Here is a 144179-nt window from a genome sequence, read left to right on the forward strand (position 1 = left end):
GAGGGAGTCTTGCACTGATTTTTGTAATTTATGACTTCATCTGATGCTTGCAATCTCTGAGTCTTGTTTTGTGGGTGTCCTTTGTTCAGGAACATCCATCTTAACCATCTTAATTTGATTCCTGTTCTCCCAGTCGTTCATTCATTCTGGCTCTGTTTTGTTCGCTTCTTCATGTTCGAGGGCCACCAGTGACATATTCTTTTATTGACAAGAACAATTTCTACACGATAAAGTGATTTGATCTGGAGCCCTTCTGAGAAAGTATTAGGCAATAAATACTGGGTTAATGTCCCTTTGCAGCTGTTTGGTGTTTCAAAGAAGACAACTTTTGCTGAAGATTTAGTAATTGAACATTCTCCATTAGCAACCCTAGGCAACCAACGTCTCTCTCCAAACAATCATGTTATGACAGTTTCGCTCCTCAGTGGCTTCGATGGGAAATGGAAGAGGGAACAGAACGGTGCTAATGAATCTTCAAATATATCTAGACAGAGGTATAGCTGGAGGACTTGTATCCAACCACACAAACACACACACACACACACACAAATTTATAGGCTTCTAGATAGATTTCTCTAGAAAGTAGTACTGAGCTGCTACTTCTTTTTAAAAAAATTGTAAATTGATCTTTTAACAGAGCCCTCTGCTGGTAAGATGCCCAGTGAAAGATGGAATTTAAATTTTACTTGCCTAAAATACATATTGCAGAGAAATCACCTTGCCGACAAAGATCCGTATAGTCAAAGCTATGATGTTCCCAGTAGTAATGTGTGGCTCTGAGAACTGCACCATAAGGAAGGCTGAACACCGAAGAGTTGATGCTTTCGAATTGTGGTGTTGGAGAAGATTCTTGAGAGTTTAATGAAGAGAAGGAGGAGTGGGGACATGATAGCACTGTTCTAATATCTCAGGGGCTGCCAAAAAGAAGAGAGAGTCAAGCTATTCTCCAAAGCACCAGAAGGCAGGACAAGAAGCAATGGATGGAAACTAATCAAGGAGAGAAGCAACTTAGAACTAAGGAGAAACTTCCTGACAGTGAGAACAATTAACCAGTGGAACAACCTGCCTCCAGAAGCTGTGAATGCTCCAACACTTGAAGTTTTTAAGAAGAGACTGGACAGCTATTTGTCTGAAATGGTATAGGTTTTCCTGTCTGAGCAGGGGGTTGGACTAGATGACCTCCAAGGTCCCTTCCAACTACTTCTTCTTCTCCTTCTCCTTCTCCTTCTCCTTCTTCTTCTGGATCATCGTACAGTCAGCCAGATGTTCAGACTGGAATTGGCATTTTGTCTGCCTATCGAGTCCTTACCAAGGACCTGGGATAGGCAGATGTAGATGTTTGATGGTATTACAGATATCGTCGCAGGATGGAAGCAGTTCCTAGTAAGGCCACCTTTTGCAATTGATTAATGGCAAATTCTCTTTAGAACGCCAGATCCTGAAGTTGAAACTCAAGTACTTTGGCCACCTAATGAGAAGGAAGGACTCACTGGAGAAGGGCCTAATGCTGGGAAAGATTGAGGGCAATAGAAAAAGGGGATGACAGAGAATGAGATGGCTGGATGGAGTCACTGAAGCAGTAGGTGTGAACTTAAATGGACTCCAGAAGATGGTAGAGGACAGGAAGACCTGGAGGAACATTGTCCATGGGGTCGCGGTGGGTCAGACACGACTTCGCAATTCACAACAACAACAACAACAAAATGGCAAATTTGTCAATGCCAATGATGGTGTCCAAGTGCTGCTCCAGTTGTTTTGGGATTGCACCCAAGGCGCCTATTACTATTGGTACTACCCTTTCTTGCTTTTGTCACAGTCTTTCTATTTCTATTTGTAGGTCTTTGTATTTTTTGTTGTTGTTGTTCTTGTTATTGCTATTATTATTATTACTATTATTATCCCTTGGACTGCAAGGAGATCAGATCAGTCAATCTTAAGAGAGATCAACACTGACTTATTCTTTGGAAGGCAGGTTACTGAAGCTGAAGCTCTAATACTTTGGCCACCAAATATTATGGAGTATGTATCAACTCTTACTAAATTCTATAAAAATCTGAAGGTTTTAAAGAAGAGACTGGACAGCCATTTGTTTGAAATAATATGGGGTCTCCTGCTTGAGCAAGGGATTGGAATAGAAAACTTCCAAGGTCCCCTCCAATTCATTATTCTGTATAAGGTCTCAGGCAGTAGGCAGCCTGTGGGGAACAGTAGCTAGGTTGTGATTTTTGTCCACCTCTCTTATAACTTATAATTTAGATACCCCCAAATCAGCAATTTTTTTTTGACAGTCAGATGTTTTTGTTGGTAATATGTGTCTAAATGGAATGGAAAAACCCTGAACAATGCATTTCAAAAGACAGAAGGTTCACTGACACTAAGCTGTCCTTTGTCTATGGAGATTCTCAGTTATCCAAGTCACGCTTGTCCCAAAGGTGCTTCGTTTTTCCAAGAGGCAACTGGACTTTGTTTTTCCTTGAAGATGTTTCGCTTCTCATGCAAGAAGCTTCTTCAGTTCTTCAGAACCTTTGGGATAAGCCGTCCTTTGTCATTCAGAAGGATTTCCTCTCTTTCTGAAGGGAGGAAGTTGAAAAGTAACTCCTGCTATCATCAGAGAGAAACAATTAAAAGAAGCATCCAAGGCAGTGGTTCTCAACCTGTGGGTCGGGACCCCATTTGGGGTCGAACGACCATTTCACGGGGGTCGTCAAACAATGCAGTCCGCCATTTTCCCCCTTTTTCCTTAACTGTGCTACTCCCTTTTATTCTATTGGCTTTTGAAAGCCAATAGAATAGACTCTCTGGAATAGAGTCTAATTCTATTGGCTTTCAAAAACCAATAGGAATTGTCCAGGCTTTCTCTGTCCTGCTGAGCCAGCCAAAAGTCCCATTCTGCAAACGGTGCTGCACCAGTTGAGTAGTCCTCGTCTTATGACCGGTTGAGTAGTCCTCGACTTACGACCGGTTGGGGGGGGGGTCGCGGCATTAAAAAGGTTGAGAACCACTGATCCAAGGTGACACTCCCGGGAAGACTGTACTAAACCACTGCCTGGAAAAGGCAGGGGGGGTGGATAGGAAGTGGGAAACAAATCCCACTCACGGTTTCATTGAAACAAAGCAAAGCCAGAGGCTCAGCAAGATGTATGTAAATCAGTTGTTCATGCAAGGATGCTCCTGAATAAACTCGCTTGGTTTACAAACCTGGTAATGAATGCAGAAGTGAAGAATTGGAAGGTTGGGGAGATTTGGGAAGCAGCAAGTAATTGGCAGGAGGGTAGAAAAAAAAAACAGAGCAATTAAGGGATAGGATGAAGGTCGGAGAAACAGTCACAAAAGCCCAGCTCTGGGCTTCTACGGCATCTGTTTTCAGGGACTATCATGGCTTTTGCACACAGCCAAGAGAATAAATCTCCTTCCATATCCAGAAGTGGGGTCATTCTGAGATAATAGAATAACAGAGTTGGAAGGGACCTTGGAGGTCTTCTAGTCCAACCCCTGCTCATGCAGGAGACCCCATACCATTCCAGACAAGTGGCTGTCCAATTTCTTCTTAAAAACCTCCAGGGATGGAGCACCCACAACTTCTGAAGGCAAACCGTGCCACTGATTAATTGTCCTCACTGTTAGGAAGTTTCTCCTTAATTCCAGGTTGCTTCTCTCCTTAATTAGTTTTCGTCCATTGTCTTCTTGCCTTGCCTTTTGGTGCTTTGGAAAAGAGATTGACGGCCCTCTTCTTTGTGGCAGCCCCTTTGTGGCAGATATTGGAACGCTGCTATTGTGGCACCCCTGGTCTTTCTTTTTGGTAGACTAGACAAACATGATTCTTGAAAGATGGGCATCAGGTTTTGAACCTCCACAATATTGCGAGGCTTGAGAAATGGAGACCATTAATAATCAGCTCAGGTCTTCTTAAAAATATATATCATTTTGCAGCACTTCCTGGAATTTTCCTGTTGGTGGGAACATTGCCTCATCCTGCCTGCTGGGATTTCCCCTCTGCCACAAAGGGCAAGGCATTGTCAGATCACCATCTCTAGACCCTTCTTCCTTCTGGTCCTAGTCACTGTTTAGATCAGGGCTGTTCAACCTTGGCAACCTCAGGACTTGTGGACTTCAACTCCCAGAATTCCTCCGCGAGCTGCTGGCTGGGGAATTCTGGGAGTTGAAGTCCACAACTCTTACGGTTGCCAAGGTTGGACACCCCTGGTCTAGACTATCAGCTTTTCTGCTTCTCCATTGACCTTCCTTCCTCCCCTTTCCTCATCCCTCACCCAGTAGCCAGAACAATGGAGCCATTGACAGGACATGAGGGAAAAGAAGTGAGGCTAGTAGCTGTGTGGAAGTGCCCTAAATATTTTGGAAGAGAGAAAAATGGGGAGGTCTTAATCCCCAACTTCCTAAAGTGGTCAGGACTATCAAATCTAGGTTGCTGTAATTGAAGGTGGATCCCCAGGAGGGAGGGGCTGCCTCCCAGAGAAGTAATAGGGAACTCAGCCCAGATATCCTGTGTGAGAGAAAGGATGAAGACAGTCTCTCCCTAACAGTTCCCAGAATATGTTATAGATGCAGATAGTAGAGTTCTCAATCTGACAAAATTTTGTCTGTAAGTGTGAAACAGTAAAGAACTCAGCCTGGAGGAATTTCCACCTGTCATTCTCAAATTTGGCCTGACACCAGTTGATTGATTGGTGGACTGGATGGAGCGGGAGGGATCTGTTTCAATGGGCTGGATGAGAGGAGAAATAAAGTGAAAAGAATCTGCCACTTAACTGCTGCAAATTATTCCACGCTGTATAGTTAGTCCTCGACTTACGACTCAAATTGAGACCAAACTTTCTGTTGAGACAGTTGTTAAGTGGGTTTTGCTCCATTTTATGACCTTTCTTGCCACAGTGGTTAAGTGAATCCCTACAGTTAAGTTAGTAACATGTTAAGTGAATCTGGTTTCCTGATTGACTTTGCTGATCAGAAGGTTGCAAAAGGGTTATCACATGACCCTGGGACATTGTAACCGTCATAAACATGAAACATGCCAAGCATATGAATTTTGATCATGTAACCATGGGGATGGCTGCAATGGCTGTAGTGTGAAAAATGGTCATAAGCAGTGATGGAATTCAAATACCTGAATAACCGGTTCTCTTATTTGATGCAGGCCTGGGCCTCTGAGGCTTAGAACGGACTTCCGGAAGTGGCATCCATGCACTTCCGGTGGGTCATTCTAGGCCTGGGAGGCATCTGAGGCCTAGAACGGACTTCCAGAAGTGGCATCCACGCACTTCAGGTGAGCCGTTTTAGGCCTGGGAGGCCTCCTCCAGGCCTCCGAGGAAACCAGTCAGTTCTCCGAATGCAGCAAAATTTAGCTACCGGTTCTACCGAACCGGTGCGAACCAACTGAATCCCACCACTGGTCATAAGTCACTTTTTTCAATGCCATTGTGACTTTGAGCAGTCACTAAATAAACTGTTGTAAGCTGAGGACTACCTGGAGCTATGAGGACAGGGCTACTTGCAAGCCTGGTTACTGAACAAAATTAGAGTCTGGCCATTGGGCCAGTAAAATTATGCCGGCCTATTTTTCTTCTGATTCTGATAATGGATAAAGGGACATTAACACAGCTGTAAGGGAAAAAAGCCTTGAAAATCTCCAGACAGTCAGATCTGGTCCAGAAGCATGCAAATGCTGGCGACTCATATAAAACTATTTGCACTGATTCTGCAGCTGGAAAGAAATGTGGCTTTTTAAAAAAAAAACCAAAAAAAACCCCTAACCCACTAACCCCTGTTTTCTTTACTAATGTTACCAAAAGTCAACATTTTAAAACATTAAATCAAAAAGGAAAGGAGGGGGAGGGAAACCACTTAAAATCTCTCAATTTCCAGCTTCTGAAAACGGTGTTATATGTTCCAATTTTAAAGTGAATTTCTTCCCTTTAACATTTTGCATTTCCTTTTTTTTTCCACAGTTCAAACATGCTTACTAGCATAAATCTTCCCACAAATGTGAAACACATTGGTGAGGCACAGAAACACACACACACACACACACACACACACACACACACACACACACACAGAGGGAGGTTTGGAGTTTGGGATTTGGGGACAAAGGAGGGGTTTATCTCCCTTCAACTTTTTTTTTTTTTTTGCATCTGAGTATATCTTATTTTTGGACAGTACAGTGGCTCAGCACGCTGAGTTATAGTTAGAGTTAAGATGCTGGGCTTGTCAACTGGAAATCCGGCAGTCCAGGTTTGAGACCTGAGCTCCACGCAATGGGGCGAGCTCCTGTCGCTTGCCTCAACTCCTACCAACTTAGCAGTTTGAAAGCATGCAAATGCAAGTAGATAAATAGGTACCACTTAACAACCAGCAAAAAAGCATGATTATTTCTTCTTCTTCTTCTTCTTCTTCTTCTTCTTCTTCTTCTTCTTCTTCTTCTTCTTCTTCTTCTTCTTCTTCTTCTTCTTCTTCTTCTTCTTCTTCTTCTTCTTCTTCTTCTTCTTCTTCTTTTTTTTTTTTTCTTCTTCTTCTTCTCCTCCTCCTCCTCCTCCTCCTCCTTCCTCCTCCTTCCCCTCCTACTCCTCCTTATTACTACTACTACTACTACTACTACTACTATTATTATTATTACTATTATTATTATTATTATTATTATATTGTTTTTCTTCCCAAGGAAGGGGAAAAAACTGGGGGTGATGCAGTTGAGTGTGTTCCAAAGGCAACAATTTCATGCAGATTGTCTGAAACAATAAACGATCTGAATTTATTTATGTCTCACTTCATCAAGCTGAGCTTGTTAGGGTCTGAGACTGAATGTTATTACCTGTGTTCAAAAAAATGTGTGGTTAGCTCACTGGCATCAAAGAATGCTCTATAAATATCACTTGAAACAGTTTCTCAAACTTAGATCACTTAAAAGACTTTCTCAGAGTTGAATGTGATGGTTTAGGGAAGCTTGTGTTTGTCTAGGTTATTACTGTTCTTTAATTATTATTTTTTCATTTTGTAGCTTAGGGCAAAATGGACATCTTTCAATATAAAATGGCGTAGAAAAAAAATGATACCGGGAAAGCAGTAATTCAACTAAAGCTCTGCCCCTCTGCAGGAATTAAATCGGTTGCTGAAGCAGTTCAGAGAGCTAATTCATCACAATTGCCCAGCTATGCCAAAAAGAGAAGACATAAAAAGTGCAAAACGTGAAAACCAGATCTTTGTTCTTTAACACTGGGGAGGACCTTCTGCCAATGGACTTTTCATATGCGTAATGTCCTACAGCAAGGTCCCCAGCCTTGGCAACTTTAAGATCTGTGGACTTCAACTCCCAGAATTCCCCAGCCAGCATGGCTGGCTGGGGAATTCTGGGAGTTGAAGTCCACAAGTCTTAAAGTTGCCAAGGCTGGGGACCCCTATCCTACAAGGCTTCTTAGCTTTGGAAATGGTCTTAGCAGGATATGACAATCACTTACAATCACATGTAAATGATATAGACAATCACTTAAATATGAGCCAGCAGTGTGCTATAGCTGCCAAAAAAGCCAATGCAATCCTAAGTTGCATTAACAGAGGGATAGAATCAAGATCACGTGAAGTTTAGTACCACTTCATAAGGCCTTGGTAAGACCAACTGGAATATTGCATCCAGTTTTGGTCACCACGATGTAAAAAATATGTTGAGACTCTAGAAAGAGTGCAGAGACAAACAACAAAGATGATCAGGGGACTGGAGGCTAAAACATATAAGGAACGGTTGCTGGAATTGGGAATGTCTAGTTTAATGAAGAGAAGGACGAGGGGGTGACATAATAGTAGTGTTCCAATATCTTAGGGGTTGCCCCAAAGAAGAGGGAGTCAAGCTATTCTCCAAAGCATCTGAAGGCAGGACAAGAAGCAACAGATGGAAACTAACCAAGGAGAGATGCAACATAGAACCAAGGAGAAATTTCCTAACAGTGGAAAAAACTAACCAGTCGTGTTCTGTCTTCAAAAGTTGTGAGTGCTCCATCAATGGATGCTTTTAAGAAGATACTGGACAGCCATTTGTCTGACATAGTATAGACTCTCCTGCTTGAGAAAGGGGTTGGACTAGGACCTCCAAGGTCCCTTCTAGTTCCATGATTCTATGATTCTTCTTAATGGTAGGGTATTATTTTTAGTAATTCCAAAATCAAGTAAATTTAGCCCAAGATTAGAAGTGTCTGCAGATCCAGAGGGCTAATGTTCCAAGCAATCTCACACCCTTTATACAGGCAGCTCTTGACTGACGACCACAACTGACCCCCAACATTTGAGACATTTGTAAAGTGAGTTTTGCCCCATTTTATGACCTTTCTTGCCAGAGTTGTTAAGTGAATCACTGCAATTGTTAAGTTAGTAATACGGTTGTTAAGTGAATCTGGCTTCCCCATTGACTTTGCTCATCAGAAAGTCACAAAGGAGGATCACCTGATCCCGGGACACTGCAACGGTCATAAATATGAGTCAGTTGTCAAGTGTCTGGATTTTGATCATGTGACTGCGGGGATGCTTCAAGGATCGTAAGTGCGAAAAATGGTCATGAGTCACTTTTTCTCAGTGCAGTTGTAACTTTGAATGGTCACTAAATGAACTGTTGTAAGTCAAGGACTACTTGTACTTTGCAAAGTCTTTCATTTGAAGATTTGCCGTTCTGTTTTAAGAACTGGGTGGAAACACTTTAATCTGATTCTGTTCCAGCTAATTAAAAACAGGTAATTGTTTGCTAGGGCTAACAGGTCCCTAATGTGGAAACCACGGTTAACTTAGAATGTTTTGCAAATAGACCTGTATGTTCCTTTTTTTTTTTTTTTGGCTTAATCCCATCCTTCAGTCTTCAGAATTCATGGGATCTGAGATTCATTTGTGGGTCAAAAAAAAGAGGGGAAAAAAAGCTGGGGGTTGAAGGAAAAAGGACGAGGGATAAATTGTTTGCTGAACATAACTCATCACCTCAGGTAGAATCCTGGTCACAGCTGGTTTGGCATCTTTAAACTCTTCCTGCCTTGGTTATTATGGGCCACCCACACTAGGAGCAGCCAAGGGATCTCTTAACTGATATGTATTTTGGCAGTTTACCTTCATAGGGGAGTAACTGGCTGTGCCAACGCACAGCTTGAAAATGGCTTCCTATCTGTGATTTACACCAGCAGGTGGTGGCATACAAAGGTAGAAGGAGTAATTGTTAAAAAAGATGAAATAGCAAGGGGGACTGTCCCGTAAGGTTACCTCCTGTTTAAAGGAATCTCAATAAATGGATTGTGTTAGTCTGAATGGGCTAATTCTTCAGCTAGAGTGACTTAATACAGCTGAGAAAAAAAAGCAAAAGCTAAATGGGTTTGTGGGGCACATAGGATTAAGATAAAATTCAGAGACTTGCTGAAATCTGCATCAACACTAGAGGTCAGCAAAGCAAGATTCCCAAACCTTCTGCTGCCATCTGGTGGCCCTTTGAAATATTGGAGTCCAGATACGATCATCCTAAATCAGTGGTTCTCAACCTTTTTATACGGCGACCTCGGTTATAAGGACGCGGTGCGCATGCGCGGCACCGCCCCCATGCATGGTGCGGTGCGCATGCGCGGCGCCGCCCCCATGCAGCGCCACCCCCACGAGGGAAAAAATGGCGGATCACGTTGTTTGGCGACCCCCGTAAAATGGTTGTTCGACCCCAAATGGGGTCGCGACCCACAGGTTGAGAACCGCTGTCCTAAATCCTAGCAACATTTTTGTCAGTTGCATGAACCAGGCAGTATAGGCTTAATTTGGGGGCGGGGCATAGTTTGTTAGTTATTAAATATACTATTTTTTTAAAAGAACAAAACTATTTTGTTTTTAAATTCAAGATTTTAGTATGGTGCATGAACACAACATTGTCTTCAGAGGAAAAGTCTACAGCTGTTTGCAAAAAACAGTGTTATGTCTCCTTTTTCTCATAAAATGGAATAGATCCTGGCAATCAAAGGCAGCCATTTAATTTAGCCCAATTTAATTTAGCCCGACTAGCCCCCAATTCTTTATTTTAGAAGTTCAAAATCCAGAGATCAGAAACGGAACATTGATGGGAAAATATATGACAATTTGAAAAAATAATTCCTTTTCATTTTATGAAAAAAAAACCCAAGCAAATGAATAACAGGCACCAGTGTTACCTTAGCTATAAAAATTCAAAATTCTCCCTTGTGCATTGTTTAGGCAGGTTGCTTGCTTATCTAAAGGACTCAAAAGCCACTTTTTAGGGCAGCAGACATTCAAAACTGAACACAAAATCAACACATTGATAAAGTAAAAATGAATAATAGATAAGATGCCATGATAAGCTTTCTATGAGCGGATTACAATACCAGTTTGTTAACAGAGAGTTTTGAAAGTCTGATTTTGTTTTGTTTTAGTATTCTTCCTGTTAACTACTTTATCACTAATATAACCATATAGAAGACAGGTAAATAATTTGCAAATAGATTTAGGAGATTACATTTTGGGGGGGGGACTGTTTCTCAAGGGGTGGGAACTAATGATGTAGTAATATATTAATCAGGATTCAACCAAGGAAGATAATATGTATATATGTGTTATTGTTGATTTAATGCACCTTTTTCTTTTTTAATATTTTGATTGGGGCTTTTGTCTTTTTTTGTCTTCTTCTGGATTTATTTATTTATTTATTTTAAAGCTTTGTACTTTGTGTTTTAATCTTGCCTTGAAACAAAAGAGCACACTCGATATCGAATACTGTGTTTCCCTGAAAATAAGACCAAAAGAGGCACCAGGTCTTATTTTCGGGGTAGGCCTTACCTCACCTCTGGCACACCGACAGCCCCACCCAGTTGGTCCACTTCTTCTGGGGCCGAAGTTCTGCAGATGCATTCAGGCCTGCATTTTGCAGTCAGGCCTTTCCAGAAGGCCTAAGCACTGAGTACTGAGCTATGGATGCAATCCATAGCTTGGTGCTTGGCTGTTGAGGTCTTACAGAATCGAGGTACAGATTGAATCCATAGCTCGGTTCTTGGCTGCACACGCCTTCCCGAAAGCCCTGTGACTGAGAAATGCAAGCCGGGCTGCAGAAGAGGCCTCAGAAGAAGAAGCGGGCCAGAGAGGAGAGGCCTGGCTGCAAGGTAAGTGAGTGTGGGGCGGGTGAGTAGCTTAATTTTTAGATGCGTGCCTTGCCCCAAAACTAGGGCTTATTTTTGGGATAGGGCTTATATTAGGCCCACCCTCAAAAATCAAGCTAGGGCTTATTGTTTGTATAGGCCTTAATTTTGAGGAAACATGGTAGCTTGGGCAGAATCCTAGTTCCATAGTTGGGCTTTCTCCAACCTGTTGACAATTTTAAGACATCTAAGGAACGACATGTCTCGCCTTAGTTTATCTGACAAGCAGACCCTTTCAAGGCTTGTGACAATGGGACACACCAGACATAAGTCTTTCTAGCGTGGAGCTAATTTCAAGACAGATTACTTTCTTGTTTTGAGATTGCAGTTTGCAGAATGGCTGGTGGAAGGCAGTGCTGTACCCCAGTGCATCTCAAATGCTTCATCTTCCTCAATGTCCTGAAGCATACCAAGTTGAGAAGAATTAGGACACCCTTGAGTCTTATGGAGATCCCTTAAGGATGCTCCAAATTTCAGTGTGGAAGGATTATATTGATACTATTTACTATTAGGCTTCTTTAGGCATTTTGGGGGAAAAACACATTACAAGTAGTCCTCAATGTATGACAACAATTCAGCTCAAAATTTCTGTTGTTAAGTGAGACACTTGTTAAATGAATTTTGGCCCATTTTGTGACCTTTTTTGCCTGAGGTATTAAGTGAAACATTGCAGTTAATCATATAGTTGTTAAGCGAATCTGGCTTCCCCCATTGACTTTGCTTATCAGAAGGTCACAAAAGGGGATCACATGATCCTGGGAAACTGCAACCATCATAAATAAGAGTCACTTGCAAAGCGTCTGAATTTTGATCAAATTATCATGGGGATGCTGGAAAGGTCGTAACTGAAAAATACTCATAAGCCACTTTTTTCAGTGCCGTTGTAACTTTGAATGGTCACTAAACGAAGTGTAAGTCGAGGACAACCTGCATTTCAAACTATGCTATACAAACCCATTTTTCTACTACTCTCTTTTGTTGATGTGACGTTGCAAATAGTAGGGTGGTGCAAGTCAGCCAAGTTCTGATTCAAACCTGCAATTTGGTTTGGAGTGGACTCAGTCTTGCAATTCCATTTGCAGACTTGAGTCAATTCAAATCCATTTGATTAGAAGATCTGATAAAAGTGCATGCATCTGTGTGCCGAAGTCCATCAAAACTTCAAATCAGCTCAAAAGCACTTAACTTGATACACTGCATGAATTCGCTCATTTGAGAGAATAATTCAATTGGATTGCCTCTAATTGAACCTTTGAACTCAGAGCTCTGCATAACTCTGAGAAAATGTAAGCCTTTGAGATTCGCTCACCTTGACCTTTGCCAAAGTCGGGGACATTTTGTCGCTCCAGATGTTGCTGAACTACCATTCCCAGGAATCTTTGTTTGCCTGGCGAGTGGTTAAGGATGCTAGGCGCTGTAGTACTTATTACTTACGGCCACAATGGAGCCCAACATTTCTCTTGCTAAGTGAGACAGGTATTAAGTCTCAAAGTCAGTCAATGTTTATTACAGTGAAAGACCAAAACAATTAAAAATACTCAAAGGGTATCTAGTTAAAAGTTCTAAAATAGAATAATAACAAATAACAAATAAAATCTATATTAAAATCCTATCTGTCAATTGCACATAAACACAAACGCGGCCTAAGTTATAATATAATACTAGTCCTTAAATTGTGAAGGCCTATACAGTAATCATTAGATACTAAAATGCAACAAGATGACAATATCAAAAGATTTGGTGCATTAATTATGTAAAATAACTATAATGGATTATTCATCAGTTGTTAAGTGAGTTTTGTCCATTTTATGATCATTCTTGCCACAGTTGTTAACTGAATCCCTGCTGTTGTTAAGTTAGTAATATAGTTGTTAAGTGAATCAGGCTTCCCCATTGACTTTGCTTGTTAGAAAGTCACAAAAGGGGATCACGTGACCCCAGGACACTGTAACTGTCATAAATGTGAGACAGTTGCCAAGCATCTGATCTTTGGTCACATGACCATGGGACTGCTGCAACGGTTGTGTGAAAAACAGTCATAAAGCACTTTTTTCAATGCCGTTGTAACTTTGAACAGAGCGGTGTAGTGGTCTAATGTGAAGACACCCACCTCCCATTTGGGAAGTTGGGAGTTCAATCCCTGATAACGGCAGATATTTCTCTCCTAGGGCACAAAGAGAAAGTATCTGCTGTGAACTTCATGTGGCGTCAGGAAGGGCATCCAGGCAGTAAACGCTCAGCTCTGTCCAGTCACCCCGATTCTACCCTCAACTGAGAGATTACAGGGTTGTAAAAAGGGAGTTATTGTATCTTTGAATGTTCACTGAATGAATGGTTGTAAGATGAGGACTCTCTGTACTGCAATTCTGAGAGGCCACAGAGGCATCCCCATAAACTGTGAATTCTGTGAAGAAATTTCTTTGAAGGTGGAGAGGGGTGTAACAAGAAGAAGACCCTAACCCAACAGACCTCTCTGGCCCCACTTCCCTTATCCATGATGGGCAGACGGTCCACCCCAATCCTTGGAGGGCACATGTATTATTTTCCTCCCCTTTTATCGATAACACAAATCGGCTGTCCGTAGAGATGCCTTCCCCCCCTCCGGTTTTGGATTACAATTAGAAAATGTCAGAGCCTCGTTATCATTTAATTAGACTCACATTTCACCAGCAGAAGAAAAGAAACATGTCCCAACTCTTGCCTTTGTGTGGTGAAAGGAGGAGAAAGTGGTGATTTGAAACAGCTGTGTGCCGTGGAAATGTTCCCAAGGCCGGGCCCTACGAGGCATTGCATTGCGTGAGATTGAAAAAAGAAAAGGAGCATTTGAACATCCAGGCTGGGCCGAACCTGAGACTGGGGTTGCAATCAGACCAGGCTGCTCCCAGCGAAAAGTTCGAAGATGCTCACATCTCTGTGAAGGTCTAGGAAAAACAAGCAGGCTGTCAAGGCTCTTTTCTCTCCCAACAGCTGAGTGGGTTAGAGCAGCAAACACAACAGAAACCAAAATAAACAGCCTCTCGTTCTGTCAAGTGGTCTTTATCACCCTTTGGGGAGGGGAGGGAGGCAGCTGAGGCATTTAAAAAATCTCCCCCCCCCAGGCTTTTCTTTTTTTTTCCAGGAGAGTGTTTATTTTGAAGTCTTTTAACATTTATTTCAGAAGGAGCTGCAGTGGCCAGTTTCTTTCTCTTGCTCTCTCTTCCCTTCTGTAGGCCACGGCAGTGGCCCCAAAACCATTTCCAAGATATAATAATAATAATAATAATAATAATAATAATAATAATAATAATAATAATAATAATAATAATAGAGGAGGAGGAGGAGGAGGAGGAGAAGAAGAAGAAGAAGAAGAAGAAGAAGAAGAAGAAGAAGAAGAAGAAAAGAAAGAAAAAGAAAAAGAAGAAGAGGAGGAGGAGGAGGAGGAGAAGAAGAAGAAGAAAGAAGAGGAGGAGAAGAAGAAGAAAAAGAAAAAAAAGAAGAGGAGGAAGAGAAGAAGAAGAAGAAGAAGAGGAGGAGGAGGAGGAGGAGGAGGAGAAGAAAAAGAAGAAGAAAAGAAAGAAAAAGAAGAAGAGGAGGAGGAGGAGGAGGAGAAGAAGAGGAGGAGGAGGAGGAGAGAAGAAGAAGAAGAAGAGGAGGAGGAGCAAATCACTGCAGGTAAGTGATTTGTGTGGTTAAGTGAAAGTGGCTTCCCTTATAAACTTTTGCTTGCCAGAAGCCAACAGGGATCGTTGCAAATGGCAACCCAAAACGCTACAACCATAGATGTAAGTTACCAAACAACCAGGTTTTGATCATGTGACTGTGAAGAGGTTATAACAGACGTAAGTGTGAGGACCAGTCATAAGTCTCTTTTTTCAGTGGCGGAACTCTGAACGGTTGCTAAACAAAAGATTGTAAGTTAAAGACTACCTGTATTTCACAGAGTAGTTCTGGTGAGGATAATGCAGGTAGTTCCCAACTTACGACCACAATTGAGCTCAAAGTTTCTGTTGCTAAGTAAGACAGTTGTTAAATGGGTTTTGCCCAATTTTACAACCTTTCTTGCCGCAATTGTTAAATGAATCACTGCAGTTGTTAAGTTATAAAAACCCACCTACTCTCAACCCCAGTTTGGTCAGCCACCTCAGAAACATGCTGCTGTCACTGAAGTTTCTGGCTGCCAAATAAACAGAGACCTCCTTTCCTGCAGCCTGCCTCCATTTTATTTCAGCATCTTTCTCCCGGATTGGAACCGGACCTGATTTTTCTTCCAACATTAGCAACACGGTTGTTAAGTGAATCTGGATTCTCCATTGAATTTGCTTGTCAGAAGCTCGCCAAACTCACGATCACATGACCTCAGGACACTGCAGCCTGTCATAAATAGGAGCCAGTTGCCAAGCATCCAAATATTGATCATACGACCAGGGGGCTGCTGCAACAGTGGTAAGGATGAAAAGTGGTTTTATGGTCCTTCTTTCAGTGCTGCGGTAACTTCAAACGCTGACTAGATGAACTGTTGTTAAGTCTAGATGAACTGTTGTTAAGTTGAGAACTTTTTCTCCTGCAGAAAGCCGAGATAGCAATCTAGCAAATAAACAAGTCAAAAACACAAATATGTCACTTCCTGAATGGATGAAATTCTAAAGCCAAACCCCCGAGAGGAAATGTTCATTGCGGATGAGGAAAATTTAGCGTCTTTTTGAAAAGGCCTTCTGCCAAGGATCCTTGCCTCTCCAATTAACTCTGCTCCGTGCTCAGTGAGACAGTGGCCCCGAGTCCTTTCACACCATAAATAAGAAAATAATTAAACATTTAAAAAGCCACTTATCACCCGTATCAGGCTCCATCTCTTCCCCCCCCCCCCAAAGAAAGGAAAAAAAAAAAAACAACCAAAGAAGACAAGGTCTGTGAAAACATTTGCTGATTAATAGGGAACGGATTTCTCGACGCTTAACAGCGTGCTGAAAATTTTCCTCTGAGTAAATTTTCTTCCCTCATTGCCAAGAGCTACAAAAGGCTCCATTACCAGCCCTGCATGAAGAGAGCAGAACGAAAGCCGCTTTTGAGCAATTAAGGCTCATAATGTTACTTTGGTAATAAAGCCAAAGGAAACGGCTCCGTTCCGAGGAAATGGGGGGGGGGAATGTTGGTGTCTGGACCCTCAGCAGGTAGAGAGAGAGGCTCCTGAGCTAATGTACCTTTCCTGCTATTTCCCGTCCCTTTTCACACTGGTATTCTTTGAAACGATGCTGGCATTGAAGACAAAAATTTAGGTATGGCTTTCCCTGGGCCTCCGAGCTGAGCTTTCTTGATCAGCTTTCCAGATGTCGGCTGGTTCGCTTTGCAAGTCTTGGCCTTTGTCCGGGAAAGGCTGTTCTCAAAGTTTGGGGTTTGAAAGAAATGGCACTTTGTGACAAGTCCTCTTTTAGTGGCACTGTGTGGTATGAAAGCAGCGCGAGGGAAGCTAGTCCGAATACTGTTTTCGTGGCCTCACACCATGGATGTCCATTGAAAGTTTTTTAGGCATTTCATATTTTATAATCTAAATAAATCCTTCCTTCCTTCCTTCCTTCCTTCCTTCCTTCCTTCCTTCCTTCCTTCCTTCCTTCCTTCCTTCCTTCCTTCCTTCCTTCCTTCCTTCCTTGGAAAGAAAAGTCTTCATCCTGGTTCATCCAAGCCGGGGATAAATAAACAACATGGCGACTGCTTTGGGAAGAAGGTTGCAGTTTATTGAAGAGGCAGAAAGATGGTTCTTGCAGGAAAGACCAGATAAAAGAAGGGAAGGGCTGAGCACATAGGTAGTAGGTTTTTATACCCTCTCTAGCCTTTTGTTTGGAATAGTTTCCTGTTCCTGTGGCATGAACTTTGAGGCTATTTCCTGTGTCACGTATTCTAACCTTAGTCTGGGTGTGCCCTTTGGCCTTTGTGAGTTAATCCTACCATGTCCTGTCACAGGTGGAATATGCAGATTTTAGGTCTTTGTCTTCTTGAGCTTCTGGCTCCAACTTTCCTGATGTTTTACATTTGCATTTGTACAGGGATGGCTTCTGCTTGGGGGAGGGAGATCTGGGGCTATCAAGGAAAACTGGGCATGCTTTTCTGTCTCTTTAAGATCCTTGAAGGAAATATATTTTTCTGCCCTTTTTAATATTTCCTTCTCTGGGGGGCTGACTTACCATACTTCCTTCCTTCCTTCCTTCCTTCCTTCCTTCCTTCCTTCCTTCCTTCCTTCCTTCCTTCCTTCCTTCCTCCCTCCCTCCCTCCCTTGCACCTTCCTTCCTTCCTTCCTTCCTTCCTTCCTTCCTTCCTTCCTTCCTCCCTCCCTCCCTCCCTTGCACCTTCCTTCCTTCCTTCCTTCCTTCCTTCCTTCCTTCCTCCCTCCCTCCCTCCCTTGCACCTTCCTTCCTTCCTTCCTTCCTTCCTTCCTTCCTTCCTCCTCCCTCCCTCCCTTGCACCTTCTTTCCTTCCTTCCTTCCTTCCTTCCTTCCTTCCTTCCTTCCTTCCTTCCTTCCTTCCTTCCTTCCTTCTTTCCTGTAGTATAAAAAAACCTACTGAAAATAATAAGCTACAGTGATGAATGTCTATGGAGACTCTCAATCATCCAAGTGATGGTTAAGGTGCTTTTTCAAAAGGCAACTGGACCTTCTGTTTTCCTTGAAGATGTTTCACTTCTCAATCAAGAAGCTTCCTGAGTTCTGACTGAAGGGTGGACTACCATTCGCCATTCAGTCAGAACTGAAGAAGCTTCTTGAATGAGAAGTGAAATGCCTTTGAGGAAAAAACAAAGTCCAGTTACTTTCTGAAAAAGCACCTTTGGGACTACAGCGATGAAACACCTGTGACCCCAGGAGGAAGACTATTTCACTGCTGAATAGCTCTTATGATTAGGAAATTATTCCTTATTTTGATTATATCACATAGTTGTCATAGCTTAATTGTGGATATTTTGCACGAGTCTCTGACAAAAGCTCATTAGGTATTCTTATGTATGGCCTCAAGCGAGACCACTGCAATCGTAAGAAATGTTGATCTCAAGAAACATGAGTCATTTTTATTTCTATTTTATTTTTGGGTCTCCTAGCACCATTGGGCTTTCAGATAATGCAGATCATAATTGCCGGAGAAGGATGAAGCTTTGGGCAACAAAAACAATGTCTGACACTCCAACACAAACTTTCAATGTCAAGAAAAAAGGATAAGGGAAATGACGTCAACCCAGAAAATGGAAAGAGTACACTGAAACCTAACAGGGATGACATTACAATGTGATAGAAACATTTGTAGACAGAATACATTCCAGACCTGATTTCATTAGGAAGGGAATTATAAAGGCACTTAATCCAATATCAGTGAAAAAGCACCTGATACAAAGATGACATCCATTGAATCCATAAAGATATCAGACAAGAGGCAGTTAAAGTGACAGCTCTGTGTCAACAAATCAGAAACAAGAGTGTGCTGCTTAAAAACTGAAAAAGACGGCATATATATATATATATACACAGTACTAATGAAAGAAATTCCAAGCGAATATGCAAACAGTCAAACTATTTCTCATGCAAGCCACATAGAACATAGATTAATAGGATTGGAAGGGACCTTGGAGGTCTTCTAGTTCAACCCTCTGCTTGAGCAGGAGACCCTATATCATTCTAGACAAATGGCTGCCTAGTCTTCTTGGAAACCTCCAGTGTTGGAACACCCACAACTTCTGGAGGCAAGCTGTTCCACTGATTAATTGTTCTCACTGGGAGGAAAATTTGCTTACATTTTGGTAACAATCTTATGAAGAGCAAGGCTGTACATAGATATTTAGGTACCATGCAGTCAGAATAACAGATTTGGAAGGGACCTTGGAGGTCTTCTAGTCCAACCCCGTACTGAAGCAGGAGACCCTATACCAGTGGTGGCGAACCTATGGTACGCATGCTAGAGGCGGCAATCAGAGCCCTCTCTGTGGGCACACGCGCCATGCCCCGGAGATGGCAACCGTCCCTCTTCAACCAGCCGCCCGCTAACTTGCCAAGGTCCCATGTGGCCGAATGCATCCCAGCATGGCTGGTTTCCCTCCCCCCCCTGTCCCATCCCTCCTGGCCTCACATGCTCTCCTTTTCCCAGGCAGGACTCACTGCATCGCCTCCTCAGCTGTCGGCTGTCTGTCTAGCTCAGAGGCGGCTTCTCTGAACTGCTAGTGGCAGGCTGCAGAGCCCCAGAGTGTGCCGGGTTGAGGGGCTGGCAGGCTGTGGCTGCTGATGGACACTGTCGGCCCCCATGCGCTCACTGGCCTCTGTGTGCGGGGGCCGATGGGGGTCAGGCAGCAGCTGCCCCAGCCTTTGCCATGCCTTGCCCTGCGACAATGGCACCCCTGCCCTGCCTCACCTTGCCTCGCCCTGCAGGAAGAGCCTCCTCCCCACCTGCCAGAGACCCCCTGGATCTCCCCCAACCCTGCTCGGCCCCCACAGGCATCCCTCCCCACAAGCAACATCAAGGTGACCACGCCGACCTTGGCCACACCCACCCAGTCTGCCATGACCACCACAGCCACGCCCCCCCCAGTGGGCCATGCCCACCTGGCACCTGGCGATAAATAAGTGGGTTTTGGGTTGCAGTTTGGGCACTCAGTCTCTCAAAGGTTCGCCATCACTGCCCTATACCATTCCAGACGTGGTTGTCCAGTCTCTTCTTAAAAACTTTCAGTGCTTGGACTGCCACTACTTAAATCTCTAAACCAGTGGTTCTCAACCTGTGGGTCGGGACCCCATTTGGGGTCGAACGACCATTTCACGGGGCTCGCCAAACAACGCAGTCCGCCATTTTTCTCCCCCTTTTCCTTAGCTGTGCTACTCCCTTTTATTCTATTGGCTTTTGAAAGTCAATAGAATAGACTCTCTTGAATAGAGTCTAATTCTATTGGCTTTCAAAAGCCAATAGGAATTCTCCAGGCTGTCTCTGCCCTGCTGAGCCCGCCAAAAGTCCCGTTCTGCCAACGGTGCTGCACCAGTTGAGTAGTTCTCGACATACGACCGGTTGAGTAGTCCTCAATTTATGACCGGTTGGGGGTCGCAGCATTAAAAAGGTTGAGAACCACTACTCTAAACAGAAATGACCCTTGGCTCTATTTGTTGAGAAAAGTAAGAGGTCAAGTGTATTGCAGTAGTGCAAAGCCAGAACTGAGAAGTACATGTCAAAAACTTTAAGTTCAACTTTTCCCTCCCTTACTTATCTATCATTGCCCACCCTAGTGTAGCCAATCAGGTTCAGACAAGATGTTTTCATAACGGTCAGTCCAAGCCACAGTATGGTGTGCAGCTCCCTCCTTCCAGCTGGGTGACCTTGAGGCAGCTTCTTGAGGAGGTGCAGCATTTACTTTCATTTCCCCAAGCATTTCCCCCCCCCCCATAGTTCATGGCAGTCATTGCATAGCAGAGAAGCACAAGCAAACAAGCTGGCAGCTGACCGACAGCACCCACAACTTCTGGAGGCAAATCGTTTCATTGATGAATTGTTCAGTTTCAAATCTTGGCGATTCCATGGAAAAAAACTTTCCCATTATTTCCAGTTGTGTGCTTATTAACCAGCAGTATCCCAGGGAAAGAGTGGAATAAATAAGAAAGGGATCGACATGCTAACATTAATTTCTGCATATGCATTATGGAATCAAAGGCCTGTATGAAAGGGGCAGAGCTTGCATCATGAGAACACCACACGCTTTGCAAGCAACCAAAGCTTCTGCAGGTCCAACCACATTTATGAAGATAAATATGGTGGACCTGCAAAAGCCTTGCAGCTTCCGACTACAGATATTTTACGAATCCTGTCCATCTGCCTTAGTCTTCTGCCTCCACTAGCATAACAGTTTTTGCATTTCATAAGCCATAGGCTGAAAATATCTGTGCTTTTGCTTGCTGTTTATCACCTGAAGAAAGAGCAGCTTTTATTTTATCTAGGGTCCATTCATCGGTTCCTCTTGCAGGCCACGGCATTCTTCGTAACCATCTGTTCTTCCATAACTCAAGCACATTCATCTTCTTTATCTCTCTCTTTCTCTGTGTCTGGCATTCATAGCTATATATTATCCCTGGAAAGTTTATTGCTTTAGCTATTCCAATTGTTCTTGTTTTTCTTGATCTTGTCTAATCCTCTCTAGGATTAATCTTGTTTTTATTTCTCCAGCACTCTGTCCACCTTCATGTTACATTTACATTTACAGTATCTTGAATCCAAGAAACTATCTTCAGTCACAGTAATAGAGTAGGAAGGGACCTTGGAGGTCATCTAGTCCAACACCCCCTGTTCTCGCAGGAGATCTGTATTATTTCTGATAGATGGCTGTCCAATCTCTTCTTAAAAGCCTTCAGTGTTGGGGCAGTCACAATTTCCAAAGACAATTTGTTCCACTGGTTAATTGTTCTCACTGTTAGGATTCCTCCCCCCCCTTAGTTCTAGGTTGCTTCTGTCCTTAATTAGTTTCCATCCATTGTTTCTTGCCCTGCCTACAGGTGCTTTGGCAAATAAAGCAAAACTATTTATAAATAAATTGTTTATTTTGGTAAATAAAACTTTATTTGGGTAAAGCGTCTACTCCATGCCTCTTTGCTGTATAGAAGTGAGAGACATGTCCAGTCAAATAATGAAAGAGGTTGAATACAGTGGAATTGGAGAATTTAAGGAAAGTGTAAAGTAAACAAGAAGATATGGGATTGAGTATGATTAGGTGATCAGTCAATATGGCCTAAATTAAATTTCTTTTCTTTTCTTTTCTTTTCTTTCTTTCTTTCTTTCTTTCTTTCTTTCTTTCTTTCTTTCTTTCTTTCTTTCTTTCTTTCTTTCTTTCTTTTTCCTTCCTTCTTTCTTTCTTTCTTTCTTTCTTTCTTTCTTTTTTTCTTTTTTCAAAACAATTTTATTAGTTTTCCATTTTACACCAGCACAGCTTAGGAACCCACGTGGAAACATGGTGATCCATTTTTTTTTAAAAAAAAACAAGCAATAACATAGTACATATATACCCAGTACTTCTTAAAAGTTTCCTTCTCTATCTATATAGAATAGTATAATCAAATTAATACATTTTCAAATGAATTCATTCATTATATCTAGCCATCAACTGCATTTTCTTTCTTTCTTTCTTTCTTTCTTTCTTTCTTTCTTTCTTTCTTTCTTTCTTTCTTCCTTCCTTCCTTCCTTCCTTCCTTCCTTCCTTCCTTTCCTTCCTTCCTCCCTCCCTCCCTCCCTCCCTCCCTTCCTTCCTTCCTTCCTTCCTTCCTTCCTTCTTTCTCTTTCTTTCTTTCTTTCTTTCTTTCTTTCTTTCTTTCTTTCTTTCTTTCTTTCTTTCTTTCTTTCTTTTTTCAAAACAATTTTATTAGTTTTCCATTTTACACCAGCACAGCTTAGGAACCCACGTGGAAACATGGTGATCCATTTTTTTTTTTAAAAAAACAAGCAATAACATAGTACATATATACCCAGTACTTCTTAAAAGTTTCCTTCTCTATCTATATAGAATAGTATAATCAAATTAATACATTTTCAAATGAATTCATTCATTATTATATCTAACCATCAACTACATTTTCTTTCTTTCTTTCTTTCTTTCTTTCTTTCTTTCTTTCTTCTTTTTTTTCATTTCCTGCTTTTATTATTTTTATGAATAACTGAAGGTGACGAAAATATCCAACACATTTCTCCTCTTATTTTCCCCACAATAACCCTGTGAGGTGGGTTGGACTGAGAAAGAGTGACTGTCCCAAAGTCACCCAGCGGGCTTTTATGGCTAAGGTGGGACTAGAACTCCCACTTTCTAGCCTGCTGCCTTAGCCACTAAGAAGTTCATTGAGGTGCTTTGACTATGTAGGGAGAATGAAGAAAGATCAAGTCACTAACCAAACAAGTGAAGGATGAGTGAATGGGTTGCGATGAGGAGGAAGGCTAGAAAGTTGAGGGTGGAGTTATGAGATTCTTAAAGATGAAGAGAATTTTGAAGCACAAAAGGCAGTTCACGAGGTATTTTATGGAAGTGGTGGAAATGAGTGATTTGCTAGAGTGGAAAATTATGAGGAAGTGTAGTAAGCTATGTTGATATAAATTAGATTGAGCTAGATTTCCTTCCCCTCTTAAGGTGCTTAATTTTTTTGGCTCATTATTTCTTGTTCTGTTTCCAAACTTGTCATTATATGGTTTATCCTGAAAAAAGATGATGGGTGTGTACATAATTCTCATATATCAAGAGGCCACCTGGTTGCAGAAGACAGACTTAAATTATGAATTGTGTGGGGCAACGGAGGAGTTCCAAATGCTGTTTTTTTCATTAAGGGCTTATAAAGAGTATTTCACCTGCAGACTGCGGCAGCTTTGAAAACCTCTTTCTGCATTTCTACTTTCCACAGAATTTCTACAAAATTTTTAGCATAAAGATGTACGGCAGGATGCATTAAAATGGATTAAAATGATCGGACAAGGTCCTTGGTCTCAGTTTAAGAAAGAGAGCTTAAACTTATCAGGTGTTTTTATTATTACAAGAATGCCAGGAGTCGCCAAATGGAGGCCGATGCAAATATCATGGAAAAAAGGGAATAAGGAGACTTTTGCACTTTGTACATGTAAAACAGAAAATCAGCATTTTCCCTACTTCTTAGTTCAGTGGTTCTCAACCTGTGGGTCGGGACCCCATTTGGGGTTGAACGAACATTTCACGGGGGTCACCAAACAACGCAGTCCGCCATTTCCCCCCCCCTTTTCCTTAGCTGTGCTACTCCCTTTCATTCTATTGGCTTTTGAAAGCCAATAGAATAGACTCTCTTGAATAGAGTCTAATTCTATTGGCTTTCAAAAGCCAATAGGAATTGTCCAGGCTGTCTCTGCCCTGCTGAGCCCGCCAAAAGTCCCATTCTGCAAACGGTGCTGTACCAGTTGAGTAGTCCTCGACTTACGACCGGTTGAGTAGTCCTCGACTTACGACCGGTTGGGGGTCGCGGCATTAAAAAGGTTGAGAAACAAAACAAAAACAAAACAAAACCCAATTGCTTTCAAATTTACTATACTGTAGAAACAGAAGGGAATGGGGAATAGAGTGGATTAGCACATGGAATCATCATGGGATGATTGTCAATATCTTTTTTTTCTGGTTCTATCCTTTCTTCAGCATATGTGACCTCTCTAGCTTTCAATGTTTCAATTTAATCCTAAGAGGACACTTCTTCTTTTTTAAAGGTATTTTATTAGTTTTCTATTGTTACAATTCGTTAGTGCTTAATGAACAATGTGTTGTCTGGGTTGATTTTTTGCTTAGTCATAAAAGTTAAGTTCTTACTCTCTATCTCGTTTTTCCAGCCATTGATAAAATAAGTTCCATGTCTGGAAGTATTCTGTGTCTTCTTTTTCTTTGATTCTCAATGGGAGTCTATCCATTTCAGCACAGTCCAGTATTTTCTTAATTATTGCTTCATCCAGTGGTGTTATCTCATTTTTCCAGTGCTACGCAAATACGATCCTCGCTGCTGTTAATACATGTAATTTTAAATATACATTTTGTTTATCAATTTTTTTCTAGAATTATGCCTAATAAAAAGAATTTCAGGTTTAAAGTCTATGTCAGAGGTCACCAACCTTTGTCGATTGGCAGACTGAAGCAGTTTACATGCATATGTGTGTGCGCGTGCGCACGGGGCTGTGAGCACGCGTGCCGCAAATGGTGGGGCTAGCACCTGCGTGATACTTACTAGCCCTGACCCATTCTTGCATGGTGCAGTGCCTTGTTTCTGTGTCCTGTGGTGCTGCAGTGGCTGTTTTTGTGCCTTGCCATGTGGTGGTGGCCTATTTCCACATCCCATGGTGCAGCATCGTCCATTTTTGTTCCGTTATTGCACCCTGCTGCGGGGTGTCCTGTTTTTGTGCCCTGTGGCCATGGCGCTAGCATAAGTGAGTGTGTGTGTGTGCACACGCATGCACACTGGCCAGCCTGTCCTGTGGCCCAGTGGCCAGCAAGCCACGGCCACTACCGGGCCACGGGCCACAGGTTGGGGGCTCCTGGTCTATGTGTTTCCCTAACATCTTTTCTTACCAAGTATGTATTTTTGCCCACATTTTTTTTGCCTTAACACATGTCCACCACAAGTGATAATATGTACCAGGATTTCGATTACACTTCTAACATTTACTAGACATATTTTTAAACATTTTTACTAATCTAACATGTGGAAAATGCCATCTATAGAACTTCTTTTCATCAGAAGTCAACAACACCTGATCAAACATTGTCTGGTCTTTATAAAAGCTGTATTCTTTAACCTCTTTGTCATACCTCAATTGCATTTGCAGTCGGGGCCACCCTGATAAGTCAATGCCCTGATCTTCTAGAGAAGATGTAAGCCCTTTGAGATAGGCCAGGTCAGGAAATGGACATTGTGAGGATCTTACAGAATAAAGAGGATGATCTTGAGGGAGAAAGATCTGCTAACAAAGTAAAGAGAAGCTAAACATCGAATTCAAAACAAGAAAGGAATGCATAAGTATCTCAGATACTTCCTAATTCACAGGAACATAAAAAAGGGAGCTGGCAAAACACAATCAAACTTGCCAGATTCTTTTACAATCGTTCATCTTAATAAGGACAAGAAGCAACGGGTAGAAACTAATCAAGGAGAGAAGCAACCTAGAACTAAGGAGAAACTTCCTGACGGTTAGAACAATTAACCAGTGGAACAACCTGCCTCCAGAAGTGGTGACTGCTCCAGCACTGGAAGTTTTTAAGAAGAGACTGGACAGCCATTTGTCTGAAATGGTATAGGGCTCCCTGCCTGAGCAGGGGGTTGGACTAGATGATCTCCAAGGTCCCTTCCAACTTTACTACTACTACTACTACTACTACTACTACTACTACTACTACTACTATTTTTGGATCATCGCACAGTCAGCCAGATGTTCAGACTGGATTTGGCATTTTGTTTACCTATCGAGTCCTTACCCAGGACCTGGGATAGGCAGATGTGGATGTTTGATGGTATTACAGATATCGTCGCAGGATGGAAGCAGTTCCTAGTAAGGCCGCCTTTTGCAATGGACTAATAGCGAATTTGTCAATGCCAATGGTGTTCAAGTGGTGCTCCAGTTGTTTTGGGATTGCACCCAAGGAGCCTATGACTATTGGTACTACCCTTGCTTGCTTTTGCCACAGTCTTTCTATTTCTATTTGTAGGTCTTTGTATTTTGTTATCTTCTCCAGTTCTTTCTCGTCTATTCTGCTGTCTCCAGGCACTGCCCCGTCCACTATCCAGACTTTTTTGTCTTTCTTATCGACAATTGTTAAGTCTGGGGTGTTATGTTGCAGGTGCTTGTCTGTTTGAATTCTGAAGTCCCAGAGCAGTTTAATTTTATCATTTTCTATGACTTTCTCTATTTTATGATCCCACCAGTTTTTGCTTACAGGCAAATGATATTTTTTGCAGATCTTCCAATGCACCATTGTTGCTACTTTGTCATTATTATTATTATTATTATTATTATTATTATTATTAAAGATTTAGGGTTCCCCGAAATGTTTCTTGGTCTGGTCAATGTGAAGATGCTGATAGATTGCAGAAATGCCACTTTATTCTTGTGGGGTATGATAACCATCTTGAAAGCATCTTAGAATTTCTCTTGCCCCATCTTATACCAAAGGGCATCAAGGAGGTGTTATTTTGAGTGCCTTTCTCATGCTTTGTCAATGGAAATAATATCGAAGAAAGAGTGGCAGATAACATTTATCACATTGAGTTATCCTGTGTGGAACTGTCCTATGGCGAGTTATCTCACAGTGAGTTGGCCATTGCGAGTTGTCCTGTGGTTGGTAAGATGTCCATGGTGATAGGGCCACAATGAGTTGGCCACGGCGAGATGACCACGGCAAATTGTCCCATTCCAGCAGGGCAAATATATTTTAAGGGATGGTTAAAAATACTGCAATATAGATCATTTGGAAAGCAGGACCACAGTGGCGGAACCAGTGCTGGGGAGAAGTCCTCTGTCTCCTTAAAGACAGAGGGCTATGATCTTCCAACTTCTCTGAATGACAACAGCTTGCATTCCTCCCAATACATAGTGTGAATTAGAGTTATGGCAGCTGGAACTAATAGCTCAGCAACATCTGAACTCTTGCAGATTCTTCTCATCAGCTCTAATCAGTGAGCAAAATGGCAGTGCCTCCAAGGAAAATGTTACAAACAGGGGAGGATCTTATGATGGTTTGCAACCAAGCAGAAAAAAACATCATGAATTAATATAAATTGTACATCTGCATACGCATGCACATTTTAAATGTATGCCTAGGTATATATTCTCTCTGCTAGTGTTTAGGTGTGTATGGCTGAATAGTTTAGGGATCTTCTTGTGGTTCTCTATCCTCTACTGATCTGATATGCCTGTCTCTATTGTCTTGATATGTTCTCCATCCATCCTCAACCTGATAGAAAACCTGCATGAAAAGTGATGTCCTTGTTACAGATTCCAAGTCTGCCTCAACTTTCTCCCCAGTCTTTCCAACTTTTCTCCAAATTGAACAAGCCAAATGAGTATTTACCAATCCTGAATGTTTTTGGGCAGTGTTTCTCAACCTTAACAATTTTAAGGCATGTGGACTTCAACTCCCAGAATTCCACAGCCAGCAATGCTGGCTGTGGAATTCTGGGAGTTGAAGTCCACATGCCTTAAAATTGTCAAGGTTGAGAAACACTGTTCTTGGGCAAAGACTGAGGATACTACTCTGAGACTGGTGTGGCTCTTAAGTCTATCCCCAAGGCCGGGAACAAGATGAAGGCAGTTTCATGGGGAACATAGCAGGAAAAAGATCTGGTCCTGGTGATGCCTTTTCATAGCTACCGTAGGTGGAAATGGGAAAAAAGTCTACTGATACTCAACTTTTTTTTTTTCTTCATCCTTTCTATCCAATAATGCATGACATAATAGAGGAGGAGGAGGAGAAGAAGGAGGGAGGAAGAAGGAGGAAAGAGGAAGGAAGGAAAGAAGGAAGAGGAGGAGGAGGAGGAGGAGGAGCAGAAGGAGCAGAAGGAAGAAGAAGGAGAAGGATGATGATGATAATTAATAATAATAATAATAATAATAATAATAATAATAATAATAATGCTTTTTCCTGGTCTTGAACACCATTGGCATTGACAAATTTGCCATTAGTCAATTGCAAAAGGCGGCCTTACTAGGAACTGCTTCCATCCTGCAACGATATCTGTAATAACATCAAACATCCACATCTGCCTATCCCAGGTCCTTGGTAAGGACTCGATAGGTAGACAAAAATGCCAAATCCAGTCTGAACATCTGGCTGACTGTGCGATGAGTCGTAATAATAATAATGCTTTTTTCCTGGTTAAAAGAGGTCAGATGCCAGTGGTCAAAACCTGCAAGGAAGATTTCTGGTTATCAAATATTTAATTTAATTGATTTCCTGGATTTTTCTTCTCTGCAGTGGAAAGATTTTCAGCAGTTTACAAAACTTATCCAATGCACTGAAACATCCACAATACAGTGACAAAATGCTTAAGATAAATAAGCACCGTGGAACCCATTAAAACAACCATGGTAACAATCCAGAAAATAAAAGAACACATAAATCAATGGCAGCACTTCATAACTCAAAGGCTTTTGAAAGCATAAGAGCAAGTTGAATTTTTCCTGGCTGGTTCAGCCCTAAGATAAACACACAGGTATCACGCTCAAGTATGTAGGAAAACACTTTAACTTCTCTTTCTGCCTGTTGCTCTCATCAACCCCTGGAAAAATGACTAGGGAACCATCAGACCACCTGAATGTTTTTTTAAAAAGCATGTTTTATTTTATTAAAAGAGCAGGCATCATATTCTAGACTTTATTTTAATCAGGGATCAAACAACAGGGCCGAGGTAGGATCCCAAATTGTCCTCGTTGGGGTTTTGCAAAACTTGGCACTCGCATACCTAGAGAACAAATAATGTTCCTTTTACATTAGATGGAGAAACCGGCACCCTCGCCATCTTCAGTGGCCAATTAATCCCACAACAAATCTCTTACATTTATCAGAGTTATTTCAGCATGACGAAACTGCAGATTGCTAATCCCCAATCCAAAATGCATGCCTTGGAAATTGGGGGGGGGGGCTGGGGGGTGGAAAGTTCAGGTTGCTAAGTGACCTATGTGTGCAAATGAGCTCATGGGCTTGCTTTGGGGTGGGTTATCATGATGACACTATGAAAAGGGGGCTTAGGAGCAGCTGCAATTTGTTACTCCCAAGTCCCTTTCTCTGCTTTGTTTTGGAGAAAATGCTTCGGATGGTGTGCAGATAAAGCAAAGCGAGACAGGCAATTATTGTCAAGAGAATGGAAAAAGGTCCTGAGAGACATTTTCTGAACAGGCCAGGATTGACTCTGGACCCCTTTCTGTGTCTGAAAAATAAAACTGACTGAATCAGACCTTACATTCATAAGAGTCTTTATTGCTTGTGAATAACACAAGCCTTCTCCAGCTTTGGAAAGGAATAGAGAAGATAGATAGATAGATAGATAGATAGATAGATAGATAGATAGATAGATAGATAGATAGATAGATAGATAGACAGACAGATGATAGACAGATGGATGATAGATGGATGATAGATAGATAGATAGATAGATAGATAGATAGATAGATAGATAGATAGATAGATATAGATATATAGACGGATGATAGATAGATAGACAGACAGACAGATGATAGACGGATGATAGATAAATGGATGATAGATAGATAGATAGATAGATAGATAGATAGATAGACAGATGATAGACAGATGGATGATAGATAGATGGATGATAGATAGATGGATATAGATATAGATATATAGATAGACGGATGATAGATAGATAGACAGACAGACAGACAGATGATAGACGGATGATAGATAAATGGATGATAGATAGATAGATAGATAGATAGATAGATAGATAGATAGATAGATAGATAGATAGATAGATGGATAATCTTTATTGTCATTTTTTACTGTGGTCACATTGGCACACATTAAAAATGAAATTCTGTTGCCTGCTCTCAAAAGTGTACACATACATAACACAGACATAGATGTGCTATATGCATATATATGTATATACCTACATCCTTACATATAAATACAAATAAATATTAATCACTGTCCATCTTGAATATATAACGGAAGGAGGAAGCTTGGGAGTTCACAAGGTTAATGCTGTATGGAATGAAACTATGGCTGAATCTGGATGTTCTGCTACGGATACCGCAAAGCCTCCTCCCAGAAGGGAACAAGGAAAACAGGTCGTGAAGAGGATGTGTCGTGTCCCACATAATCTTACGGACGCTGCTCAAGCAAGCCTTCTGTGCTATGTCCTGGATGGGAGGGAGGGAACTGTCAATGATCTTTTCTGCCATCCTCACCACTCTCTGCACCGCCTTCCTGTCTGAAGCAGTGATGCTTCCAAACCAGATGGTGATGCTGTACGACAGGATGCTCTCGATTGTCCCTCTGTAGAAAGTGGTCAGGACAGGAGAAGGAAGATGTAGTTTTCTCATGCAACGCAGAAAATGCAGGTGCCTCTGTGCTCGCTTTACCAGTGTCTCACTGTTTAGTGACCAAGTCAGCCTACTTGTTATTGCACACTCAGAAATTTGATGCTGCTAGCGATCTCTATAAGTCAATCATAAATATACAGAGGAATGTGGCTGTATCTGCCTTTTCTGAAATCAACAACGATCTCTTTGGTTTTTCCAATGTTTAAAACCAGGCTGTTTTTCTTACACCAGTTCACTAGTTTACCAGTTCACCAGAATACAGGCAGTCCTCGTCTTATGACCACAACTGAGCCCAAAAATTCTGCCTGAACCAAATAGTATGGATTCTTCTCCCTGCACGGATTTATTTAGAGGAAGTCCATTCCTTAGAGAATGTTATTTTATCTCTGTGTTGGCCTCCTTGTTTGTGATGCTTCCCTTCAACTGATTAGAAGTCACCCTTCAGCTAAGCAGAGCATGATGTAAAGAGGAATATTAGCCTTGGAGAGACAGCCATCTCTTAGAGCAGTGTTTCCCAAACTTGACAATTTTAAGGCATGTGGACTTCAACTCCCAGAATTCTGGGAGTTGAAGTCCTCATGCCTTAAAATTGTCAAGTTTGGGAAACACTGTCTTAGAGGCTCATTAGCAATTGCACAAATTCTCTGAAGTTCCTTCATGCTTAGAACAAGACTAGACTTCCGCACTGGTCTTCTAAATCCAATGGTTGTGTTGGCAGACTGTGAGTATAAATTGCTTTCAGCTGCTCAGACAATTTCCCGTTTCCTCTTGGTAAGCTTGCCAATATCAGAATTCCAAAAAATCCATTTGTCTGCTTAGTCCTAGTATCAGGACTATGTGAACTATTTCCAGTGGAAGTAACAACAAATAGTGGAAATATAATTTATGCCCGGTTTCAGAATGAGAGCTGAGAAAGGATTCATTTAAAATAACAAAAGATATCATTTCATTTTAGCCCAAAGTTTAATTGAAGTGCATAGCTCTGCCAATGTACGATTGCTTTATAATATTCTGTATATCACCCCAGCTGTTTTAATCTCTCCTCCCTTGTACAACGTCAGTATTTATTTATTTTTATTTATCATGTATTTTCCGCCTTTATTATTTTACAAATAACTCATGGCAGCAAACATATCCAACACTTTCATCCTCCTATTTTCCTCACAACAACCCTGTGAGGTGGCTTGGGCTGAGAGTGACTGGCCCAAAGTCACCCAGCTGGCTTTCATGCCTAAGGAGGGACTAGAATTCACAGTCCTCCTGGTGATTGGCCCAAAATTACCAGCTTTTATACCTTAGGTGGGATTAGAACTCACAGTCTCATATGATTGGCCCAAAGACATCCAGCTGGCTAATGCGGGATTTGAATTCATGGTCTCCTTTTTTCTAGCTTAGTGCCTTGCTTAACTGCTGGAACAAAAAGCCTCTTTGTATGTGGAACACATAAAAAAACAGGAAGAGCTCCATCTTGATTTTTTTTTTTTTAGCCTACTTTGCAAGATACTCCTGAATCACATGCTTTAGAACCAATTAAATCCTAAAATCCTTTGGTAATTGGTCATGACCTGATCCTGGGAAATCCCAGAGTTCTCTTCAAGGACAGATGTCCAGGGAATCTCCAATATCAGATGTGACCACCAGGCCTCAGCAGGTTCTTAGAACAGCTGAAAAATTACACCCCCTTTCACCTTTTATTTCTTCCCATTTCTTCAATCTTGATTATTCTTGGCAGCCAGCATCTGTTCTAAACTGAAAGGATCTCCATCGCTTTTCTAGCACCTGTGACTTTCCCAGCCTTGCAGTAAAACAACAGACTTATTCTGCACTGTGGGGATCTCAGGAACAGCATGAGCTAAGCTGCCTGATAAATGAAAAGAATATTATCTCTCTCTCTCTCTCTCTCTCTCTCTCTCTCTCTCTCTCTCTCTCTCTCTCTCTCTCTCTCTCTCTCTCTCTCTCTCTCTCTCTGTGTGTGTGTGTGTGTGTATACTGAGCACAGGCCAATGAGATTTCCTTTCTGATTTTACTTTTTAAAAAATAATTTTCATTTAAACAAGGAACACATGAAAAATACATGAAATACATAAAACAAACCCTGTAACAACCTACCATTACTATACAGGTCATCCTCGACTTATAACAGTTCATTTAGTGACCGTTCAGAGTTACAAAGGCATTGGGAAAAGTGACTTATGACCGTTTTTCACAGTTACGACCTTGGTAGCATCCCCATGGTTATGTGATCAAAATTCAGAGGCTTGGCAATTGGTTTGCATTTATGACCACTGCTGTGTCCCAAAGTCAAGTGATCACTTTTTGTGACGTTCTGACTAACAAAGTCAATGGGGAAGCCAGATTCACTTAACAACCGGATTACTAGCTTATCAACTGCAGGGATTTGCTGAACAACTGTGGCAGGAAAGTTCATAAAACGGGGCAAAACTCACTTAACAAATGTCTCCCTTAGCAACAGAAATTTTGGGCTCAATTGTGATAGTAAGTCGAGGAGTAGCTGTACTACAAGATGTTGAGACTCTAGAAAGAGTGCAGAGAAGAGCAACAAAGATGATCAGGGGACTGGAGGCTAAAACATATAAAAAACAGCTGCTGGAATCAGGTATGTCTAGTCTAATGAAGAGAAGGACAAGGGGGGACATGATAGCAGTGTTCCAATATCTCAGGGGCTGCCCCAAAGAAGAGGGAGTCAAGCCATTCTCCAAAGCACCTGAAGGCAGGACAAGAAGCGATGGATGGAAACTAATCAAGGAGACAAGCAACCTAGAACTAAGGAGAAATTTCCTAACAGTGAGAACAATTAACCAGTGGAACAACCTGCCTCCAGAAGCGGTGAATGCTCCAACACTGGAAGTTTTTAAGAAGAAACTGGACAGCCATTTGTCTGAAATGGTATAGGATTACCTGCCTGAGCAGGGGGTTGGACTAGATGATCACCAAGGTCCCTTCCAACATCATCATCATCATCATCATCATTATACAAAACCCCTCACAATAGTCCTAAATAAATAACAAATTAAAAAAGAATGTAAAAAAACTAAATTCTACAGGTAGTCCTTGACGTACGACCGCAATTGAGCCCAAAATTTCTATTGTTAAGCAGGATAGTTGTTAAGTGAATTTTGCCCCATTTTACAACCTTTCTTGTGACAGTTGTTAACTGAATCCCTGCAGTTGTTAAGCTAGTAACAACTAAGTTGTTAAGTGAATCTGGCTTTCCCCATTGACTTGGCTTGTCAGAAGGTTGTAAAAAGTGATCACATGACCGTGGCACACTGCAACTGTCATAAATATGAGTCAGCTGCCAAGTGTCTAAATTTTGATCACATGACAACAATGCTGCAACAGTTGTAGGTGTGAAAAATGGCCATAAGTTGCTTGTAACTTGTTGTTACTTCAAACGCTCATGAAATGAATTGTTGTAAGTTGAGGACTTCCTGTAATTTCTTTTGAGCTTAAATACATATTTTGTCTTGCTCTCTGTCGACCAGAATCTGTTGGGATTTCTCATTGGCTTGCTACTTGCGTGTGATTCAGAGATGATTGGCAATGTTAGATCTAAGTCAGGGGTAGGCAACCTTGGCCCTTTTATGACTCATGGACTTCAAATCCCAGAATTACTGAGCCAGCATGGCTCAGCTTGGAAACCTCTCCCTTTTCCTTCAGCATGGCTGGCTCAGGAATTCTGGGAGTTGAAGTCCACAAGTCATAAAAGAGCCAAGGTTGCCTACCCTGATCTAGGTGGACATTAAACCTGATCATTGTGACTCCTTCCTCGCCCATAGAAGCCGTGAAGAATGCTTCAACTTCTCCTCCAAACTCCCATTTCCTTTCAAAAATCAGGCTCTTCCCCAACTGCTTTTATGATAAGTATTTGGGGAAACTGAGATTTCTTTATGCTGTCAGATGCAATGTTTCAAAGCTGTGGTTCCATCACATTTTATTTATGGGACGCCTCTGGGGGACAATGCACGTTGCTTCTGTGAGCAGAGAAAGTTCATTTGCAGAGCTTTCTCCTGGCCTGGTGAAACTAAAGGATCATTGCCTAGATCTGTTATTCTGATAATATGGGGTGAGTGAAATTGACAACAGGACCAAATGCCAGCTCGACTATCAGATGCTTATAGGGAAGAGGTGAAGGTTTTGGTGGACTGGTGCAATAAAAGTAACCTGGTTCTGAATGTCAATTAAACAAAGAGATCATTGTAGATTTTGTTGAAATTGATTGATTGATTGGTTGAACCTTTTTTTTTTTTTTTTTTGCACATGGCGGCGGAGGCCTAAAGCAAAAAAGTTTTATAAAACCCAGCTGAAGGCCTAGGACTGGGGCGATGGCGTGCGTGCCCACAGAGAGGGCTCTGCATGCCATCTGTGGCACGCGTGCCATAGGTTCACCACCACGGGCCTAGGTGGTTCACCTATTTCTCATATTATGGGGGAATTTAAAGTGTGAAAGTCTCACACTATTTCAAACTGTAGACAGCCTCTGCAAGACATTCTTTGTCTAGAAAGAATCACAGAGAAGAGCAACAAAGATGATTAGGGAACCGGAGGATAAAACATGCAAAGAACAGTTGCAGGAACTCAGTATATCAAGTCTAATGAAAAGAAGGACAAGGGGAGAAATGATAGCAGCCTTCCAATATTTGAAGGGCTGCCACAAAGAAGATTGTTGTATTCTCCAAAGCACCTGAAAGTAGGACAAGAAGCAATGGATGAAAACTAATCCAGGAGAGAACCAACCTAGAATAAAGGAGAAATTTTCTTTATTATAGAATAAAGAACAATTAATCAGTGGAATGACTTGCTTCCAGAAGTTGTGGGTGCTCCAACACTGGAGGTTTTTAAGAACAACCATTTCTCCCAAATGGTAAAGGGTTGCCTGCCTGAGCAGGGGGTTGGACTAGAAGACCTCCAAGGTCCCTTTCAGCTCCGTTATTCTGTTATTCTAATATTCTTTACATAATAATGAATCTTCAGAGATCCAGTACCTGTCTGGGTTTATATCTAGCTTTTAGGGTCACTGGCTATGGTGAGGCCATTTTTCCATGGATTTATACCAGTGGTTCTCAACCTTTTTAATGCCACGACCCCCAACCGGTCGTAAGTCGAGGACTACTCAACCGGTCGTAAGTCGAGGTCTACTCAACTGGTGCAGCACCGTTTGCAGAATGGGACTTTTGGTGGGCTCAGCAGGGCAGAGACAGCCTGGACAATTCCTATTGGCTTTTGAAAGCCAATAGAATTAGACTCTATTCCAGAGAGTCTATTCTATTGGCTTTCAAAAGCCAATAGAGTAAAAGGGAGTAGCACAGCTAAGGAAAAGGGGGAAAAAAATGGCGGACTGCGTTGTTTGGCGACCCGTGTGAAATAGTCGTTTGACCCCAAATGGGGTCCCGACCCACGGATTGAGAACCACTGATTTATACAGTCCTATTTTAAGTAATCAAAGCTGCTGCCAGCTACAATATCAGCAAATGTGGGCCATACAGTGCATGGGAAAACCCTTTGTTGGGTAGTTCAACTGAATTTCCTACCAATTGTTTTAACTGGGGGACCTCTTCTCCTGTTTTATGAATCTCCCCCCCCCTCCCGCATGGAGAATTAGCTAATTATTCTTTAATATAAAAAGCTTTGTATACTTGTCAGCAATATCAGGATATTAGATACTTGCTTCTGTCATTTGGTATCTTTCTTACAACACTTTTTTCTTGGTTATTATTATTATTTAAAAAAATAGCTCCTTCACTCGAGCACTTCAGTCTGTGCTATGTTATTTCTATATTATCCATTCTTCTATTTATATATTTCTCTGAAATACAGTGTATTTTGGAAAAGAGGCTAAACCTGTTGTTCCTCCCAATGAAGGCAATAGCCTGTAAATCTTTGTCAGCTGCCAGATGTGTTGGCTTTGACGGTGTCAGTTTCTCTGTCTCCCCCTACTTTAGAGAAAATTTTTCTTGCCTCTATCAGCATATTTCTTTATTTTTAAAATTTATTTCTGGGAAAGATGAATTGGTTGATACAGCCTGCTCACTGTCCACACACACACACCGTTCATGTGTGCTACATTTTACAAAAAGCAAAAACTTGGTAACAGGAAAACACGCCCTGCAGTTCTTCAAAGCTAACGTGCAGTAAATATATTCTGACACTGACAGGTATTTTCTTCCTAAATTGCCACTTATGCCCGGAGAGGAATCGGCAACTGAGATCTGCTTAAAAGGCATGAATCCTTTCCCTGAGCAAAAGCAGGATGCTTGTTATACAATCCAAAGCAAACAATAATTAAAAACAAGACCCTGAAAACAAAATAACGTCCTTTTTTTTTCTTTCTTTCTTTTTGCTCACAAAATGAATCAAGTTGAAAGGATCAGCTCTGGGAGGCATAAAGAGAGTGTCAAAAAACAAACAAACCCATAGATCCTTTTTCTGATGGAACTTTTGGTCTTTAATTAACATCCTCCTTACAATTTCAAGCAGTATCGAAAAACCTATTGAAAATAATATATTTTTGTAATATGCAAAGAGAAAGGGCTCAACGCAAACAGGAAAGGCTCTGAAATGACATTCTTTTCCTTCCTTCCTTCCTTCCTTCCTTCCTTCCTTCCTTCCTTCCTTCCTTCCTTCCTTCCGTTGGAATAATTGAGAGGCCGTATATAAAATGCCAAAAGATGTTATATTCTGTCAAGCAGAAATGGAAATAATTCAGTAAGCTAGACGTCTGAACTTGTCATTTGCTTCATTTAAAAGAGAGAGAGAGAGAGAGAGAGAGAGAGAGAGAGAGAGAGCGAGCGCAATAAACAGACTGCCTGGTGCTGCTTTCCAGGAGGGAGGTTGATTGATGGATTACATATACATAAAGACTGCCCAATCAAACCAACTCAAGGCGGTTTACAGAACAAGCAGAATAAAATACACAGCAATCATAAACAACTTCACTGTCCTCTAACCCTCCATCAAATGAATAAATGCATGAAATAGCAGTTATGCAAGAATAAAATCCAAACAAGGAGAAAAAGTCAGCATGACATCTTCACTAGTGCCCACAGGGGTCTTCTAAGAGGATTCTTTTTCATGGTCTTCTGAAAGAGCAATAAATGTCAGCCCAAAAGAACCAGGGTCTTGGAAAGAAACTCTTCCACTGTGTCAGAGACATCAGAGGGGAAAAAAAAGTACTTTCAGGTCTCAAGGTCTTCCTTCCTTCCTTCCTTCCTTCCTTCCTTCCTTCCTTCCTTCCTTCCTTCCTTCCTTCCTTCCTTCCTTCCTTCCTTCCTTCCTTTGAAGGAAAAGTCTTCATCAGGGTCCAGTCCAAGCCGGAAATAAACAATATGGCGACTGCTTTAGAAGGTTGCAGTTTCTTGAAGAGGAGAGCAGACAGAAAGATGGCTCTGGAAGAAAAGAGTGAAAGCACAAGGAGGGAGTGGGTTTTTATACCCTCTGGGGCTCTTGAGGTTGTTTCCTGTTCCTGTTTGAGGCTTTGTATTTCCTGTGTCATGTACTTTAACCCAAGTCTGAGTGTGCTCCTTTGGCATCTGTGAGTTAATCCTATTAAGTCCTGTCCTAGAGTTTGGGTGGGGTATGTAAATTTTAGGTGTCTTTGTCTTCCTAAGTTTCTAGCTGGAGAGCTCCAACTTTCCTGAATGGATTATTGCATCTGCATTTCTACAGAGCTGGTTTCTGTTTTGGGGAGGGAGACTTGGGGCTATTAAGAAAACTGGGCATGCTTTTCTGCCTCTTTAAGATGCTTTGAGGAAATATAATATTCTGCCCTTTTACTATTTCCTTCAATGGGGGGTGACTTCCCATACTTCCTTCCTTCCTTCCTTCCTCCCTTCCTCCCTCCCTCCCTCCCCCTCCCTTCTGATGGGGACTGTAAGCGTCCCCTCTTGAGATAGATAGGTTCTCAAGATAGTCAAGACAAGATGGTCCTGAAATTGTGGAGACCTAAGGCACATAAAGCTTTAGAGGTTATGATCAGGAAATGTTCTTCAAAGGGAAGGCCCATTTGTATCTTTACCTCACATCAATGGAAGCATTCCCCCAAATTTACTTCTCTATCACCATTACTCAGCCTTTTAAGGTAGGCCAGGTCAGGAAACAGACACCACAAAGTTTCCAGAAATCCTAATTTATGGCATGATAACAAAATATTGGAAGCCTGACAAAGCTTCTTTCTGCCCCATCTTATACCAAACAGAAGGCAAGGTTATTTCCAGTTTCTTTCTCATGCTTCTCAAGTGACAACATTAGGACACTGGTGTTGTGATGGTTTCACTTAACATTTGTCCCCTATGATTGCAAGATCTGCTTTTTTTTTTTTTTTTTTGTATTGTGCTCTCCTGGTTTCTATGGAGAACTATCAAAGCATATATGACAATGGGTCTTTTTTATAAGGCAGTTTGTCACAAAGCCTGGCACTGATTTCAGCTGAGAGAGACGGGTCCAAAGTTGTGCAGCTGCTTTTGTGCATAAGGATTAGAAGTGAGTCTTTCTTGCTCCTAATCCAGCATCACTACAATTTAAGATGTTTGTATTAATCTTTATAATCCAAATCTGACGATCTAAGAGCATATTTCTCAGCTCAGCTCAACCATGGCAGAAGCTAGTTCAACTGTGATGAACTCATCTTTCCGTCCATCATCTCACTAAAGCTGAGATAGATTAAGAAATGTTTTCCATCCTCTCCTCGTCATATTTTTGGTGTGTGTGTGTGTGTGTGTGTGTGTGTGTGTGTGTGTATGTGTATAGGAAGTTTTTCAGACAGACATCTGATTGATTACACCTTGACATTTTTAACTGCTATACTACAGTTTTACTTTTTACAATCTCTTTTGCCTTGCATCCCCCCCAACTAGGGCGTTTACCAGGCTCAAGTCGCAACTGCGAAACATCCAAATTTCTTTTTCTGACAAAGAGTTAAAGAATTAAATTGGGAGACTAAGATGGCCATTTCAAGCTCATTCTGCTCTCTTCAGTTAGCCACACCCTTTATGGGATTCAAACCTGGGCAGTTTACATAGTAGGCAGTGATTTAACTACCAAGCCATATATATATACTAGCAAGGTGTCAAGCATGACAAATCAGGAAATCCAGACAATTGAAATGACTATAAAGGTTTATTGCAAGTGTAAGCTCTGTACAAGAATCTGAAAGAGTAACAGTCAAAGCAAATTGGCAGTAGATAAGAGTCAATGGAATTCAAAGTGGGATGGATTTATATCTCTTGTTGGGTGCAAAGGGACTCAAACTGATGACATGTTTGACTGCTCCCTCATCTCCTGTACAAGATTCATAAATGCTGAAATTGTTGGCATGTGTGGGATGGGATCTTCTCATCATCTCTTGGCCATTTTTGGCTTTTGTGAACATGGTGCCTCCCTTCTCCAAAAGCCTCCAGTGGGCCTTCATGGAAGCTTTTAAGAAGGGACTGGACAGCCACTTATCTGGAAATGATACAATATAGGGTGTCCTGGACTAGAAGACCTCCAAGATCACTCCCAACTCAATAATAGTAATAATAATAATAATAATAATAATAATAATGATGATGATGATGATAATAATAATAATAATAATAATAATAATAATAATAATAATATCATCCCAGGTCCTTGGAAAGGATTCGATAGGTAGTTAAAAATGCCAAATCCAGTCTGAACATCTGGTTGACTGTGCGATGATCAATAGTAGTAGTAGTAGTAGTAGTAGTAGTAGTAGTAGTAGTAGTAGTAGTAATAATAATAATAATAATAATAATAATAATAATAATAATAATAATAATAATACAGACTTTTGAATACAGACAGATCGCCATTTGGAACACAACACACCAGATATCGCAGTTGTAGAGAACCGAAGTATATAGCTGATTGATATCGCTGTACCAGAAGATGCCAGAGTTGAAGAAAAAGAACTGGAAAAAATTACAAAATATCGTGACTTGGCCATTGAAACTGCACGATTATGGATGAAACGTGTAACAGCGGTACCTATTGTCATCGGAGCACTGGGAACTATGTCCAAAAACTTTGCAAAATACATCAAGAAACTGCAGCTTCTTGCAATAACTCCAGCAGTGTTACAAAAAACTGCACTACTCGTAACATCTTATATTTTAAGGAGGTACCTGGTTGACACCTAGGATCCTGGCAGCAACCCGTGTCAACCATCAGCGCCAGCTAATTTGAATGTTCAGTTGACTGAGGTTTATGTCTAATGAATAAAAGATAATAGTAATAATAATAATAATAATAAGATGATGATGATGATAATGTTGGAATGGACCTTGGAGGTCCCACTTATACTATACCTGTGCATTTGGTTTTTCTTGCCTAAATGTAGAACCTTACTTTTTTCACCATTGAACTTCATTTTGTTAGATAGCGCCCAGTGTTGAACTCTGTTCAGATCCTCCTGTATCTTAAGCCTATCTTCTGGAGTGTTGGCTATTCCTGCCAGCTTGGTGTCATCTGCAAATTTGATGATCTATCTCCTCATCCAAATCATTGATGAAGATGTTGAAGACCACTGGGCCTAAAACAGAGCCCTGTTATTCTGTTATTCCCCCGTCCCTTGGAAGAAAAAGGGGAGAGAAAAATAAGACAGACATGATGTTAAATACTCTTAGCTTGAAGAAGGTCATGGAATTTTAAAATAGAATGTAAGATGAAATGCAGATTTAAGTGGATTAAGTTCTCGTTTAGCATTTTCAGAATACAACAAAGATCACTCAGGCATATAAACATATAATCTCTCTTTGCCCCAGTTTTGAAAAAAAAAATTTACTCAGGGTAGGTAACAAGCAGAAGTAAAAAAGAAGCACAGACACTTTTATATTAGCAGAGCTAGGTGCAACCTGAAGCGTGCATTACTCTTCATAGTGGAATTTGAAACTGTTTGAAGTTCAGAAATGTGTGCCCACAGATTCTGAAATGTCAAAAGTTGAATTTGTGCTCAGCTGCATCTGAGCCGCAGTTGAAATGGCTTCTGGGTCAGAGACAGGCTGAATCATTTCAAAATTCAACATTCCTACGGTGCTGAACACACAGTTCAATCCATCTGCTATTCTCATAATTGATGGAGCTGATAGAGAAGTTGTATCACTAGTAGGGCTGCCAAATTTTGTTTCCAAGATTTGTTTCCAAGATTTTCAACATCATGGGTCAAATTTTTCTAAATGCATATAACAGGACTGGGAAATCCTTTTTTTTTTTTTTTTGCAGAGAGACTCACTCAGCATAATGAAGTTAGGAATCACTCTGAGAAGTCACTCCTCTTTTCTCCAAACAATTTCCAGAGATAAATCCAGGTCACCATCACAACTAATCACTTGCATCATCCGCTCTCTTGAAGCCTCCCCACTTTTCTCACGTTCCTTCTAGCTTTGAGTTTTCTGCCCTAGTCTTTTGATTTTTGTCTTACTTCTATCCCTTCCCACTCTCTCTCTCTCCTTGTCTGACTCAAAAGTATTGCTCTTGAGTTCCAGATTGTCCACCCCGGTGGGAGAATGGACTATTTTCCTAATGAATCTAACAGAGGATGATAATGAGTATCTGCATATTAAGAGGACCAGCAGGCAGCACAATAAAGCAGCACATTCCACATATGTTTGTACTTGCTGGTTATACATGGCTGTACATTAAAAATGAAGAGACTGATCCAAATCGTAGCTTAGAAGCCATGCCTTCTAATATCTGAGATGGGCAGTCTGCAGCCTTAAAGTGTCTCCCTCTTCATCTGTGTATCCTACTGTTCAGTAAGAGTCAGACGTCTGGAACAGACTGATGCAAACCAGGCATTTTGCTCCTTCTATTGGCTTTTATCTTGTTATTTTGGGTTGGCCATACCTCCCATAAAGCTATCCATGTCCTGAAGCACATAGAAATGGCTTCCTGTGAAAAGTAGGCTTTCCGTTCAGGAGGAAAGGACCATAGCAGTTAAACCTATATACCCTTTCACAGTGCTTCACAGCCCTCTCTGAGTGGTTTACAGAGTCAACATATTCGTCCCCAACAATCTGGGTCCTCATTTTACCAACCTTGGAAGAATGGAAGGCTGAGTCAACTTTATGCTGGTCAGGATCGAACTCCAGACTGTGGGCAGAGTCAACCTGCAATACTTCATTCTGACCACTGTGCCATGGTGGCTCCATAACTATATTTATGATGCTTGCTTCTCACACAGCAGGTTTGCAAATGTCAAGCAATACTCTTGTGTGTATGTGTGTACCATTAAAGCTTTTACCTTGCTAGCTTAATTTGTACTAGCAGGATGGCCACAACTCCATTGTCTGGTTACACACAACACATTGTACCATAAATGTATTTAAGCTATAAACCAACCCTTTAAGGTTAACCAAAAGGTGCTTTTCAAAAGGGAACTGGGTTTTTCTTGTTTTTTTCCCCTTGAAAATGTTTTGCTTCTCATCCAAGAAGCTTCTTCAGTTCCTTGGTTTTCAAGGAAAAAAAACAAGAAAGTTCAGTTGCCTTTTGAAAAGCACCTGGGACAACCATGGGCTGGATGATTAAGAATCTCCATAGTTCAGGGGTCTTCAAACCTGGCCCTTTTATGACTTGTGGACTTCAACTCCCAGAATTCCTCAGCCAGGGCTGGTTGAGGAATTCTGGGAGTTGAAGTCCACAAGTCGTAAAAGGGCCAGATTTGAGGACCCCTGCCATAGATCTTTAAGGTTTTGAATGTCCTGCATATGTAGCCCCTATTCCTATAACTAGCCTGATTAAATATGTTGTATAAATACAGCCAAGATGTAGTTTCTTTAAGATTACTGAGACAGATGCACATATCTTATACAGATTAAGAAGACATTATTTCCAGCAATAGAAGCCTATTTTCTTCTTTGTTGTTTTTTTTTTTGTGCAGAGCAAACCCAGAAGTTTTAGATCCCTGCAGCAAACAAACAGATTTCGTCTTTGATTTGTCAATGGCTTGGCTGGACGCTCTTCAACGTAGGTGCTTTTTACCGAGCTACTGAGATTGGGTGCGAAAGATGGGTTTAGGTCCCTTCCTCCCATTTTGAATTCCATTTTTGGTGTTTGAAAGTCCACAAAATTCAACCTGAAAGACCTGACATCCAAAAGTGAAAATTCTTCTCGGTTTGCACAAAACCAGATGTTGCAGTGAAGGCAGCTGAGACCAGTTGTGTTGAAAGACACTTAGCAATGCTATTAGTGGACCAGCAGGAAACTCATTGGGAGATTATGGGTCAATTGCTCTTTCAGCCCAGGAACCAATAAGGGATAGTGGTGAAGGTACAGGATTAATAATGCCCAGTTCTCTTAAGACCCAGAAGTTCCTGGATGACTTTTGGCTGCTTCACTTAGCCCAAGTGCCAATAAATGAGGTAGTTAAAGGGTTGGAGTAGCACTTGGGGAGTTGTTGTTATTGTTCGGTCACTAAGATATGCCCAACTTCTCCGCAAACCCAATGGCCACAGCATGCCAGGTCCTCCTGTCCTCCACTGTCTGCTGGAGTTTGCCCACATTCGTGTTCATTGCGTCACTGACTCTATCTAACCATCACATCCTCTGCCGTCCCCTTCTTCTTTTGCCTTCCATCGCTCTCCAAATCAGGGTCTTTGCCAGTGAATCCTCTCTTCTCATTAGGTGGCCAAAGGATTTTAGCTCCAGCATCAATATCTATCCTTTCCAAACACAGGGTTGATTTCTTTCAGGATGGACCGATTGTCAAAATTGATTTGCATTGTCACCTATATGCCTCTTCGCTCGCAGCTTGATAAAGAAAAGGGAGGAGGTGGGCTTGAATGCAAGGGTGGGTGGTTGGGTGGTTGGGTAGGAAATCGCATCTGACCATCGTTTGTTCCCGTGAGACAATGCTCCAACCCAAGGACGTATCGAGCAGATGGACTAGTGTGGCTTGTTGGTTCCCATAACAAAATGAACAGAAGTGATTGGTGGACATAATGGACTGTGGGTGGCCAATAGGGAAAGGGGGGAATTAACTATGCTAGCTTTTGTGTGGGAAACCCAGAACCGGTTTCGCTTCGTCTGTGCCAGTATGGTTTATTCAGTAATGTTTATACTTTTGGTAAAATAATGTCCTAGGACAGTGATGGTGAACCTATGGCATGCGTGCCAGAGGCGGCAGTCAGAGCCCTTTCTGTGGGCACACGTGCTGTCGCCCCAGCCCCGCCTCTCCCCACGGCCTCTTCCTCACCAGCAGCCCCCCAGAGGAAAGTCACCCCTGGGTGTGGCCCACATGGATATAGCATGCCGGGCAGACTTTAACAAGACTCTGCCCTCATGCCCCATCGCACGCAGATGATGCGGGGTGCGGGCGGAGAGCATGGCCACCGTGGTGCTGCTGGGTCACCATGGTGATCTGCGGTGGGCCATGGAGGCAGTGGGTGGCCCTGAGGGTGGGCAGGGGCAGTTTTTGGGCACTTGGTCTCTAAAAGGTTTGCCATCACTGTCTTAGGAGTTTCTTTTTCCGGATCCACCAACTGGACAGTTGGCACTGATTGGATGTCCTTGAAGACCAAAGTCTTCTCCAACACCACATTTGCAGAACATCCAGATTCAGTCACAGTTTTGTTCCATATGGCGTCAACCTTGTGAACTCTCAAGTTTCCTCTTTCCGCCATGTGTTCAAAATGGACAGTCATTAATATTTATATGCATATATACGTACGGGTATAGCATGTACATAGCATGTGTATATGTGTATTATGTATGTATACTTTCTTTTCATATCCTTTTGTATACTTTCTTTTGAGAGCAGGCAACAGAATTTCATTTTTAATGTGGGCCAGTGTACTCATAGCAAGAAAAAAAAATAACAATAAGGGTCATCTTACCTTACAACAGTGTTTCCCAAACTTGACAATTTTAAGGCATGAGGACTTCAACTCCCAGAATTCCACAGCCAGCAACGCTGGCTGTGGAATTCTGGGAGTTGAAGTCCACATGCCTTAAAATTGTCAAGTTTGGGAAACACTGCCTTACAATTTGAAAGTATCAATTCTTCAGCATTTGGGGAGACCTGGGTTCAAGTCCACTCTCCAGACATGAATGTCTGTTTCATTATAAGGTTGCAGGAACAAAAACTTGCAAATGTGAAGGCACTCTCCTCAACCGCCCTTATCTTTGGGAGAACCAGGGAAGGTTTTGCCTGAGACGCTTTCTCAGGTTACAGTTCTGCCCTAGACTTAGGTTTCTTTTATCTGGCTGATGTCTTGATAGCTGTTCTTTCATCTGTCTCTCAAAGCCATTTCTCTCTGCCTACCACATTTTGCAAGCTGGCTGGTAGTTCATTATTATAACGTCTCCAGATATTTGCTATTTTGGGTCAGGTGTATTTGTGACCTATTGCCTCTGCCTTTAATGCTGTAGACTCTCCTTGTCCTGGTAAGGTCAGTAATGCATAGCTGTTTTTTAAGCCCAAGAAGCTGTAGGGCTGTTGAGAACGTCACCTTAGAACAGTGTTTCCCAAACTTGACAATTTTAAGCCATGTGGACTTCAACTCCCAGAATTCCACAGCCAGCAACGCTGGCTGTGGAATTCTGGGAGTTGAAGTCCACATGCCTTAAAATTGTCAAGTTTGGGAAACACTGCCTTAGAAGAATGAAAGTTTCTTTGAAGGAAAAGGGAATGCTGATGGCAACAGATTCTTACAGTGCTTGCGGATATAATTGGGGCCCAGGGAAAATGCAGCCCCCCTCAAATGGACTCTGGCTTGTGCAATGCTAATGCATAAATAATAGCTTGCTCCTTTTGCTAGATTCCTACGGACAGCCTTTCAGCCTGGGTTGCTTTTTCTTTGGCAGCAAAGCATAATACAGGTGAACGGGAGAAGGCAGCCAGCAAAGCATTTGAAAGCATCACTCTGCAGTCGCTCGACAGTTTTCCCCAGCAAGGCGACACTAGAAAAGGAATTTCTTGCTTTTCATTAAGAACCAAATAGTGTTAATGAGGAACCCACATTCAAGTTCCCAAGGCAACATTAGGCTCCCCCCCAAAAATCTGGAAAGAATAACCACTTGGGAATTTGATTTCTGCCTGCCTCCCTCTTCCCTCTCATCATTCTAGCTAGTGGCTGCTTTCACAGGGGCTCAGCTTGGCTGATGTTTTCCCAATTAGGGGCTAGGTGTTTGTGTCTCAGGAAATGAATGGAATGGAATGGAGTGGAGTGGAATAGAATATGGAAAGGAATAGAACAGGAGGCAAATAAAGAGGCAAACAAAGTCATTGAGGCAAACAGAATCATGACCAAAAGCCAACACGAGTTTGTCAAAAACAGATCATGCCAGACAAATTTATTGCATTCTTGGACCAAGTGACAAAATTAGTGGACCAGAGGAATGCTGTGGATATAATTTACTTGGACTTCAGTAAGGCATTTGATAAAGTAGACCACAACCTATTACTTGATAAGATAGAACAATGCGGGTTAGACAGCATCACCACCAGATGGATCCGTAGCTGGCTGACCGGCCGTACTCAGCGTGTGGTCCTCAATGGAACCGCATCTACATGGAGGGAAGTGTGTAGTGGGGTGCCCCAGGGCTCTGTTCTGGGTCCAGTGCTCTTTAACATATTCATCAATGATTTGGACAGGGGGATAGATGGGGAACTCATCAAATTTGCAGACAACACTAAGCTGGCAGAAATAGCCAACATGCCAGAAGAAAGGCTTCAGATACAGAAGGATCTGGGCAGGCTGGAACATTGGGTGCTATCTAACAAAATGAAATTCAATGGTGAAAAAAGTAAGGTTCTACATTTAGGCAAGAAAAACCAAATGCACATATAGGTGGTACCTTGCTCAATAGTAGTAACTGTGAGAGGGATCTCAGTCTCCTAGTGGACAATCACTTAAATATCAGTCAACAGTGTGCTGCAGCTGCCAAAAAAAGCCAACACAGTAACAGGCTGAGGAATAGAATCAAGATCACGTAAAGTGTTAATACCACTTTACAATGCCTTGGTAAGGCCACACTTGGAATACTGCATCCAGTTTTGGTCACCACGATGTAAAAAAGATGTTGAGACTCTAGAAAGAGTGCAGAGAAGAGCAACAAAGATGATTAGGGGACTGGAGGCTAAAACATATAAGGAACGATTGCTAGAATTGGGTACGTCTAGTTTAATGAAGAGAAGGACGAGAGGGGGCATGACAGCCATGTTCCAATACCTCAGGGGCTTCCACAAAGAAGAGGGAGTCTAGCTTTTCTCCAAAGCACCTGAGGGCAGGACAAGAAGCAACAGATGGAAACTAACCAAAGACAAAAGCAGCCTAGAACTAAGGAGAAATTTCCTGACAGTTAGAACAATTGATCAGTGGAACAACCTGCCTCCAGAAGCTGTGAATGTGCCAACACTGGCTTTTAAGAAGAGACTGGACAGCCATTTGTCTGAAATGGTATGGGGCTTCCTGCCTGAGGAGGGGGATGGACTGGATGACTTCCAAGGTCCCTTCCAACTTGATGATGATGATGATGATAATGATGATGACAGGACAGGACAGGACAGAGAATGAATATAATAATATAGTAGAATAGAATAGAATAGAATAGAATAATAGAATAGAATAGAATAGATAGGATAGAATAGGATAGGATAGGATAGGATATAGAAAGGAATAGAACAGGACAGGACAGAATAGAATATGGAATGGAATGGAATGAAACGGAACAGAACAAAACGGAATGGAATGGAACAGAGCTGGAAGGGACCTTAGAGGTCTTCTAGTCTGACCCTCTACCATTCCAGACAAAGGGCTGCCCATTCTCTTCTTAAAAATCTCCAGTAATGGAGCACCCACAATTTCTGAAGGCAAGCTGTTCCACAGACTATTGTAATTATGAATTATTAAACTAAACAATTATGAACAAATCAAACTATGAGCCCAATTTGCTTGCTTAGTACGGTTGAAGGTCTGGTGCTGTCCCATATCTTCAGCCTTTCCAGCTAGGCTGAGCCCTTCCTGTGAGCTCCCCCCCCCAGAGGAGGTGCTAAGGGTGCTCACCTCTGGAGAGATCAAGAGGAGGGGGGGCCAAGAGACAGTTCTTCTCAGCAACAGTTCCAATATTGTGGAAGAACTATCTCTATAATTAGATTAGCTTCCAGTTGTTAACTTTTTACAAGGCCATCAAAACAGTCTTGTTTTAAGAAGCATATGGATGCTCTTAGAGGGTATTGTGCTGCTTTTAGATTTTCTTGGTTCTAGTTTTTGTTTGATTTTATTGCCGTCCCAGCTTTTATCTCACCTTTTAATAGAAGACAATCTCCATAGATCAGGGTTGAATTGTGAGGTTCTTGGTGCTCTCTGAACTTGGTTGTTTTCTTGCAGTCATTTCATTACCCAGCCAGGTAACGTTATCAGGGTTAATGAGTGTGGGGCTTGCTGGCTTTTGTATATACAGCTAGTCCTTGACTTATGGCGGCAATTGGGATTGGAAATCTGGATGCAAATCATTATGGCTTTAAGTCAAGGTGCCCATGTGATCCATCAGTTTACAACCTTTTGGTGGTGGTCGTTAAGCAAATGAAATGGTTGTAAGCAGTGGTGGGATTCAGCCAGTTCGCACCACTTCGGCAGAATCGGTAGCTAATTTTTTATTGCCCAGGCCCAGAATGGACTTCCCGAAGCAGCATCCACACAGAGAACCGGTTGTTCACATATTTGAATCCCACCACTGGTTGTAAGTGTGAATTCATTCATTTGAATGGACGTGGTTTTTTGCCTGAAATCAGCAAAAGGCCTCCTTAGACGAGTTGTAAAAATGACCAGTTACTACGCCCCTGATGTATGGTTATGTGACATGTCATGAGGTGACCCTTTATAACAGCTGATGAGTGCTTTATAGGCCATAAAGCATCCATTCCATGGCTGTCATAAACACAAATAGCCATTAAACAAGCACTTGTAAATCAAGAACTACACATAGTACCTTTTGTGTTTTACCTTATCTGGAAGCTGTTAAGAAGAGATTGGACAGCCATTTGTCTGAAATGGTATATAGGGTTTCCTGCCTGAGCAGGGGGTTGGACTAGATGACCTCCAAGGTCCCTTCCAACTTTGTTATTCTGTTATTTTATTATTTGAATTGATCTCCATAAAATAGATAGAATAGAATAGATGTATTTACCAGTGGTTCCTTGGCATTTCACTCTTTTTATTCTCTGTAAATCATCCTGTGTATCTGCAAAGGGGGTGGCATACAAATGATGTGCAATAAATAAATAGAGAAATACATCTATGAATTAATTCAGTAATCAGGGGAGGCTCACTAAACAGTAATTGTGGGAATGCAACCTGGGTATTATTATACTGGGCTGGATATAATTTCCCATATGGCAGCTTTTTTGAGAGGGAAAAAAATTAGGCCTTTTTATTTGTAAGCCCACAAAATCTTTCAAGGCAGAGAATGATGCTAATTTTACATCAGGAATCAAAGTTCAGAGGGACGTTGCCTGGAGGGAACACATCTCAGAAACAGAACTATTGATCAGAGCCATGTTATATATCACTGGCATGTTGCTTCTTCCAGCCAAAAGAAACTTAAAAGCAAAGCAAGAGAGATCCAAACTATTGCTTAAGCCACTTTTCCCCTGCAAAATGCTCAGAGTTGGCAGTAGGAAAAAATAAACTGTTGATATTAAACCCCAGACGCAGGCATGAGAAAATGGGTGTGTATAATTAGGGCTTCAAATCATGGCCTGTAAAATCTTTTTTACTTTAATTAAATTCATGCAGAAGTGAATGTATTTGGCTGGGCTCACCCTCTTGCCTTAACTTGAGATATGAAATGAAACAATAGACAATTATGGTTCCTGTTCAAAAGACTTGTGACTACCCGATATTGTTGGCCTTCCTAGAGATGATAAGGTAATTCAGTATTTCTCAAGCATGGCAACGTGAAGAGGTATGGACTTCAACTCCCAGAATTCCCCAGCCAGCACAGCTGGCTGGGGAATTCTGGGAGTTGAAGTCCATACCTCTTCACGTTGCCAAGGTTGAGAAACTCTGAGGTAATTGCTTGTGGCAAGCAAGTTTTGAGCTAATGTAGAATCCTGATCTACATCAGACCTTGACTTACGCCAAAAACTGGGACTGGAAAAATGGTTGTTTGGTAGTGCAATCATTAAATGAGGCATCACATAACCAACCACATGTGATTTTGTGATTATTATTTTTTTTTCAGTGGTCATTGAGACTTCATGTGACCACGACTTGTAACCTTCCTTGCCAATTTCCACTTTGACTTGGCCTGTCTGAATCCATCACAAATTGAATGGCTGCTACAAAGAAGAGGACGTCAACCTATTCTCCAAAGCACCTGGATAGAGAGTTGTAATAAATGAAAGGTCCTTGGTGCTCTCTGAGCTTGGTTGTTTTCTTGCAGACATTTCCCTATCCAAAATAGGTAACTTCATCAGTTACCTACTGTGGGAAGTCAGCCTCCCAGAGAAGGAAATAGAATATATTTCCCTAAAGGATTTTAAAAGAAGAAACCAACCCTGCCCCCAAGTCTCTCTGTCCCAAGCAGAAACCAAGTCTGCAGAACTGCAGATGATAATCTTGTCAGAAAGGCTGGAATCAGGAAACTGGGATTAGGAAGAAAGATCCCTAGAATCAACACCAAAAATCTAAGAGTCATCAGCCACAGTCCCAGGGAAGCAGGATATGACCCTTGGGACATAATAGGATTAACCCACCACCATCAGAATACCAGAAAGGCACACTCAGACTCAGGTCAAAGTTCATGCCACAGGAACAACTCCAAACAAAAGGCTCCAGAGGGTATAAAAACCCTTCTCTCTTTTTCTTCCAGACCCACTTTTCTGTCTGGCTCTCCTCTTCAATAAACTGCAACCTTCTTCCTAAAGCAGTCGCCATGTTGTTTATTCCCGGCTTGGACTGAACCATGATGAAGACTTTTCCTTCAACACTACCAAACAATCAAACAACCAAAATCAAAGTGCACCAAGGACTCTTCATTTCAACTCCGAGCTGCAAATATTCTCCTGCATTAGTTGTGATGAAGTGTGGAAGTGTCTCTTAAGCCCGTGTCATGTTAAGCCTATGTTATGCTAACACTACTCTGGGATCCTCAAATCTGACACTGCTTTTTCTTCAGCTCTGTCCCTGAAATTACAGTCAGAAGAGGGACTAAGATGGTTCATCTCTACCTCACAGATTTGCATTTAGGCCCTTATTTTGATTGCATTCATTAAAGAGTTTCTAAGCCTCTTTACATCAATACATTTCAGGTCACTGAGCAGAACAAATCTTTTAGGTGGGCCTAAAAGACTAGCATGTCTCTGTGAATGTTATTACGGGTGACGGTGAGATTTTAACCCATGCTCCGTGATTTAGAGAGCTGCCTTTTTTCAGGATCAGTGCAAAAGGATTCTAGTTTTGTGATGCCATTGTCTTGCAGTATAAAAGCATCATTGAAATACAGTATGCCTTCATGTCGGCAGATTACTGCCTCTGTTCAGTGACAAATTAATTCATGGTGAAGAAGGATGTAACGCTTTGCAATGTGCCATTGAAAATTCATTTAAATTTGAAATAATAGAAAATACTTGTAGCTCTGGTTTTAGATGTGGGCAGTGGTTTGTTCTCTGAGTTTGCCATTTAATTTCCAAACGTTTCGTTACCAGGCTAGGTAACATCATCAGCGGGACTTCGCTAGCACATGTCTTGTGTGCTAAGTGGGATCAGTTGGTTGCATGATGGGAAATTCATTTGGTGCCGTATTTAAATTCTGAGAAGCCGATTGGCTCCCTTGTTGATCGGTTGTTCGAATGGTCTGGCTTCTTACATGTTCATATGCTAGATCTAAAGAGGAGTAATTAACAAGCATGTTGATTTCATTCATTCATTCATTCATTCATTCATTCATTCATTCATAAAATGTATTGGCTATCCATCTTACCATATGATAACTCTGGGCAGCTTACAGTTACATATACAGTTGAAACATAAAAAGTTAAAATCAGACATTAAGGAGACGTGGGGAGGTTGGGGGGGGAATGGGGGGAGGTGGGATCTGTTATTAATCAACCACCTCCATGGCACTGTTCCCACATTGGGGTCCCGAGCCAACTGGCGGAGCCACGTCTTTAGGCCCTTCTGAAAAGATAGGAAGGTTGGGGCCAACCTCAAACGGGGGGAGCCAAGATGTTCCAGACGGCAGGAGCCACAGCAGAGAAGGCCCTCCTGCTGGACTCCACCAGCTGGAATAATCGGGCTGATGGGAGCCGCAGCAGGCCTCCTCTGCTGGCAGGAGTGGGTCAGGTCAATCCCAGTGGGGTGAGACAGTCCCTCAAGTAACCTGGACCCATGCCATGAAGGGCTTTCAAGGTGATCACCAACACCTTGAATTGCACCCATAACCAATGTAGTTCGTGGAGCAGTGGTGTTACATGGGCCATTCTTGGGCTCTCCAAAACTGCCCATGTTGCCACACTCTGTACCAGCTGTAGCTTCCAAATGTTCTTCAAGGGTAGCCCCATGTAGGGTGCCTTATAATAGTAATTTAGATTCAGCATATGAACACGTAAGAAACCAGTCCATTTGGACAACCAATCAAAGAGGGAACCGATCAGTTCCTCATAATTTAAATATAGCACCAAATCAATAGCCAGTCATAAGACCAACGGACCCCACGGGCGCACAAGACATATACAAGCTAAAGAGGAATAGGATAAGACACTTCTACCAAAGTTCCGCTGCTGATGTTACCTAGCCTGGTAAACAAAATGTTCGGGAACTAATTGGCAAGCTTGGAGAGCAAACTACTGCCAAAATTCATTTAAATTGACTGGGGACCTGCAGGAAAAATAGCATGAAATGGGAAAGGTAGTAAATCACTGGTGAACACAGTTAAAAAAGGAGATTGTGTTATCAGTGAGAATGTACACCTCAAGATGTTATCGTGGTAGACTATTTTCTTGGTCAATCTACCTTGATGCTAATACAGGAATTCTTTGACCTACAGCAGTTTGTTTAGTGACCATTCAAAGTTGCAACGGCCCTGAAAAAGTGACTTATGGCCGTTGTTCACACTTACAACCATTGCAGCATCCCCATAGTCATGTGATCAAAATTCGGGCACTTGGCAACTGACTCATATTTATGACGGTTGCAGTGTCCCGGGATCCTGTGATCTCCTTTTGCGACCTTCTGATAAGCAAAGTCAATGGGGCAGCCAGATTGACTTAACAACCCTGTTACTAGCTTAACAACTGCAGTGATTCACTTAACAACTATGGCAAGAAAGGTCATAAAATGGGTCAAAACTCACTTAACAGCTGTCTCGCTTAGGAACAGAAATTTAGGGCTCAGTTATGGTCGTAAGTCAAGGATTATCCATAGTGTCTTTTGTCAAGGGCTTCACTAGACTGACATTGTTGTTCTGCCACACTGCTTGGGCAGGGCTCGGGATGATGGGGCGACAACACCGTTTGCAATTTAGCAGGCCTTCAAACGATTGTGAAGTGTAATATTTGAGATGTGGGTTTTTGGCTGCCAAAATACTTCGATAGAGGAATTCTGGCTGAGCTTGAGTGAAGCAGATGGCGGGCAAGCATTTCATTTTTGTGCGTTACTGTATATGCAGTTTCCAAGATCAACCCGGTGAGCTGTCGGGAGCCCAGCCCGGCCTTGTCTTTATGGGTTTGTTTCTTTATTTATTCACTGTTCACTTCCCCCTCCAGTGATGACACTTGCAATCAATTTCAAACAATAAAATAGAATTGATTAAAAAGGCAACACAGGATAACAGCAAAGTCAATAAACATCACAAGGATGAGAAGAAAAGAAAACCGTACTGTGTGAAGTGGTGCTGCAGGTTGAGTGGGCTTCACTTTTCTTCTGCACGAGGAATAAATGGACTTAAAATTTGGCATCAGAACGCCGTGGCGATATTTTTAAATTGTTTACCTTCCAGTGCATTGTGCATTTAAAGCGACTGTTTTGTAACCAAGACAGGTTTAAAATGGCGCAAGGAGGAACTCAGTGGGAATCCAATGTTTTGGGACTTCAACGTTGGATGAAAGTGGCTTTTTATTTCTATACTTCAAATGTTGTATTTACCCACCACCAGCGGACAAACTCCACTGTTCTATCTATTCTTTTATTTGATGTCTCTCTTCCCTTTCTAGCAACTTAAAAAAAAAACAACCCTTCAGGAAAAAGCTATCCATTTTTGTGTCATGACATGAAAATTGTATGGACGTATGCCCGCAGTTCAACGGGAGTTGAGCTAATTTTACCTTAACATTTTTTTTTTAAAAAAAAACTCGAACAAGTACTAGACCATAATAAAATGGGGAGAAAAAAAGCAAAAACAAGAATGTAAAAAGTTAAATGTATATATTAAAATTAAATGTTTTTATAAGGAAAGAAATTAAAAATCTATCCAGCAATGTATTCTCTTAACAACCGTGTTACTAAATTAACAACTGCAGTGATTCATTTAACAGCTGTAGCAAGAAAGGTCGTAAAATGGGGCAAAATTCACTTAACAACTGTATTGCAGAAATTTTGGACTCAGTTATGGACATAGGTCAAGGACTACCTGTATTTTCACCCTGGTTCTGCTGTGTGAAAGAAGCAAGCACATTACACACAAGCGAGTTTACAATTAAGGGAGACAATAACACAAATCATGTTTGTGAACCAGGAGTATAAAATGGAGTCGCGATATGTCAAGGTAATGATTTAGAAGCTAACCGGCTTGTATAATGTGAGATGAATGATGCAATGTTAGGAATGACTCAGCAGGAGTCTGTATCCCTTTAAGAGCTTGAGTATAAAAGGGAAGGCCTTGCTGGAGTCTTTCTCTCTCGTCCGTTTCCTGCTGTAATTGCTGTGTGTTGGAGTTTGCTGAATGACCACGTGTATGTATTTTGTTTCTAGTGTATATTTGTAGATAGTGTTTGATAAACCACCATTTAATACAAACCACTGTTTGCTGTATTTACTCCTGGGTTACCTCAGCACAATAAGACTGTGCATGCTCTGACACAATAACTTTTGAGGAAGATCTGACTGTTCAGAATGGTTACGAGATCTGATTTAGAGCCCAAGGAATAATGAATTTTTAACCCTGCTTCAGCAGTTTTTATTCTTCCGATACCATCGTAAGCATAACTTCAGCTGCTCTACTTCTTGGACGATTTCCCAGTTTTTGTGTTTATTCTAAGATAGTCTATCAAAACTTCCAGGGAGAACTTTTATTTCCTTGCATTTAGCTTTGCTCCATGTCGCAAAAGCATCTCGTCTTCATTTCATCTCAGGAATAAGCAACTCTTGATGCTTGTAGAGAGAAGATTTCATGTAAGTTCATTCAGCACGGAATCCTCAGAGAAGTCTGTTCTGAATGCTGAGGAGGAGAATTCTACAAACGGATGTACCATTTCAGCACTTTGGAGAGGTGCAAACAGGGTTTTTGTACAGAATATAACAAAGTTTGAAGGGGCATTGAAGGTCATCTAGTCCAACCCCCTGCTCAAGCAACAAACCTTATACTATTTCAGGCAAATCTCTTCTTAAAAACCTCCAGTGTTGGAGGCAAGTTGTTCCACTGATTATTTGTTTTAACTGTCAGGAAATTTCTCCTTAGTTCTAGGTTGCTTCTCTCCTTGATTAGTTTTCATCTGTTGCTTCTTATCCTGCCTTCAGGTGCTTTGCAGAATAGCTTGGCCCCCATCTTCTTTGTGGCAGCCCCTTCAATATGGGTAGAGTGCTATCATGTCACCCCTGGTCCTTCTTTTTGTTAAACTAGACATTCCCAATTCCTGCATCCACTTTTCCCATGTTTTAGCCACCAGTCCCCTGTTCATCTTTGTTGCTCTTCTCTGCACTCTTTAAGTCTCAACATCTTTTCTGTTGTTTTTTTTTTTACATTTTAATCTGCTTAGTCTTAACATTTTAATTATATTTTTCTATTTGTTCTATAACCTGTAAGCTACCCAGAGCCAGCTCATAGAGATGGGTGGTAAAATAAATACATAAATACATACATACATACATACACAAAGTAACAAAAAATATTCTGAGATATCTTCCACAGATAGCCCTCGACTTATGACCATAACTCAAACAGTTGTTAATTGAGTCGCAGCTGAGTTTATGACCTCCCCCCCACAGTTGTTAAGTAAACCACTACAATTGTTAAATGAAGCATGCGGTCATTAAGTCAATCCAGCTTCTCCATTGACTTTGCTTGTTGGAAGTTGCCGGGAAAAAATTGCAAAGGGTGATCACGTGACCCCCCCCCCCCAGGATGCTGACTCCTGCATGAATACATCCCATTTGCCAAGCGTCCAGATTTTGATCACAATTTTACTGTGAGGGTCGTAAGCGCGAGGACCAGTTATAAGTCATTGTTTTTCAACGGCATTGGTATTTTAGCCAGCGCTAAATGAATGTTTGTAAATCGAGGACTACCTGCCAAGAACTAACTCAACACTAAGGCTTCCTGAGGAATTCTGGGAGTTGAAATCCACAGTCCTTAAAGTTGAGCAAGTTTGAGAAGCTTTGCCCAAGTCAGTGTTTCTCAATCTTGACAATTTTAAGGCATGTGGACTTCAACTCCCAGAATTCCACAGCCAGCCATGCTGGCTGAGGAATTCTGGGAGTTGAAGTCCACATGCCTTAAAATTGTCAAGGTTGAGAAACACTGGCCTAAGTGAATGTTACATGGAAATAGGAACCTTTGCACAGTCTAGAGCAGGGGTCTTCAAACTTGGCCACTTTAAGACTTGTGAACTTCAATTCCCAGAATTCCTCAGCCAGCCATGCTGGCTGAGGAATTCTGGGAGTTGAAGTCCACAGGTCTTAAAGGGCCAAGTTTGGAGAACCCTGGTCTAGAGAGAATACAGGGAAATGAAGATATTTTAAAAAGGATTGGACACAGATTCCAGTACAGGTAATCCTCAACAACAGTTTGTTTAATGACTGTTTGAAGTTATAATGGCACTGAAAAAACTGTCTTATGATCATTTCTCACACTTAACAATGGTTGCAGCAACCTCCTGGTCACGTGATCAAAATTCAGTATGTTTGCCAACTGGTTCATATTTATGACGGTTACAATGTGCCGGGGTCATGTGATCCCTTTTTGCAAACTTCTGACAAGCAAAATCAACGGGGAAGCCAGATTCACTTAACAACTGCAGTGATTTACTTAAAACTGTAGCAAGAAAGATCATAAAATGAGGCAAAACTAACTTAACAACTGCCTCGCTTAGCAACATAAATTTTGGGCTCCATTGTGGTCATAAGTCAAGACCTGCTTGTGTTAGTACAAAGCATTAATACTACGTCACTAAATTTGCCTGGAGCTAATTGGCAACCAATGCAATTTGTATAGCAGCAGTGACACATGGGCCTAGTGAGAATAGCCCATTACTGCTTGCACAACTGTATTTGGAGCCAACTGCAGCTTCTAGACAGTCTTCAAGGCCAACCCCATATAGAGCACATTGCAGTAGTCCAGTTGTGAGGTACCCGGGTGTGAGGAAGATGGGTGCTAAAGGAAACTGTGAAGAATTAAGTGAGAATAAAGGGAAACCAGAGCAAAATGTACAGTATCAGGGAAACAAAAGATGAAAAGACAAAAAGGGGATGATTTTTTAAATTAAAGCTGCTAGCCTTCTGGAAAGCCCTTAAAACTTGTTTTTTTAACTAAACTCAGGGAACCCAGGGACAGCCTGTAAGGTGGTTTTATAAGATTAAGTGATGTTTGTTCCCCGGCTTTCTTCCATTTTTATCTGTTTGTTTTATCTCTTGACTTTATCTGTTTCTTTTACTTGTATTTTTTATTTTATCTGCATCTTGTGAAACCAGAACTTTTCCTTCTGAGATGGATGAATAAACAGTTGGGGGAAAAAAGTCACAGAGTTTTGTTTTTGTATATGATAACCACAGCGAGATGTATGCACAAGGATAGAAAGATTTGGCACTGCATACAAGGAAGGAATGGCTGGTGTAGTAGCTGATAGAACTTGCTAGGAAGGTCAGATTGACCTGCTTAATTAGAGAAAAGACAATATGTTTATTGCCGACTGAAAACCCCTTGTGGACTTTTCAAGACAACCAGAAAAAAAAATAAACTTACGATCTTTGATTTTGATGATTAGCTAGGACAAATTATAGAAAGAAGAGAATCACACTGAATTTAGAGGAAGAGGTAAATCTACAATAATACATACAATTGCTGTAAAGAAGAGGTTTATAATTTTTTTCCTTTCCTTTTCATCTTTTTCGTTTTGCACATTAGCTTTCTCTTTTATTTCCTCTTTTAGAGTTTTGTCTTCTTACTTTATTTTAGTTTGTCGTTAATTTTTACTTTTGTTTTTAAAACTTTTCATAAAATTATATTTAAAAAAATGTGTTTTGTCTTCTTAGCCTGACTCCTGAAAGAATCTGGCTGTGTTTTTATTTTCTTTTTTTTCCCCCCGAATTGCCATAGTTGCAGATTTTTTTTTCCACCCACATTTTTCTGCAGCGTAGACTTTCTTTATCCATCTTAATGGATCCCGTCTTAGTCAGATTAGCAAGTGGAGAGTTATAGGCCCTCAAGGAAGCAAGCCTAGATGAGTAGTGGCCTGGTAAATCACAAATGATGATTTCACGAATCACGAATTTTTGTCGCCACTTGACTGCAGAGTGAATGACCCAAAGAGCAAAGTTGTGAGGCAGCACCTGTCCAAGATGGCATGTCAGGAGCATAGCAATGAGATTTTTCCTAGAATCCCTTCCTGAGGAACTTCTCTCCACTCCCTAAGGCAGGGGTAGGCAACCTTGGCTCTTTTATGACTCGTGGACTTCAACTCCCAGAATGCCTGAGCCAGCTGGCTCAGGCATTCTGGGAGTTGAAGTCCACGAGTCATAAAAGAGCCAAGGTTGCCTACCCCTGCCTTAAGGGGATTGATCAGTTTTCCACAGGATATGGTCAAAGAAGTCAAAATGGTGGCTTTGACTGTGTTAGTGTGCCACACATAAGCAAGAATTTATAACACAGCCAGTTTGGTATAGTGGCTAGACCAGTGATAGGCAACCTTGGCTCTTTTATGACTGGTGGACTTCAACTCCCAGAATTCTTGAGCCAGCCACACTGAGGGGAAAGAGAGAGGTTTCCAAGCTGAGCCACGCTGGCTCAGGAATTCTGGGAGTTGAAGTCCACAAGTCATAAAAGAGCCAAGGTTGCCTACCTCTGGGCTAGACACTGAGAGTTCTAGTTCTCCTTTAAGCATGAAAGCCAGCTGGGTGCCTGGGCCAGTCCCCATCTCTCAGCCTATCCTACTTCACAGGTGGTTGATGTGGGGAAAAGAGGAGGTAGGAACATTATAGTATGTGCAGGTAATCCTCTATTTATGACAACTGAGCCCAAAATTTATGTTGCTGAGCAAGACAGTTGTTAAGTGAATTTTGCCCCATTTTATGACCTTTCTTGCCATAGATGTTAAGTGAATCACTGCAGTTGTTAAGTTAGTATGTGGTTACTAGGTAAATCTCGTCCTCTCCATTGACTTTGTTTGTCAGAAGATGATCACCCGATTCCGGGACGCTGCAACTGTCATAAATACATGCCAGTTGCTGCAGCAGTTGTAAGTGTCAAAAAAGGTCATAACTTGCTTTTTTCAGTGCTGTTGTAACTTTGAACGGTCACTAAATGAATGGTTGCAAATCGAGGACTACCTGAACATAACAAAATAAAGTGAAATATAATCTAAATTTTAAAATTTGAAGCAACCTTCAAATTAGGACTTGCTTCTGCCCTAGTTAAGTGGGGAAAAAGCCCCGTACCTAACATGAAATGTTGATCCTTCTTTTAAAGCATCTTAAATTGGGGCCCCCGTCACCACGAGGACATAAATTCTGTAGCTTCATGAGGTGCTGTTTGAAGAAATATTCCCTTTTGTCAGTTTTATTGCATGGTTCCAAGAAGTGATGTAATGAGAGATGAACACAGTTCTCTCTCTCTCTCTCTCTCTCTCTCCCTCCCTCCCTCCCTCCCTCCCTCTCTCTCTCTCCCTCCCTCCCTCCCTCCCTCTCTCTCTCTCTCTCTCCCTCTCTCTCTCTCTCCCTCTCTCTCCCTCCCTCCCTCCCTCCCTCCCTCCCTCTCTCTCTCTCTCATTCTCTCCCTCTCTCTGCTTTTACCCTATTACAGTTAATTTTGTAAACCTCTTCGGCATTTGCATTCCTCAGCTTCAAACGTGGATTCTCTTTGTCTGAAAACCTCATAATCTGCCTTTGGCCTGAGATAGCTTGGGGGGGGGCACCATTTTCCCCACAGACATGGCTGCAAATGGACACCTGGATGTGTCCAGATATGAACTATAATTACAGCTAGTCTTCAGTGTATGACTAGTGGCTTGGCGACTGTTCAAAGCTACAACAGACAGACCCAATTCCAACAGCTGGACCTCCCAGGGTCATGTGACCACAATTTGGGTGCTTGGCGACCGACCTGCATTTACAACCATTTGCTGGGCCCCATGGTTTTGGGAACTGTGATTTGCGATGTTTTTGCTGACAGCCTGGGTTTACTTCTGGTTTTCAGCAAAACTGGCCCATAAAGTGTAATGAAAAATGGAAAATAAAAACTTTTTTTTAAAAAAAAAAGATTGAAGCATTGCACGATGTTGCCACCCTTACTGCTTCTTAGCTTGCCAATGCACTAGGGGAGAGAGGAGGGGGGAAATGGTATGCAGATTCCAGACAACAAGAAATCTGACCGTGTGAACCAAGGACGTGTCAGCAGGTATTTACCAACTCATAGAAAGACTTTTTCTTAACAAACTTTTGACACTTGATCGGACAATGTGACATGCACTAATAGGGGGAGGGAGAATTGTGTGTTTTAATTATAACGGTTCGCGTGGGAAATAACCAGAGCTGGTTTTGCTTTCAATCGGGCTGAAATGATGTATTCAATAAAGTTTTGCATAAGGAGAAAAAATAAATAAAAATAAAGGACTTGCTTAAGCACTGTGGCATTTGATTTACAACTACTGCATTCGCTTTGCGACCATTGCGTTTGCCCCCCCAAAAAAAAGATTGTAAAAAGGGTGACCCACTTTACAACTGTCGCGATTTGCAACCATACTGGTGGCAGGCTCCATTGCGGTCATAAGTAAAGGTTTACCTGAAATGTCATCACCGGTCATTTTGGCATTTTCTGCAATGTATGGCAGCATTTTTTCAAAAGGCAACAGGATTTTGTTTTTCCTTGAAGAAGCTTCTTCAGTTCTGACAATGGTGGAGGATGAAAGGATTTATATTCTTTGCAGTCATCTGATCATTAGTACTCTTTCTGAGACTCCTTGAGGCCACTTGGAGGTTTAATCTTCCAAGCTTTCTGACTGGAAACCTCCAAGTGGCCTCAACGACTCTTAGAAAGAGTACTAACAACCAGATGACTGTCATAAATCCTTCCAGCCTCCACCATTCAGTCAGTACTGAAGAAGCTTCTTGGATGAGAAGCGAAACATCTTCAAAGAAAAACAAAGTCCAGTTGTCTTTTGGAAAAACACCTTTGGGACAACCATGATTGAGAATCTCTGCAGACATATGGCAACATTTGTTAACTTTGGCAATTTTAAGACAGGCGACCTTCAGTTCTGGAGTTCACCTATCTTAAAACTGTCAGGACTGAGAAATGCCGGCCCATGGCATCATTAAATGAAATATATGAATATGACATGAAACTGAATCCCAATCATGTTCCTCTTGCCAAAGAGAACTGCTGAGATGAAATAGAATCTCCTGCTAGACACTGCTGTGAAGCATCACAAATTCAGTTTAATGTCATTGTGTAAAGCTGGAGAACTTAAGTCGCAAAGCTGGAAGCGTCTGCCTCCTTCAGGTCTTTAGAACAGTATTGCTGGAAGCAGGAGAATAAAACATGTTGTGTGGTTTATAGAAGTGCACATTATTCATATCTTTTTTCTTTGTAAATGATAGGGAACATGTAATGTTGACAGATCACACTGAAGGAAGAGAGATCGAAGTGGCATTCATGAACTTTCTTAACTTTCCCTCTTAGTACCCGAATTAACTCATTTTGAGAGTTCATACAATGAATCAAACAATAAAGTTGTCAAAAAGGCTGGGTTCACACAAAATGCTAAGTCACAAAAAACAAATTGGAGTTGTCAGTAACTGAGCAGAACAGTGTATGCAATCCAATGAGAGTGTTGGAAGTCAGCACCCACCCACCTTCCTAGAGAAGGAAATATTGGGGGGGGGTATTACAAAGGACAGAATATTGTATTTCCCCGAAGGAATAATGAAAAATCTTAGGCCAAGACAGCCCCAACTGTCCCTCCCCCAAGCAGAAACCAAGCAGCCCAGCTTTTAGAAATACAGATTTGATAATCCTTTCAGAAAGACTGGAGCCAGGAAGCTTGGAGCTGATGGGACTAGAAAAAGATCCCTAGAAACAACAACCCCTCATCCAAAAAATCTAACACAGGATCTCCACCGCTTATATAAATGGAGTTTTGCACGCTTATGTAAGCACTCACTGCTTGTGCAGCTGCATCTGCACATGTATTCACCCACTATTGCATGGCCTGATTCCAAACGGGCCGTAACCCAGTAATGGGCCACAGCATGGGGGTAGGGGACCCCTGACTTAGACCACTGAGTCCAAACCCTGATCACTCCACATTAAAATATCTCAGCCAGATGGCTGCTTAGAGTCCATTTGAGAAGGAGCCCGCCACTTCTCTGGGTTGTTGGCCCCATTGCAGAAGATGCTAGATATAACCTTGAAGAAGGAATGCAAGGTTGATTACACACAAACAAATTTTGCCCCCAAAGCAGTCGGTACCTAATTTTTTGTTGCCCAGGCCAAGAATGGACTTCTGGAAGCGGCATCCACACAGAGAACCAGTTGTTCACACATTTGAATCCCACCACTGCCCAAAAGAGAAGAGGTGAGAAAGAAACTCAAACTTAGTTCACCTTGATTTTGTTTAGTATAAGTGGAACTCTGTCAGGCTTTCAAGATTCTGTTATTAAACTCTCCCACAAGTAGTTTTTATGGAGTCTGTTTCCTGGCCTGGCCTACCCAACCTTAAAGGGCTCCCCCACTGCTTTGCCAAGTGTGAGGGTAGTGGTTAGGTGCCCAGGCAATTTTTTTGGATTGGATCCACAGACAATGAACACTTCAGTAAATAAAGAGATTTTAAGCTTCAGTATTAGCTCAAGCAAACAGATTTAAAACCACAACATAAAAAAACATCCAGACCAAGCAGGATGATAACTCAAAATCTCTTATAAGCTGTCAGGAATTTCTTAATAACAGCAACAGAGATACTCAAGGGCAGTCAGTTTCCACAAAACCCAATCCTAGATTGTGTGCAGAAGTTCCTAACAAACAGCAACAAAAGCTGTTTATTAAGCTTTTATTAAACCTGGCACCATGACTTTATGGCCCTGCTATGTGGTCAGGGGACGGCAAGACCTGAATTTGACTAGGTGTCTCATCACTCTGAAATGGGAATTAAAAGACTGGAATTTTCACAACAAGAAAAGCTTTGAAGCTATGTGAAGATTCCCCCCCCCCCCCCGTTTCTTCTTTATTCAGCAAGCAAGGATGGAAAACAAGCATGTTAGCTCGGAATGAGCTCTAAACATCTAAACTTTTCTTAATATGAAGGAGAAATCAAAATATGTCACTAAACTCCCCCAAACAACAAGGGCCTTCCGCATTACCACTACATCCCTACAGCTCTTCCCGTTAAGAAGATTTTTTTTTCTAAAAGTCAATCAGAAACCGCCTTCTTATAATTTATACTCATTATTCCATGCCCTGCACTCTGCAAAGAAAGAACAGATCTTGATGTCTATGGAGATTCTCAATCAGCCAGGTCATGGTTGTCCCAAAGGTGCTTTTTCCAAAAGGCAACTGGACTTTCTTGTTTGTTTCCCCCCCCCCCCATCTTGAAAACAGAAAAAAAAATGCTTCACTTTTCACCCAGGAAGCTTCTTCGGTTCTAACTGAAGAATCCCCTGCCATTTTGTTAGAACCGAAGAGGCTTCTTGGATGAGAAGCGAAACGTTTTCAAGGGAAAAAAACAAACAAACAAGGAAGTCCAGTTGCCTTTTGGAAAAGCACTTTTGGGACAAAAAGATTGTGGCTTTCTTCTCTATAGCATTCTTTTGAGCATCAGAGGAATGCTACCAGGGCCCAACAAAGAATCCAACAGGTTATGATCCCCCAGCATTTTACTTCCTACCAAGCAAATCATTCTATCCCAGTGGTTCTCAACCTGTGGGTCAGGACCCCCTTTGGGGTCGAACGACCATTTCACGGGGGTCGCCAAACAACACAGTCCGCCATTTTTTTCCCCTTTTCCTTAGCTGTGCTACTCCCTTTTATTCTATTGGCTTTTGAAAGCCAATAGAATAGACTCTCTTGAATAGAGTCTAATTCTATTGGCTTTCAAAAGCCAATAGGAATTGTCCAGGCTGTCTCTGCCCTGCTGAGCCCACCAAAAGTCCCATTCTGCAAACGGTGCTGCACCAGCTGAGTAGTCTTCGACTTACGACCGGTTGAGTAGTCCTTGACTTACGACCGGTTGGGGGTCATGGCATTAAAAAGATTGAGAACCACTGTTCTAGAGAGCCACCAGGCAAATCATAGTTGCCGTAATAATCTTCCACCAAGTTCCCCAGTAATTGCTATTCCAAAGAGAGGCATCACTTAGAGCAGTGGTGGCGAACCTATGGCGTGCGTGCCAGAGGCGGCACTCAGAGCCCTTTCTGTGGGCACACGCACCATGCCCCAGAGATGGCAACCGTCCCTCTTCAACCAACCGCCTGCTAACTCGCTGAGGTCCCACATGGCCGGATGCATCCCAGCACAGTTAGTTTCCCTCCCCCTGTCCCATCCCTCCTGGCCTCGCATGCTCTCCTTTTCCCAAGAACGACCCACTGCATTGCCTCCTCAGCTATTGGCCGGCTGTCCAGTTCAGAGGCAGCTTCTCTGAACTGCTGGTGGTGGGCTGCGGAGCCCCAGAATATGCCAGTTGAGGGGCCAGCAGTCTGTGGCTGCTGATGGACACTGTCGCCCCCCCATGTGCTCGCTGGCCTCTGTGTGCGGGGCCCGATGGTGTCAGACAGCAGTCTCCCCGGCCCCTTCCTTGCCTTGCCCTGCGACAATGTCACCCCTGCCCTGCCCTGCCTTGCCTCATCTCACCTTGCACGATGAGCCTCCTGCCCACTGCCCCACCTGCCAGAGACCCCCCTGGATCTCCCCCAACCCTGTTCGGCCCTCACAAGCATCCCTTTCCGCAAGCAACATCAAGATGACCATGCCTACCTTGGCCACACCCACCCAGTCTGCCATGACCATCACGCCCACGCCCACCCAGTGGGCCACGCCCACCTGACACCTGGCGATAAATAAGTGGGTTTTGGGTTGCAGTTTGGGCACTCGGTCTCTAAAAGGTTCGCCATCGCTGACTTAGAGTTTAAAACCCTTTTATTTTTATGTTATTTTATTGCTTCTTGAGTCATTCATGTTGTTAACTATCCTTGCATTGGCAGCGAGCAAAGTCTAGGTAGCTGACAAATCTTTGCACAACCTCTGTATTTTTCCATTGTGCTGTAATAGCATTCCACTCTGTCCTCCCTCTTCCTCTCCCCCCCCAATTAAAAACAATCAGAGAAATCATGTAACCATTTATATTTGCTATGTCTGGTAACCGGCACGATTTTTCTTTGCATCTCCCCCCTTATTTGCATAACTATTAATGTTAAGTGGCCCAAGAAACTTTTTTTTTCCTTCATGCAAATCACCCGACTTCCATTCTTCAATAGATAAATTTCTCTGATGTAGACTTTTAAAATGCAAATCTCCTTTTTGCACAATCGTTTAAAACGAAAGCTCCTGCCGCATTTAAATGTAATTCCTAGTAGCATACCTAACGTCTGGGGTTTTTAATAGATATATGTATGTATCATGTAGTTTTATTACTATATTGATGTTGTTCTATAAAAGATGGGCAGCTATATAAATGTTATAAATGAATAAATATCTCTTCTTCTTTTTCTCTCTCTTAGGGGCTTTTTTCTTTTGCAGATTTTTCATTGGAGGATAATGAACTATGGTGAACATTTGCCTCATTCAGTCACCAGCAATTAAATCCAGCTTGACGACATTTAATTAACTAACAAGCAGAGTTTGATACAAGCCTTTGGCCTCTGCAAAATCCAATGAATGTCCATATTTATTTCCAGTGGAATTTGTGAAACAATTCTTTGCCCCTCCCGAGTGAATTCTATCATTTTCATTTGTGCTGGGTCACCTTTTAATTTCCCATTATGAGTTTTAATGGGGTGTCCCCATTTCCCACTAGTATGAGAAAAGAACAAGACTGTTCTCCTCTTTATAGAACAGGGCTCCCCAACCTCTGGGCTGTGGACCATCACCGGTCCACAGCTCACCAGGAACTGGGCCGTGCAAGCCAGCGAAACCCCATCCATGCATGTGCAGGATCCAGGCAATGCACGAAACCATGGCCCCCAGTCCGTGGAAAAACCGCCCTCCATTAAACCGGTTTCCCATGTCCAAATGTTGGGGGCCGCTGCTATAGGAAGCATAATTTTATAGACCCCTGATATTTTCCACTTTATTATTTCCACCCACCCAGCCCTCATTTTTTTCAAAACATAAACTTGAAACTCAGGAGCATTATTGGAAAGAATGTTAGGGATAGGCACAGTATGTGTAGGGCACACACAGACACAAATACCAAGATGGCATCCACGATGGTGTGATTGAAAGTCCACCAATGGAATGGTGTGTGAGAATGAGCTTGGGAGACAGGAGGAAGAGCTGCAGAGTAGGCAACAGTCGGATAAGAGGCACATGAGTCTACAAAATGAATGGGGTGTGGCAAACATCTCAGAAGGGACCTTGGGCTACAAAAGGGAGAGGGGAGAGATGTACTTTCAGACCTGCAAGATTCTGTTAATGTAACTTCACACTAAAGGTAGAGCCAGATCTCCTGAGTGTGCTTCTTGTCTGGATTGGCCCACAGGGATGGCAACCCGTTTTTATGCACTTTGTCGTGTTAGCAACAAAGGAGAATATTTGTAGCTCAGGGTTGAAATGAAGGATCCTTGATGTTCTCTGAACTTGGTTGTTTTCTTGCAGATGTTTCATGATCAAACTGGAAGGGAGTGGAGTTTGTGGGGTGGAGGAGAGGAGGAGGAGGGAGAGGGGGAGAGAGAGGGGGAGGAGGAGGGGGAGAAGGAGGAAGAGGAGAAGGTAGATGACTAGCACTGATGATATTACTTACTTTGGGTAATGAAAAATCTGGAAAAAAAAGCCAAACTCAGAAAGCACCTTGTAATAATAGTAATAGTAATAATAATAATAATAATAATAATAATAATAATAATGATGATGATGATGATGATGATGATGATGATGATGCATGGATTGACTACAAAAAAGCATTTGACTCTCTGCCACATGACTGGATAATCAAGTGCCTAGAAATAACAGGAGTCAGTAGAAACATCAGAAAATTTGTGCAAAGATCGATGGCACAATGGAAGACGCAGTTGCAGATCAATGGTGAGAGACTGGGAGAGGTTAATATCAAGAGAGGAATATTTCAAGGAGATTCATTATCACCATTACTATTTGTTATTGCACTGTTTCCTCTGTCAACAATACTGAATAACTCAGGACATGGCTATCAAACATCAAAAACATCTGCTAGACTATCCCACCTCCTTTACATGGATGATCTGAAGCTGTATGGAAAAACATCATCTGAAATAGAATCGCTGCTCAACACTGTCAGTATATATAGCCAAGATATTGTAATGGAGTTTGGCTTGGACAAATGTGCCACACTTACTATCAAACAAGGAAAAATAGTGAAAACTGAAGGAATCAAGATGCCCCACGAAAATAACATTAAGAGTCTGGATGGGGAAGATTACTACAAATACTTGGGTAGCCTTCAAGCTGACAACATCAAGCACACTGAAGTCAAGAAAAAGATTAGAGGTGAATACATCAAGAGAGTGAAGAAGATCTTAAAGTCCAAACTCAATGGAGGAAATACCATAAAGGCAATCAACATCTGGGCAATTCCAGTCATTAGGTACACAGCTGGAATAGTGGACTGGACTCAAGCAGAATTAAAAGCAATGGATAGGAAGACCAGAAAAATAATGACAATGAATCATGCCCTTCATCCACGCAGTGACATTGACAGACTTTGTCTACCAAGGCAAATAGGTGTGCGTGGAATGCTACAAGTACATCAGATGGTTGAAGAAGAAAAAGTGGCTTTGGAAGAATATAGAAGAACAATGATGAAGATGCACTGAAATTAGTATATCCAGTATATCTACTGGAGAGATCAAACTGGCCTACAAGAAAGACCAAATGAAGAACAGAATAGAGGCATGGGAAGACAAAGCACTACATGGCCAATACATGAAAAAAATAGCTGGGAAAGCAGATAACAATAAAACCTGGCAATGGCTAAGAGCAGGAAAAATGAAGAAAGAGACCGAGGGACTAATTCTGGCTGCACAAGACCAAGCCTTAAGAACAAATGCATACAAAGTCAAAATTGAGAAGACAGCAACAGACAGTAAGTGCCGCCTATGCAAAGAAGCTGAAGAAACAGTGGACCACTTGGTAAGCTGTTGCAAGAAGATTGCACAAACTGATTACAAGCAGCGGCATGACAAAGTAGCAACAATGGTGCATTGGCAGATCTGCAAAAAATATCATTTGCCTGTAAGCAAAAACTGGTGGGATCATAAAATAGAGAAAGTCATAGAAAATGATAAAATTAAACTACTCTGGGACTCAGAATTCAAACAGACAAGCACCTGCAACATAACACCCCAGACTTAACAATTGTCAATAAGAAAGACAAAAAAGTCTGGATAGTGGACGTGGCAGTGCCTGGAGACAGCAGAATAGACGAGAAAGAACTGGAGAAGATAACAAAATACAAAGACCTACAAATAGAAATAGAAAGACTGTGGCAAAAGCAAGCACGGGTAGTACCAATAGTCATAGGCTCCTTGGGTGCAATCCCAGAACAACTGGAGCACCACTTGAACACCACTGGCATTGACAAATTCGCTATTAGTCAATTGCAAAAGGCAGCCTTACTAGGAACTGCTTCCATCCTGCGATGAGATCTGTAATACCATCAACATCCACATCTGCCTATCCCAGGTCCTGGGTAAGGACTCGATAGGTAGACAAAATGCCAAATCCAGTCTGAACATCTGGCTGACTGTGCGATGATCGATAATAATAATAATGATGATGATGATGATAATGATAATAAAGTTGGAATAAAGAGATCACCAAGTCCAACCCCCTGCTCAGGCAGGTAACCCTATACCATTTCGGACAAATGACTGTCCAGTCTCTTCTTAAAAACTTCCATTGTTGGAGCATTCACCACTTCTGGAGGCAGTTTGTTCCACTGGTTAATTGTTCTGTCAGGAAGTTTGTCCTTAGTTCTAAGTTGCTTCTCTCCTTGATTAGTTACCATCCGTTGCTTCTTGTCCTGCCTTCAGGTGCTTTGGAGAAGAGCTTGACCCCCTCTTCGTTGGGGCAGCCCCTGAGATATTGGAAGACTGCTATCATGTCCCCCCTCGTCTTTCTCTTTGTTAAACTAGACATACCCAATTCCAGCAACCGTTCCTTATATGCTTTAGCCTCCAGTCCCCTAATCATCTTTGTTGCTCTTCTCTGTACTCTTTCTAGAGTCTCAACATCTTTTTTACATCATCTTGACCAAAACTGGATGCCGTATTCCAAGTGTGGCCTTACCAAGGCATTGTAAAGTATTAATATTTCATGTGATCTTGATTCTGTCCCTCTGTTAATGCAGCCTACCACTGTTTTGGCTTTTTTGGCAGCTGCAGCAGACTGCTGGCTCATATTTAAATCATTGTCCACTAGGACAATCTGTGTCAGCTTTAAATATATATATATATATATGTATATATATATATATATATATATATATATATATATATATATATATATATATGTATTAATTAAATAATAAAATATACGAACACCAGGAAGTTACAAAACTATAAAAAGTTTTAATAGAATAAAACCAAGCTTTCGCTGGCTTCTGCCAGCATCATCAGGGTAGCGTCCAGTCGATGGGATATATATATATATATATATATATATATATATATATATATATATATACATACATACACTTTTTTCTAATCTCTTTTGCCTTGCAGCCCCCCGACTAGGGGCCTTAAACAGGCTCAAGTCGCAACTGCGATACATTACAAATTCAGATTTCTTTTTGTTAACACTGAGACTATACTAGTCTCCCACTTAAATCTTTAACTCTTATAAGTAACTTGTGATACTCTCAATCTTACATGGGAAAAGACCCAAATACGCCAAGACCTACATATATATATATGCATTAAGGGAGACATTAAGGGAGAAATCTGTGGTCCTGTTGGGTCCCTGGCAAATGTTTGGGGGTTCCACATCTACCCCCTTGATTGTTTAACTTACCCTTGTCTTCTTTGCAGTCTGATGGAGAGAATGTACAAATATCTGACTTGCCATCCTCCTTCATTTTGGTATAAAGGTATTTGGCTGCTGCTGCTTTTCCTTTCTATCATTTCCTAATGATCTCCAGCAAGGAATGTGGCTTTTATTTTCACGGGGACTGTTGTGTCTTCAAACAAGGAAAAATGCAGACCTGCCGAGCTCTAAGAACACTTGAACTGTTGTTTGCTACTTGAAGGATGATCAAGCAGCCTCAAGAATAGATTTGTGCATTAACTTTTCCTTCTCAAGTACAGCCCAATAATAGCTGAAATAAATTCGAGGAAGTGAGATGTGAGCAAAACTAGAGAGGGGAATGCTTTGGGGGAAGGGTTGGGTGATATCTACGGTATATCACAATTGGTACAGCATGATGGCTGCCTAGCTTATTCATCCAGGTGAGAAAAGTAAGGTTCTACACTTGGACTAGAAAAACCAAATGCACAGGTATAGAATAGGTGGTACCTGGGTCAATAGTAGTAACTGCAAGAGGGATCTTGGAGTCCTAGTGAGCAACCATTTAAATATGAGCCAGCAATGTGCTGCAGCAGCCTAAAAAGCCTATGCAGTCCTAGGCTGCATTAACAGAGGAATAGAATCAAGATTGTGTTAGTGTCACTTTATAATGATAAGGCCACACTTGGAATACTGTTTTGGTCACCACAATGTAAAAAAGATGTTCAGACTCTAGAAAGAGTACAGAGAAGAGCAACAAAGATGATTAGGGGACTAGAGGCTAAGGAACGGTTGCTGGAGTTGGGTATGTCTATTTAATGAAAAGAAGGACTAGGGGTGACATGATAGTAGTCTTCCAATATCTCAAGGGTTGCCAAAAAGAACAGGGAGTCAAGCTATTCTCCAAAGTGCCTGAAGGCAGGACGAGAAGCAATGGATGGAAACTAATCAAGGAGAGAAGCAACCTAGAACTAAAGAGAAATTACCTGACAATGAGAACAATTAATCAGTGGAACAATCTGTCTCCAGAAGCTGTGAATGCTCCAACACTGGAAGTTTTTAAGAAGAGTTTGGACAACAACCATTTGTCTGAAATAGAACAGAACAGAATAACAGAGTTGGAAGGGACCTTGGAGGTCTTCTAGTCCAACCCCTGCTCAGGCAGGAAACCCTATACCATTCCAGACAAATGATTGCCCAGTCTCTTCTTAAATGGGAGTATTTCTACACCCCTTGGGCATGAAGTGGGAACATTATGGACATTACCTTGAGTTGCACAAAAGAGAAATGGGATATAAATCAAATAAATACAGATGCTGTTCCAAAGAGAGGGAAAATAATTAAGGAGACCCATCTGTGGCCCCATTGATGAAACACTTCCCTTCTTAATCTAGCTGGATGGGCAAATATCAGATGGTTGACGTTCTGAAGATATCCAGGTCCTGAGCCATGAAACGATTTGAAAGTGACAGCCAACCCCTTAGATTAATTATATTTTTGGATTTGGCTTTTTAATGGAATGTTTTCTTTTGTTATACATTACCTAGATGTTGTATCTTCTTGCTAATACAGTTATAAGCCTGTTTCTTTTAATTAGCACCACAACAGTCTTTTAAAAAAGCAAAATCAACAGACTTCTAGAATCTGGGTTCTTCCAATAACCATGTAAGATGGAAATTAGGAAAGATGTTACCTCCATAAATCTACTGGGTATCAGGTTGGCAAAAGCTTCTCCAAGCTTTGATGAGACCAAGATGACCGACTCTGTGTATACAAAGCTTAAGTGTTATTTTAATCTTGAGATTTGTCAGCTTGCAGATGAAATGTTGATTTAGATCCACCAGGCCAATAGTTGGAGCGCAGATTAAAACAGAATGTTTGGCACTAAAGAAGGAACAATTATGTAGCCAAATTAGCAATAATGGGGCAGGATACAAACCAGGGATGATCTAAGTGACAGGAGACCCACAAAGAAGAAGGAATGAGAAAAACCTTATAAAAGAAAACATCTCAGGTTTCGTGAGATTAAAAAGGGTTGTTTTCCCTTTCAGCTTTCATTTTCTAATCCTTTGAAAAAATAAAGACTTTGTAATAAACACACACATGTACACGAACCCACAGAGCATCAATAGAAAAGTGACAGTGGTAGAGAGAGAAGCAGTGGTAAAAGAGAGAGGTTATAATGACATATGATACATTGATAATGGTTTTTTTTAATAGCGGAATGGGAGAGCTATCATAAACGTTCAACATTTCCTTTTGTCTCCTCAGATTTGGACTATTTGGAGACTGCTGAAGTGACATAATGATAAGAGGGCCTGTTAGGGGAAACATGTTATCTGCCCTAGAAGAATGTTCTCTGCTTTAATGCACAGTGCATAGGACAGATTGCTGTTTCCAATTGTGAGAAAAAAGAAGAACGTTGCGCATAATCAAAAGGATTAACATCTGGAAGTGTCTTACACCACTGCAACTGCCCGATTGGTATGAGTTCCTCTAGAAATCCTAGTCTGCAATAGAATCAAGATCCCATGAAGAATCAAAATCACACACACATTCACACAGGGGCTTGGCAAGTGGCATCTATTTATGATGGTTGCAGCATCTCGGGGGTCATGTGATTGCCATTTGCAATCTTCCCAGTGGCTTCTGACCAAGAACGTCAGTGAGGGAGGTTGGATTTGCTTAATGACCCCATGATTCATTTCATGACCGTTTCAAAAAAAAAGGTTGTAAAATCAGATGCAACTCACAAAGACTGCTTCATGTAGCAGTGAAAGTTCCAGTCTCAACAGTGGTCATAAGTTGAGGACTGCCTGTAGTGATTGAGGGCAATAGAAGAAGGGGACGACAGAGAATGAGATGGCTGGATGGAGTCACTGAAGCAGTAGGTGTGAACTTAAATGGACTCCAGAAGATGGTAGAGGACAGGAAGACCTGGAGGAATGTTGTCCATGGGGTCGCGATGGGTCGGACACGACTTCGCAACTAACAACAACAACAACAACAATTGAGTGGTAGTTGTAAATAGGGTTATCAGCTGACCAGGGGAGAAAAAAATCCATCCAATCTGGTCTTTAACAGCTGTTTTTTTTAATTATAAAAATGCTATTAAGCATCTACTCCAAGATCCAGTAAAGGCACAAGAAGAGGAGCTGGATAAAAAGTGACATTCCTGAGTATGGTAATGATGATGATGATGGTGGTGGTGGTGGTGATGGTGGTGGTGGTGATGGTGATGAGGATATTAGCCCTTCAATCATGTCTGATTCTTGGCAATTCTGTGGGCCAGGTCTCTCCACCTCTTCCAATCTTGCACTATTTCGTTGAAGTTGTTCTATGCGCTGGCTGGCATCAGCTTTGATAGTGTTCAGCCACCCGTGTTCTTTGACGGCCTGGTTTCCTTCTACCGCTAACTCTTCCCAACATAATTGCTTTCTCCAATGAATTCTCCTGCAGGACATGGCCAAAGTAGGTGAAATGCAGTTTTGTGATTTTGCCTTCCAGTGACATTTCTGGTGTTATGCGCTCCAGGACTTGCTTTTTAATCACCTTTGCTGTCCAAGGAGACATTCCTGAGTATGCACCCCATTTCCACCCAATTTACACATTTCGAGCACTTTTCTCCTCTGAGAAGCTGCACAAGTGCTCAGAGTAAAAACAGCCTAGAGGCCAGAAGGCAGAGCCCAGAGACCCCAACTATAGCTCTTGCAGAAGGCTTTTCAAATCAAGCCAAGCACTGCAAATGTCCACAAGGCCAAAGGTTGTCCATTCCTGATATAAAGCCAAAGGAGCTTGTTTGGAAACCTCCTCCGTGACATGAGAAGAAGCATTAAAATGCCCCTGGAAAGGCTCAAACTGCCGACAGCTTCAGCTTAAGCAGTGGAACCATTTTAAGGAGTACATTTCCTCCCAACTGTAGATGAAGAGCAGGATTTCATTAGAACAGGAAAGCAATTAGAGCTAATAAAGATAAACAGAGCTGTACTGGGTGCCTGCAGAATAGGAAATTATAAACAAGAAGCTGGGAAGAGGACTGACTAATCCAGGGAGCTGAGTGGGGAGGAAAGATAGAAGCTGCTGAGGTTTCCTATGGGGAAGTCTATTTTAATTCACTTCCTTTCTGCTGCCGCTGCACTTAATCACAGCTGGGAGAGTAAAGAGGCCCATGGGGCTGTGTTTTCTCCACTGAGGGTTGAACAGCCTCTGGATCAGGGGTGGATCTGTTTTGACGGCGCATTTCTGGGAGTCGATGGCACAAAATGGGCCAAGGAGAGTTCAGGAAAGAGGAACAAAATGAGCAAGGGGATTAGCACATAAATGCAGCAGAAGACCAACCTAAATGGACAATGCTTCCTTTACAGAATGACCAAAATTCTGAATATCTATCATCTATCTGTCTGTATCTGTCTGTCTCTTTCATCTCTCCCTCTCCCTCTCATCTCTCTCTCTCTCTCTCTCTCTCTAATCCAGGGGTGTCAAATTTAATTTCATTGAGGGCCGCATCAGCATTGTGGTTGCCCTCAGGGGGGCCAAGTGGATGTGGCCAGGGTGGGTGCGGCCTACCGGGTGGGCGTGGATGGAGTGGGTGTGGCCTAATGGGTGGGCGTGGCCAGCTCTACATCGTTCACGTCAAGGGGGCCTGTGGGGGCCTGGGCAGGAGTGGGATAGATCTGAGGGTCTCTGGCAGAAGGGGCTGGGACCAGGGCAAGCGCCAAGGCATGGTCCATTTCTTCATTCCTCACAAAGGGGGACACCTCCCCAGCATGCACCCAGGGGGCGGGGCCGATGCTGTTTCCAGAAGGTCTTGTGGAGCTAAGACTGAATGCATTTCAGCATAGATGGTCACCACAAAATTGTACATTGGCTCCTGGCCAGCCTGGGCCAGGGCCAAAGCAGCGGGGGCCGTTCCCTCACTGTTTCCACGATGGCTTCCCAGGCCACATGAAACCACTTTGTGGGCCGCATCCGGCCCCCGGGCCTTGTGTTTGACATGTCTGTCCTACATCCAAACTCAAAGCCATTCCTACCACACCCAGAGTAATTTATACTTTACCAAAACTGCAGTGATATATTTATCTACCAGGCTTGTAAAAAAAAAAAAAAAATGGGGTAAGCAGACAATTACCCAAATACAGTGTTTTGTTTTTGGCTGAGCTGTTAGCCATTTTGCCCTCTCCATTTTTTGGCACTTGGTCTTCTAAGCTCCTCAACAGATGGAGCAGGGTTCTTGGTGCAGTGAGCTAAGGTAAACAGCCCGCTTGCAGAGCATAGCTTCCAGGCTCCAACATTTGCTGTCAAAAGGAGAAAGCAATTAGAGCTTTCTTTCTGGACATGACAGGGCCCATGTCAAGTCTCCCAGCTGTGTGCAGAAAGAGGCATATAAAAAAAGTGCACAGAATGTAATTAGCACCAGAGGGAAAAACCTACATGCCCAGATGCACCAACTTTAGCAGCGTGGTCCATTGTGAATGGCTGCTCTTCTTTGCATTAAGATGAATTGGGAATACACTTTAAAAAACCCCAAAACAAATGTTTATTCGTGCGTTCATATTCTCTCTTGCTTCTGGGCCAGGAGATGATGCTGGGGACTCTAAAAACAAAATCTATTGTTTTTATTTCTGAGCAAAGGAAGTTTGCTGTAGTTTTTGCTTCCAAGTGCCATTTGCCTTTTGAGGGACTATAGAGATTGCAAAAGTAGATTTCAGGAGGGGTAACATATATGGAGAATGTCTTGGGATTCTATCCTATACAAGGCATATACAAAAAGAGAAGACCAAAGAACACGAGGCAGACCTAGAAGAAGATGGAGAGACAACATCAAAGACACGCTACAACACCATGAATAACAATGACAGAGGCTGTGAGAAGTGCAAACCCCAAAACTTGTATTTGCCTAACATCCAAGAAAGAAAAGGAGAAGGAGGAGGAGGAGGAGGAGGAGGAGGAGAAGAAGAAGAAGAAGAAGAAGAAGAAGAAGAAGAAGAAGAAGAAGAAGAAGAAGAAGAAGAAGAAGAAGAAGAGAAGAGGAGGAGGAGAGGAGGAGGAGGAGGAGGAGGAGAAGGAAGAAGGAGAAGAAGAAGAAGAAGAAGAAGAAGAAGGAAGAAGAAGGAGAGAGAGAAGAAGAGAAGAGAAGAAGAAGAAGAAGAAGAAGAAGAAGAAGAAGAAGAAGGAAAGAGGAAGAAGAAGAAGAAGAAGAAGAAGAAGAAGAAGAAGAAGGAAGAAGAAGAAGAAGAAGAAGAAGAAGAAGAAGAAGAAGAAGAAGAAGAAGAAGAAGAAGAAGAAGAAGAAGAAGAAGAAGAAGAAGAAGAAGAAGAAGAAGAAGAAGAAGAATAGAGAAGAAGAAGAAGAAGAAGAAGAAGAAGAAGAAGAAGAAGAAGAAGAAGAAGAAGAAGAAGAAGAAGAAGAAGAAGAAGAAGAAGAAGAAGAAGAAGAAGAAGAAGAAGAAGAAGAAGAAGAAGAAGAAGAAGAAGAAGAAGAAGAAGAAGAAGAAGAAGAAGAAGAAGAAGAAGAAGAAGAAGAAGAAGAAGAAGAAGAAGATCCTTGCAACAACCCAGTAAGGTTGGCAGGCCAGTTAGTCTTGTGATGAACTCTTTGACTGGATGGGAATCAGCTGAACCTGCTTCGGATCCAAAAATGATATGGCGGATGACATGGCTGAAGCAATTGATCATGTCAATTCAGGTTTCCTGGTATGTTGAGCTCACGGCACGAGGATTATGAAATTCACTACTGTAAAAGTTTTAAGGCTCACAGGAGCTGACAGCCTCTTCCATCCACAAAGCATGAAGTCTAATGAGCTTAGCCTTAGCAAGTTTTCCCTTCTGCCTGAAGAGATATCCTTTATTACCGCTGGCAGCCTTTGTGACTACGGCGTTTATAGCATTCTTCTCTTGTCATTATAGATGTAGCAACGTCCGTTCTGCTCACCATCTGGCAGGTTTCTGTAGCTGTCCCCATCGTTGGGGACATGCATGGTTGAAACAGACTCAGTTTTGGCTTGTAGAAGCTGGTTGGATTCAGGAATTCTATAAACAGAGGGAAACTCTAGATATTTGTTTTAAGCCTCAGAGAGTTGCTTATTTATTCGTTTGATTGCTATTCCCTTTTTCTTCAGGAGCTGAAGGGGCGTACATATTTGTTTGTTGATCTAGTGTAGGGCTCTCCAAACGTGGCAGCTTTAAGACCTGTGGTTGTCCACTCCACAAGTCTTAAAGTTGCCACGTTTGGAGACCTCTGATCTAGTGTAAATGGCTGCCCATTTCAGAGGCAGTGACTGCGGACAACCTACAGTGATTAAATAAAGCAACAAATTATTTTAAAACAATATTTTAAATGTTAAAAAGTATTACTGAAATTAAAATATTATTAAATAATCATTTAATAAATGGTTGTCACCCTTAAGGTCCTTCATGGGTTGGGACCGGGTTCCTCAAGGGACTGTCTGCTTCCAGTGGTTTCTACCCATCCAATTGGGTCCAGCAAGATAAACATGCTACGGATCCTGTCAGTTGAGGAATCTGGAACATTCTTTCCTAAAATCTGAGATGACGCTGACTCCGTCGGCCTTTTGTAAGAGCGTGAAGACCTGGGTTTGTGCCTCTGCGTGGGGGCCCCAAGGTATGAAGTTTCCTGTTTCTTGGCTATATTGATATCCATGATCATTGGAGGTTTTCAAGAAGAGATTGGACAGATTGGACACAAATAACAATGAGTACGGTTACTCAATCTAGGAATAGGTACAATTGGCTCATAATGCCAAGTTGTACAAAGGCCCTTCTAGCCACAACTTCCCTTTGCTCAGATTGCATATGGAGTCGGTTTGGGGTAATATAATCCCATCCAGCACCAAAGATGGCCTAGTGCAAGAACTAGAGCAGGGATCTCCAATCTTGGCGACTGTTAAGACTTGTGGACTTCAACTCCCAGAATTCTGGGAGTTGAAGTCCACAAGTCGTACAGTTGCCAAGATTGGAGATCCCTGAAGTAGAGGGTCCCAAAACCCAGAGCCACTCAATCTTGCCAGGGTTCAATTAAAGCTGTTATTCCCCATCCAGACTCTCACTGTTTAAGATGTCCACAGCTTTGCTTAATTCACCAGGGGCAGAGATGTGCAATCTCACCCCTTGGGGATAGATGAACTCACTCTGTAGCCTCATATAGATGTAGGAGACAAGAAAGCATCAAACTCTCTGTCACCCTACATAGCAGGGGCTGAGGGCAGGACCTCTTGCCCCCCATCACTAAAACCAGAATCAAACCCAAAGAAATGAGGCAAACAAGACAATGTCATCTACCCCTAATCCTCTTAGCTGATCCAGAAGGATACCAGGGTTGATAATATCAAAAGCCTCAAGAAGTCAAGTAGAGCAAAGATGGATGCGCAACCCCCATCCTGTCCGTGCCAGTATTGCATCCTTCTATTTTTCCCTACTACAATCATCCTTCAAGAGAGGTTGGCTGAGAGAAGAGGACTAAAACATAAGTGTCTCTGCTCCTAGTTCAGCTATATCTTGCTCACTGGTGGACACAGAAGAGTCCTAAATCCTATAAATCTACCCAGGAAATAAATAAACATTTTGCAAAAATAGACTTTCTACTTGAACTTCTGAGCTCCAAACATACCAGCTCTGTCTGACCTCTTGCTTTGCCCAGAGATGCCCACAGGCAAGTGCAAATTTACTGGCAGGTTTGTTTTGTGAAAACAGACTTTCCAATATCCGGATTATAATTTAGTGTTCAAATATCTCAGGGGTTGTCCCAAAGAAGAGGGAGTCAAGCTATTCTCCAAAGCCCCTGAAGGCAGGATAAGAAGCAATGGATGGAAACTCATCAAAGAGAAAAGCAATCTAGAACTAAGGAGAAATTTCCTGACAGTTAGAACAATTAAACAGTGGAACAAGCTTCCTCCAGAAGCTGTGAATGCTCCAACACTGGAAGTTTTTAAAGAAGAGGCTGGACAGCCATTTGTCTGAAATGGTATAGAATTTCCTGCCTGAGCAGGGGGTTGGACTAGATGACCTCCAAGATACCTTCCAACTTTATTATTATTATTATTATTATGGATCATTGCACAGTCAGCCAGATGTTCCGACTGGATTTGGCATTTTGTCTACCTATCGAGTCCTTACCCAGGACCTGGGATAGGCAGATGTGGATGTTTGATGGTATTACAGATATCGTCGCAGGATGGAAACAGTTTTTATTATTATTATTATTATTATTATTATTATTATTATTATTATTATTATTATTATTATTATTATTATTATCCGAAGTACTAGGTTAAAGATAGATAAATGGAGAAAATCTATGTGGTTGTTAGGTATCAAAAATAAATAATAAATAGTAATAATCCTTAGCATATATTTCGGCAAGTTCTGGTGAATTTCATAATTATAGCACTTCCTCCCTTCTTTAAAATGCAAAGTAGAGTTTTGTTCTGTCTTTCACTAAAAACTTTGTTGAAGACCTTTCAGCCAGTCCTAAAATAACAGAATAACAGAGTTGAAAGTGACCTTGGAGTTCTTCTAGTCCAAACCACTGATCAAGCAAGAAACCCTATACCATTTCAGACAAGTGGTTGTCCAATCTCTTCTTAAAAACCTCCAGTGATGGAACATCCACACCTTGTGGAGGCAAATCGTTCTATTGATTAATTGGTCTCACTGTCAGGAAATTTCTCCTTAGTTCTAGGTTGCTTCTCTCTTTGGTTAGTTTCCATCCGTTGCTTCTAGTCCTGCCTTCAGGTGCTCTAGTGAATAACATGACCCCCTCTTCTTTGTGGCAGCCCCTCAAATAATGGAACACTGCTATCATGTCACCCCTAGTTCTTCTTTTTATTAAACTAGGCATACCCAATTCCTGCAACCATTCATTTTATGTTTTAGCCTCCAGTCCTCATATCATCTTTGTTGCTCTTTTCTGCACTCCTTCTAGAGTCTCAACATGTTTTTTATATTTATTTATACATAAATGTTTAAGTGAACCCTTTCTAGCCTGATGTCCTTTGTATGCACTAGAATACCATCATCAGACTTCCCCATCATCCTGGAAGGTGTCATCTCAACTGATTGATAGGATGTCAGGTTTGAGTTGGATTGGACCTAGGACTAACAAGCAATCAGGAGCTTGAACAAATTGGTCTTATGCATTCCAGATGACGGACACTAGTTAACAATCTGGTTGCAGCATTTTTCAAGCAAGTGTAATTTCTGGACCAACTTCAAAGGTAGTCCTGCGTAAAGCATATTTTGGCATTCCGGTCCAGATGCAAACTCCAACATAAATAACTGTGGTGGGATTTACCCTCTGCCCAATCCCCGGTGGCAATTGAAGATTGATTATGCATTGTATCACGGGATGCATTACTTCTAAATGACACACTCTCTGCCACAAGACTGAAGAGAAATTGATCCAAGATGAAGGGCTTAAAGTTTGCTGAAGGGAGTTAATAGACACCCCTGTGTATTGTACAATAACACTTAGATTTATATGCCACCACACAGTGCTTTAGAGCACTCTCTGGTTGGTTTACAATGGCAGCCTATTGTCTCCAACAATCTGGGTCCTCATTTTACTAACCTGGGAAGGATGGAAGGCTGAGTCAACCTTTTTTTTTTATTAAAAGTTTTTTATTTTTTCCATTTATACATCATAAAAAATACAATTTTAGAATAAAATAAATTCATAACCATTGGTACCGCCTACCCATTCCCCCCAGGCTGCGTCCACCCTTTCTTAAAACCTTCCCTACTTCCCTCCTCTTTCTCTCCCCCCTTCCTACTCTCTTCCCCTCCCCCTCTCCTCTTACCGTCCTACTTCCTCTCTACACCTTCTTCTCCTCTCATCCCTATGAAACCCATGAACGCAGCATAGGGGAATTGCCCAGGCCGCACCCTTCTTATAAGCTACCATTATCTGTATTACCCTTACCCCCCCACTCTTCCACCCTCCCACCCCCAACCCCCCTCCCTTCACCTCCCAGAGCAGAATACAGGGTTATTAATAAGAAAATTTACAATAGAAAAAAAAAGAAAAAGAAACACGAAAAAAAGAGAAAAAAAGAAAAAGAAAATATCATACTTAACCTTTAACTCCAATAACCTCCTAAGCAATTCTCTATAATATTTACTATAAAATTCATTCATAAAGTAAATGAAACTTTTTAGTTCCATACTTTTTCTGAATATAATCTATCCATCTTCTCCATACAGTAATATATCTTTCTTGTGTATGGTCCTTTAAATAAGCAGAAATTTTTGCCATTTCTGCAAAACTAGAAACTTTAAATATCCATTCATCTAGAGTAGGCAAGAAAGGAAGGCTGAGTCAACCTTGTTCAGGTCAGGATTGAACTCCTGGCAGTGGGCACTACTGCATTCTAACTACTGCACCAGCACAGCTCTTGTAAAGCATTGCTTGTGTGCAGATTAGACTTCTGTAGCTCTTCCAATGTGGACAGGCTCCAGCTGTGTGGACTACAATTCCCAGGATTCTCCAGCCAATATGGACACTGCTGAAAGTTGATGCTCAGATACCTGGAGGGTACCAAGTTTGGGAAGGACAGAGTGCTGCAGTGAACTCTATGCAGTGGAAAAGGGGTAAGTTTGAAAGCAATGAAGAGGCACGTTGGGGTTACAGGTAGTCGTCAATTTACAACTGTTCATTTAGCAACTGTTCGAAGTTACAACGGCACTGAAAAAGGTGACTTTTGACCGTTTTTCACCCTTATGACTTTTGCAGCATCTCCGTGGTCACATGATCAAAATTCAGGCACTTGGCCAATGGTGTGTGTTTATGAGAGTTGTACTGCCCCGGAGTCACGTGATCACCACTTGTAACTTTTCCATCTGGCTTCTGGCAAGCAAAGTTAATGGGAGAAGCCAGATTTGCTTAACAAACGCGTGATGCACTTAACAACTCGCTTAACAAGTGTGGCAAAAAAGGTCATGAAATGGAGCGCAACTCACTTAACAATTGTTTTCCTTAGCACTTGGGCTCAATTGTGGTCATAAGTCAAGGAATACCTGCACACTGATATTCATGCCTGAATTGATACAGTAAAACTCCTTTAGCCTACAAAGGGTCGACTGCTGTTTGCGTGCTTTGAACACCGCTATTCATTATTATATTTTAATTTATGGAAGAAAATGACAGTACAAAGAGCAAGGTGACACTGTTTTTGGTAAAATCACTGTTGGTATAACAAAAATCTTTAGTTTTTTTTTCAAAATTTTGATGAACCGATTTTATTAGATACATGGGAGACTATTTGGGTGAGGAATGTTAAATTTACACAAGCGCAAAATTTACGGGAAAATTTCTATAAAATGTTTTATAGATGGCACCTTGATCCACAAAAAATGTCTCGTATGTATTCAAATTTGCAGCCTAAATGTTGGAGATGTGGTTGCTTGGATGCAACGTATTATCATATCTGGTGGTCATGTAAAAGTATAAAAGCCTTTTGGATTAAGATATGGTGGAATATTCAAAGAATTTTTAAAAGAAGGATAAAATTTACCCCACAACTGTTTTTGTTGGGTATTGTTTCTGATTGTGATAACAAGGAGATTATTTTAATGTTAAATTTAATTACAGCGGCAAGGTTGTTAATAGGGCAATATTGGAAGAAGGAATCTTTGCCTACTTTGCAAGAATGGTTTTTTAAAGTTTCTTACTTAGCTGAAATGGCAAAAATTTCGGCTTTCTTGAAAGATCAATCGCAAGAGAAGTACCTCTTGGTGTGGAAAAGATGGATAAAGTTTATACAATATAAGTATGATATAAGAAAATATTATTTAGCTTTTGAATAATTTATATTTAAAGTTTAAGATTTTATTTTTTTCTCTTTCTGTTTTTTATATATAATGGAGTTAAAGTATTTAATAATTAGTTTACTGAATGTAATTATATTTGTTTAAGGTTTTTTTGGGTTTAAAAGTTTTTTTCTTTTAAGTTCTAGTTAACCCTGTATTCAGCTCTGGGAAGAATGGGGGAGGGTTTTGGGGTGGGTTGGGAGGGATTGGGGAAGGGGTTTTTATTGTAAAATTTTAAAAATTTATAATAAAAAAATATTGTACAGGAAAAAAAAATCTTTAGTTTTTATAAAAAAAATTGTTCAATCTGTTTTTCTGCCTAACGTGCCAAACTAAAGAGATGATACAGGCTTTTATAGCCAGTATCTATTGGATAGTGCTGGGCTTCAGAATTTAGAGATTATAGTCTAGATAACCGATTTTAAATAATGTCCTTTCATAAGCTGACATGAAGCTAGGACCAATGATGGACCACCACCAAAATGACCAATCAGGATTGGGCACAAATAAACACCACTCAGAGACCAGTCCTCATCAATCTGCACCAATCCTAAACCGGCTTGGCTAAAAACCAATCAGAATTCAGGTCACCTATACATGATTTATGACAATAACTGAGCCTGTAATTGTGGTCCTAAGTTGTGGTGGTCATTAAACTGATCACCATGTGACCGTGCCTCATTTTATTTTTGAAGCAGGTGTTAAATGAACATTGAGGTATTTAAGCAAATGCCACAGTTGTTAAGCAATGGGTGTTTTTGTCAGAAATCAGAAGTAAGCACCAGATATCAGTGAAAAATGCCAAAAATCACACTCATGTGACTGCAGGATGCTGCAAATGGCCATAAATGCAAGCTGGTTCCCAAGCACTCAAAATATAATCATGTGATCACGAAAATTGCCAGCAAAATACCACAAAATCTGTGTCACTAAATCTTGATACCCAATATTACCCCAGTATAGATGATTTTTAGCAAGATCTTTCCCATAATTTACCCATTTTAACTGTTATATCTCTATATTTTTGCAATTTTTTCCAATGCTTTTCCCTTGATTTTGCTGTCCCTAGGTATTGTCATTTCTACAAAAACTGCTCTCTCCCCCCCCCCCCCAGTAATTGTTACATCTAGTATTGTGTTCTGGATGGCAATCAGTTTCTTGGCAAAAATCCCTACAATTTAAACATTCTCATTTTCAGCAACTTTTTCAATTTAGTAATTATATTACATTCAGGAAACTTGGAAATTATATTTTTTTGCACGGATGCCAAAGGATCATAATGGTTATGCTGTCATACTGTTGTTTATAGTCCGTCTGAACAATTTTGCTGAATCCATTAATTCCCCCTGGTTGCAAATTTTTTCTTCACAAGTCTGTATTTGCGGCTGCTTCAGACATGTTGAATTCTTGATGTCATCACATTTGTTTGTAATGATTGTTCTAGAGCTGCAAAAATTAGTCCTGCTGTTGCTTTCTTGATTGTGCCAGCTTGTGACCACAGCCAGTTCCTGGTTTTTATTTTCAGTTGCTTTTATGTAGTGGCGATATAATGATTTCCTGGTCCAATTTTCTAAATAGTTTCTCAAATTATTTTTATAGTCTTTTCTTTTTTTGCTTCTCCTACTTTCAGGATGTTTTGATGTGTGTTTTCTCTTTGTTTGCCTTGATGTAATAATTTAATCCACCCTTTCTTCTTCATCTATCTGTTTTATCTGCAATAAACCATGGCTTCCTATTTGGGGGGCATGGTATAGTCAATCAACATCACTTTGTGGATGTAAACTTGATGTACAGTCAATGGTTTTTAGGTTATTCCATCTCAGTTGTCCAATTCAATCATTGTCTGGTTTACTATACCAGAAATATATCTGATTGCTTGTATCAACCATATCCTTATGAGTTTTATTGTATTTCCGGTATTTAATTTTCAATGTTTGCACTCGTGTCTAATTATTTCAACTGCTTTTATTCTTAATTTTACCATGCAAGATATTATCAGAACTGATTATTCCAAGTTATCTGTAGCTTTCCTCTCTGGGCAAATATTTAATATTTAAAATACTTCGTATTTTAAGCAGTGCTCTTTTATTTCATCAGCTATTTCTTTTCTATGCTGATCATGGACTGGGTCAAATCCAAAGGACATTTTGATATCATTATCAATCCTTACAATATGCATCAAGTTTTGGTTTTGTGTTTCCATATCGCTTCAAATTGTCCATGTATAAAAGGTAAAGCTCCTTCATGGATTACTGCCTTCTTGTGGAGAAGGGGACTTCTGTGAGTCCCCTGGACTGCAAGGTGTTCAAACCGGTCAGTCCTAGAAGAGATCAACCCTGACTGCTCTTTAGAAGGCCAGATCTTGAAGTTGAAACTCAAGTACTTTGGCCACCTAATGAGAAGGAAGGACTGACTGGAGAAGAGCCTAATGCGGGGAAGATTGAGGGCAATAGAAGAAGGGGACGACAGAGAATGAGGTGGCTGGATGGAGTCACTGAAGCAGTAGGCCTGAGCTTAAATGGACTCCAGAAGATGGTAGAGGACAGGAAGGCCTGGAGGAACATTGTCCATGGGGTCGTGATGGGTTGGACACGACTTCGCAACTAATAACAACAAAAGGTAAAGGTTTCCCTGTCCAGTTGTGCCTGATTCTAGGGTGTGGTGCTCATCTCTGTTTCTTGCTTGAGGGAGCCAGCATTGTCTGAAGACAATTTCTGTGATCAGGTGGCCAGCATGACTATATGCCGAAGGCACCTGGATTGTTATCATCTTCCCACTGAAGTGGTACCTATTAATCTACTCCATGCTTTCAAACTGCTAAGTGGGCAGGAGCTGGGGTAAGTAACAGGAACCCAACTTTTTGCATATCTCTCCAGCTGTGATAAAGGAAACTTTGGTTACCAAAAATTTGGAAATTATAAAAACAAATGTTAAATTTAAAAATTGGGAAAAACTAACTACAGGACATTGACTGTTTATGAAGATTGAATGTTAAAGTAACTAGGATATGTATAAGCTAAAAATTTATTGATAAATGTAACAATGCTATCTTTATTGAATGGATATAATAAGAATTGTATTAGTTTAAATATGAGACAGCAGATATTAAGGGAAAAGAAGAGGAAATATTTGATGTGGAAGTTTGAGATTTGTACTAAAGATTTTTGTATGTTATTGAAGTATTGATTAACCCAGCCACCACGTTGCTTTTTAAATACTTAAATGTAAAATTAGAAAATCAATAAAATATTACAAAAAAAGGAACAGAGGTAGTGAATATCCTCTCCCGATGTTTACGTTTCCAATTTCTTTTCCATTTATCATCAAAATTGTTTTCCATTGTTTTCATGGATTTTTTCTGACATAATTCTGGATCATTGCACTAATTCCAAGTATTTCCAAACATCTTTTTCTATGTGTAATGAAACCAAACCATTGAGAAAGTGTTTGGGCCCTGTATCATCTGGCTTCTCTGCCAAAGACTTTTGATGTGGTTGAATCTGCCAGTAGCTGTCAGGGAAGCAGGAACATTTGCTAAATTCAAAGCAGTGAAGAGTTTATTATTGCTACCTACACATAAAGCTAAATTGATGCTAGATAAGGGTCAATGGAATACATAGGAGACTTAGGTCTCTTGTGATGCTAGATAAGGGTCAATGGAATACATAGGAGACTTAGGTCTCTTGTGATGCTAGATAAGGGTCAATGGAATACATAGGGGGCTTAGGTCTCTTGTGAGGGTGCACAGATTCAAAACCTATGACACGTTTAACCCCACCTTCCAGCTCAGCTTACTCATCTCCTATAGTAGCTAATCAACCATCAGCATAGCTTCTGGTACCATTAAGGCCCACTGGGCCCTTACCTTGGTGAGTTGGTGAGCTGCTATGCATTATGATTATATTTTTATTCATCAAAGAATAGAACAGGACCAAGAACAAACAAAAAGAATCATATCATTGACTGGCATTTTTTTTTTTGAAATTTAACTTCTAGATAGGAAGCTAGGAATTATCCAAATAATAGCTTAAGCAGGGCTCTCCCAACTTGGCAACTTTAAGACTTGTGGACTTCAACTCCCAGAATTCCTCAGCCAGCCATATTTTGGGTCCTGTGGCTTAAGATATAATACATGCTAGCACAGTGAGTTTTTTTAAAAAAATAAATCCAGGGTTGATAGAACCATAATCTTTAGTTCTTTAAAAAAATGTAAAAAAAATTAAAAGTTCAGGTAGAACCTGAGGCTAAGCTAAAAAGTTCTTAGCATAATGTCAGTATCTCTGGGCACAATTACCACCCCCTGTTATCAGCACAAACATTATTATGTTTCTACTTCATATTGAGAATTGTTCATATGACTTAAGACAGTGGGCAGTATATATTTCCAAATGAATAAAATATATTCAAAGCTTGAACAAGGTTGGACAGATGATGCCACTTGCAGAGAATCCTCTGGGTTATGTTCTTGGTTAAATCATGGTTAGTAGAAGGATGGTCTTTTCCTAAATGTTACCAATGTCTAAGGCTTCCTTCTCCTTCTCCTTCTCCTTCTCCTTCTCCTTCTCCTTCTCCTTCTCCTTCTCCTTCTCCTCCTCCTCCTCCTCCTCACCTTCCTTCTCCTCTTGTTCCTCTTCCTCCCTTCTCCTCTTCTTTCTCCCTCAACTTCTCCTCCTCCTCCTCCTTCTCCTCCTCCTCCTTTTCCTTCTCCTTTTCTCTCACAACTTCACCTTCTTTTTCACCTTCTTTTTTCAATGCTTTCTCCAACTGAAGATTGGCAGGCACCAGTGCTATTCCTCTTTTGATTTCTGTTCACTAGCCCAATATTAAAATCTATTAAATTCCCAGATATTGGAGACCTGATTGAATGCATATGCTGTTGATGTTATCTGTGATGGCCTTGAAAAGAGCCTTGAAAGCATCTCTTGTTCAAGTGATGTTCGGCAGAAATCATTTTATTCCATCTCCTCTGGGCTTTTACAACACTCTTTTTTTATTTATAATTAAAAAAAAATGCACCATTTGAACTGCGTCTTTGGTTGCTGATGAGAGCTATTTTTAGCGGTTCCGTTTTCATCCTTTTATACCGTGCTACACTATTGGAAATGGAATTTGGCTTTTTATTGTATCCGACTTTGTCTAAGCCATCTCGAGAGCCCTTTATCCCGAAAGGCAGCTTGGAAATGTTTCACATAAGTATATTAACAAGCAATAGTTTCAGTGACATATTTTTCTTGCAAAAACTCTGAGCCTCAGAGGGATTTCAGAACATTTTGTTTCTCAGCACTTGGCCTGGTTTTCTTGATGCACCACTCACTGACAGGCAATGTAGGACCATTCGAATCAAGCCTATCAAATGTTGGGTTTTCTCAAAAATGGGATGAAAACAAGCATGCCCAGGGCCAGAGACCGAGTGTACCAGTTCTTCCTTTTCTACACCATTTTCCTCTTTCTAATATTCTCTGCCGGTATTTCTCAACTTTAGCCATTTTAAGATGGGTGGACTTCAATTCCCAGAATTCTCCAACCATCATGGGATTTTTTTCAAGGTCACAACAATGTGTATTCAATCATGTCTCCAATACCTGGGAATTTAATAGATATTAATATTGGGCTAGTGAACAGACATCAAAAGAGGACCAGCGCTGATGTCTGCCATCCTTCAGTTTGAGAAAGTGCTAAAAAAAAGTGGAGGTGAAGATGAAGGTGAAAGTGAAAGTGAAAGTGAGGAAGAAGGAAGAGGAGGAAGAAAAGAGGAAGAGGAGGAGCATGACTGGCTGGGAAATTCTGGGAATTGAAGTCCACCCATCTTAAAATGGCTAAGATTGAGAGACACTGTTCTCTGCTATCAGTCAACTCAAGATTCAGTTATCAGGGATAGATAACCCTTACCAGAATGGGAAGATAATCTTTTGATAATGACTTTGAAATAAGGGAAGAATCAAATGAAATAAGGATAGCGTTGCAGTCTCTGTAGACTTGCTTTGCACAATTGTGAAAAGGATCTTTTCAAGAAGTATTTGATTGATTGATTGATTGGTTTGTTGTATGGATGTCTTATAAAAGAGATAAAGTAAATATGATCCCTGTCCATCCCCGAGTCCCATCTGGCAGATTCTAAAGCTGAGTGATGGGACAAAAAACAACAACAAAACATTATGTCAAACATATGAAATGGTGGAAGTTGCTATGCCCAGAACTGGTGATGTCAATCAATCTGTATGATTTAAAACATATTCAAAATACAAGCTAGAGAAAATGGCTGGAGAAGGACCAGGCTTCCATTCTCATATTCTGCTTATGCTTCTTTTAACCATCAGGCTAGTTGTCACTGTAAGCCTCAAAAAAAGCCTTGTGATTGTAGTGGGTAATAAACAGTGTGAGACGGGAATGCTAGACTAACTGATTGTTTGATATGATCCAGGATGAGAGACTTTCTAAAACATTAAAGTTGCACTGTTTATCTCTCACCCCTTAATCTTTAAATATTGCTAACCATAAAGGAATCATTTGTAGCTCAGGGTTGAAATGAGGGATCCTTGGTGCTCTCTGAGCTTGGTTGTTTTCTTGTAGATGTTTCATTATCCAAACTAGATAACATCATCAGTGCTGGTAGAATACAGTATAAAATGAGATCAAATCCCACTCCCTACTAGCAGTGACGATGGTACCTAGTTTAGTTAATGAAATGTTTGCAAGAAGACAACCAAGCTCAGAGGGCACCAAGGTTAGCACCTCATTGCTAATGATGCCGGAAAACCTATTTTTATTTCTCTCAGCTTCATCCCCAGAAAGTAGTGCTGGAAAAATCTCACCCAGTATTCTGCCTCTAGAACATGTGTCTTTATAATTTCCTAGAATCCTCCCCTCTTCTTTCTCTTGGCAATCCAGCCCATTTTCTATCCATGTCCCTGATGTTCACCAGATTTTTCAAATAGCTGCTTAGGAAGGGATTGAAAGAAAGGGTGTGTATGTGAGAAGGGGGGAAAGAACAGGATGGAAATTACAGGAAGAAAGAAGCATAAGAATGCCTTTTTTTTCCTTCTTCTTCTTTTTTCCTCCTAAAAATATAGAAAAATGTTTCAAGGACGTCTGGTGGGAGGGGCTGGAGGAGGACAGAAATTTGGGAGGCATACAAGAAAAGCATATCTGGAGACATATGCAATGCACGATTTATGCAGAATAGAGAGCAGATAGTTTTTGCAAAGCAGAAGTCTGAGATAAATAGTTTCTGCAGATAGACAGAAACTCGCCTGCCTTCAAGAGATACCTGGGTCTTTTGGTAGTCAGTTTCGAATCAAGACTTGTGATTTCCTGTTTAGCCAAAGATCACATCTACACCATCAGTCTTTCCAAGATTATGTCCTAACCAGGCACTCCACAAGGCAAAATTGGCTCTGTTTCATCCCAGGTGGTATTCCTGTTAGACCATCACATCTTAATTTGGTTAGGTAAAAGGCTGATTCATCCATTCTGTGATGTCATCACATCACAGAGCAAACTGATGATTACGTTCTGGCTCTTCCTGACCTTTGTAAGGTTTTTCAGAGCAAGTAAAAATGGAATAGTTTCCATGAGGTTGCTCTAGGCAATGGGATGACAACATTGGCCAAGAGCAGAAAGTGGGAGGAGAGAAACAATGTGGGCACTGGACCATCATAAAGCGTCTACTGAGGGAGGCTCATGAAGAAATATCTGGATCATCCAGGAAACTGGTCAACTTTGAAATAAATACCTGCCAGTGTTCTGGAACCACATCAAGGGAACAAGATGAAAAAAGAAAGTATAATGGTATGTGGTAATGATGATGGGAGATAGGAAGAAGAGTGGCAGATTAGGTAACAGATAATAAGCAACTGAGCTCAGAGAAGGAATGTGGTGTGGTTTCTAGTTTCTAGTTTCTTGAGTTGTAAAGGCTTACAATAACCTTACAATAAAGTTAGAGTTAGTACTTCTGAGTGTGCTTCTTGCTTAGACAACTTCATAAGGCTGACATATTGACAATGGATGCTTGGAAAACAGCTGCAGAGCATCTAATAAAGAGCAGGAGAATCAATCAAGTAAATAAAAAGTTTGTGATTGGTAAAATTACCCTAAAAAGTCTGCAGAGAAGAACAACAAAGATGATAAAGGGTTAGAAAGCTAAATTGTATAATGAATGGTGGAGGCAGCTAGACAGGTCTAGCTCATTGAAAAGATGGATTGAGGAGGGGGGGGGGCATGCTAACTGTCTTCCAGTACCTGAAGGGCTGCCACAGAAAAGAAGGGACTAACTTATTCTTCAAAACAGGGGTCCCCAACCCCTGGACTGTGGACCAGTATTGGTCTGTGGCCTGTTAGGAACTGGACTGCGCAGGCAATGGGGGAGTGAGCAAAGCTTCATCTGCGCACGTCTAGATCTTTCTAGACCTTTCTGAATCTTCTCTCTCTCTACAATATTAGTTACCCTCAGTGGTGGGATTCACACTGGTTTGGTAGAACTGGTAGCTACTTTTTTGTTGACTTTGGCGAACCGGCTAATGCCCTAGCCCTTTTTTGCAAGGCCCAGAATGGATTGCTGGAAGTGCATGGATACCACTTCTGGAAATCCGTTCTGAGCTAGAGTGGCCTCCCAGGCCTAGAATGGCACACCAAAGAGCGTGGATGCCAGTTCCGGAAGTCCATTCTGGGTCTTGGAGGTCTAGGCCCAGAATAAACTTCTGGAAGCGGTATCCATGCAGAAAACTGGTTGTTCAGATACTTGAATCCCACCACTGGTTACCCCTCATAGGGTGTTGCTGACAAATTTGATAGCTGCTTCTCTCTAATAGGTATTTATAAATTTTTGATAATAGTTTTCCTTCCTTACTTATTAGAATTTTATCAAGTTGATGTGGGGTCTGACTAATTCCATGTTCTTGCCTATCCCTATTATATCTAGATTGAATTTGTAAATACAGCCACCAATCTATGGGTATTCTTTGTTCCTCCAACTCTTCTCTTGATTTGAGATTTCCTTGGTTATCCAGTAATTCTTTATACCTAATCATCTTTTTTCTCTCTAATGTATTGGGATGAATCACTGTCTCCATTGGCGAGAACCAATTTGGAATTTTCCCATAGTGTCTTTTTTTTAATTTTTTCCCATATCCCGATCAATGCTCCTCTTATCTGATGTTGCTGGAAATATGTTGATGTTTTCTTCTGTTTCCCCCATAGAAATGCATGCCAACCCGCCTGTAGATATTTGAATCCCACCACTGGTTACCCCTCATAGGGTGTTGCTGACAAATCTGATAGCCGCTTCTCAAGTTTGTCATCTAAATCATTGACAAAAATGCTGAAGAACTGATGTTCACTACTTCCCTCCAAGCTAAAGTGGACCCACGAACAAGCATCATTCAGTCAGTTGTGAGACCATCCAGCCATATTTTTCTATTTTAATAAGCAGAAGGTTCTGGAAAGTGCCATGTTAAGGGAAAAGTAATTCATTGCAGCGCCCTCCATGTGTGAAGACACTTGAAAGGGTGACTGTATTCATTACTGAGTTGAGAAACTTTAACCATAGACTTCTTACATCTAGGCTTCTTCCTTTCTCCACTACCTTGTCTGAATACCTCTTGATTTATTTGTCAAATGTTATTAAGTTTGCTTGCTGGAGCTGCCAAAAAAAGTTGGTATATCATCCAAAAGACATCTTACAAGGGCAATTGTTTCACCTGAACTTTAACCACCGAAGTGTGAAGATTTTCTGTAGTAATTCCAAGAAAAGCTGCTGGAATTTGGACTCTTCGGTTTATCGTGTGAAGAAAGAGGGAGGGGGGGGATATTTCCTCTCTCTTCACACACACACCCCTGCTCCATGTTTCTCCACAGAATGCCAATGGCTTAATTTTTAAAATAAAATTAGTAAGTATGGCAGCCTTTCAACAGCAGCGTTGTGCTGGATGCCTTCTTGGTGAGGTAGCCAAAACTGAGGTTCTATCCTTGCATTGGAATCAAACTATGTCTTTCCTCACTATTAAATTTACAGTTTTTTTTACCCAACATTCAAGTCGGCAGAGGATGGTCTGAAAGTTGTTTTTCTGCAGGGCTGATTCCTATCGTGGCTTAAGGGCTTCTATTTCTATCATTAACATGCCTCCAAGGTCGCACGAAAACAAGCAGATTTTATGCACCTGTCTTAGTATATCAGAATATCAGAATAAGAGAAAAAATATGACTTTGACATTGACATCTTAAGAACTTCTTAAGTCTGCCTGACTTCTAGACTGGGAACAAATCAACATCTGAGGATGTATTTAGGCCATGGTTGGATGCAAACATGAGTGTAAAAGCTGCCAATTATATGTATAGGGCTTTTATTTAGTAGAGCATTTATTGGATGATTTTGATTTGATTTGTCTGCCACTTTGAGCTGATTCTGGGCAGCTTACAAACTTACAAAGAAGGCAATAAACTCATGAACAAGAAATAGTCCTAATAATAGTAATAAATTACAATTTAAAAAATGAGGAGGAAAGGAGCAGGATGTGCATGGGGGGAAATGGGCTGTTCTCTTAAACTGTCATTTATTTAATAGTGTATGTATGTGTGTTCATCACAAGTCACACACACACACAGACAGAGAGAGAGAGAGAGAGAGAGAGAGAGAGAGAGATTTATATATCTCCTGCACATGGATTAGAGCACAAACAAAAGTATGTGATGCCATCAAGAGAGTAAAAGAGAGTGAAATGGAAATGGGGCTGGTCACATAGCAAGAAGAACTGATGGCAGGTGGACCAAGGCAGTCATAGAACGGATCCCCCTTGATAAAAAGCATCCACGAAAGAGACCTAAAACAAAATGGATCAACAACATCAGCAAGTATTGTGTGCCCAGTTGGCAAAGCAAACCTCAAGATCGTATTGGTTGGAAACGTACGCCAAAGGTGCACGGTACACCATTGCCTTCTCACTGAAGTGGTACCTATTTATCCACTTGCATTTGCATGCTTTTGAACTGCTAGGCGGGCAGGAGCTGGGGCAAGGAACGGGAACTCACCCGTTGCACACAACGCTCAGGTCTCGAACTTGGACTGTCAGCTTTCCAGCTGACAAGCTCATCATCTTTAACCCCTGAACCACGGCGCTTTGTTCTATGTATCTAGTCTCCATGATATTCATATTTTCAGATAGGATCAGATCAGAAAGACTTCAAAGCTAGACCGAAACTAGATAGACCTAAGTAACAGTGGGAGTCAGGTTGAGTGTCGTCATATCTGATGTAGATAAAATATGGACATGCACATGGTGGTCACCAGCTTGAATTTTTTAACCACACTCTGTGGACACATCTGCAGGCTAGCAGCAATTTTTTCTTTTTATCTTCCCTGAGTTTGAGACAACAGAGAAAATAAATTTCTCAACTGAGCAACATATCTTAAAAAAAAAAAAATCAAAGGCTTGCTTTCTTCATACTGTTTTTATTGTTTACCAGAAAAGAGTTCTACTTAATACTTCAGGGGGGAGAATGGTCCAAAATGCAGCAGGAAAAAAGACATAAGGACTATAGAGAGCTTTTTGCAAACCAACATCTGCTTGTAAGTGGTTATGTATGCACTCTGTCCTCCTGTGAACACACCCTAGATGTGTAAAATAACTTGACTCTCCTCCCGTAAAATAAATTTATTTCTGGGAAATCAAATGAATGCAGAAAAAAGGAACTCTTTCCATGGAAATTTTAACCTTTGATATGACTCTGACAGCCTACACACCAAATACACACAGATGCAAATCTCTTTTTAACCTCCCTCCCCCCTCCCCAAAGCAAATAAAACAAAAAAGAATAATGGCGTTTTAGATGCTGTCAGCCATGGCTTTTGACACTAGGCTTAAACAGTCTTGAGAATAAAGGCACCATTGATCTTACTCTGCTCTGTCTGCCTCCCTGTCTCCCAGTAACTGAACAGCACACACTAGAAGCCAAGATAGGCAGCCAATAGCCCACTTTTCAGCCCTGCCATCATTGCAGAGATCACAGCTCAGCTCCACTACAGCATTCTGGGTGCCTGCAGATAAGGATTAAAAAAAAAGAATTCCACAGCAGAGTGAATTTAGATTTTGAACTGCCATCCTGTTCCAGGAGAGGCCAAATGATTTGGAAGAGAGCCTAGGTTGTGCTTGACCTGACCTGGAAAAAAAAACAGGACAAAGGAGGACTGACTTTCTAAAATGTATAGCAATAGCATTTAGGCTTATATACCACTCCATAGTGCTTTACAGCACTGTCTCAGTAAACCGCTAAAGCAGTGCTATAAAGTACTATAAAGCGGTACATAAGTCTAAGTGCTATTGTGATTCATTTGAGATGTATAGAAGTCTATCTTGGCTTCTAGTGTGTGCTGTTCAGCATATTGGCCACAATAATCTGGGCTCTCATTTTACCAACTCAGAAAGATAGAAGGCTAAGATAGTCAGGATCGAACTCCTGACAGTGGCAGAGTCAGCTTGCAATGCTGCATTCTAACCACTGTGCTACCATGGCTCTTCCATGGTGGCTTTATCTGTCTGTCTGTCTGTCTGTCTGTCTGTCTGTCTGTCTATCTATCTAGTTAAAAATGCATATTACTGGAAAAAGAAAGGACCACGGAAGTACTGGATGGCGTAATATTGGACTAGAACTAGATTGAGAAAGTTAATATGTAGCACTGAATTAATAATGGACCCAGACAACATGTTGCTTATTAAGTACTTATAATTGTAAAATTAGAAAATTAATAAAATATTTATATATATAAAAAAGAATAGGTGGGGCTTCAATTACCTGTTATTTTGATTTAACGTTTCTTGAGGAAGGATGGCATTTTTTTTTCAAGCACTTGAAGTGGTCTCACAGTGAGAACGGCCATGACTCGTAAATGAAGGAAATGGGCAGGTTTAGCCTTGAGAACAACTGTGAATAACACTCTTCAAATACTTGAAGAGACATCACCGTCAAGGAAGGCTTTCTCCAGTAACAGAATGCAGGAGACAGAATAAAGGATTTAATTGGATGTTAGAAAAACATATTCTAAACATGAAAATAATAAAAAAGAAAATCTAACTGGGGTTCAGTCTTTGCCAGTGCTTGCCGACAGAGAGGCAGACAGATACACACACACACACACACACAGAGAGAGAGAGAGAGAGAGAGAGAGAGAGAGAGAGAGAGAGAGAGAGAGAGAGAGAGAGAGAGAGACATTGGAGTTTGTTTGCATCTTGAAGACCAATCAGCTTAATTAGGATTTAAGTTTTCATGAGTGGCAGTTTTGTTAGAGGTTCCTGAGAACTGAAGGTGCTCACAGACTCCATGCCTGCTCTGTGATTCTCCCCTCCATCCATCTGAATTTAATATATTCTGAAGCATGAGAAACCGAGAAACAAGTGAACTGGATATATTTGCAAACACTTAAAGAGGAAAGAAACTGTACAGGACAGATTCATCTATCCCTGTCACTGACTTTGAGGCCCTTCTGGCTGCAGGGGACTGGTGTGGTGCTTAGAGGTTCAAATTCAGCACAAATTCTGCAGCCTTTAAGCATCCTTTTAAAAACCCACAATATATTGTTGAATCTGTTATTTCTTAGTTATTTCTTATGACTTGGCACTTCAAATATGTCCCAACATTATTTCACTGCAAACTTGCTGCTTACAGCAATATACAACTTCAGATATCATGAAGCATTGATAAAATGGGTGTATAAAAAGAATCTCCCCACCCCCTGAGCCCCACTCTGATGACGCTGGCAGGAAACCAGCGAAAGCTAAGTTGTTTCTTTTAACATTGTAAATAGTTGTTTTTATTGTTTTTATATATATATTTGTTTTCTGAGGTTTTCGCGGGTATTTGTATGTAGGTCTTTGGTTGTTCGGGTTTTCTCCTGTGTAAAATTGGAAGTATCTTGGCGACGTTTCGACGAAATCCCATTTGTCATCTTCAGGCTGGTGTTTTCAGCTTCGTGCTTTGAGCAGCAATATATATAGGTCTTTGGTTGTTCGGGTTTTCTCCCACGTAAAATTGGAAGTGTCTTGGCGACGTTTCGACGAAGTCCCATTCGTCATCTTCAGGCTGGTGTTTTCGGCTTCGTGCTTCTAGGAGCACGACCTTGATTTGTCAAATGGTTGTGAATGGTGATCACATGACACTGCAAACTGTCATAAATATGAGTCAATTTCCAAGCATCTAAATTTTGATCATGTGACCATGGAGAGGCTGTGATGATTGTAAGTATGAAAAACGGCCATAAGTCACTTTTTTTCAGTGACATATCTTTGAATAGTCACTAAGTGAACTGTTGTAAGTTGAGAACTACCTGCAATGTGTTGTGTGAACGCAGCCAGGGAGCCCCATTGATGGAAATTCTTGACCACATGGTGACTATATTTTTCCTTGCATGCTGCAGTCTTCCTCTTGACAGCCTTGTGTTGAATTCTTTGTGGTTATTGCACAATTGTGCGGGACAAAGGCTTAGTGGAAAGCTGGGCTCAAGACCTGAGTGCGATGCGATGGAATCAGCTCCATTTACTTGCCCCAGCTCCTGCCCATCTAGCAGTTCAAAAGCATGCAAATTGCAAGTAGATAAATAGGTACCACTTCAGTGGGAAGAATCCTTGGACAATGCTGGTTCTCTTGGCTAAGAAACGGAGATGAGCATAGCCCTCTAAAGTTGGCCACAACTGGAAACCTTTACTTTTATTGCTATAGATCAAAAATTTAAACCAGCATACTAAAACATCTAGACCAGGTTTTTTTTTTCTTTTCCAAAACTTGGCAATGTTAAGACGTATGGACTTCAACTCCCAGAATTTCCCAGCCAGCATGAGTTGAAGTCCACACGTCTTAAAGTTGCCAAGCCTGAAAAACACTAGTCTAGCAAGAACACACTCTGCAGCAAAGCAGATGGTAACATGAAAGCAATAAAAGATTACGTTCCACAATTGGAAATAGGGACATAGGTTACCAGTTTTGCTGACATCCCTTTGTTATCTTTAGTTGGGCCATCCCTCTGCCTTTTGGGGTCTGACCATTTTATAGGTAGCAGACTATAAAAAGGGTTTGGAGGAATTTACTGGGCAGCCTGGGACACATTGCTAATGTTTTTATTAGGTAGATCCCTATAAAATGTGCAGAATTGCCAAAATATGCTTAACTGTTTTGACAACCTCTCAGCCACAAACTGAGGTAAATTCTTCCCTGAGGATCTGCTGTAGGTTGCATTCTGGTTCCACTTGCTCTCGTCCAGCCAGCCTTTTCCTGCCAAATTGTCCAATGATTTGGATATTCTGGCATTCTGTTTTTCATTACAGGTAGTCCTCCACTGACAACAGTTTGCTTAGTGACCATTTAAAGTTACAATGACATTGAAAAATGTGATTTATGACCATTTTTCAAGCTTATCAACGTTGCAGCATCCTCATGGTCATGTGATCAAAATTCAGATGCTTAGCAACTGACTCATATTTATGACAGTTACTGATTTCTGGGGTCAAATGATCCCCTTTTATGACCTTCTGACAAGCAAAGTCAATGGGGAAGCCAGATTCACTTAACAACCATATTACTAACTTAACAACTGCAGGGATTCACTTAACAACTGTGGCAAGAAAGGTTGTAAAACGGGGCAGAGCTCACTTAACAACTATCTTGCTTAGCAATGGAAATGTTGGGTTCAATTGTGGTCGTAAGTCAAGGACTACCTGTAAATAGCCCCCTTCCTCTGGAATAGCTTGCTTGGGGAGACATGATGCTCCTCCTCTCCTCAATAGCCATCCACAAGCAGGGGAAAATTGGCCTCTTTTGGGAAGCCATTTTGAGGTAAATTGTAACCAGCCATGCCACATTCAGTAATTTTAGTTTATTATTTTCAGTACTTATTGTAACTGAAACTACATTGGAAGTGCTATTTTAAGGAATTCAATGGATGAAACAAAAAGCTGCATCCTCACCAGCTTCTGGAAGATGACCCTTGGTGAGACAAAGTTCACCTCCATTGTAAAGGGACTAGGATCAGAGAACCATCTCCAGAAGCTGTGACTATGTAGATTGCCCCTGTGATTATGTAGGACTGATGGGGAGGAAGCTAATCGCCAGATTGCAAGAACAGAAGCAAGTGGTCAGATGAGGAGACATGAACTCATTGGTAGCCTCACATTGCAATGAACAAGGATATACATTCAATTTTGCAGCTACTAAAATTGTTGGATGAGCAGGTACAAAAATAGCCAGGGATGTGTTTGAAGCCTGGGAAATGGGCCCCTTGTTAGTGTTGATTTACCACTAGTTTATCAAGTAGGAGTGCTGATTTACCACCTGCTTATCAAGTACTTAGGAGGCAAGGGCTTGGCAGCACAAAGAAACAATAGCCAATGACTTAATAGCTGGCCATCAACACCCCAATCAACAACTAAATAGCCACACACAACCAGGCACCATGTAAATTCACAGAAGTTGTGAATGCTCCAACGCTGGACATTTTTAAGAAGAGACTGGACAACCATTTGTCTGAAATGGTGTAGGGCAGTGTTTCTTAACCTTGGCAATTGTAAGATGGGTGGACATTTTTTTTTCATACATCCCATTAATGTATTTTTACACAGTTCTGTAGGTAATTATTTTCACTCTTTTCCAAGTAGCTTCCACATCCCTTTTCTTAGTTTTCTTTTCCATTCATTTTGCTGAGAGATTAATTTATCTTCTAATATCCCTTCCCAAACAGGAATCACATTTTCTCTTCCTGCAGTTATTCTTTTATTCATATTTCTTTAACTGCCTTCATTTTCTTCCATGTCTATTTTTTTTTTCAAAAGATCCACTCTTGACATTACAAAAAAAAGTCTCTGCTGCATTCAAAACCATTCATCACCTATGAATCCTTCATTAATTCTTTTAATCTTTCACCATCATCATACAAAAAAAAATCAATTGTGCTTTTAGATTTATATTCACTCCCTTCCCTTGTGAGTGTACAAATAGATTCATATTTAAAACCCTACATTCAAAACAAACAGACCATTTTTCTGAGTAGATACATTCTCATTAAGCCTTCGATCTGTGAATGGCTTAAACACAGTAGATTCCAGAAAGAGTCCAAAGAAGAGCAACAAAGATGATTAAGGGACTGGAGGTTAAAACATTTGAAGAATGGTTGCTGGAATCAGGTATGTCTAGTTTAATGAAGAGAAGATGAGGGGTGATATGATAGCAGTGATCCAATATCTCAGGGGCTGCCACAAAGAAGAGGGAGTCAAGCTATTCTCCAAAGCACTGGAAGGCAGGACAAGAAGCAACGGGTGGAAACTAACCAAAGAGAGAAGCAACTCAGAAATAAGGAGAACTTTCTGATAGAGCAATTAATCAGTGGAATGACTTCCCTCCAGAATTTGTGGGTGTTCCAATATTGGAGATATTTAAGAAGAGATTGGTCAACCATTTGTCTGAAATAGTATAAGGCAGTGGTGGCGAACCTATGCCACGGATGCCAGAGGTGGCACTCAGAGCCCTCTCTGTGGGCATGTGTGCTGTTGCCCCAGTCCTAGGCCTTCAGCTGGGTTTTATAAAATCTTTTTGCTTTAGGCCTCCGCTGCTGTGTGCAAAAAAAAAAAAAAAGGTTCAATCAGTCAATTTCAACTTCTCGCGGGGAAAAAAATATATCTTGCAAAGTTGGAATTGATTGATTGAACTTTTTACTCCCACCCAGTCTGCCGTTACCACTGCAGGCGTGTCCAGCCAATGGGCCACACCCACCCGGCACCCGACGATGCATAAGTGGGTTTTGGGTTGCAGTTTGGGCACTCGGTCTCTAAAAGGTTCGCCATCACTGGTATAAGGTTTCTTGCTTGAGCAAGGGGTTGGACTAGAAGACCTCCAAGGTCCCTTCCAATTCTGTTATTCTGCTATGCTGTCAAATGCCATCTACATGCATTCTTCATTCTTCCCAGAGTATAGCAATAACAATCATAAGCCATAAAAATAATCGAGTTAATGATAATGATTATAATAATCATAATCATAATGTAAGCTTAACCGCCGGAACATCCCTCTAGCTTTGCTATTGCTTTGAGTGTTGAGTGGGATACAAATGGTCGCACTGTCTGCCTAAGAACACTGATTGATTTTTTTTTTTTATCCCTCTATGGCGGAAGGAAAATTAAATACAATTTTATGATGTGGTACGGCACTGGTACATCTGTAGGAGCAGCAGGCATTCACCAAATGGAGAGAATCCTAGGCCCTCTGCTCTATCATATCCATTTCCATGTGCCAGAGAGCCATAAAACAAATCTATGAGAGTTATGGGGAAGAGCAAGCAGGAATAATTAAGCGTCAGACGGGAGAGATTTACAAGGAAAGATTTAGCAAGCAGGATACATGTGCTTTAGCAAAAGGATGACAAACAACCACTAAACAGATGAGCAGCCCAAACACTAGGGACCAATTATTTGAGGTGCCACCTCAGAGATTGAATGGGAGCAATTAAATAGGAAATGCTATTAAAGGAATGTAATTAAGATAAACATCAAGGTGGCTTTTGCAGGTCTGCCATTGTAAAACCATACACTGTAAGATTATCCCTCCAGGGCACAAATGGCCCGGGGGGGTTTCCCCAAAGTGCCTCAAAACTCACCACCAAAATGGTAATGTTTAATATAATTGGAAGAAATAATTTAATTAATGTGTATTATTTTATTGTTATTTAGTGACTATGTCTGTGCAATATACCTAACCTGGTGGTTGAGTCAATCCTTTCCCCAGGTTTGTAGCAGTTTGTTATAGTGGTCAAAGGCATCAGGTTAGAGACTCTGTGACTTTTAGGCCCACATTGGGCAGGAAGCCAATTGGAAGATCTTGGGCCAGTCCCTCTCTCTTGGCCCTTGGAAGAGGGCAATGGCAAACCACTTTTGAAATATTACTGAGAAAACTGCAGGCGTTGGTCAAGGTGAATGGGACAACTCATTGTGGCCATCTCACCGCAGCCATCTTGCTGTGGGACAACTTTCCATGGAAAATTGCACATGGGATAACTCAACACTTGAAACAGAAATAAAAATAAAATAACAGAATTGGAAGGGACCTTGGAGGTCTTCTAGTCCAATGCCCTGCTCAGGCAAGAAATCCTATGCCATTTCAGATAAATGGTTGTCTAATCTCTTCTTGAAAACTTCCAGTGTTGGAGCATTCACAGCTTCTGGAGGCAGGTTGTTCCACTGGTTAATTGTTCTAACAGTCAGGAAATTTCTCCTTAGTTCTAGTTGCTTCTCTCCTTAATAATAATAATAATAATAATAATAATAATAATAATAATAATAATAATAATAATAATAATATTGATAGACTTTATCTACCAAGGCAAATAGGTGGGCATGGAATGCTACAAGTACATCAGATGGTTGAAGAAGAAAAAATGGCTTTGGAAGAATATCTGAAGAACAATGATGAAGATGCACTGAAATTAGTATATCAGGAAGGCTTACTAACTACTGGAGAGACCAAACTGGCCTACAAGAAAGACCAAATGAAGAACAGAATAGAGGCATGGGAAGACAAAGAACCTGGCAATGGCTAAGAGCAGGAAAATTGAAGAAAGAGACCGAGGGACTAATTCTGGCTGCACAAGACCAAGCCTTAAGGACAAATGCATACAAAGTCAAAATTGAGAAGACAGCAACAGACAGTAAGTGCCGCCTATGCAAAGAAGCTGAAGAAACAGTGGACCACCTGGTAAGCTGTTGCAAGAAGATTGCACAGACTGATACAAGCAGCGGCATGACAAAGTAGCAACAATGGTGCATTGGAAGATCTGCAAAAAATATCATTTGCCTGTAAGCAAAAACTGGTGGGATCATAAAATAGAGAAAGTCATAGAAAATGATAAAATTAAACTGCTCTGGGACTTCAGAATTCAAACAGACAAGCACCTGCAACATAACACCCCAGACTTAACAATTGTCGATAAGAAAGACAAAAAAGTCTGGATAGTGGATGTGGCAGTGCCTGGAGATAGCAGAATAGAAGAGAAAGAACTGGAGAAGATAACAAAATACAAAGACCTACAAATAGAAATAGAAAGACTGTGGCAAAAGCAAGCAAGGGTAGTACCAATAGTCATAGGCTCCTTGGGTGCAATCCCAAAACAACTGGAGCACCACTTGAACACCATTGGCATTGACAAATTCGCTATTAGTCAATTGCAAAAGGCGGCCTTATTAGGAACTGCTTCCATCCACATCTGCCTATCCCAGGTCCTGGGTAAGGACTCGATAGGTAGACAAAATGCCAAATCCAGTCTGAACATCTGGCTGACTGTGCGATGATCGATAATAGTAGTAGTAGTAGTAGTAGTAGTAGTAGTAGTAGTATAGTACTACTAATAGTAATAATAATAATAATAATAATAGTAATAATAATAATAAAGTTGGAAGGGACCTTGGAGATCTAGTCCAACCCCCTGCTCAGGCAGGAAACCCTATACCATTTCAGACAAATGGCTATCCAGTCTCTTCTTAAAAACTTCCAGTGTTGGAGCATTCACCGCTTCTGGAGGGAGGTTGTTCCACTGGTTCTAATTGTCAGGAAGTTTCTCCTTAGTTCTAGGTTGCTTCTCTCCTTGATTAGTTTCCATCCATTGCTTCTTGTCCTGCCTTCAGGCACCTTGGAAAATAGCTTGACTCCCTCTTCTTTGTGGCAGCCCCTGAGATATTGGAAGACTGCTATCATGTCCCCCCTCGTCCTTCTCTTCATTAAACTAGACGTACCCAATTCCAGCATCCTTTCCTTATAAGCTTTAGCCTCCAGTCCCCTAATCATCTTTGTTGCTCTTCTCTGCACTCTTTCTAGAGTCTCAACATCTTTTTTACATTGTGGTGACCAAAACTGGATGCAGTATTCCAAGTGTGGCCTTACCAAGGCATTGTAAAGTGGTATTCACATGATCTTGATTCTATCCCTCTGTTAATGCAGCCTAGCACCTGTGTTGGCCTTTTAATTTCCATCTGTTGCTTCTTGTCTTGCCTTCAGATGCTTTGGAGAATAGCTTGACTCCCTCTTCTTTGTGGCAATCCCTGAGATATTGGAATGCTGCGATTATGTCACCCCTCGTTCTTTTTTTCATTAAACTAGACATACCCGAATCCAGCAACCCTTCTTTATATGTTTTAGCCTCCGGTCCCCTGATCATCTTTGTTGCTCTTCTCTGCACTCTTTCTGTTATTTGCCACTGTTTCTTTGACATTATTTCCATTAACAAAAATGAAGGTGGATTCAAACTTCTAAAGAGTAAGAGCAGTTTGACAGTCCTTGACTTACCTCCAGTTGCTTAGTGACCTTTTGAAGTTACGATGGATCCCCAAAAAGGTACACTACAACCCAAATTTGAAGTTCCAATGACCAAGCTCCCCATCCATGGTCACATGGTTGAACTTGGGGCGCTTGGCAACTGGCCTGCATTTATGGCCATTGGCAGCATCCTGCAGCCCTGTGATCATGACTTATTTATTTATTTTTGCTAGAAACTTTACTTTTGGTTTCTGACCAAAAAAGAAATACCCATTGCAAACAATGGGTTCACTTCATGACTGCAGCATTCGCTTACAGACCACCGTGCTTGCTTTACAACCATCACCTCCACTTTAGGACTGCCGCGCTTCCTTAATGACCCCTGCAAAACTGGTCGTAAAATCGAGCACGTTCACATGATGACCCGCCTAATAACTGGCATGTGTTACCATCATAATTCTGGGCCCAGTTACGGTTGTAAGTTGAGAACAACCTGTACCCAGAGAAGTGTAGCTCCCAACATTTGATGAGTTCAAGTAGGCTGGACAGCTGTCTTTCTGAGATATTTTAGATTTTGACATTGATCAAGGAGGAAATTTATGTGTTCACTAAGATTGAATGCTGATTGGATGGCACGTAATAATCAGTCGTCAAATGATCAGGGAACGGTCTCGATGGCTTCAGGGGTCTCCTCAAACTCTATGAGTTGTGATGGAGCTGTGGTGGTGGTGCAGTGGTTAGAATGAAGTATTGCAGGCTAATTCTGCCGACTGCCAGCAGTTTGATTCTCACCAGCTCATGGTTAACTTGGCTTTTCATCCTTCTGAGGTTGGTAAAATGAGGAGCCAGATTGTTGGGGGGCAATATGTTGGCTGTGTAAAGCGCTTAGAGAAGGCTGTAAACTACTGCGAAGCGGTATATAAATCTAAATGCTATTGCTATTGCTATGAATCTATTATCCTCTCTGTCATCAGGGCACAGCTGGGCATGGATTAAATATGCTATCCAGACTTTGTCTCCATCTCCAACTTGGAGTTGCAAGGAATGCTGGGAGTGATGTTTGGTATTTTTCGCAGAGACATCTGTCTTTCAGTATGGATCTTCTTATTCAGGAATGTCATACAGTCTTCCTTAGGGAGCCTTTGGCATTTCTCAGAACAAGATTTGGGAAGCGTTGTTATATGGTAACTAACAGATCACTTGTGTTCCATAAATGTTAAACAATCGTCAAGTGTACGTGAGCATACAAATAATCCATGAAACCTTTTTCCATATTTTATTTCTTTCTGAAGACAGAGTGGAGAGCCCCGAGGAACAGCCACGGGGATATTTTTAAATAACAGAACACAGAATAACAAATTTGGAAGGGACCTTGGAGGTTTTCTACTCCAATCCCCTGTTCAAGCAGGAGACTGTATACCAATTCAGATAAATGACAGCCCAATTTCTTCTTGAAGACCTCCAGCAATAGAATATCCACAACTTCTGAAAGCAAGCCGTTTGACTGATTAATTGTTCTCACTGTCAGGAAATTTCTCGTTAGTACTGGGTTGCTTCTCTCCTATGATTAGTTTCCACCTGTTGCTTCTTGTCTTGCCTTCTGCTGCTTTGGACAATAGTTGGGACCCATCTCTTCTTTGTGGCAGCCCCTAAATCCAGGTAGTCCTCAACGTACGACCACGATTGAGCCCAAAATATAGGTTGATAAGTGAAATGCTTGTTAAGTGAGTTTGCCCCATTTTATAACTTTTCTCGCCACAGTTGTTAAGTCAGGGGTGTCAAACTCAATTTCATTGAGGGCCACATCAGCATTGCGGTTGCCCTCAGGGGGCCGGGTGGGGGTGGCCAGGGTGGGTGCGGCCTACTGGGTGGGTGTGGATGGAGTGGGTGTGGCCTACTGGGTGGGCGTGGCCAGCTCTACATCATTCGCGTCAAGGGTGCCTGTGGGGGCCTGGGCAGGAGTGGGACAGATCTGAGAAGATCTGGGAGAAGGGGGTGGGACCGGGGCAAGCGCCAAGGCATGGTCCACTGGAGGAGCCTCACTGTTCCTCTCAGGCCATGTGGGGAGGGGGGGGGGCTTATGACTGAATGCATTTCAGAATAGATGGCCACCACAAAATTGTACATTGGCTCCCAGCCGGCCTAGGCCAGAGCCAAGGCAGAGGGGGCCGTTCCCTCACTGTTTCCAGGATGGCTTCGCGGGCCACATGAAACCACTTCGCGGGCTGCATCCGGTCCCTGGGCCTTGTGTTTGACATGTCTGTGTTAAGTGAATCATTGCATTTGTTAAGCTAGTCACATGGTTGTTAAGTGAATCTGGCTTCTCCATTGACTTTGCACAAAAGATGATTCCATGATCTCAGGACACTGAAACCTTCATAAATATGAATCAGTTACCAAGCATCTGAAGTCTGATCAGGTGTGACCATGGCAATGGTCGTAAGTGTGAAAAACGGTCGTAAGTCACTTTTTTCAGTGCTCTGGTAACTTCAAACAGTCACTAAATGAACTGTTGTAAGTCTAGGACTACCTGTGTTGGAAAAGAAGGACCCCTAGTCCTTCTTTTCACTATTAGACCCAGACCGACCCTGCAGCTGTTCTTCATATGTTTTGGCCCACAGTCCCCTAATCATCCTTGGTGGCCTTCAGAGCATTATGCTCACTATTTGATGTCTTCTTTTCTCTCTCCTCTCTCCTTTCAGTAAATGCTCCAAATCTTCCTTATGGAATAAGTTTTGAAGATAGGAAGGCAAGGCATAAATTCCGCCATTAAACACGTAAATATTTTAAACGCATAACAAGTAAAGCTCTCTCTCTCTGCCCCCCCCTAAAATAAAGTTCAAGCAGGGCTTTTTAAAAGGCTGTGCTTAATTCACAAATCCACCAGCTTGCATCTTAGCGGTCCCCCCCCCACTTTCATCTTGACAGCAAGATAATCTTTTGCCAAGAAGCTCTGGTAAATGTCACCGTTGTTATTTTGTGATCTAGCTGCTCAGCTCTCGCAGGTTTATCTCACTTATGTCACTTCCTACCTAATCTCTCTCTTTCAAAAGCTGGAATAAAGAAGTTTTTTGTAATGCTTTCTTTTTCGGGAGGGGGGATGCAAAAGACCCCAAGATCCTAAACAGGTTGGAGGATAAAAATGTGTTAATGAAGGAGATCAGACTGAATATTGATCCCCTTGTTAGGCTTGACAGGTTGGCATTTTGATACCCAGATTTGTAATATGATGGGTGTTGGGTTCTAGTGCGGCGTTTTTTTTCAAGCTTAGCCACTTTAAATTGTGTGGACTTCAACTCCCAGAATTCCTCAGCCAGCCATGCTTTTTCTCTTTAACCTACACATCTCTTTTCTCCTCTTTTCCCTTTCCCCCTTTCCCCCTTGTCTTTATTTTCATTTGTATTTTATATTATGATAATTTCAATAAATTTATCACTTTTATCAAATATTTTTTCAATATCTTATCTGAAAATATCAATTTTAATTACACACACAACACAAAGGGAAAAAAGCACATACGTTTAACAAACAAACAAATAAAACTTTTCATTTCCTGTCTTTATTATTTTTACAAATAACTCAAGACAGCAAATGTATCCAACACCTTCCTCCTCTTATTATCCCCACAAAAAACAACACTGTGAGGTGGGTTGGGCTGAGAGGGAGTGACCTGGCCTAAGGCAGGATTTGAATTCATGATCTTTTGCAATAAAGTGTTAGCTAAGCAAGTGCATGATATAGGGGAGTCCTCGACTTACGACCACAACTGAGCCCAACATTTTTGTTGTTAAGTTAGACCAGGGGTGTCAAACTGCCGGCCTGTGGGCCGGATACGTCACGCCAAAACCGCGCCTACCGCATTGCTGGTAATGGGAAAAAAAGTCATGATATGTAGTGACATGTCACATGACGTTGCGAGTTTGACACCTGTGAGTTAAGACATTTGTGAAATGATTTTGGGCCACTTTATGACCTTTATTGCCACAGTTGTTAAGTGAATCACTGCAGTTGATCAGTTAGTAACCCGTTGTTAAGTGAATCTGGTTTCCCCATTGACTTTGCTTGTCAGAAGGTCCCATAAGGTGACCACATGACCCTGGGACACAGCAATAGTCATAAATATGAACCAGTTGCCCAGCGTCAGAATTTTGATCACATGGTCATGGGGATGCTGCAAAGGTTGTAACTGTGAAAAACAGTGGTAAGTTCCTTTTTTCAAGGTTGTTCTAATTTTGAACGGTCACTAAATGACCTGTTGTAAGTTAAGGACTAGCTTTACTTCCCTAATTCTCCTATTGTTTCTGAGCTACAATAATCCTGTGATTCGAACTTCCTAACTTCATTACGGCTGAAGGAGCTGGATTCCATGGCCATCATTTTTTCTGACAAAAAGTAGCAGTAAGATTGAATAGCAATAACACTTAGACTTGTATATCCCTTTGCAGTGCTTTACAGCCCTCTCTAAGTGGTTTACAAATGTCAGCATAGTGTCCTCAACAATCTGGGTCCTCATTTTACCGAACTCCGAAGGATGGAAGGCTGAGTCAACCTTGAGCCGGTGAGACTCAAACTACCAAACTGCTGGCAGTTGGCAGAATTAGCCTGCAATACTGCATTCTAACCACTAAGCCACCACGGCTCCTGGCAATCAGACTGCTGGATTACAAAGCATTCTCCTCTGCTTTATAGGCAGCTCTGCCTCGATTAGCAATCTTGGAAAAGTCATCCGTTTTCCTTTGCAGAAATTTGGAAGCAGTAACCCAGGTAAAACTGCAGAGAGTCCATTTCATCTGGCCAAAAAGAGCTGTTCAGTCCAAATGTCTTAATATTAAATATGCACGCCTCCTGACTGACTTTGACAGGGCTCCCCAAGAGAAGCACATCTATTTAATTGGAACAATTCAGAATTTATGACTTTAATACAGGTCCTGCTGCATTAACGCGAAATAAATCGACTGGTACATTGCAAAGGTTTCTTAAACGGGCTCACATGTGCTCTCTCTCTCTCTCTCTCTCTCTCTCTCTCACACACACACACACACACACACACACACACACACACACACACTCACACTGCACACACACACACACACACACCATCTCTTGGGGGTAATATAGATATGTCAAGCCTGATTGTTATTGCATGTGTCAGAGATGTGGAGGGCTTGGATAAGGAAAGTCATTGTATTCTCGCGGAGAGGACAGCTTGTATGATTAATGACCGGTCCTTGAATTCTCACATGGAAAGATGGAAAGGAGAGATACGGTCTCCACCATTCCAGAGGGACTCAAGACCAATGGATGCCTGTGTTGTCCACTCCTGGCTCTCAATCTCGGCTGTGTTTAGAGTTTTCCTGTGCTAAAAGCAAGGAATTTAAGGCCTCTTTGTCATGTGCTTCACGCCGTCGGCGTGGAAAATATCTTGGGCCAGCCTGATATTGCCCACCTGAGGCTGCCCGTTTTTATGCGGCTGTAACGGCTACCCAGGCAGGAGAGACTTCAAACTGCAGCCCGATTAAAAACCGGGAAGATAAAGTGTTCTCTGAAAGAGAAAGGGGTATATACCACAAGAGCGAAGCCCGTGCCTGGCATGTCAAAAAGCCCCAGTTCACAGGGCTCGCCTGGTCAGGTAAGCCTGGCCCTCGTCTGCGAGAACGGCTGCCAAACATCTAAATGGCTATGTTACAATGATCAATGGCTGCACCGTGCATAAGTCAGCTACCTACTTCAAACTGCTTCTTTCAAAAGCCCGAGTTTCTCCCCCCCCCTCTCTCTCTCCCTCCCTCCCTCCCTCCCTCCCTCCCTCCCTCTCTCTCTCTCTCTCTCTCTCTTGCAATCTCTTTCTCTTTTCTTTTCTGAAATCGGAAAGCCGCTGAAAAGGATGGGGAGATGGATGTGGAACTCGGGTGCTTCATAGGATGGAAAAGAGACCCAATCTTTCCTGCTAGGATGGGGAGATGCCTCTCGGTGGAGAACTTCCAAGGGTTGTTAGGACATCACCTTCCAAATAGTAATAGTAGTACAGTTGGAAAGGACCTTGGAGGTCATCTAGTCCAACCCCCTGCTCAGGCAGGAAACCCTAAGCCATTTCGGACAAATGGCTGTCCAGTCTCTTCTTAAAAACTTCCAGTGTGGAGCATTTACTGCTTCTGGAGGCAGGTTGTTCCACTCATTAATTGTTCTCACTGTCAGGAAGTTTCTCCTTAGTTCTAGGTTGCTTCTCTCCTTGATTAGTTTCCATCCGTTGCTTCTTGTCCTGCCTTCAGGCACTTTGGAAAATAGCTTGATTCCCTCTTCTTTATGGCAGCCCCTGAGATATTGGAATACTTGGAATATGCTTCCTCATTCCAAGAGATGTGTCTACATTTGACAAATAAATAAATACACAAATAAAACAAAAGAGATGTCCTCTTTGATTTGGGTCCTCTGTCTTTAAATTACAGGTAGTCCTCCACTTATGACCCCAATTGAGCCCAACATTCTGTTGTTAAACGGGACAGTTGTTAAGATAATTTTGACCTATATTACGACTTTTCTTGCCACAGTTGTGAAGTGAATCACTACAGTTGTTCAGTAAGTAATACGGTTGTTAAGTGAATCTAACTTCCCCAATGACTTTGCTTGTCGAAAGGTCACAAAATGTGATGACCCCGCGACATTGCAACAGTCATAAGTACACGCCAGTTGCCAAGCATCCATATTTTGATCACGTGACCATGGGGGATGCTGCAATGGCCGTAAGTGTGAAAAACAGTCATACGTCCCTTTTTTCAGTAACTTTGAACAGTCACCACATCAACTGTTGTAAGTCGAGAACTACCTGTACACAAATAAGTCAAAGTGATGTCCTCTTTGTTTCCAGTCCTCTATCTTCAAATTACAGGTAGTCCTCAATTTACAACTACAATTGAGCCCCAGATTTCTGTTGCTAAGTGACTTTTCTTGCTACAGTTGTTAAGTTAGTAACATGGTTGTTAAGTGAATCTGGCTTCCCCCTTGACTTTGCTTGTCAGCAGGTCAGAAAAAGGGATCACATGATCCCAGGACCCTGCAGCCATCATAAATATGAATCAGTTGCCAAGCATCTGAGTTCTGATATCATGTGACCATGGGGATGCTGCAATGATCGTAAGTGTTAAAATGAGTCATAAATTACTTTTTTCAGTGCAATTGCAACTGGTTAGAATGCAGTATTGCAGGTTAATTCTACTGACTGCCGACTGCCAGCAGTTTGGCAGTTTGATCCTGACCGACTCAATGTTGACTCAGCCTAGCATCCTTCCGAGGTTGGTAAAATGAGGACCCAGATTGTTGGGGGGCAAATATGCTGACTCTATAAACTGCTTAGAGCAGTGATGGTGAACCTTTTAGAGACTGAGTGCTCAAACTGCAACACAAAACCCACTTATGCATCATCGAGTGCCGGGTGGGTATGGCCCATTGGCTGGGTGTGACCCATTGGGTAGGCATGGCCAATTGGATGGCTGCGGTGGTAACAGCAGACTGGGTGGGACTAAAAAGTTCAATTAATCAATTCCAACTTTGCAAGACCTTTTTTTTCCCACAAGAAGTTGAAATTGACTGATTGAACCTTTTTTTTTTTTTTTTTTGCACATGGCGGCAGAGGCCTAAAGCGAAAAGGTTTTATAAAACCCAGCTGAAGGCCTAGGACTGAGGCGACAGTGCGCGTGCCCACAGAGAAGGCTCTGAGTGCCGCCTCTGGCACCTGTGCCATAGGTTCGCCACCACTGGCTTAGAGAGAGGGCTGTAAATTACTGTGAAGCGGTATATAAGTCTAAGTGCTATTGCTATTGCTATTTGAGCAGTCACTAAAGGAACTGTTGTAACTCAAGGACTTCCTGTACAGTGGGCTGGACATCTCAGACTGATCTGCCCACCTAGCAATCAAAGCAGCAGAAATCAAGAAAGAAAGAAAATGTCATTTTCTAGAAAATAAGAATGCAGATTATTTTCTGGGCTGAAGGACATTGTTGCCATTTGATGAAGACTTGGGAGCTGCTGCAAATCAATCTCCTGATCCAAAAAGTATGTCTATTTCTCATTTTACAAAAAAAACAAAAACAAAAAAAAACGCCTCTTTGCTTGGAATTGTTTATATTCTTAAACATAGTTCTTAGTCCTTGGTTAGGACTTGAATTACTACCACTCTTAGATTGGGCATTTAACTGTAGATTAACCATACATAATAACAGAAAGTAAAGATAGTACTAATAGTATTCATTTCAATCAATTGTAATAGAGCTGGAAGGGACCTTGGAGGTCTTCTAGTCCAACCCCTGCTCAAGAAGGAGATCCTATACCACAGGGGTCTTCAAACTTGGCCCTTTTATGACTTGTAGACTTCAACTCCCAGAATTCCTCAGCCAGTGTGCCAGGTTTGAAGACCCCTGCAAGACCATTTCAGAAAAATGACTGTCCAGTCTCTTCTTTTTTTTTTTTATTAAAAGGTTTTATAAATTTTACAGAAAGAACAAAACAATACAAAAGCAAAAAACAACATATACAAAGAGAAAAAAACCTAAACATTACACAACAAAACCCCCCTTCCCCCACCCCCACCCAAACACCCCCCCTCCCCCCCCTGAGCTTCCCAGAGCAGGATATAGGCTTAATTAAAAAACAGTTAAAAAATTATATTTATAGAAAGAAAGAAAGAAAAAGAAAAAAAAAGAATATAACATTAACACACACACACACACACACACATATATATATATATATATATATATATATATATATATATATATATATATATAAATTTATGAAAAAGCTATATGGTATTTTTTATATCCAATTTAAATTGTATAAATTTTATCCATTTATCCCAAACAGCAAGAAATTTCTCTTGCGTTTGTTCCTTTAAAAAAGCCGAAATCTTTGCCATTTCCGCCAAATAAGACACTTTAAGAAACCATTCCTGCAATGTAGGCAAAGATTCCTTCTTCCAATATTGTCCTACTAACAGCCTCGCGGCTGTAATCAAATTTAACATCAATATAACCTCCTTTGTATCACAATCAGTAACTATACCCAACAAAAATAATTGCGGAGTAAATTTTACCCTCCTTCTAAAAATTCTCTGGATATTCCACCATATCTTAATCCAAAATGCTTTTATTTCTCTACACGACCACCAAATATGATAATAGGTAGCATCCATACAACCACATCTCCAACATTTAGGTTGTAAGTCAGGGTACATAAGAGACATTTTTTGTGGATCAAGGTGCCATCTATAAAACATTTTATAAAAATTCTCCCTTAAGTTCTGTGCTTGTGTAAATTTGACATTTCTCACCCAGATGGTTTCCCAGGTGTCCAATGGAACTGGCTCACCAAAGTTCTGCGCCCATCTGATCATACAATCTTTAATTAGTTCCGTTTCTGAATCCAATTCAACTAAAACCCCATAAATCCTCTTAATGTGGGTTTGTCTTTGATCCTTCACTTGCTTAATAAAATTTCCATCTTCTCTAAGAAGACCCACCTTACAATCCACCTTCCATCTATCTACTAGTTGCCTATATTGGAACCAAGAATAAATAATATTTTCTTGTGCTAACTCTTCCCGTGATTTTAACTGCCAGTTTTGTCCATCCCATCTAAGTAACTGTCTATAAGACACCAGTCTCTTCTTAAAAACTTGGGCATCTTGGATACAATTCCAAAATATCTGAAGCACCACTTGAACTCCATCAGCATTGACGAGTTCACCATCAGTCAATTTCAAAAGGCAGCTTCACTCAAAACAGCTTAAATCCTGTGACGATACCTCTAACCCTAACCTCTAACATCAACATCTGCCTATCCCAGGTCCTTTAGCAAAATGCTAAATCCACTCTATAACATCTGGCTGTATGTGTGACAACCCACAATAATAATAATAGGTTGTGTTGTCCTTTGCCTAATTAACTACTCTAAATCAGGGCTTTTCAACCTTTTCAGCCATTGTCCCACTTTTAGGATATGGCAATATCCAAGTACCACCAGGCACCTAGCAAGGTATCAAAAACCTGATGACTAAAAAAAAAAAAAAAGGAAAAAACTGATGAAGTACAGGTAGTCCTCGACTTACAACAGTTCGCTTAGTGACTGTTTGAAGTTACAATGGCACCGAAAAGAGTGCCCCCCAAGTCACAGCTGAGCAAGACACCTGCCTGCCCACCTGGTGATGCTCTTCCTCCTGTCCGAGGTTTTTATTGTTGTGAGCATTTCTGTTGAGGATTGGCAGTGGGGAGTGGGGTGGGGAGGTGTTTGGTTTTTATTCCCCCTGTCTGCTGGGTGGTTGCAGCAGGTTTTGGTCACTTCACATGACCCTGGGACACTGTGACCATCATAAATATGAATCAGTTGCCAAGCATCTGAATGTAAATCACAAGACCTTGGAGATGCTGAAACATTCCAGCTGATCGGCGCTTCTTCTGGGCTCAGCAGAAGCACCAGGATCAGCGCCGAGCTCCAGCTGGAGACTGGCGCTGATCCTGTTGCTTCCGCTGAGTCCTGACAACCCTGCAGCTTCAGCCGTCTCTCGCTCAGGCTTGTGCGGTGCTGCCACCAGTTCAGCTCATTCCCCTCCCCCACTACCACTTTTCTAGGATGGTCGCGTACCACCTGCCAGGTGCCAATGTACCCATACCACTGGCTGAAAAGCCCTGCTCTAAATGGAGATGGAGGAGAAGAAGAATTAAAGCAGAGGCGATTTTTATGCAAATGGATTTTTATGCAAAGATTTTTGCCATAGCTAATTATTGATCACTGGATCACAAATAAGAGCTGACTCTTCTAGACAAGGTGTGTCTGTCTCTTGAAAGATGAACATTTATCATTCCTCTGGTACTATCAACTTAGTAGGCCTTGCTAAGGTTGGTGTCTCTCAGTTTTAGACTAGTCATCGGAAGAGCAAAGCTTGAAACCAATGAACAGAATTGTTAATGAAGAGGTCATTCAAACTGATGAATGCCAGGACAGCTGTAGCTCATTAGAATTTGCTTCAGGGCCAGTGGCAACTGAGACCTTTAAATATTTCTCATAATCAAATAAATAACACTTTAGTCCACCAACAGAGCTTGCATTGCATCCTTCAGAAGCCTTTTGAATTTTTTTTTTTAGAAAAAAAAGTCTCACTGTTCTTTTTGCCAGAAAAAATAATAAGAGTAAGGAACGCTATTCCATGAATCCATTGAGGCAGGATCTGGGTATATCAGCTCAGTTTGGAAAATGGTGGCATTAGCACTTAGCAATAGCACTTAGACCAGGGGTCTTCAAACTTGGCCCTTTTATGACTTGTGGACTTCAACTCCCAGAATTCCTCAGCCAGCATGCCTGGCTGAGGAATTCTGGGAGTTGAAGTCCACAAGTCATAAAAGGGCCAAGTTTGAAGACCCCTGACTTAGGCTTATATACCGCTTTACAGTGCTTTACAGCCCTCTCTAAGCTGTTTACAGAGTCAGCATATTTGCCCCCATCAATCTGGCTCCTCATTTTACTGACCTCGGAAGGATGAAAGGCTGAAGTCAGCCTCAGAACCTGAGAATTATTCTAGAGTTTAGCCGCAATTTGAGATGACCTTGACTTCAGAGAACTGCACTGTTAATTTTGTACTGAATGGGTTGGCTTGATGACAGAATGTAAAAAATGATATAAGATTTTTCCGCCCCTTAGATGTGTCTGTAAGTCATGGTGGCTTTATCTTTGAAAACCTCAAGATTTACTTTTGAGAATTGTGGGCAATGAGAGAAATAATAGTTATGGGGCTTGTGAAATCGTCTTGCCGCGCCTCGCGTCGGCAGCACCCATTGACTCTAAAGACCTGTACCACACTCATGCAAGAACGAGAAGCACCGGAGGGAGGAAGAGAGCAGAAGAGGAAAGTTGCGACGCTCGAGGAGATCATACTCTCACCTCCCCCCGTACTGGTGATCCCGATTGTAGTGTGTGGAGAAATGATGCAGAAGACAAAAAAGGGGGGGAGGGGCATGATGTCTATGCATGGCCATACTTACGAGGCTTACCATATGGATAAACAGCTCATCAAACTACCCCAATTTACTGCTGTAACCCAGTCAGCCCAGAATGTCACACATGACCATCTCAGTAACAACTGGGCGTGAGGGGAAGGCATTAGGGAAGAAAGGGAAAGCACTCGTAGAGAGAATAGCTGCGTGGATGTGGATTGGGGAAAAAAGAGGAAGGGGAAATGCAAACCACCACACAAACCTGAGGGAGAGAATGGATCAAAGGATGGGGACAATCAGGAGGATAGGGAGGCTGCCCCACCCACCCTAGAATCCAAGGAAAAGAAGGCAAATGAGGACACACACGTAGATAAGGGGTGCAGGAAGAAACGGATCACCGGAGTACAATCTATCCAATTAGGTCCGATAACAAGATCAAGGAGCCGGGCGCAGACTCTGGCTTGCTTATAAGAGACTCTCCCACTCTCTGGCGTTTTAAGCCCTGATAATGCCGGCAGGTGACGGCGAAAGCTTGGCGTTTTTAAATTAAACTTTTATAGTTTTAACTACCTTGGTGCTCATTTTATTTTAAACATGAACATACCCAGGGTTCATATTTTTAATATTATTACTCATATATATATATATATATATATATATATATATATATATATATATAGAATAAAAAGCGATCACCAGGAAGTAAAAACAATGAAGTTTTTTAATAAATAACCGAGCTTTTGATGGCTATACTACTGCCATCGTCAGGGTGTAAAAGCCAGGGGGTGGGGAAGTTCGCTTATAAGCACAGCCGCGCCCGCATTCGGCTCATCGACCTCGTGATGGGTCCCAGCCAGCTGATCCTTGCATCACTCATGGTATCATGCGGTGCATCTTTGTATTCCGCGCTCGTATGGCTAACTCCTTTCTTGTTGTTCACGGTTCTTAAATTGGGGGGAGAGCGTTCCGTATTATCTTGCACTGAGGTCACCTGCATGATGTTAGATCGATCATCCGGCAGGGCCTCAGGTCCGGCCGCCTTTCTTTCCCGCATTCGTCGTATTATTCTTTGGGGGCGCATGGCCACACCAGCATCCTCATTCTCATTCCCTCCCGCAACCCTCAATGCACCACATAATTGTGTGTGGGATGCGCGATGTTTCATAGCAGTCGATGAGCCGAATGTGGGCGCAGCTGCGCTCATAAGCGAACTTCCCCACCCCCTGGCTTTTACACCCTGATGATGATGGCAGTAGTATAGCCATCGAAAGCTCGGTTATTTATTAAAAAACTTCATGGTTTTTACTTCCTGGTGATCGCTTTTTATTCTTCGAACATGTATGTACCCAGGAATCGATGTTCTTCGATTTTTAGTTTAATTAATCAGCTGGCAAAGAGGGAGGAGAGCCTGTGGCTTGGTGGTTAAATCACTGCCTAGTATGTAAACTGCCCAGGTTCGAATCCCATAAAGGGTGTGGCTAACTGACGAGAGCAGAATGAGCTCGAAATGGCCATCTTAGTCTCCCAATTTACTTCTTTAATTCTTTGTCAGAAAAAGAAATTTGGATTTAAAATCAAACAAATAAACATGAGCACCAGGGAGTATTTAAAAATTTTAGTAAAATTTAGTAAAATTTAATACAATACCAATAAAATATATATTTGCTCTGAGAGTACCAAGCTTCCTCCAAAATTCTGCCTGACGTGCTAAACCAGGAAGAAGGGGCTGCTGTAAACATGATGAAATTCAAGGCACATTCTCTCTTCTTTGATGGTCAGCTTCCTGATTACCTACGGCTATACAATCTGCCTGGTATAGTGCGACACGCGTTTCCTGCCTAGCTTTTCATAACAAAATAATCAGAAAGGGGTAATAAAGCCATCTAAAACTGCACACACAAAAGCAATCAAAGCAGTCCAAGATTCGACAGATTAAAACCATTTTGCACTGACGAGAAGATAGCCACACTCAAAAGGCAGCAAAAAAAGCATAAGAACCTCCATGTAAAAAGGGGAGTCTTCAGGAGGGGGTGGAAATTTGTCAAAATAGATGTCACAATGAATGCCATTGGGAGGGGCTGCCATAATTGGGGCAAGCATAACCCCAAAGCATCCTTAAGAGCTCTGTACAGGTACAGATTAGGTGACACTTGGCTCAATAGCAGCAACTGTGAGAGGGATCTGGCAGTCCTAGTGGGACAATGACTTAAATATGAGCCAGGCAGTGTGCTGAAGCTGCCCAAAAGCCAACACAGTCCTAGATTGCATTAACAGAGGGACAGAATCAAGATCACGTGAAGTATTAGTACCATTTTATAAGGCCTTGTTAAGACACCACTTGGAATATTTCCTCTAGTTTTGATCACCACAACATAAAAAAGATGTCAAGACTTTAGAAAGAGTGCAGAGAAGAACAACAAATATGATTAAGGGGCTAGAGGCTAAAACATATGAAGAATGGTTGCAGGAATTGGATATGTCAGTCCAAGGATAGGCAACCTTGGCTCTTTTATGACTTGTGGACTTCAACTCCCAGAATTCCTGAGTCAGCCATGCTGAGGGGAAAGGGAGAGGTTTCCAAGCTGAGCCATGCTGGCTCAGGAATTCTGGGAGTTGAAGTCCATGAGTCATAAAAGAGCCAAGGTTGCCTACCCCTGGTCTAGTCTAATGAAAAGAAGGACTAGGAGCAACATGATAGTAGTGTTCCAATATGTGAGGGGCTGCAACAAAAAAGAGGGGGTTGATCTATTTTTCAAAGCACCAGAAGGCTTTTCAAAGCACCAGACAAGAAACAACATATGAAAACTAACAAAGGAGAGAACCAACCTAGAACTAAGGAGAATTTTTTTGACAATGAGAACAATAAACCAGTGTAATGGCTTGCTTTCAGAAGTTGTGAGTGCTCCATCACAGGAGGCTTTTAAAAAGAGACTGGACAGCCATTTGTCTGAAATGATATACTGTAGGACAGTGTTTCTCAACCTTGACAATTTTAAGGCATGTGGACTTCAAGTCCCAGAATTCCACAGCCAGCAATGCTGGCTGTGGAATTCTGGGAGTTGAAGTCCACGTGCCTTCAAATTGTCATGGTTGAGAAACACTGCTGTAGGATCTCCTGCTTGAGCAGGGAAGTTGGACTAGAAGATCTCCAAGGTCCCTTCCAACTCTGTTAATCTGTTTCAAGGCAATAACTCAGTGCTAGCTTGTTTAGGCGAAGACCTAAAAAGATGTAATGTATAACTTGCTAAACACGCTTAGTTTGTTGTGGTTTGTTTACTTTGGGCTACCGTGTTTGTCAAGCTCAGCCTATTTAGCTTACAAGCTAATGAAGAATGAAATGCAAGTCAAACAAATGTGTAAGCAAATGAAAACTCAGCAAGTTGTGTGGTATAGAAGTTTCCGGGTTGCATCCATTGCATTTATGTAATGGTATGTGGGAATGGCCTTGGAGCGATCTAGAGGTGGAGCTCTTGCCTCACAATCAGAAGGCTGTGAGTTCGATCCTCAGTAGGGGCAGATATTTGTCTCTCTCTCTGGGCACAAAGAGAAAATATTTGCTGTGAACTCCATGTAGGCATCCGGCTAGTAAATGTTCAGCTCCATTCAGTCATCATGACTCCATCCCGATGCAAGGGATTGCAGGGTCATTAAAAGAAAAAAAAAATGTGGGAATGGCCTTGGGAGACAGGATGAAGAGCCACAAAATTCAGATGAGAGGCAGCTGAGCCTGCAAAAGAATGTGTGTGTGTGTGTGTGTGTGTGTGTGTGTGTGTGTGTGTGTGTGTGGCAAACATCTCAAAGACACCCTCTCTAGTTTCTTGGACCAGGGGGCAGATGTACTTCCAGATTTCTAAGATTCTGTTAATGTAACCTTACAATAAAAATAGAGCTAATTCTCTTGGGTGTTCTTCTTGTCTGGACTACCTTGCAGGGCTGACATCAATCTTGTAAGTCTGAAAGTAGATCTCTAAAAAGCTGGCAAGGATCCTTTCTGAGAACTTTGCCACACCTCCATTCCCTCCGCAGGCTCAGATGCCCCTTATCTGTCTGTTGTCTAGACCAGAGGTCTCCAACCTTGGCCACTTTATGATTTGTGGACTTCAACTCCCAGAATTCCTCAGCCAGCCTTGCTGGTTGAGGAATTCTGGGAGTTGAAGTCCACAAGTCATAAAGTGGCCAAGGTTGGAGAGCCTTGGCCTAGACCAGTGGTTCTCAACCTGTGGATTGGGACCCCATTTGGGGGTCGAATGACCATTTCACGGTGGTTGCCAAATAACGCAGTCCGCCATTTTTTCCCCCTTTTCCTTAGCTGTGCTACTCCCTTTTATTCTATTGGCTTTTGAAAGCCAATAGAATAGACTCTCTTGAATAGAGTCTAATTCTATTGGCTTTCAAAAGCCAATAGGAATTGTCCAGGCTGTCTCTGCCCTGCTGAGCCGCCAAAAGTCCCATTCTGCAAATGGTGCTGCACCAGTTGAGTAGTCCTCGACTTACGACCGGTTGAGTAGTCCTCAACTTATGACCGGTTGGGGGTTGCGGCATTAAAAAGGTTGAGAACCACTGGCCTAGACTGTGGCTCTTTCTCCTCTCCCTCCAAGGTCATTCGCACATACTATTAACATTTCCAAAGAAAAGGATCAGATGGCTATTACGGGAAAACACTGTTACTTACCTGAATCCTGCCAGTTAAATTAAACAAGGTTTTTTTTTTTTTTTTTTGCAACCCTTAGTATATCTAGCTGATATGCCTGACATAAGGGAATTTTGGAAATCGGGGCCCTAAAATATCTGAAAGGTATCATGTTGGGGAATATTGGAGTCTATAAGTTTTGCATTCATACAATATATCCAGCTTCATTAATAAATTAAATCATCTTCTGGTTATTTATTTGCATCCTACCTTTATTATTTTGTAAGTAACTTACAGTAGCAAACATACCTAATATTCCTTCCTCTTCTAGTTTCCCCAGAACAACAGCCCTGTGAGGTGGGCTGAGTTGAGAGTGACTGGCTCAAAGTCACCCAACTGGCTTTTATGCTTAATGTGGGACTAGAAGTTACAGTCTCCCACTTTCTAGCCTGGAGCCTTAACTGGCTAGCCCAGGGGTGGGGAACCTTGGCTCTTTTATGACTTGTGGACTTCAATACCCAGAAATCCTGAAGCCAGCCCGGCTCAGGAATTCTGGGTATTTGGCACCTTCCACCAGCAAGATTAGCAAAAATGTTTAAAAATATGTCAGATAGATGTTGGAAATGTAAACATAATATAGGCACGTATTACCATATTTGGTGGACATGTGGGAAGGCAAAGGCCTATTGAAAAAGCATACATATGTGGTTAGAAAAAATATTGGGTGAACAAGTGGATTTTAAACCTGAACTTTTTTTACTAGCATTATGTCTGAAAAGATTAATGAGCAGAAATTATATTTAATTCTACATATTATCACAGCAGCAAGAATAATTTTTGCACAGTACTGGAAGAATGAAGGATTACCATCAGAAGAAGAAATAATCACGAAAATATTGGAATGTGCAGAGATGGACAGACTAACTATGAGGCTGAAAGACAAAGAAGATACGGACTATTATAGAATTTGGAATTTATTCTATTCTTGGTTAGAGAAAAGAATGAAGGATTAGGAAGTGAACGTGTATTAGCTTAGCAAACACCAGACAACCTGTTTGATTGGAAAAATTAACATATGTTGATGGAAAAAAAATTAATAAAAAAAAAGGTTGTTACTAAAAAAAGGAATTCTGGGTATTGAAGTCCACAAGTCACAAAAGAGCCAAGGTCCCCCACTCCTAGGCTAGCACAATATACCAACCCACAAATTACCCTGCTAAAAAAAAAAAAAGCAAGCTATTAAACTTAAATAGAATTAATTCTCAATCAAGTTTAGCATGTTGATAATGGTGTCTGTTAGATCTTTACTTGAGCTAGATTAATGTGTTGTGTGAACACAGTGTGAGGTTAGGATACTATTTTGAGCTGAAAGGCATATCTCTACTTTTTAGAGCAAGTTAAAATTAATGTATATTTTATAAAAACACTTGCCCCAAAGGTGCAAAGTCACCCAGCTGAAATGCATCATTTCCCAATTTGTTTTCTCTCAAAATCTCATTTTTCAAAATAATATGTTTGAATCCTGTGGCATTTTCCTGCATCTCTTAAGTCGAGAACTGCATTCGAACATTCAGAAGGTGTTCAGGACCACTGGTTTTTATTTGTATGGGCTTAGACAGGCGGATTAATGATTGTGATTATTTGGGATTGTACCCTGGAGAAAAAATTCATATCATTCTCTATTATGAGACCAACCCCCCACTTTCCCCCGCCAAAAAGAGATCTAGTTCTAATTCTGTCCATCATTTTCCCTAACTATGAATTACGCAAAAACTCAAGAATGTCATGGCTTATCTTTCTGGGCCAACCATTTTTGGAATTGGGTGGGGTGTTCATACATGCAGAATGTCAGTGTCATCCCCGATGGCGCTGATAAAAAGATTATTCCTCCCTAATTATCCCAGTATAATTGGAACAATAATAATTTGTTTCTCAGTTGGTGTGACATCTTGATTCAAGGAAGAAACTGATGGCTACAAATGAAGACAGAGTGCTCTCAACCCCCTAGTGTCAAAACCGCAATCAGATTTGTTGGGTGCCATTCAGTCACTGTTGAGTACAGGAGGTACATTTCGGCTTGTGTTTTGATGATTTTTAACATTTTTTAAAATAATGATGCCATTGTGCTGAACTAATTAACAAAAGCCATCAGGGAGCCAGCCATGTTATGCAGCTGCCAAAAAAGCCAACACAGTTCTAGGCTGCATTAAGAGAGGGAGAGAATCAAGATCGCGTGAAGTATTAATACCACTTTACAATGCCTTGGTAAGGCCACACTTGGAATACTGCATCCAGTTTTGGTCACCACAATGTAAAAAAGATGTTGAGACTCTGGAAAGAGTACAGAGAAGAGCAACAACGATTCCAGCAACTGTTCTTCATATGTTTTAGTCCCCAGTCCCGATGATCACGGGACTGGAGGCTAAAACATATGAAGAACAGTTGCTGGAATTGGATATGTTTAGTTTAATGAAGAGAAGGATGAGTGGTGACATGATAGCAGTCTTCCAATATCTCGGGGGTTACTCCAAAGAGGAGAGGGTTCACCTATTTTACAAAGCACCAGAAGGGAGGACAAGAAGCAATGGATGGAAACTAATCAAAGAGAAAAGCAATCTAGAACTAAGGTGAAATTTCCTGAGGATTAGAACAATTAATCAGTGGAACAGCCTGCCTCTGGAAGTTGTGAATGCTCCAACACTGGAAGTTTTTAAGAAGAGGCTGGACAGCCATTTGTCTGAAATGGTATAGGGTTGGACTAGAAGACCTCCAAGGTCCCTTCCAACTCTGTTATTCTATTCTATTCTATTCTATTCTATTCTGTTCTGTTCTGTTCTGTTCTGTTCTGTTCCGTTCCGTCCCGTATCTGGGAATATCTTCTGCAGTTTCTCTTACTATTCTACTTCAGTACATTATAGAGTTTTCATTTTTAATTGTTCTCACCTGCAACCAGCAGAGAACATTCTTGTGGATGGACAGAGAAACAACTGTGATCTATACTCTTCCTGGCTTCTCATGTTTCCGTTGTATCCCCTTTTAAAAAAAAATAGTTTATAATATAAAATAAAAAAATTCAAAAGAAAATAGTAAGCTATTAAGAGAGGAAAAAGGAACCGTAAAAGTGTAGGCAAAAAGGGAAAAAAAGGCATTGACTTCCAATTCCCTGTTGTGCAGTAGAATAAGATAATAGCATCAAATCTCAACTTTTTACTTTGACATAGTAGTATAAACTAGCCATTTCTATAACAAACAAACCTATCTAATCTTTTGGGTAAACCCCAAAATTCAAAGTTTATGTTTCGGTTGGATCCTCGGAAAAATCACCGCATTGGACTTGATCAGGTTGAGAAACTGATCTGCAAAGAAGTGACATTTTCACAAAAACTGAGACTTTATGAAAATAGATCCTTAGAACCTTTTAAAGCAGGAGTTTGCAATATCCCAACTTTTTTGGGGGGGCATAGTGCTTTCCAAACGTTGCCTATAAATTAGGTCTTTTCCATGTGACTTATGCCAGAAAATGATTAAAACACGAGGACTAGGCATATTAATGGCATTTAATCCATTTTAGAGTTTGTGGCTTTTTCCTTTGTCATTGCCTGAATTTCATTCTCAAGTACAGCCCTCAGCAATCTACTGAAAGGAGTCCCTTTAATTGTTGTTGTTGTTGTTGTTAGTTGTGAAGTCGTTTCCAACCCATCGCGACCCCATGGACAACGTTCCTCCAGGCCTTCCTGTCCTCTACCATCTTCTGGAGTCCATTTAAGCTCACGCCTACTGCTTCAGTGACTCCGTCCAGCCACCTCATTCTCTGTCGTCCCCTTCTTCTATTGCCCTCCATCTTTCCCAGCATCAGGCTCTTCTCCAGTCAGTCCTTCCTTCTCATTAGATGGCCAAAGTACTTGAGTTTCAACTTCAGGATCTGGCCTTCTAAAGAGCAGTCAGGGTTGATCTCCTCTAGGACTGACCGCTTACCAATAGCAATAGCACTTAGACTTATATACCGCTTTCTAAGTGGTTTACTGAGTCAGCATATTGCTCCCAAAAATCTGGCACCTTTTTTTGGATGGAACTTTGTAGGGTAGGCAAGGCGGGTTGTATGACATGTGTGAGTTCAGCACCTTTTTTTTAAAGAAAAAAAGCACTGTGTACATGTATGTTAAAATCTGCAAGAGAGGGAACACCATGCCATTTATGCACACATGGGGTGAGAATTCAGTTACAATAAAGGAACCACCATCTTATTTCCCAGGAAGCTTATTCCTGGGAAAACCTGAGATATGGATTTCAGCCTTGTATTCAATTAAACCGGTATTTTTCAACCTGGGTATCTTTCGTAAAGGGTGGATCTCAATTCCCAGAATTCCCCAGCTAGCAGGGCCATTGCAGAGAATTCTGGGAATAGATTGATTGATTGATTGACAGTATTTGTAGGCTGCCCCAATGTATGCAGTCTCTGGGTCATGATCAAGAACTCCAACAGGAGTAAATTAAAAACAATAAATAGTAATAATAACAAACCATCTATGTGGGTGCTTGATGACAACTAAGTTCTGCAATCCTAGTGGAAGAGGATCATATAACTTACTTAGGGAAGGCAACGAGTGGTTGACGTTTGCACAACTGGAAGTTACCAAGACTGGGAACCTTGATTTATGCTCTGCTCCTTTCTGAAAACCAGGTTGATAGGTTACTTCAGTCCATGCTGGTTCCTGGTGGGTGCCATCAGCGGCAACTCTACCTCTGTCACCTTCCTCAACAATGCAGTTGACATGACTTACATTCTGCATTCTGGCAGCCTCAGGGATTTCCTGAGATAAAAATCGTGGTGACAAAAATGTGGTGTGCCATGAAAGAGTTCCCCATCAATCCTCAATTTTAAAAGAGTGCAGGTGAAAGGAAGGGCATTTATTAAATTGCTCCTTCACACAAATTTCCTAAATACCTCAGAGATAAAAATCAGCTCTACTTCCTTTTTTGCAGACTCCGTGGGTAACTGTTTATGGAGTCACAGGAAGACATCTTAACCGCAAGAGAGTGGCATTTTCAAGCTTGGGTGAGCTCCAGACTTGAATAAAAAAGAATAAGAAAAACGAGATGGGATGGGGTGTTTACCATATAAGGGTAGAACTCAGGAAACTGGGAACAATAGTGATGCATAATCAGGACATTACAAGGGGCGGGAATAGATGGATCTTAAGATTCTGCAGTGCCACTCGTATTCAATTTGTGGTTTAATCTTCATGTTTTACTATACTTAGTATATGCAAAGGTGGATTGCAGCTGAATTGGTTGATGGTTGCAGTTCATGATTTTAGACCAGGGGTCTTCAAACTTGGCCCTTTTATGACTTGTGGACTTCAACTCCCAGAATTCCTCAGCCAGCGTGCCTAGTCATAAAAGGGCCAAGTTTGAAGACCCCTGTTTTAGACAGTATTTTACCTCCATTATTTTCCTTAGTTCTTCCCTGAGAGAAAGGAACATCCTGTTTTACTGAGCATACTTAGCCCTCATTTAGTTATTTCTTCTGAATATCTGTATACAGGTAGTCCTCAACTTAGAACCATTTGTTTAGTGACAATGGCACTGAAAAAAGTAACTTACGATCGTTTTTCACACTTACAACCATTGCAGCACCCCCATGTTCACACAAGCAAAATTTGGCTGCTTGGCAACTGTCATGTATTTATGACGGTTGCAGCGTCCCCGGGTCACGTGATCCCCTTTTGTGACCTTCTGACAAGCAAAGTCAATGGGGAAGCCAGATTCGCTTAATAACCATGGTCCTGCAGTGATTCACTTAACAACTGTGGCAAGAAAGATCGTAAAATGGGGCAAAACTCACTTAACATCTGTCTCGCTTAGCACTGGAAATTTTGGGTTCAATTGTGGTCATAGGTTGAAAACTACCTGTAGTTCTGCAAAGTATATATTTATTCTACCCATTCACATGTAAGAAGTATCGGTATTGGCTCTCACAGAAATAAAGAACACTAATGCTTATTTAGATATTTAAGATACTAAACATGGTTATAAAAATCCTGTTAAGAGGAGCTGTGGGATATATATCAGAAATCTCCATGCTGATGTCCTTTAGATGTCAGGAACATCAACTTCCAAAGTTCTCAGTATTGTGTAGTGGGTTTTTTGGAGACATTAACCAGACTGGCTTAATACAACACGATTTATTGCAGCAGAAACAGAATTGGCTTAACGGACAGAATGACAGCTATTTATACTTCCCGCCTCTAGGCGGTGACCAATCAAATCAAACGCTGTTTTCCCGCTCAAACTTAAATTTAACTTTCCCTCCAAAACAGTTGGAGACAGGTTTAAATCAAAACACATTAACCGTTGATATCAATACATAACACTCAGGACTGTGACAATTTGGCTGTGGTGGCTAGGAATTCTGGGAGTTGATGGCACCTTCTAGGATTTCAGATCTGCACATCTGGAAGACGCCCATCTAGATCAAACTGATTCAGAACTTTATGGATCATCTCCAGCAAGTACAATGCCATCTTCCATGACTCAATGCATGTCATTTGTGGTTGGTAGATAATATGATGGGTTCCATGTTGTGCAGATTTGTGAATCTGGTGTTTGCAAGCAAATCGGGCTTAGCTATACTATGCTGCCTATTTTAATGGCCTCCCTACATTTAGGTCCGAAGTCTGAGAAAAAAGTTGACCATTTTGAAAATCTGAGATGCACAAACAGCGTTCTTGGGCAAAGGAAACAAAGGGTAATTTTCACAGACTGCATTTGGGAGAAAGTTTTGCTTAAGGCTGAAGATAATATGGCACTCTCTTTGAGCCAATAACTAAATGTCTCAGAGAAAGGGACATGTTGCAACAGTAAGGCAGAGTGTGTGGCCTGGCTTGTGTCCAGCCCCGCCAGGCTAAAGATTTCATTTTGACCCTTCTAAGGATTTTGGCACCTAAAAGTCTCGATCAAGCTGTATACATACAGTTGTTTTGTTTTTTTGTTTTGAAAGGCTTAGGTGCAGCCAAGATCAAATTGGCAATGCCCTAAAAAATAGAAGCTTTGAAATGCAGCACAGGGTTATTTTCTTGGATAGAAGAAAAACCAACACAGCCTGGAACATAAGACAGGAGTGAGAATGGCTGAAAGACTCAGACTAGATACTTTGATGGTAATGTAATGGAAGGTAGTAGGACACTCAACCACCTTCACTTTCCATCTATAAAACCAAAGAAAAGTGGTAAATAAGGTGCTGATGGAGGCTGAATTGTTGTGGAGCAACCACCTAAAACAGAGGTCTTCAGACTTGGCAACTTTAAGACATGTGGACTTCAACTCCCAGAATTCCCATGGCTGGCTGAGGAATTTTGGGAGTTGATGTTCACAAGCCTTAAAGTTGCCAAGTTTGGAGACCCCCTAAAAGACAGGAAAGACATCTTTATCACCAGATCAATGCATTTAAGATTGATCTGGCTGTTTTGATTCAATCTGGATCGTTTCAAGAGGCTATGAACATGGGCACGCTTGCAAATTGAGAGGTAACCAAGAACTGCTAGCCAATGAGTGCTTGTCTTTTCCAGCCAATAGCTGAACAAAGACAACTATCATCCAATCAGGGCTTGCTTGCTTACCCTGAAGACTCAACATGTCTTATCCTAAATCCTTATCCTTATCCTTATCCTATTCTATGCCTGAACCTTCTCCTCTTTGCAAAACTAAAGGAAATAAATCACTAGTATTTCTCCATCTGTTTCTGGCTTGCCATGGTGGCAAATATCTGTTGCCTTCCAAATTCTAAGAAGTGCATGTTGGAAGTTCAACAGGTGGGTACCTACAAGATCCTAGGAAGTAGGACCAGTCTAGGATCTCCTCCATTGAGAATATAGAGCATCCATTCTAATTCAAAGGGATATGTTGACATTTATGAAACATGGCCTTGATTCCTGGTCCAAGAACACAGGTATAGGGATGTTTCAAACCCTCTGCATTATCAAGACCCACCCTCTCCAAGTTATGATTTCACATGATCAGGGGAACACATCTTGTAGTCATCTAATACTCAAATTAAGGTCTAAAATAGTGGTTCTCAACTTTTCTTCACCATGGATCCCCTTTAAATACCTTTTGTGGCTACGGACTATGGCCACAGACCACCAAGACTTAAGATTTAAAATGTAAGATTTCTTCAAGCCTTCATGGACTCCTTGTGATGACATCACAGCCCCGCAGGGGTCCGCAAACCACAGATTGAGAACCACTGGTCTAGAAGAGATCTTGGTGGTAGCTTAATGCAGTGGTCCCCAACCTTTTGACCACCAAGGACCAGTTCTGTGGAGAGAGGTTTTTCCACAGACCAGAAGGGGCATGGTTTTGCAAGCTGTCTGCATCCCGTGGATGGAGCTTCGCTTGTTTGTGTCCCCTGGTTTCTAGCATGCTGCGGCCTGTTGCTGGTCCATGGACTGGGGGTTGGGGACCCTTTGCTTAATGGAAGTATTGACAGTTCAGGAATCCAGACTTGGTAGCATGCAGAAAGGGATCCAAAGTAACTTCAGAAAAACATCCAAGCTTCTTTTGCCAACAGCAGTATGGTAGTGCTTTGCTACTGCCGTCTTCTAGGATGTGTTGTGACTTCTACATCTCCAAACTTGGCAAGTTTAAGACTTGAGGACTTCAACTCCCAGAATTCCTCAGCCACGCTGCATTGAAGTCCACAGGTCTTGAAGCTGCCAAAGTTGGGAAAACTTGCTATAGACCTGGGATTCTACAACGGTCTCTCATCCATATTTTAACCAGATCTGGTCTTGCTTAGACTGTTGAGATCAGTCAAGTCTGGCCAAGCTCCACTTTAAAAGAGAACTCAAGAAAATCGTGAAAGATCAGGATAAAACTACAATTAGAGGCGGCGTCCTTCTAAAGATTACCTGCTGAGAAACAGTAATGAGCGAAGCTATTAAGATGATGTCCTGCTTGAGAGATTTCCCAAAAGTCACTAGTGGTCCACTGTAAATGAGGTATTAGACTAGATGGGCTTACTTTTGACTTCAGAGATGCTTTTTGTATCCTTATGAGCACATCCTGTACATTCCCGGGGAGGGGGAGGTTTCTCCAAGGAACTATGTAAATTAGTCAGAAAATCGCCCACTTTTCTGATAAAAATGACTGAATCTGGATTAAATATGTAGAGTAGGATCCAAGTTTCCCTCCTGGTTGCCAAATAAAGTTTGATCCTGACAAAAACAAGGGTGGTTTTGGCACAGCCTTCGTGACTGCCCCAAGTACAATTTATGAGAAGGATTTTAAGTTTGGCATCCGCAAGTCAAATGTTCTTTCTTGCTTCATCAGCTGTGTATCTTCCAGGCAAATGGGGGAGGGTGTGTGTGTAGAGAGGTGGAGAGGAAGGGGGGAAACTCTCCGAGCATTTTGTTTTGAAGACTTTGCCATGAAAATAATTGTCCTACCATTTTGCACTCTTCCAACCACCTGATATCAGATTGGAATAGCAAAAGGGTGAAAGAAGGCTGCCTTTTATTTCCCAGCTATAAAGATATGGGGAACTCTGGCATGGCTACCCCTTGTATTTCCAAAACAATACACACACACACACACACACACACACACACACACACACACATATATACCGTATTTTTTGACGTATAAGATGACGTTCTAAGCATGCATATACTGTGTGTATATATATATATATATATATACTGTCTGACATCTGTCTGAGAAACATCTGTCTGAAAAACTTCCTATATATACTGTGTATGTATATATATATATATATATATATATATATATATATATATATATATATATATATGTAGGTCTTTGGTTGTTCGGGTTTTCTCCCACGTAAAATTGGAAGTGTCTGGCGACGTTTCGACGAAGTCCCATTCGTCATCTTCAGGCTGGTGCTTTCAGCTTCGTGCTTCGAGCAGCAAAGCACGAAGCTGAAAACACCAGCCTGAAGATGACGAATGGGACTTCGTCGAAACGTCGCCAAGACACTTCCAATTTTACGCGGGAGAAAACCCGAACAACCAAAGACCTACATACAAATACCCGCGAAAACCTCAGAAAACATATATATATATATATATATATATATATATATATATATATATATATATATATATGTTTTCTGAGGTTTTCGCGGGTGTTTGTATGTAGGTCTTTGGTTATTCGGGTTTTCTACCGCGTAAAATTGGAAGTGTCTTGGCGACGTTTGGACGAAGTCCCATTCGTCATCTTCAGGCTGGTGTTTTCGAAGCACGAAGCTGAAAACACCAGCCTGAAGATGACGAATGGGACTTCGTCGAAACGTCGCCAAGACACTTCCAATTTTACACGGGAGAAAACCCGAACAACCAAAGACCTACATACAAACACCAGCGAAAACCTCAGAAAACCTATATTCTTAATAAGGTCATTGGATGGAAAAGGTGGCGGAACAAAAACCAGACATTTAGATGTTTGTTTCCTATTTCCTGTGAGCACACATTGAGGTAATGTTCTCCACAGCCTTTTACCGTGGAAAGTTGAGTCAGCCAGAGGAAGGATTCAGGCTGAATGACCTGTCAGAGACATAGCTGTGCTCTTGCTCTATTTAGCACCATGTTTTTTTGTTTTTGTTTTTTTAGGAAAAGCTTATGCACCATCAGAGGTGAAGCAAGGACTTTGAAATCAGTCCTGCTTTGTGATGGTGGTCTAGCCACAGAATGCTCTCCTGAAAAAGATTTTGCTTGATCTCTTGCTTCCTCATCTTTTCAGCATCTGGGAAAAAATTGCCTCAGTTCTTCTGACCTTTTTCTTTAGAAGGTTTTTTGTTCTTCTCCCTTTTTTCTCCCTTCCTTCCTAAGCCTAGTCTGGCCAAGTGCCAATTGTTTGTGTGTGTCTAGCTCCAGCTCTTTTAACCTATCCTTTCATGGTGAACATTAGTTGCCCAGTTAATTGAATGACTGTGTAATGCAGTGTTTCTCAACCTTGACAATTTTAAGGCATGTGGACTTCAACTCCCAGAATTCCACAGCCAGCAATGCTGGCTGTGGAATTCTGGGAGTTGAAGTCCACATGGCTTAAAATTGTCAAGGTTGAGAAACACTGGTGTAATGGCATGTGGGAAAGTCCTTGGAAGACTCCGTGAAGAGATGCTGTGGTTATTATACGTGCAAGGTTGTGTCGATGCAGCCTTACAATAAAGTGGAATGAACTCATCACGTTGTGATTTCTACCTGGTTTATCCAGAGAGGCTGACATCAGTCTACCAAGTTCCAATATTTGAGGGGCTGCCACAAAGGAGAGGGGGGCCACCTATTCTCCAAAGTGCCAGAAGGTAAGACAAGAAACAATGGATGAAAACTAATCAAGGAGAGAAGCAATCTGGAATTAAGGAGAAATTTCCTAACAGCAAGAACAATTAACCAGTGGAACGACTTGCCTCCAGAAGTTGTGGGTGCTCCATCACAGGAGGCTTTTAAGAGGAGACTGGACAGCCACGTGTCTGAAATGGTATCGGGTCTCCTGCTTGAGCAAGAGGGTGGACTAAAAGACCTCCAAGGTCCCTTCCGTTATTCTCTTCAGTCAGAAAGTACAATTATCTCCCCTTCTCCTGAAAAACTAGGAAGGATCTTTTCTAAACCTCCTGCCCTGTCCATTATACAGCTGCTGACTACAGGTAGTCCTTAACTTACAACCACAATTGAGCCCCAAATTTCCGTTGCTATGTAAGACAGTTGTTAAGTGAGTTTTGACCTTTCTTGCCACAGTTGTTAAGTTACATAGTTGTTAAGTGACTCTGGTTTCTCCACTGACTTTGCTTGTCAGAAGGTCGCAAAAGGACTTTGGGACACTGCAACCGCCATAAATATGAACCAGTTGCCAAGCTTTCGAATTTTGATCACGTCATCATGGGGATGCTGCAACGGTTGTAAGTGTGAAGTATGATCATAAGCAGTGGTGGGATCCAGCCGGTTCGCACCACTTCGGCAGAACCGGGTAGCTAATTTTTTGTTGCCCAGGCCCAGAATGGACTTCCAGAAGTGGCATCCATACAGAGCAGGGCTTTTCAACCAGTGGTACGGGTACCACCTGTGGTACATTGGCACCTGGAAGGTGGTACGTGACCATGCTAGAAAAGTGGTAGCGGGGGAGAGGAATGAGCTGACCAGTGGCAGCACCACACAAGCCTGAGCGAGAGATGGCTGGAGCTGCAGGGCTGTCAGGGCTCAGCGGAAGCGCCAGGATCAGCGCCAGGCTCCAGCTGGAGCTCAGCACTGATCCTGGCGCTTCTGCTGAGCCCAGAAGAAGCACCGATCAGCTGGAATGTTACAGCATCTCCAGAGTCTTGTGTTTTACATTCAGATGCTTGGCAACTGATTCATATTTATGACGGTCACAGTGTCCCAGGGTCATGTGAAGTGACCAAAAACCTGCTGCAACCACCCAGCAGACGGGGGGGGGGAATAAAAACCAAACACTCCCCACCCCACCCCCGCTGCCAATCCTCAACAGAAATGCTCACAACAATGAAAACCTTGGACAGGAGGAAGAGCGCCATCGGGCGGGCAGGCAGGTGTCTTGCTCGGCTGTGGCTTGGAGGGCACTTTTTTCAGTGCCATTGTAACTTCAAAGAGTCACTAAGCAAACTGTTGTAAGTTGAGGACTACCTGTACTTTATCACTTTTTTCCTCTTTTTTTTTTGGTCAAGTTTTTGACACCTTGCTAGGCTCCTGGTGGTACTCGGATGTTGCCATAGCCTAAAAGTGGTACAATGGGTGAAAAGGTTGAAAAGTCTTGATACAGAGAGCCAGTTGTTCACATATTTGAATCTCGCCACTGGTCATAAGTCACTTTTTCTACTGCCATTGTAACTTCGAATGATCACTAAAGAAGTTATTGTAAATTGAGGACTACCTGTATACTGTCTCTTACCTGACAGTTCCTTTGGTAGTGCCTCTTTGCCCGGTCTTCCAAGAGCTTTCCCACATGCCATTACAGGCTGTAACCATTCCAGGGAGTGTCTTTAGACTGTGGTCAAAAGGTCAAGATGGTGACAATGATGGTGTGATTGTAGCTCCATCCATTCTTTGTACAGGCAGTCCTCAGCTTATGACAATTGAGCCCAAAATTTCTGCTGCTAAGCTCAATTCAAGGAATATTTCATCTAATATTTTTGACTTCTGAAATTGGTGATCTTCAGCCCCGCATGGAGAACTGGATGGGCGGAGAATTCATCAATCCCAAAATATCTGGAGGGCAGCAGATTGTAGGAAACAGATTTGAAACATCTTAGTAGCAGCACCACTACCTCCCTTAAGAAACCTGGAAGATATAATGATGACCTTATTTTCCTTTTTTTTTTTTTTTTTAATATTTGACAAAATCCTTTTAACTTAAAAACATAATTTTCTCATGCCTCAAGATCTAGGCTTTGTAGATGTCTGATCTCCTTGCCACTTCTGGTTGTTTTCTCATTCCTTGCTAATCTCTTGATAATATGTGGCTTTGCATGATTTTATGGCTGTACATCACTTGCAGCATTTTGATGGTAAGGTAATTAATAAGCTTTAAAATGATAAAGAGCGACATTTTGTTTTTACAGTGTCTCTTTTGGCAGCTGCAGCTTAAGGGGCTTTCGAAAATACAATAAACTACCATTAGGACTCCAGGTGCTTGGAGATTATACAACACCCAATAATAATAATAATAGCGGTACTAAACCCCACAGCTTGTAATGAAGTCAGAATGTTATGAAAAGGGGGAAAATGAAACTAAGGAAAACAAACTTAGTTTTTTCACACGTGACCCTAAAATCTTTTTTTTTTTCCTTTTCTTTTTTTAAGGCTCACACATAAGGAAATTGGTCCAGGAATGTTGATTAAAGTGGGTCCGAAAACAAAATTAATGTTTGAAAACTGGACTCCCATGTTTCCATTAAACATGTCAAGTATCTTCTGACAAACAAAGCAGCATTGTTCGCTAAAAAAAAACCCAGCACAATTTCAGTTCCAGATAAGAGACTCTTCAGACTGGTTTTCCTGCAAAAGAAGAATGGCAATCTTAAGTCCTTTGTGGGGAGAAAGAAATTAATTGGATGCACAAATTGTCAGTGCATTATTTCACTTTTGAATGCTTGTCTTAGCCGTGAACTCCAGGGGCAGAGGAGTCTGCGAGGTATAGGCATCAAAAAGGTTAAAATGGTGACTGAAAATACTTAGTCAAAACCCTACCGCCCCCCTTTTTATGTGTGTAGTGTAGTCGTAGTTGTCTGGATTGTTTTGCCCTTCCACGGGTGCTTTGGTGGAGGAGAGCATGGGTTTATTTAATGGAAAATGATCACCCACTCAATGGGTATCTGTTTGAATATATCTATTTGAAATATTTGTTCTCATATGGTTTGATTTTTAAGTGGGGAGGGAAAAAAATGCTCATATTGTATTGCATTTCTCAAATTTTTCTTCTCCTCATTTCTTCCCTTTGAGATTTTTTTTTCCATTCTAGTTTCACACAAATCTTACTACACAAAATATACTTATTACACGAAAATCTTTTTTCCACATAATTTTATCTTATAAACATTTTGCAGTTAATTTTCAATAATATAAGGTGGTTTCCATGCAGTCAGTTCACCAAAAGGGCTTATATTGTGTTTCTTCTCCATGGATTAATTATGGGCCACTAGGTCAGAGTTGATTCTTAGCAACCACAAATTTTCTTCAGGAGGATCTTCCCCAACAGGGCCCTTCAGATGTCTCAGTAGCGCACTCTTTGCTGACTGATTCCACCCACCTTGCTGCTGATTCTTCTCTTCTTCTTGACTTCCATCATTCCTAGCACCAGAAGCTTCTCCAGACTGCTAAGTTTTAGTATATGGGGCCTGAGTAGGATAATTTGAATGAGAACTGTGGGTTGATTTGCTGTATGACCCATTGGTTTGTTTTCTTGGCTCTCCGTGGTATTCTCAGGAGTCTTCTCCACTACCAAAGTTCAAAGGCATCAATACTCTTGCTATCCTTCTTCTTCAAAGTCCAACTTTTTCTTCCATAGAGCATCACAGGGAACACCATCAATTGCATTGTACATAGAGAAACATCACGGCATTTAAATATCATTCCCAAGGCCTTCATGGATGTTCTACCAAGTACTAGTCTGCAGCATATTTCTTGACTGCTGGTTCCTTTAGTGTTGATGGTTAACCTAAAAGGCAGAAGCCATCTACCACTTTAATATTATCATCCCTTTCCCCCTTCTCCCTTCCCCCTCCTCCCCTCCTCCCCCTCCTCCTCCTCCTCCTCCTCCTCCTCCTCCTCCTCCTCCTCCTCCTCCTCTTCTTCTTCTTCTTCTTCTTCTTCTTCTTCTTCTTCTTCTTCTTCTCCTCCTCCTCTTCCTCCTCCTCCTCCACCTCCTCCTCCTCCCCTCCTCCTCCTCCTCCTCCTCCTCCTCTTCTTCTTCTCTTCTTCTTCTTCTTCTTCTTCTTCTTCTTCTTCTTCTTCTTCTTCTTCTTCTTCTTCTCCTCCTCCTCCTCCTTCTCCTCCTCCTCCTCCTCCTCCTCCTCCTCCTCCTCCTCCTCCTCCACTTCTTCTTCTTCTTCTTCTTCTTCTTCTTCTTCTTCTTCTTCTTCTTCTTCTTCTTCTTCTTCTTCTTCTTCTTCTTCTTCTTCTTCTTCTTCTTCTTCTTCTTCTTCTTCTTCTTCTTCTTCTTCTTCTCCTCCTCCTCCTCCTCCTCCTCCTCCTCCTCCTTTCCCACTGTGCTCCTTCCTCCTTATTACTACAGCTTTTGATTGTTTGCATGATGACCAGATGCTCATAATATTGCAAGGGATACAGGAATCTAGTCTTGGTCATCCAAATCACTAAAGAACGTGGCATCTCTTATTGGTTAAAAGGGAAAAGGTACAGAACCACGAACAGTCAGATCTTGTCCCATATTCAGTTCAACAACAGGCAGAGACCACAGCCTTCAAAGGCAAAGCCTCATCACATGCCTGGAAGCTGACTGGCAAAACCAACAAAGGAAACTGAGGCACCCCCCCCCTTTTGCACAGTGGGGTGAAGATATGACGTCCCTTAAGCACAAAGGCCAACATTTCTATATCCTCAAGCTTGGCTCTCTCTCTCCCCCCCCCCAAAGAGTATGAAAGAATAGTTTGGCTGTTCTCCCTTCCCCCCATTAATATGATTAATAACATTAAAGTTTTAGTACCGTAGGAGGGGAAGAGCTTTTTTAATTTTATTTTCATTTGATTAGATCTGTTCCCACTGGGCCTCCTCTTGAATGAAACCCAGATTCTGCTCCATTGTTCTGAAATCCTCTGGGAGTGGGCTACCTCTCCATCTCTTGCATTAATGCATTTGTAGAGTGTACCCCTCCCCAAATACCGAGCCTTCCCTACCCCCCTGGCAGTCATAGCAAAGATCTCAGCATCTTGATTAAAGCAAACTTTTTCCTTAGTTGGGCAAGCTTGAATTTCTTAGCATTTTGTTCTCCCAACTCATGGGAATGGCTTTTTTTTTTTTTTTTCGTTCCAGTTTGGGTGTTGTGCTTACAAACCCCAGAAGTACTAACGGGCATAATGACTGGGAATTTGGGGAGCTGAACCCCTAAATCAGAGAATAGTAAATAGGAAGTTAACTGCTTTTGAAGGCAGGAGTCTCCAAACTTGGCCACTTTGAGACTTGTGATTGGCTGAGGAATTCTGGGAGCTGAAGTCCACAAGTCTTAAAAGTGGCCAGGTTTGGAGACCCCTGCCTTAAGAGATACCTCTTTGGTGAGTGTTTGAATGCATCATGTCCAATAAATAAGTTATCTCTTCAGGGTGATCTAAACAAGAAACACAACCACGGATATTATCTTTACCTTTGTTGTAAGGCTACATGAGTAGCATCTTGCAAGAGTGGAAATATTCCTTTTCTCCTTTTCTTTTGTTCTCTGGAAAATTAGGGAAATTCCCTTCTGAAAAACTTCCTATATCTCCCCTTTTTCTTTGGGCTGAGATTCTTTTACCCGCTGGTCGTCCAGTTGGCAGCTCTTCCTCCTCCCTCCCAAGGCCGTTCGCACACGCCATTAAAAATATACATTCATTTAAAGACATACAGACACAAAGCATTTTTGACTTTGAAGGTTGGCCAGATCCTTCAACCAATTCAGAACAGCCAGGCCTATTAACATTCTGGTCTAAACATTCAGGTAGTCCTCAACTTACAACAGTTCATTTAGTGACCATTCAAAGTTACAGCAGCACTAAGTGATTTATGACCTTTTTTTACACTTATGACCGTTGCAGCATCCCCATGGTCACGTGATCAAAGTTCAGATGCTTGGCAACTGGCTCATATTTACGATGGTTGTGGTGTATTGGGGTCATCTGATCCCCTTTCACAACCTTCTGACAAGCAAAGTCAATGGGGAAGGCAGATTCACTTAACAACCGTGTTACTAACTTAACACCCACAGTGATTTACTTAACAGCAAGAAAGGTTGTTTAATGGGGCAAGGCTCACTTAACCAATGTCTCACTTAGCAGCAGAAAAGCTGGGCTCCGTTGGGCTAAGTTGAAGACTATCTGTATTTGATGATAATGTTATCCATTCAGTTGTGTCTGAATCTTGACGACTCTATGGCCCAGGTCTCTCCACATCTTCCGATCTTGTGCATCTTCTCTGATTTTTTTCTGTGTTCTGGCTGGTGTCAGCTTTGATGGTGTGAACATATTTAAAAGACTTCAACTAAGATTCCCTGATTTTGCAAGGTCCCTCCAAGGTTCCTTCACTTCTTTGACTCAATGTGCTTCAAGCTCCATGCAAAAGTGATAACATATTGGACCTGGTCAAAGATCTCAAGCAGTAACCTCCCAGCCTGGGCAATGTACAGATATATAGGAACCAATCCTCAGAATTTTCCCCAAAGGCCATGCTGACTGGGCAAAATCTGGGAATGACGTGGCTTAGATTGGAATATATTGTTCTAAATTTACAGCCTTCATAACTTCAAAGTGGTTCGTAGTAATCTTGAACCTGTTTTGGCTCATTGATGGCTCAATATATTGTATGGACCTAAAAAATGGGTTGTGTGAATGTAGATAAAGTGGCAGGGTCAAGGGAGGCATCTGTGCATCCCGGGCAATAGCAATGGAACAAATTGCATGTTCCCGTTTCATGAACACAATGTCATTATTTCTTACAAGGGTTACAGGACAGGTCATGCATGGAACAGAAAATCGATTATAACACATCCTAGATTGCTAAAATGCAGGTATTCCTTGATTTATCACAGAATAACAAACCTTGGGGGGTCTTCTAATTGAATCCCCTACTCTAGTCAATCCCCTGACTATACTATTCTGGACAAATTGCTGTTGAGTCTCTTCTTAAAAGCCTCCAGTGATGGAGCACCCACAATTTCTGAAGGAAAGTCATTCCACTGGTTAATTGTTCTCACTGTCAGGAAATTTCTCCTTAGTTCTAGATGGGTTCTCTCCTTGATTAGTTTCCCTCCATTGCTTCTTGTCCTGCCTTCAGGTGCTTTGGGGTATAGCTTGACTCCCTCTTCTTTGTGGCAGCCCTTCAAGTATTGGAGCACTGCTATCATGTCACCTCTGGTTCTTCTTTTCAATACCCAATTCCTGCAACCAATCTTCATATCTTTTAGTCTCCAGTCCCCTTTGTTGCTCTTCTCTGCACTTTTCCCAAAATCTCAACATCTTTTTTATAATGTGGTAACCAAAACTGGATGCGGTATTCTAAGTGTGGCTTTTACTAAGGCTTTGTAAAGCATAAATTACCATTTGTTAAAGATGGTTCGAAGTTATGACAGCTTCATAAAAAGTGACTTTATAAGCCATCCCTGAAGAAACAACTGTCGCATAACCCTCCCCCCCCGCCCCCACAGTCACATGAGTGCAGTTAGGGCACTTGGCAACCAGCTCACATTTATGACGGTTGCAGGGTCTTCAAGTCACATGATCAAGATTTGCAACTTTCCGAGCTGGATTCACTTAAAGACCGCAGTATAAATGATTGCAAAATTAGGTGTGGTCATGTGATCCCTTACTTAATGACTGCATTGCTTAGCAACCGAAAATCCGATCTGTCGTTAAGTCGAGGACTATCTGTAGGTCTTGAGGATATCACATGATTTCCTTTACGTTTTATGGCAGCTGAGCACCTGTAGCGTTGCAACATCTGAACAAGGAAGGAAGGCAATGATGCTGCAAGTTTGGTTACATTGTCACGGCTTTTTCAAGATGCCTATTTATTTCATTGTCCTTTCCCCCCTCGATCTACATTACCCATCTGAAGGTTGTGTTGCTCTACAGGCAAATGGGTTCAGCAGCAGGAGAGCCAAAATTAACTCTGTTGTTATCCTGATAAAGAGGCAATTGCGGGGGGCTGGGGGTGGGGAAGTCACAATGTGGCTTCCGTTGCACAATTGTAACCACCCTCTTGACTTTTTCCACCCTGCCGGTGTTCTGACATCTTTATGTTGGTATGTATTGCAGGAGGAGAGCTCTGTTGGTTTATCAGGAGTCTGGCAGCATATTTTCAGACTAACAAAACTGCAGCTCACGAAATCTTATGCCTTTTAATAAAATGTTAGTCTGCGGTTCAAGGTATGTTGTTTTTCTTCTTTCCGCCTTAAATCAATTGTTTGTGGATGTCTCCAGCATCAGAAATAGCGAAGCAGTTGTAAAGAATGGAACAGCAAGAAAAGGCACCTAAAGAAAACAAGTACTGTATGAGTTTCATGCTTTCCATCCAAAATGATACATGTACCGTACATCAGGACTTTTCAACTTTTTCACCCATTGTACCACTTTTAGGATATGGCAATATCCGAGTGCCACCAGTCACTTAGCAAGGTGTCAAAAACCTGATGACAAAAAAAAGGAAAAAAAGTGATAAAGTACAGGTAGTCCTCAACTTACAACTGTTCGCTTAGTGACTGTTTGAAGTTACAATGGTACTGAAAAAATGTCCCCCAAGCCACAGCCGAGCAAGACACCTGCCTGCCCACCTGGTGGCGCTCTTCCTCCTGTCCGAGGTTTTCATTGTTGTGAGCATTTCTGTTGAGGATTGGCAGCGGGGGTGGGGTGGGGGGTGTTTGGTTTTTATTCCCCCTGTCTGCTGGGTGGTTGCAGCAGGTTTTGGTCACTTCACATGACCCTGGGACACTGTGACCATCATAAATATGAATCAGTTGCCAAGCATCTGAATGTAAATCACAAGACCCTGGAGATGCTGAAACACTCCAGCTAATAGGCACTTCTTCTGGACTCAGCAGAAGGGCCAGGATCAGCGCCGAGCTCCAGCTGGAGCCTGGTGCTGATCCTGGCGCTTCCTCTGAGCCCTGACACCCCCGAATAAGCGCTGATCCTGGTGCTTCCACTGAGCCCTGACAGCCATGCAGCTCCAGCCATCTCTTGCTCAGGCTTGTGCGGTGCTGCCACTGGTTCAGCTCATTCCCCTCCCCCGCTACCCCTTTTCTAGGATGGTCGTGTACCACCTGCCAGGTGCCAATGTACCACAGGTGGTACCCGTACCACTGGTTGAAAAGCCCTGCCGTATATACTCATGGACAAGCCAAGAATTGGTAGGTGCTAAAATACATCTCCAAAATCGGATCCGCCTATTCTGTGGAGGGGCTTATTTGTGAGTATATACAGTAATGCTTTTTTAAAAAGCTTCGGTATTTCTTGTGTACACAGTACTTGCTATGAATTGAATAAATGAAATAAATGAATATAAGCCCATCCACAGATAAGCAGACCCTCAGATTTTCAACCAAAATCCCCTAAAAATGTAGTTTGGCTTATCTGCAGTGGGGCATTCCCCATGTTATTTTGGTTAAAAATTCAAGGGCTTATCCACAGAGGGGCTTATATTTGAGCATATACGGTAACTATCTAGTACACCATGCTACCCCATAAGACTATTCAGTACAGGTAGTCCTCAACCTGTGGCCACAATTGAGCCCAAAATTTCTGTTGCTAAGTGAAACATTTGCTCAGTGAATTTTTGCCCCATTTTACAACTTTACTTGCCACATTGCAGTTATTAAGTTAGTAACACGGTTGTTAAGTGAATCTGGCTTCCCCATTGGCTTTGCTTGTAAGAAGGTCACAACAAATGATCACATGACCCTGGGACACTGCGACCGTCATAAATATGAGCCAGTTGCCAATCGTCTGAATTTTTATCATCTGACCACGGGGGGTGCTGCAAAGGTTGTAAGTGTAGAAAAACGGTCATAAGTCACTCTTTTTCTGTGCCGTTATAACTTTGAATGGTCACTAAATGAACTGTTGTAAATTGAGGACTACCTGTCCAGGAAAAAAGAACTTGTCTGAATATTGAAAAAGAGGGAGATGAAGTGAGATCTGATTACGTATGGTAAGACACTAACGCTTGTGTTTCAGCTATATGAGTTCAAGTTTCTAGATCTCTTGACTTAGGGGAGGAGCCTATTGGAGGAGAGGGCACAGCCCTATGGCACTTGTAGGCGAAAAAAAAGGGAGGGTGGTTCCAGGGCTCTCTTAGCTATGCTTCTTTGAAAAACTAATTCTTTCTCAGCTATTTGCAGATTATTAGGAAGGAACATTTGGCTGCTGGTTTATTTGTGTGTCTTCCTACGACTTATAAATTGGTACTCCATAAAATAATAGATTCAGTTATTGTTGTGAGCTGCTATATATATATATACATAGGATGGTGAAACACTGGAAAATGAAAATACATTTTCTTTAGACCGGTGGTATTTACTCTGCCTGAATAATTAAGACAATGGAAGCGCTTCAAAGAACTCTACAGTTATGGATAGGGCCATATGAATCTAGTCACTGGATCTTAGCAATATTTATACAGTTTTCCTAAGAGATTACCCCTGGGTTATTGATTTCAATAGAGAATGTAGATATTTAATATTGCTGTATTTTTTTTTTAAAGTTTGCATATGATCCTGTGTGGGTTGCAAATAGATGTGTGTCTGTGTTTAATTTGCTTTTCTTCTTTGTTTCCTTTCTTTTTTCTAATTCCATATTCCTTTAAAAACGTTGATGTTCCAAATATGTATAAATATTCATTTAAACTCTATCTCTTAACGGGGAGGCCCCCTTGGAGATGGGCTAGAACTACAAGATCCATATTCCTTTACAAACATGTTGATGCAGCAGAAATTTTGGGCTCAACTGTGGTCGTAAGTCAAAGATTACCTTAGTATGTAGGTATTGTTTATGCTTCTG

This window comes from Crotalus tigris, unplaced genomic scaffold, assembly GCF_016545835.1.
Source record: "Crotalus tigris isolate CLP2741 ecotype Arizona unplaced genomic scaffold, ASM1654583v1 scf7180000018395.510130, whole genome shotgun sequence".
Taxonomy (NCBI): Eukaryota; Metazoa; Chordata; class Lepidosauria; order Squamata; family Viperidae; genus Crotalus; species Crotalus tigris.